This window comes from Struthio camelus, chromosome Z (genome assembly GCF_040807025.1).
Source record: "Struthio camelus isolate bStrCam1 chromosome Z, bStrCam1.hap1, whole genome shotgun sequence".
In the NCBI taxonomy this organism is placed as follows: Eukaryota; Metazoa; Chordata; class Aves; order Struthioniformes; family Struthionidae; genus Struthio; species Struthio camelus.
Window position 1 is genome coordinate 11479516 of NC_090982.1, and position 121896 is coordinate 11601411.

A 121896-nucleotide genomic window follows, 5' to 3' on the forward strand; every position below is an offset into this window, starting at 1 on the left:
AATGTACCTACTCTATTTTTCATCCTGCCTCCCCCTCTAAATCTCTAAATCTCCACTGCAAAGCAAGCAGAAAATTCTTCATAGTAACCAAGAAAAAAAAAAAAAAGACAAGGTTTGGGCTAGGACTTAAAAAGGAGGAGAACATTGGATGTCAGGCACACAGATGACAAATCAGTTTGGTAGTTTTGTTCTTTTTGTTTCCCAACAGTTCCTATTAAAGCCTGTGGTGGGAACTGTGGTATTCTCAGCTCATTCGAACGTCAGGCTGCAGATCGCCGTCTCTACATGAATTTTTAAGTACCTGCCTTTCAGCAGGCAGTTTTGAAAATCTGCACTCTAGCCACGCTCTCCTATGACTTCGTTCCTTCAAAAGCTGCCAGACACTGGCCGGACACTCAAAAAATAAGAGAGACCCCCAAAAAGAGATCAAGGGATTTCTAGGAAATGGGAGTTCAAAACACCCTGTCTCTTTTTATTCTTTTTATTCCTATCCTTTTCTTTATCTCTTTATTCTTCATCTTTTTATTCTTTTTATTTCCCTCTGGGTTTCAGAGCTTCAGAGCTGCGAAGTCACTATTAGAAGATACTTCTCCCCTCTCGCTACCAAGAGCTGTAAGTAAGTAAAGTCCAAGTCCCAGCCGCTGTAAGTAAGGGCTAGCTGCCGCGGGCTCCCTTGGCTCCAGGAGCTGGGGCTGCGCAGAAGCAGCCACAGGCTCCTGGACACCAGCCAGGTGCCGTGGGGCCATGCCACGGGGAGGGACCACTCTCACCCCCTTGATGGGACGTGATCCCACTGAGGCCTCTGCCATCCACAGCAGACGCAGTGACAGAGGGTCACCTCATTTCCTGTGTGAACACCCCCCCTGGAATGATATCTGTGTCCCAAACCCCATTAAATGGCCCAACGGCCATTTAATCAGCTCTGCTAGCTCCTGTTGTTCTTGCCACTTGATGGATTGCCTCCAATTACCAGGGATGTGGCTTAGCCAAACTGGACGCCTTTAACCCTGTCTGAGCCACGTGCTTGCTTGCTTCGCAGTAATTTACTGAAAGAATCCAGCACAGAAGAAGACTTGAAGGGCTACACCCTGGTACCAGAAATTCAGCTGGAAAAATCCCGCTAGGGATGGCGGAGCCAAGGCGGAGCAGGCTGACAGCAGCAGGACACTGAATTGCAGGCTTGCACCTAACACATTGCTTCTACTTCCAGCTCAGGTGGAGAGAGACAGCATAAGCCATCGTGTTTGTTCATATATTACTATTTTAAAAAGCAGCTAATCCCCAAAGTCCACAAACTTGACAGAAAGCTGCCAGAGGCAAAACATTCAACAGCCTGCAAATCCCAAATTAATTCATTCCGGCTGCAGCTGCCAAATTATCTCAGGTGGATTAATGGCAGCAGATAACTGGTTTTTCTATTCATCTTTTGATCCACCAGAACACGTCTCGGCACTTGCTCCGCGCAGGCAGTCTGAGCTGCTCAGACCCCAAAGCAGCCTGTGCTATACACGGATAAGATCGCTGGCCAGCGGCAGGGCTCCAGATTCAGCAGTGCGCTTTGGTATATGCCTGATGTCAAGGATCTGGGGAGACTCACTGAGATGAGGCTGTCCAGAGACCTCACTGCCTCCGGGCTGGGCTTTATCACTCTACCTCAGCAAACACGGTGGCAGCTCAGCTTTGCAAAGCCACACAGCCGTTGCGAGGTAACCTAACCCCAATCTCCCTGGTCTTTCTTTCCAAGGATTTTTCAGGACGTCCTGTGACCTACATGCCTACATCCAAGCCAACGTTACTCAAAACTGTAGTGGGCTATGTGAGCCCCAAGCATAGGTCACTGTGACACAAAAGTAAGAGAGATCTCCAAGCAGTGCTGGTTCCTCACCTCACAGGTATGGGGAATCTATTGTCCTGCACAACCCACTCATGCTCAAAACTTCACACCTTGAAAAATAAAATTTCGCAAGCCAGCACTCTTACACCTGGCAAAACAGGAGTAGAGAGACCCGTCACAGAGAGATCAGGAAAGTCATCAGTAGTTGGAACAAATCATTGAAATGTCATCTATGACACACACTGGCAACAGACGCAACCGAGAAATTATCTCTGCTTACGGGAGACAGGTCAGACGTTCACAAGCCAGGATAGGAGTACTGAGCCCTATCTCCAACGACACCAACCGAAAGCTTCCCACGGGGCTGCCCAGCTCACAGAGCCCTTCCCTCCGGCTGAACTGGTGAGAAGGAGGTGCTCCCCAGGGTGCTATTCCCATTGCTGTCCAGCCCCTTCACAGTGACGCAAGCTGGTTTCCAACATGTGCCTTATAGAAAGCCACACATCAGCAGACATCATTAGTCAGCATTTCTGGGAGGTGGCACGTGTTTTCTTTTGGCTTTGTCCCACCATTTCTCTCTAGTGTATCCATGAGCACCTGCACATCCCTCATGTGCTCATGGATACATGAAAAGCTCGCCTTTTTTTCCCTTAGCTAATAAAATATGTTCTCTCTCTCTCTGAAAGACTTGCATCAGTTCTCTCAACCACATTACAACAGGTCATGCCTTTTCCAGCTCTCACCCACGATGTTTGTCTCTCTGAACATGGACGGCTTGCCTGGATCCCTGCAGGTCGTGCTGGGAGCGGTGCAGGGGGTGGCTCTCCTCAGCTTGCCGCCAAAGCTGTTCCACTAGGCTAACACATAAAAACATTCATAACAAGAGGGAGAAAACAACTTATTAACTGTTTGGAGCACTAATTGCTGGTGAGGGACCTTAACTGCAGTGGACATTCAACTGCCTCATACAAAGGAAACAGAGTCACCTGAAGAGGGTAAGAATAAGTACCCATGATACTGGGATAAGTGCTCCTGATTGCCTGGACGGTGAAGGGACTCAGGCAACTTTCCTCTATCTATCCATCTTCTTCATGTTGAGTGCTCTAATCGGTGAGCTCTGGAAAAGATGCCCTACTGTCACTTTTCAGCCCCATTTTGTGACTGATCTCCAAGTCATCCCTTCTGCTCCAACCATAAAATCATTTTAGCCTATTCAGCCTGATCCGAGGAAGCTGAGCATAAGTATGAGCCCGGTCTCATACGAATACATGGCTCATACACGGTAGAAGAAAGGGCAGCCTAACTAACTCTTCAGTTACTGCGCTCACGTCTCCTCTTGCAGGACTGTTTTCCAAAGCCCAGCACAGCTACGTTTGGCAGGCAGTAGCGTGCCAGCCACATCAGTTACAGGACTCGAGCGCTCAAGTTTCTGTAAGTCTTGTCTCACACAACAAAGAGCAGTTACGAAGAAGCATGCAGAAGAGAATGAGTTTGATCTCTGCCATTTAATTCACTGGACAGGATCCCAGACATCCACTCCATGTGTTTACACACTGACAAGGCAGCTAATAACAAGTTGAGGTAGAGGCACAAGAATCCCATCTAAAAGAGCTTTTCCCTCTCCTGCAGCCAAGCTGGGATCCATTTGGCATTGGTTATGTGAAATGCAAGAGATGGATGCACACATAAAAAACCAAGGACAAAGCTGTGAGATGCACCCTGGAAGACCATGTCATAGTGGTATTCCCACAAGTTAGCTGTGCGGTGCGGGGACTCATCAGCTGTAGTAGGTAGAGCAAGAGAGAGCAGAAGATACATGAGAGGTAGAAGGTTTGACAAAAAGAAGAATAGACAACACAAATGCACAGTCTGTTTTCCACTTGCAATGATCTTGCATGTTCTTATAAGAGCGTATGTTCAAAGAAGGGATTTCCCAGATATAATATATCTCTGGAAGTTGTTGTTGTGTTCTTTCACCTATCTTAGCAAAACTCTCTCTCGTTAAAAGGAAGAAATTCCCAGCCACTTTCAAGTATTTTGGATTGGTCCTTCTTAAAGTAAAGCTCCCTCCTTTACTCACGAGCAATGGGAAGAACTTTCCTTCAGATGTTACCTTTGGGGAGCAAGCTGCTCAGGGAAATAAGAGCCATCAAATGAATATTTTGTAAAGTGTTCATGCATGAAGAAGGATATTGTTCTGTATTCTTAATCATGCTCATTCTTAATGATCAGTAATGATGCTCCTGGTGGAATTTCCATGGATGTTTGTACATTACATTTACAGCATCCTTGTCCCTTCCCCGTTTTTCTACCTCCATTGCGGCAAGACACAATGTTCTGAACACCTTTCTGCTGGTGGGGGGGAACACAAGGGGATCCCATGGAGAGCTGGTTGGCCAGCTCACCAGCTAAAGACCAATAAGCACAGCAAAATACTTTTGATTATCAAGTCTCACAGCCCTAGGCTTATAATCTGGGAGACTGTTCATGAGAAGCCATGCACTGTAAAACAGAACAAATGGTCCTTAAAATGGAGAGGGAGCACGCTCAGTAAAAGTAGGCAACCTGAAATGGCAGCCCTTGTAAATACTGCTGCTCTTCAGACTGGTGTCCCTTTCCAGCACCTCTCATTCTGTCCCGGCTACCTTTCCAAACCTCCTTGTTGTGTTGGTATTTCCACCCAGCCTTAGACTGGAGTGAAGCTAGTCACAAGAAATCCTCTGCACACACCTTGAAAACAGATTGCAAGCTGGTGTTTTCATGCCACCCACCAGTAAGCTGAAGGATCACTACTCCCCTCACCCTGGAGTTGCACACGCCCCAGGCTTCATTTCCTTTTCTCTCTGTGCATTTGGGCTTCCTGGTGTCCTTATGCCCCAGCTGGCTGCCTCCATCTGATCCCAAACACCTCTTCACGCTGCTTCTCATAGAATCCTCTTCTCGTTTCCTTCAGAAACTTGCTAGTTTCTGCAAAGTCTCTCCCTCTAATGATCAGTACTGCTCAGGGATGAGATGCTCCATGCTTCTGCTGAATTGCTGCTAAATGCAGATCCTGGCCTTGCACATGAGAGTAGCTGGATGCCAGAGTCATCCCCTGAGAGGTCTTTCTCCACACGCTTAAGCATTTGCAGGATTCGGATCTTTGATTCTGAGACCTTGAGTCAGAGAATGCATCATTCTCTTTGCACGATCAGCAGCACTTCAGGCAATTACACTCAGAAAATAATACTCGATATGCATATGCCCACATAAAAGCAGCATGACACTGACATTTCAAATGCAGAATTAAACTGATTTGGCCTTCATCTTCTAAGAGAGACTTTTTAAACAATGCAGCATCAGGCAAGCAAAAGACTTCAAGGATGGGAGCTGGAAATTATCTGCTCTCTTGGCTCCCTGAGCAGAGCTGTCTTGATTTCTGTGGGAATGCAGCAAGGCCATCAAACAATAATATTAAAAATATTGCCATTCCAGGCAAACGGTATCTTTAGGGGGCTTTTTTTGGCTGGCACATATAAAAAGAAAGTAAAGAAATCCAACTGATCTAAGGAAAAGGATCCAGTAATCTTGGTTATTCATTCAACAGTAGATGAAACACTACCAGAGAAGACACACTTGCTCTGTATTCAGCTAAAGCATTTTTCAAACCATCACATACAGAAATGCGAACTAATTATAATCTTTGCATCAAACAGGAAAACTGCCCAATCTCTGTGCTTTTGTTTCATCTAATCTACGTTCACTGCACTCTTCATGCAAATGAGCACATTCATTGCAAATGGCGTAAAATTACTTTGCTAATCATCTAGTATTTTATCATCAGAATTTCAGGCTTTAAATAGCTTGTTTATGCTGTACCTGTCTGCTAGCCCCACTCCCTTCTGCTATTATCGCGTTGGCTCTGCCAAATTCACCCTAGGGAGAAGAAGGCCAGGGATATATGACAGTTTTCTGGGGGAGGCAGAAGGAAAGACTGACCCTTCTTTAATGGTGTGTCTGTGCCAACCTGCAAGGTAGCAGTGCGCTGTGCCCCTTACGGCACCAGGCAGCCGTGCATCCATATGCACCTGCTTTTGCTCAAAGTGACTACAGACACTGTGGTACAGGCTGCTGAGTTGGAGGTGTGGGTGAATAAGGAGGACCTTCTAGTATGCTTCTTCAGTACGCACTTAAGGCAAGTTGCTCCAGGACTAGGGCCACCTGCAAAGCCTGGTTGCTACATCCATCTTCTGCCCAAAGCCTGTCTGCATGGATTGGCCGTACAGCTGCTTTTAGACCGACTGCAAGCTTGTCTAGTCTGGTTTGCCTGACCTTTAGTGGGGACATGTCCTGTGATCCTTGTCGATGACACTTGCTGAGGTTTAACTGGAGGAACTGAGGTTGTCCTCAAGACTTCTGCTTTTCTCCAGGCTTGGCTGAAACAGGTCAGCAGTGTGAACACAATCACATATGTTTTGTTTCCTTATGCCCTCTCCAAGCCACCCAAAAACACAAATACCTCAGTAAAAACATTTCTCTGAGCAAGCTGTTACTATAAAAGCACACTGGAAGTCAGTCACCATGGGCTTAGTTGTAGATGAGCCATCACTCCCACTCACAGAGTATTGCCTTGGTTTCACGTCTTTTCCCCAGAGTTTCCATAAAATGGGTCCATTTTGGCTCACTCAGAGATGCTGCCTGTGGGACAAGAGCGGAAGGGGCCTTACAGCAGTGACACCAGCCTTGCCCACCTAGCAGAAACCACCCCAGAACAAGGAAATTCCTCCTTTGTGCCTCAAGTCTCTTTTTTCGTCCCTACACCTCAGCTCCACCTTCGCTGACATGCTCTTCCCGTCCTCTCCCAAAAGAGCGGCAGGGAGCCTCGATGTCCCCAGAGGACATCCCCAGCTTCTCCTCCATGCACCAAGGTTGGGAAAGACGGGCAGTCCTGAAGACCCTATGGGGCATCTCAAAATCTGCTGCGAGGAGCAGCTGCAGCCCAGAGAGTTGCTGCAGTCACTTCAGTCTCTTTTTAAGCATTTCTGAAACTATGCTTGGAGCTAATACCACACTGAAGATGGGTTCTCCACACAGCATTTCTCAAAGCAGCCTCCAATACACACAAGCTGTGCCGCAAACTTCCCTTCAGTCTCTCATGTCCTGTGTTTCTTTTACCAGCCAGCCACCTCTGGGAAACGAAAACCCACAGGTGGGAAACACTGCACGCTGTGGCTGAGGAAGGATTTGGGCTAGCAAATCTGTTTGCCCCTTTCAAAGGCAATTTTTAGAGAGTGAGATGTTGATTTCCATGGCCCTCGGTCCAGCAGCCTTCTTCCATTTGATCGGGCACCCAGCCACCCAAGGATCTACAGACAAACCTTACTCAACGACTGCTCAGCACAAATGGTGATGAATTAACTTGTGCTAAAGCAACAAGCATCAACTGCAGAGACTCTGCCACTCCGTGATACCATCTCTGGGAACATACGCTCATTTTCCCGAGGGGCCCACCTCGCACAAACAGCTTTCGCAGCCTGCCAAATGCCTTAGACCAGGGGGGCTATTTTAACCGTCTGGGAACTCCTGCAGCAACCAGAGACAGTGCTCTGCCAGCAGCTTCCATTTTTCATAACAGGGAAAATTAAGCTCAGGTTTTCCTACCTCATCAGCTGTAAGTGGCTCCCAAGGTAACAGCCGTAGGGCAGTTTGAGTCTTTGAGGCCTCCCATCTGCCTGCTGGTGATCAATACGCCGACCATGCAGTATCAGGCACACACGTGCTGTAAGAGCTGCACGATATTCTGCGTTAGCACTGATTTTGGCAGCAGCACGACACAGATCACTGGACGTAGCATGCTGCTGTGGTAAAATCTGAAAAAGGTATAGATAGGGAAAGTTTTACCACTGTAGTCCATCTTGAGCCTAAGTGTTACGCTTAAGCTTAGCTCTACCAGGCAGTAACCTCAGTCTTAGGATAACAACAGCCTCGTGCAAAAGGGTGGGCTTTGAAACTGTGGGCCAAACTTGAGCTGTGCTTGGAGCTAACACCGCACTGAAGATGGGTTCTCCACACCCTGCCGGTGGGGAGGACAATAGCTTTATCCGGAGCGAGGCAGACAGCTGCTGAAGGAACGAGGGTACTTCTCACAGCTACCCAAGTGGTCTAGTAAATGTTAGGCATTAACAGGTCTTTCGGGACGAGCCCATGCCCCCCATGGCACGATGCAGGACTTAATGTTCACCGGCCTAGCTCTTAGTGCAAAGCCAGAAAACTCCCTCCAGAAAGCGAGTCATCTGTATGTGTGGTACCAAACATACTCAACACAAGGCCTCAGAGATCACAAAGAAAAGCCAAAACTTTCATAGTAACTTCAGGCTTGATAGGCAAGCTGAACATTTTGGGGAATCATCTGTTTTGTAATAACAGAAGCGACAGCAAAATAGGACCCTTCATCATGAAATCTGGGAATCCTCAAGCAGCAGGACACTGTAGGAGGCCTGGTTAGGGGCAGATGGCACAAAACTCCTCTTTCCCTCCAGCAACTCTTACTTCTGGTTTCTGATGTATAAACACATGGCTACATAAAATGAAGCCAAAAGAGAGTTCGGGAACATGAAATGCTAGTTTTCAGCTGCAGTGTTCATCTAATCTTTTTTTATAAAACTATATAACAGAGATATTTTATTTCCTGTTGGCTACATTTTTCATTTTGTAGTGAAACCAAAGACAGAGATTTCTGGCTTCAGGAAACGGCCTGTAAAACAGTCATTAAAAAAATGGCAGAGCCCTCTTTAAACACACAAAAAAATCATGAACTCCTAGAAAAACTGTGGCTGAAAGAGACTGCTGGAGCTCACCCAGTACCACTTCGCACCCACCGCAGGCCCAACTCAAGACAGGTTGCACCAGGCTGAGAAGATCCCAAGGGTGGGGGTCAGACCTCCTCTCCCCCCCCCCCCCCCCCCCAGACACAAACAGTGAGAACGTTCCTTGGAGAAAGGCTCCTCCGATCTCCTGGACGTGCCCTGCACTGCACTCTTGTCTGTTGCCTTTGGTCATGCACCTTGTAGAAGGACCTACCCCCGCTAACTCAGTGCCCTCCCTCATAGGAGCTCAGGGCAGCCAGAAGAGCTCTCCTTTGCCCAGTCTGAACAGAGGCACTTCTTACACTGAGGTTATGCAATTAATGGCTAATTGTGGTTAACATAGAGGAGTAGGTCAGGTGAAGCCCCAGTCCCAACCATTGTCACTGGTGTGAAAGCCACTGGGATGAGTCAACCATTCCCTCCTGGAAGGCCCTGCAGACCAAAGGAGGTTACTGTCTGCAGGGCTACAGGACTCATTATGGGGTGCAGGGGAAAGAGCATGTGGGGAATGTGTAAAACCTATTACAGGATGTTTTTAAGGGGATTGAGGGGACAGGTGAGACTTATTATGGGAGGTCTAGCGGAAAGACCAAAGGCAGGGAAGGAGAAGGATCAAGTTGGACTGGGGAGGAACAAACATGGCAAAACAGTGAAAAGGGGAAAAAAGGGACCAGCTGAATGTAAACAGCTTGCTAGGCAGTATGATGATCCCCTAACGGAGCCCTGCACTTGGTCACTGTTGTGTATCCTCTCTTTTCATTAAATCCTATTTCTAACTACGGTGAATGACAGACAACTTTGAGCTGGGCTAGCCAGTGAGTTGCTGTGTGCCAGCATCTGGAGGGAGCCTGGAAGCTGCCAGGGCTCCTATGTCCTGGTGCCACAACAGGGGAGACCATGAGCGTTTGGGAACATATACTGAAAAGACTGAGTGTCTAAGGCCAGATGCCTGAGGGAGGAATACAGGGACGTTGTCAGAGCGTGCAGGGATGCGACAAGGAAGGCTAAGGCCCAGTTGGAATTACATCTGGCAAGGGATGTCAAGGACAACAAGAAGGCCTTCTTCAAATACATCAATAGCAAAAGGAAGACTAGGGAAAACGTGGGCCCGCTGCTGAATGGGGCAGGTGCCCTGGTGACGAAGGATACAGAGAAGGCAGAGTTATTGAATGCTGCCTTTGCTTCAGTCTTCACTGCTAAGGCCAGCCCTCAGGAATTCCTGACTCTGCAGACAAGAGAGGAAGTCTGCAGAAAGGAAGACTCTCCCTTGGTGGAGGAGGATCAGGTTAGAGATCTTTTGTCCAAACTTGACATCCATAAATCCATGGGCCCCGATGGGATGCACCCGCGAGTGCTGAGGGAGCTGGCGGATGTTATCGCTAGGCCACTCTCCATCCTCTTGGAAAGGTCCTGGAGATCAGGAGAGGTGCCTGAGGACTGGAAGAGGAGCCAGGACACTACAGGCCTGTCAGCCTCACCTCCCTCCCTGGAAAGGTGATGGAACAGCTCCTCCTGAAGGTCCTCACTAAGCATCTGGAGGGCAAGAAGGTGATCAGGAGTAGTCAGCATGGATTCAGCAAAGGGAAATCATGGCTGACCAATCTGACAGCCTTCTCTGACGGAATGACTGGCTTGGTAGATGAGGGGAGAGCAGTGGATGTTGTCTACCTGGACTTCAGCAAGGCTTTTGACACTGTCTCCCATCACATCCTCCTAGGTAAGCTCAGGAAGTGTGGGCTAGACGAGTGGACAGTGAGGTGGATTGAGAACTGGCTGGATGGCCGAGCTCAGAGGGTTGAGGTCAGTGGCACAGAGTCAAGTTGGAGGACTATATCTAGTGGTGTCCCCCAGGGGTCAGTCCTGGGTCCAGTCTTGTTCAATGTATTCATCCATGACCTGGAGGAAGGGACAGAATGCACCCTCAGCAAGTTGGCTGATGATACTAAACTGGGGGGAGAGGCTGACACACCAGAAGACTGTGCTGCCATTCAGCGGGACCTGGACAGGCTGGAGAGCTGGGCCGAGAGGAACCTCCTGAAGTTCAACAAAGGCAAGTGCAGGGTCCTGCACCTAGGGAGAAATAATCCCAGGCACCAGTACAGGCTGGGGACTGACCTGTTGGAAAGTAGCTCTGCAGAGAAGGACCTGGGAGTGCTGGTGGACAACAAGTTAAACATGAGCCAGCAGTGTGCCCTTGTGGCCAAGAAGGCCAATGGGATCCTGGGGTGCATTAGGCAGAGTGTTGGCAGCAGGACGAGGGAGGTGATCCTGCCCCTCTACTCAGCCCTGGGGAGGCCTCCCCTGGAGTCCTGTGTCCAGTTCTGGGCTCCCCAGGACAAGAGAGACATGGCCCTACTGGAGAGAGTCCAGCGGAGGGCTACCAAGACGATTAGAGGGCTGGAGCACCTCTCCTATGAAGAAAGACTGCAAGAGCTGGGCCTGTTCAGCCTGGAGAAGAGAAGATTGAGAGGGGATCTCATCAACGTGTACAAGTATCTGAAGGGGGAGTGTCAAGAGGATGAGGCCAGCCTCTTCTCCGTGGTGCCCAGCAACAGGACAAGAGGCAATGGGCAGAAACTGAACCACAGGAAGTTCCATCTGAACCTGAGAAAAAACTTCTTCACTGTGAGGGTGACAGAGCATTGGAACAGGTTGCCCAGAGAGGTGGTGGAGTCTCCTTCCCTGGAGATATTCAAAACCCATCTGGACACAATCCTGGGCAATATGCTCTAGGTGACCCTGCTTGAGCAGGGGGGTTGGACTAGATGATCTCCAGAGGTCCCTTCCAACCTAAACGATTCTGTGATCTATACTGTTTGCACATATATATTTGCAAACCTAGATATGCATACATACAAACATGCATATACATATATTAATACACACACACACATATGCACACACACAAACATACATATGTATGTGTGCACGCATATATTCCACTAGTGGATTTGAATCCTGATCAGCTGGACAGCAGGAAGAGGATTGGGTTGTCAGCACAGCTCATGTCTTTGTGAGTGCTGTGTGCCCATAAAGCACTGTTTTGTGTTGGTCTGCATGGCTGTGCAAAGCGTGCGTGTGTGTGCATGTGCGTGTGCGTGCCTGACAGGCAAACACACTCAGCCTTGCTACTGGCTGAAGCTGGGGATCAATCAGGCGAATGGATTCAGCTGCCTCTGATGCTCTCTGCCTCTCCTCGGACCTGCCACACGCCAGACTCCTCGCCGTTTTGGTGTCCTCGCTCCCCTCTGTCAAGGTCTGTCCCGTGCCGCTCTTGCAGTAGGCTCCAGGTGTGGCTGGACTGTACAAGGATAGCCCCAGGCCACCAGCCCCTGGCCCACACATGTCCTACTTGCTGCCTGCCGGGACTCCTGAAGTGCTTCCCAGCCCACTAGGCCCAGCCTGCCTCACCTGCCCCCAGCTGGGGCAGGGCTCAGCATCTGCCCATGAAGGAGCTCCAGGAGGTGCCGTCAGCCCATCCCTCCATCCTGCTGAGGCCCCTCCATAGAGTAGCCCTCCGCTCCAGCACATCCACTGCTCCCCCTACTTTGGCATCAGCCCCAGACTTGCTCCAAGTGCCCTCTATCTGTTCATCTAGCTTGTTAAGAAAGATGTTAAACAGCTGTGGTCCCAGCATTGCCCCCTGAGCTACGCTACTGGTCACCAGCCAACTGTGGGACCTTGTACCACTGAAGACAAAACTCGGAGCCCAGCGGTCCAGCCCATTGTCTGCCCACTTTCTGGTGCGCTGATCCATAGCTCACCACTTCAGCTCTAAGTAGATCGTGTCAAAGGCCATGCTAAATTCAAAGCGTCCAACATGCGCTGCTCCTCCCTTGTCCATGGAGTCTTTTTCTCCGAGCAGGCAATCAGGCACAGATGGGTCAGGCACAGGTTGTCCTGATGAATACCTCCTCGCTGTTCCCACTCCATCTGACCCCTCCTGGGCTAGGAAACGATCTCCTGGAAGAGCCACTCCATCATATGCCCAGGGAGTGAGGAGCAGGTCATGCCTCAGATCCTCCTCAGCCTTCTGGAAGATGGGTTCAATGTCAAGCTTTTTCCAGGCCTCAGGAACCTCTGCCAATCACCACAGCCTTTCACAGGTGAGAGAGCAGCATCTCAATTCCATCCCCTGCCCCACCGGGTGGTGGGCCGGCAGCTTCCTTCACCTCCCTTATGTTGGGGGAAGCCTTGCTGCTCGGGGGAATCATGAGTCAAAACTTTACCCGGAGAAGTACGCAACACTCCTGACCAAACACATTTAAGATGGAGTCTGTCCCCGTGCACAGGGCACACCTCCAGATGCTGCAGCCCCTGGCTGATGCCATGAAGGACTTGGATGGCAGGAGACATTATGCTCTGCTTCTCCCACCGCCTGTCTCCGTGTCAGAGGGTTTTGGACAAGCTGAGCATGACATGGGCAGCTGGGAGTGGAAAGGGAGGGAAGTAGCTAAATAGTGTATAGGCGGGCATCTGCGTTTAGCCATTTGCATTCTCTATACCCTCAGATCAACTGCCAAAACTCTGCACTGATTTAAAATAATTTGATTTTTACCTAACTCCCCAACTCAAGTTTGTTTGCCTATGACAAGAACCAACTTCACTGCCACAGCTTTATACTGCAATAACCCAAAAGCTGATGAGATCAGAAGTAGTATTTCATTTGTTTATACTCAAGAGAATAAAAATCGCATTTCTGAAGTTGAAAGCACCATGTTTTCTTGTCCTATCATCCAAACCAATGTGTTAAACTCACTTAGGCATGTAGTCTAAGTTCTTCCTTCCTCCCATTCTGATTTGAAAAGTTTTCACAAGCCATACATACAGTGGCCATTTATTTTCTCCTGGATTTGATGTGAACATCCTTAAAAAATTTCAGAGGAGAAAGGGGACACTACTGTGAAAATTAACTGAAAGCAAAATACTTTTGCCAACTATTACTGACTTTTAGGATCCCCAAACACAGAGGGTCTATAGCTTTCTTCTCCTTCCACTTGAAAGACAAGGAAGAAAAATGTTCAACATTCATGGTGACTCCTTGTGAGACCTTACATTAAGGTCACATAGAACCACTACGATGATTTACTAAAGTAATCTAAATAAATTCAACTTTAATACACACCAGCTAAGTTTAGAGTCCGCTACCTGACAAAACGCCCAATAGATACACACACACAAATCAAAACTAAGGAATAAAAGATCTTGTGAACATCACCAAGAAATCCTGCATTATTTTAAGATACTGTACCCCTGAAGTAACTTCCAACCTTTCCACCTCTGTGTGTGAGCACACCTCTGTGTGTTTCTCTTTGAATCTAATCACTTATATTCTATTAATGCGAGGGAGGACTGCTCAGAAGCAGAGAAGCGAGTCAAGTAAGCAAACAGAGAAGATGGCAACAATCCCCATACTGTTGCCAGGCAACAAGTAACTAGAAAAGTACTGAGAATGATAAAAATGGTACATGTGTGTAACGTTCACAAATACAAAATATTTTAAAGAGTCAGTATTTTGCAGTGAAAAAAACAATTTATTAGAAAAATATTTAATTTTCAAACTTTTAAGAGGTCAGAGTGAACAACATCCAAGATCCAGTAGTCTCTTCTCCAGCTGAACAGCATTACATGGCCAGAATAGTGAAAATTCTGTGGTTACACAATTCAAAAAAATTTTATTAGTAGTGATTAACACAGCCTACTACTAATGCAGGTGCTGTTTATAAAAACCAAAGGGCTGTTTTCTGAGATTAGCTCTGTCTGAAATATGAGATGAAAAGATTATCAGCGATCCTAATAAATGTGTTATTAGCTATATATGGCTCAAGAGCTTTTTATTTTCAGATTCACAGCAAGAGGTAAAATCCCCTATGTGCCCCTCTTCCGCTATACCTTTAGTACATTTGGATTAAATCTTAACTGCTGCAAACATGGACAAAAATAAAAGTTGGAAAACCCATGTGAAGAATACTTATACTCAAAACAGTCATCAACACACATTTTCTTGACAGTAGCATAGAAAATGACACTGTTACGAATTGGTTATGCCACATTTCCAAGAGGGACTAAGGGGAAGGTGATGTAAACATGCATTTGATTCTGGTGGTAATGCAGCCCATTAAGCTGTTTCTTTGCTCAAGGCTCTTAACCTTTTACCCTAGCGCGGAAAACATGATCAAATGATGAGTGCAGCAGCCACCAATCTGATTTAACATTTATACTTATTAATAAAAAGAAACATAATATTTTAGTGTTGAACAGACTCCACAGAAGATTCATTACATAGTTAGCCCATAATGTTTCTTATTCAGTGCCTGAGGTGCAGAAGTGCAGACAGAAATCCATCACAGTAAATGACTGCAATCATCTTACGGAGGAAATACTGCCTTTAAATAAATATGCTGCCTACACTAAACAAACAGAAAAACATCTTACATGGGATGCTTGTACAGTAATTCCATTATTTGATAATATGTTCAATACACACACTATGAACAAAAAATTGAAAGCTTAAGAATGTAAGATCTTATGAACATCACCAACAAATCCTTTCCGTTTTTAGAATTTTGTAGTTGAAGAAGGAAGAAAACTATTCTATTACGTGAAAGATTTTGTTCAGTACCCATGAGGTACTGGTATGTGTTTTTCTTAAGGTCTACATTTTAACATTCCAATTGCATTTATATAATTGCAAATATTTTAATTAAACTGAAAATATGAGCAGTATGGTCTTTTGTCAAGTTTCGATGATCCAACTACCACTAGACTTATTTTTGTCCATCCTTACTGCTTTGACTAGCGTCTTCTTCCCACAAACATGAAAGTTGCTGTATTATATAGATATATCAAACAAAAACTAGCACAATAAGCTGATTAAAACAGGCTGTTTCTTATGTTCTTCTTCTTGTTTCTATGCTACAAAAAAAAAAAAAGAAACAGATTTAGAAAACAAATACAACTTAATCTAATGATTAAGCTTTACATGAGGATACTACAAAAGCCATTCCTTCCATTCTGAACTGCTTTGGAGGGATTGCACTAATGAATTTAATGAACTTTTAGTCTTTTATCTGGCAAGTAAAGAAAAGTCAAACAGTAAAAGTGGATATGAAAAAGCCAGTATTCAAGAATGTCTGAACGTGAGAAGCAAGAGTGTTGATCTCTTTTCCAAGAACAATATTTTTCTTGAAAGCTCAAGAATGCTCATCTCAATCCAAAGAAATCTTTATTCATAAAAAAAATCAGTATTTGACATCTATGTAACACATTATAGATACAACTTTTCATTTGCTATACTGTAAAATTCACTATCATGTAATATTGTGACTCAGTTATTCAATGAATGCTACAATGTCTGCTATGGAACAAAAGTTATTCATGAAAACCAGTTTATTCCAATTCAAAAGTTTGAAGTGAACTTAGTTTGACACAGGACAAACCCCTCACACCCAATGTGATACTGGCTCAAATAAACAAGGTCACTCTTCAGACTTTACATGACAGTTTAAAACGGTTATTTTGCTTTTTCCATTCCAGTCACACAGGGAACATCACGATGCAGAACTGTGTACAGTACATTTATTTTCAGTCTTGCACTTTGTGAGACTGGTTCTGATCCATGGCTGTGAAGAACAAGCAGATAGCGGCTGTGATGAACATATGCATTCCCTCATAAAGTAGTTTTGGCGAGAAGACGCTCCATATGAACAGGTGGTAACGCAGACTTGTTACCAAAATGATGTAGATGGCAACTGGAATAGAACGTACTAGAGCGTAGCAGAAACAGCCGTGACCCATCGCTGCTGAATTCCTAGTGATGAAAACAGAGGAGTTCACTCTCAGGCAAATACAGGAAAGATATTCTAGTTCCTCAATTTTTTAAGCATTATTTCACAACATAAAGAATTTTCACAGACCTCTACCTTACTTTAAAAAAATAACTACTGATCCAAGGATGCTTTCCCTTATCACCTCCATATATCCTGAAGTGCAAGTGGATCACATATTTGCATAGCAATTGTCACTGCAATAAAGGCACTGAGTAGCTCACCTCAAACTTGAAAAGCTCTGTGTTTCAATATGTTTCATTCTAATTGCTAAAGCCTCCATTAAGCCATTTCAAGACAGCTTCATCTGTTGTTGGCCTTACAGTGCCCTTCCACTGCATCTGGATGGTCACAGGCAGAGGAGACTTCACTGTCCCTTCACAAAGCTTCCTAGTCTGTATAAAGGATAACCAAGTGGGGCCTGCTCTCCTCGTGAAGGGCGCAAAACTTGCTAAACACTGCTGACCACAAGCAATGATATTGGTTAAAGCAACATAAAAATTGCACTATTAGAAAACTTTGCAAAGCACGCTTAACGCAATCACCCCCTAGAAAACACCGTAAGAGCAATCCATTTCATTCCTGTCACAGAAGTACAGAGTTAACTTAGGTGGGCCCACTGTATTGCAAGAAATGTCTTCCTCATCTGTAACCCACTTCGTGCAAATCTGTCACATCTGGGTATTCTAGTGGGCAACGGGTGTCAAACGAGAATGGAAATGAAAGCATTTTCTGCACTTTCTTGTTTTCCCTCCTCTGCAGAGGTGCAAATTCCTTAGCAATGATGCCAGGTTGGCACACGTACCCTCTCCCCACACTGTATCTGCAGCAACTACGTCACAGTCAACTCAGATTCCTTGTCTTTTGTCTGAACGGGTAGAACAAAGCTATCTCACTGCTATAATGCGGAGAACATTTTCCTCTCTCCATCAAAATACTTTCCTTCATCAATATCCAAAAGAATCCCAAAGAGCACATCAGCAGAAAGTGGAAACGAGTTACACCAAAATTCTGACATGAGCATCTGTTCTGTTCCTCCCCATTTTTAATTTTGATCTTGGTCCAAATAATACAAAATTTAAGATGACCTGCACCTCTCTGAGATGTAAATTAGTCACCTATGACTAAGCAAGCTACAGAATGCAGTATTTTACATGAACCATTACACTTGTTATTCCTGAAATCCAAGTAATGATGACCAAGTCCTGTATTCCAGTGAAGTCAAGATCAAAATTCCCAAGGTCTTCAGTGGAAGGAAGAACAGGTCATGAAAGCAGAGCTGAAAAATGAACTGAGAATAGCAGGTGTGAATGACTGCAAAACAAATACATGCAGTTCACAGAAAACTACTTCCCTAACTGCTTAGCCAAGAAAACTGTGACTTGTGAGTGAACTCGGTTCCTCCTCTCTTCTGCTGAACTATCATAGCATTCAGTGAGCTTGTGCAAACAACCAGCTTTGTGTTTAATAAGTAATTCTGTTGACAAGGATTAAGCATATTGCAGTTCACTCAGTCTTAGCTATATTCAAGCTGATATGCATAAAAATACAATTTGTAATAAATGATACAACTGAAAAAACAAAGGAAATGGCTGCTGAGCGAGAGGCAAATACTCGATTTTACGGTTTTTCTTACAATACAAATGCACTTGAAGGATCAGCTAGATGAAGGCTATCAGTGACTGGATATCTATCACATTTACTAAGTATAACAGGATTTTCAAGAGGTACTTAAAGGAAAGAAATGAAAGAGCGCATGAAGTTACACATCCAACTCTTCCCAGAACTCTGCTTTTTACATTTAATTTTAAATTCCTATCTCTTTTCCCAATTCCTGCTCACCTAAGAATACATGTGGTACCCTATGGAGTGAAAGCTCTTCTAACTGCAAATTAGTAATTTTAAGATTTTTTTAAAAGGCTGTTTCTTTAATTATGAAGAAAATGGTTGGAAGATTATTTAGAATAGAATCTGTGTGTTTACTTCTTTTGCTCAAAGATTAGGTAGACATAATAAGGTAGACCCACCCTTTATATTAGAACTAGAGCACACTGAAAACTGTAATTTTAGTATTAAGGCCAAAATTCTGTATTTTTGCATTTTGATTACTAGCAAACAATTCCCAAGCCAGTAAGCAAATGGTACAATTCTTTCTGTATTCTGATGCAATAATAATAAACACCTATTTTCTTCTTGTACAATACCTTTACTCCCAAAAGATCTCAGCACTCACTTGGTCTCTCAGCAAAACACAGTCACCTACCTGCTGAGAGAAATCTTGGCAGCTTCATGGTATAATGCAGCAGCACAATTTAGAGAAGGCAACAGAAACACACCGTATCCAAAGCAAACTGTTAGTGGGGTGCAAAAGCAGGATATTCGGTATATTTCAGAGCTGGTATTCACTCCCCTGTTGTTGCAAAAACAGTGCTGGAATGACTGAGCCCAAGCAATCGGAACTACTCTTATCCTGATGCTAAGGCCATGTCTTAGTCCTTCCAGCACAGCACCTTTCGTCTTGCTTCTGCAAGGCACACTGCACGTCTAGCAAAAATGACTTTGTACACTCCTCTCGTTCTGTGCACATACGGTGGCCACAGGGAAGAGGATTAGGAGGCCGCGAGAAACACAGTAGCCTGGGATCAGGCTGCTGCAGCTAACATGACAAAGAGGACCCGCTTGGTTCACAGCTGATTCCTGAGTGACTCTGAAAAACCTACCGGGAGAGCGCAGAGAGCTGGCTGTTGCAGGCCACACGCCCATCCTGCTGCTTCGGAGCCAGCGATGACTAATGTGGCAACCTCTCAATGCTACTTCAGTGAAAACAAAGGAAGGACTGTATAAAGCATCATCCTGTAACTACTCCATACTGAACTGTCCCTGCAGCAATTAAGTCCTTCTTTCTATTTGAAGAAGAGCAGAAATAGAGGGAGGTAAACTGTACACACTATTTCCATGTTGTAACAGAGGCAGTCCTTTATTCAGGCCTCAGCATAATGCAGGAATGAAAAAAAAAAGAGCCAGCCTCTTAACGGTGAGATCATTTAGCAAGCTAACTTCCGTGGACTCTCCTGGGGAATCAAAACGCGTTAAAGGTGGCAGGGCAAATTCAGACGTCAGCTGACATCAATGTTGAAAACTGCTAGATCCAGAAAAATCAGTGGCTCCAGAGACTTCTGAAGCAAGGAAGATACAGATTCACATTCCTGAAAGCTGTCCAGAGCACAGAGTCTAAAGCACAGTCTAGAGCACATAGCCTTCTAGAGCACAAGGCTTTCAAGAAAAATTTCCCTTTCAATCGAATATTTAATATATAGCAAAGGATGGCCACGAAATTGTACTATAAATGGGTTTTCTGCTTCTTTGGATCCTCTAAATCTTAACTGCCCGAGGTTTGTCGACAATTTCGCACCTCTCAATGCTTGCTTCTAACACGCTTTTAAAATGCGTTACACACCACAAAGCAATGTTTGTAAAATGAAAAAAATTATACTCACAAAAAACATGAAAGGAAAATCACTCTTTTCTTGTGAAAGTACGTCTCCCATTTATACGGAATATTTGACAGATGGTAGCATGAGTTCTTATTTTAAAATCAAGCCAAAAAACTCAACAGACAGCCCTAGAGACGCTTCCACAAGGAATTTAAAGAATTCACTACTTGACATTGTTCTAACCTTTGATCACAAAATCAAATAGACATTTTAGAAAAATGCATACATATGAGTGAGGAATACCCCAGGGTTGTCATTTTTCTGGAACTGGAGAGAGGGGAGGACAGGGGCATTGTCTGGAGGGTTTTGCTACAAACTCTGCTGAAACCTTTCTATTAAAGTTAATCACTCTGGCATTTCTGTTCTTTGAGTTCCTCTGTTCTAGTTGAATTTCACCATCTAGATTACCTCTTCTTAGGGATAATGAATTTGCATATTTGCAGACAATTTTTAGTATATTAGTGGTAAATTCCTTCCTAGTCTTTCTGTAGTTTCAGTTTTTTAAGATCTCCCTATTTAGTGCTCTCTGAAAAAATAGTTGGCACTTTGTTAATCCACAATGTATAATATTAATAAAAGGTTGCTGTCAGCAACAAACAAACTTCCAATGTCTGTGACATCTTTGAGTATCTGTTATCTCCAAGAAATTCCTCAAATCTAAGCCAAAATCAGTGAGTTCAGCAAGCAAGAATGAATTTGCTTATGTCTTTCCTACAAGCCTTACCCTCTCCTACTGTAATTCTTACGGAGCTATTTCAGATGGTAGCATGCAATCCCGCACTGTGATGAAAAAAGACTTGGTATTTTTAGCAGATTCAAAGGAGCCAAGAGTCCTTTGGAAATTTACATGATCAATCCTGGTACAGACCATCAGTCAGAGCAGTCTTTTTCAATTATTTCTGCATTAGTCCTGTAGGGCCACAACTTTCGACACCACATCCTCGCAAATAGACAGTTGTCAGAAAGGGTCATCAGTAAGCTAAAAGGGGATATGCAGTCTATTCTGCAACCATGTAAAAGAAGGAACTTGGGGACCACCACTCATTTTCTTCCACATTCCTTTTGTCAGTAAGACAGGTGGAGAAGCTAAAATTATCCAAGAAAAGCCAAATTTCTGAGTTAGAAAGTTAAAGTGGCCTGTACTCTGTCCTGGAGTAAAGCATGTTCTCATAAAGTCTTAGCACTGAAAGGATAATAAGCCCTGAAACTTCAATTCTCTTAATTCCAGCACCAAGAGGTGGAAAAATTAGGGTCACCTCAATGGTTTGCCATTTATGCTCACATAATCAGTTGCTCTGGGAAGTTCCTGTCAGGGAATGAAGTCTCAGGCACCCAGAACAGGAGATCTTTCTCACTGACCTCCACCATCAGCCAGCCTGCTCAGAACAAAGCTGTCCCCTGAATTAGTCTAAGACATGGGGCACATATCAATGAGGTTTCAGATTCCTTTTGCCTTTCTGCATGCAAGCTTGGCCCTGGAAAACAAACTGCTGTTCCGGAGGGCTCCCTGAAGTGATACCTGATAAGATTTATGTTAGACTGCAAGTAGCAACTCAGTTATGCTGTCATCTGGCAAGTCTGAGCAGGAATTCTGAACGGTTACTGTCATCACTTAACTGCTGGAGCAATGTACCAATTGTACCTTTAGTCAAGGCTATAAACTCTTAGCAACCTACCTGGAAAGATGCCCACTAGACCAAATTCTTCCCCTGCACAAGCTGATTTCCCTAACACTGGCCCTCTGCCAATTAACTTTCAAAGGACTAGAAACTCTCTGCTTTTCAGATCCAGTGTACCAGTCATCACCTTCCCTTACAGTAAAGGCAAAGCACTGCACAAGCTCAAATATCTGTGTCTATTTCAGGTCTGCAGGCCAAGAGATAGTTAAATCGCACTCTAGACAAAGTTGGTTCCTTCAGCACCAAGGAGCCTGAACACAGGCTGAAGCTTCTTTAACTTGTCCTTCATATACTGAAGTGATAAGCAAACATCAAAACATCTTAGAATGCAGGCACAGAAGCGTGTATCTGAAGGGGGAGTGTCAAGAGGATGGGGCCAGCCTCTTCTCCGTGGTGCCCAGCGACAGGACAAGAGGCAACGGGCAGAAACTGAACCACAGGACGTTCCACCTAAACCTGAGAAAAAACTTCTTCACTGTGAGGGTGACAGAGCGTTGGAACAGGTTGCCCAGAGAGGTGGTGGAGTCTCCTTCCCTGGAGATATTCAAAACCCGTCTGGACACAATCCTGGGCAATATGCTCTAGGTGACCCTGCTTGAGCAGGGGGGTTGGACTAGATGATCTCCAGAGGTCCCTTCCAACCTAAACGATTCTGTGATTCTGTGATTATTTTACTAAAGCAACAAGGAGCAGCAAATCATTCTAATAATCAGGGCTTAGAAACCCTATCTTGATTACAAGATCCTTACTGGAAAAATGAGATTTCAGACTTGTGCACTAACATTTGACACTCCTTTTCAGCGGGTACCTTCGGCTCACAGAACCGGCTTACTCCATTTAGGCTACAATGGCTATGGATGAGTCCCATCCTTTGTTCAAATACAGCATTTGCACGAAATCTTGAGTGCCTTGCTTGTTATGTTTTTCTTCACACACTACTTTTGGGAAAGGCAGTTCTGATAAGCATGCCGTGACTGTACAAGCCTGTTATTTCTTAGTCTTCAATATGCAAAATTATATATTTAAAGAGTTTTCACTGCCTCAAGCCTTCCCATAAGGCTGCTTTCACATTAACCCTTAACAAGTGTTATTCTGTGCAGCTCCAAGAAAACCAAAGTTAAACCAGTCTACCCTGTTGATAGTGGTCCAGATGTCCAAAGCAACAGGGTATAACCAAATCACTAAAATTCCTAATAAGCAAAAGATAAATCATAATTATTTCGCAGCCCAGCATCAGTCAATTTTCTGCAAGTCTCCTTCCAAAATCCACTTAGTGTTTCTAAAGACTTCCAGCAGAAGAAAGCCTGAAGCATTTTACATCAGCATTATACATGCAGGCAATACCAAGGAAACTTTTAGCTTCATTTTCTGTTAAGATGCAACTACAGGCCTTCTCATCTTCTTTGAAAACAAATAGCTCTTCTTCATCTTAGCTAAAGGTGTAAAACAAATTACATCCAAAGATTGTTCTGAACAGGCAGGCTTTGACAAGACTCAAAATAGATTTACAGGGTTGTTTAATAAAATTCACACTGACCAGTTTAGAATACGCCAGTGCAGCAGGACAAATAAACAGTGTCACAAGGCACTTGTACAGTGGGGAGACACTAACTATTTAAGTAATGTTCACTCCCCTGCACGGAGGGCACAGTCACTTCTCTCTATGTTTTTCCATTACAGTAACTACTTTCACTCTTGTGACTTAGCTAAAGTAACAGCTCTCTCCTCAAATTACTCTTGCCACCCAATACAAGGAACATGTTTGAGAAGAACTAGTGCACGTCAAGAAATGGTGTGAGAAAATGAGACTGAAAAATCCTGGATAAGAGCAGAGGGACACTACTCCACATACAGCCCTATCCACAGCTACAGACTCAAAACGTCAGCTGTGCTGGGCACAGCCTAGAAAAGGACAGAAATCTAATGGTGAAAAAGAAAAACACTTGCAAGTCAGAGATCAAATAATGCTGTTCAAATGCAGGCCACAACTTCTCATCCCTTTGATAGCTTGCATGTTTCCTGCTACCCAGAAGCTACAGATCAAACCAGAAGAACGTTATCACTTCAGCCAGTTCAGCCACAGCAAAACATTGTATGGGAAAGCTGAGCTCAAGCAGTGCTAGGCAGACAGGCACACCAGCACACCTTTAAAGGTTGTCACTGTACTCTGGAATTTGTGTTTTTAGTAAAAAGAAACTCAGCCTGAATCTCTAACCATCATCCACCACAACAACAGAAAAAACCTTCAACCACATGGAACACGGTGGACCACTGAGGGTGTTACCATTTTCTCAGAAGCAACTCACCAGCAGGAGCCGCAATCAGCCAACTTAACCTATTGCTGTGTTTCTCCGTTTCCAGACTCTAAAGCTACCCTGTTTCAAGTACACTCCCAGGCCTACTGCATGCTATTCATTGGACATTTCTGAAAGCCTCCAAAACAGAAATTAAGCAGTGTGCTGAGTATCAAGCCGCATGCAGCTAGCCAGACAGGCAACATCAAGCACAAGGACTTTCTAAGTCCTGAATCAAACTGTTTCCAGTTACCATACGGTTTCCTGTACTGCTTAGAGGATAGCTGACTAACTCCTTAGAGACTTCTGAAAAAGAAGCCAGTACACTGGAGACAAAAGCTTAAGAATTTCCAATATATTTCACTTTATGCCTACCCACACATTAGCAGTACACTCCCTTGTCCTCCAGTGATTACAGCTAAAGTTTGGTTTTATATTGGGTTTGCCAGAGTTAATTCTAATATCTCTACATAAGTGTTGAAAACTCTTAGAACTTGGACTTCAAGTCTGAACAAGAACTACTTAAGGAATATTTGTAAAACGTTCTCTGCTATTCTGCTTTTTGCCTTTTTTAAGAACATTGTTTCATTTATTCTACACACCTGAGAATCGCTACGGAAAAAATCTTCAAACTTGTTCTGTTAGGAAGACAAATAACTTCAGCACCATTAGTGGCCCAGTAACTCCTTGAGATACTATTATGGGAAAATAGTATCCAGAAGAATGAGGAAAAGTCTGTAAGATGCCAAGCATTGTCTACTTGTAAGTTCTTGAGTCCTGCTAGACTGACAGTAACAGCTATGCACAAAGTCCAATGTGTCTTCGTCATAGCTTGTGTGAACAAAAAGGTGAAAATAGAGTTACAGTTGCCCCACTTACTACCATTTAAAATTAACTTTAGTCATTTGAAGAAGTCTCAAAATCCTCTGTCAAATCATGCTTGAAGAGATTAAGCCTTGTAAAGGCCATTTTTTCAAAAAACATCTTCTGAGCTCAAGTTCTAAAGTCTCAAAAAGTACTGTCACGTCTTGGAGAATTTTCGCTGTTCATAACCCATGCACTGGATAAGCAAAATCACATCAGCTGCAAAGACACTGGACCAGAAGGAAACGGTGCCAAGTACATTCACCTGTCATGCACATGTCCCAGCAAAATTTAGTATGAAAAGGAAATAAGAGCTCAAGTCCTTCTGCTGCATTATATACAGCGTAAATACATTATATTTTCCGAAAAAACCTCAGCAGACCAGATGAATATGACCAGAACACTTGACAGTGTTTTCCATGAGGACAATTTCACATTCTACAATACTTAATAATAATCATCTGACACAGAAATAATTTTAGATCGCTACCTGATCATGACGATAGGCTGTGGTCTGAATTCTTGCCATGCACTTAAAAATATCAGCAATTCCCAGCAACATACTTAAGGATTCAGGGACACAGCAAGACAAGGCTATTAGCAGCAGACAGTTCAGTGTGACATCTAGAAATAGGTCTATAAAAAAAAGGTGTGTAAGCAAAAATCTGTAAGTATGGTTCTCTATTTCCAGAAGAGCCCTTCTGAATGGCCCTGTTCCAACGTCAGCAGTAATATACACCACTGAGAACTCCCTTACAAATTGTAGGGAAGGAACAAAGGAGCTGCTATGCTTCAATCTGATGATTTCTGTTTCAGAATTAAATTGAAGGAATATCAACAGTATTGAAGAAAAAGGAGAGAGACTTCCTTGAGTATACTGTGTACACTGCGCGTAGCACTTCAGAACATCACTTCCAATTTTCTTCACACTTTTATCTTTGGTGCGTTGTGCAGTGGATTGCTCTTCACAGACTCATTATTCCTTATGAAGCTACGAGAAATACCTCTGGGACTATGCAAGGACTTGTTCAGCCCAAGCATCATACATTACTCTGGTAAGTTTACAGGAGTTTTGGAGTTATGACTGATTTGCATGAAGTTAAATAATTAAGAGCGACTATACTCATCGTGAGCATAAAGCCTGCAGAGCCTCACTTTCTCATGTAAGAATTACAGCAGGAATACAGCAGGGTCTGTAAACCCATGCGCTGGGGTCTTACAAAGGACAAGACAATGTTCAAGCCCAACTCCAATGCACCACAGGGCACAAAAGGAACAACAAACAGACATGAGTTCACCTAGGCAAGAAATAAATGGAAAATCACTTTGTTTTTTGGAGAAGATGCTCTGGCACTCTAGTCGCAAATCCTTTTCCTCACTGGATTCTAGCTGAAAAGAATGCAGAAAAATTATCAAGGGATTTTCCATGCCGTCGTGGGGGACACTGTAATGCCGGCCTTGGGTTCTGACACAGAAAATGTTAAGTTCACAGCAGACGGACAAGGGATAGCTTCCAGAAGATTGCAGATGTTGCTTTGTGGTTTACGCTCGTTCTGCCGTGAAGAATCTGAAAGGATAGCTCTGAGGAAAACCAGAATACTGAACATCACCTGTCAGACAGAGGCAAAGAGAAATGGGGAGAGAAAGAAATGAGAGGGACAGAGAGAAAAGGGGAGGGAACAAGCGAGAAAAAGGGAGGGAAAAAGAGCAAGAGACAGAAAGTGAGAGAGTGAAAAAGAGTAAGAGAAAGGAAGCAGAAGCAAAAGAAAGGGAGCGTAAGTGAGAGAGAAGGAACAAGCAGGACAAAAAAGGGAGAGAAGGAGAGAAATGCAAGGAAAGGGAGCAAGAGAAAGTGAGAAGGAGAGAGAGGGAAAAGGAGAGAGGCATGGAGAGAAAAGACTGGGAGGGAGAGGCAGAAAGAAAGAAACGGGAAGAGGAAGAGAGATGAGAGAATAGAGAAAAAGGGGAGGGGGGAAGGGGAGAGAGATAAGTGGGGAGAGAAATTGGGGGAGCAAGAGAGATGTGGAAGGGCACTGAGAGAGAGAGTAGGGGGAGGAGGAGAGCGGTCCAAGGGTATCTTGAGAGTGATGAGGGGAGCGAGAGAGCAAAAGGGAAAGAGAGAGCTCAAGTGTCATGGAAGGAAAGAGAGCATGAAGGAAGAAAAGAGTGCGTGGGAAGGAGAGAGCGGGCATGCAAGAAAGAAAGATGGCACAGGTAAAAGACATCAGCGAGAGAAAGCACAAGGGAAGAAAGAATGCAAGAGTGAAAGAGTGAGCATAAGAGAAGAAACAGAGGGGGAGAAAGTACACGGGAAGAAAAGCGAGCCCAAAGAAAAGAAAGAGTGCAAGAGAGGGAAAGAGCACGAGGAGCAGGAAAGAGTGAGACTGAGACTGAAAGGGAGAATGAGAGGCAAAGAGAGGGGCAAAGAGAGCAAGGCAGAGGGAAAATGAGACAGAGGGAAAAAAGAAAGTGAGAGGGAAAGAGAGGAAGGCAGACAGACAGAAAGTGATAGGGAAAGAGAGCAAGAATGAGGGAAAGAGTGAGAAGTAAAGATAGCGAGCAAAAGGAAACGAGGCAGAGGAAAAAACAATGAGAGACAAAGAGCAAGTGAGAGGGAAAAACAGGGAAATCAAGCAAGCAAGATGGACAAAGAGGGAAACAAAGCAAGAGGCAAAGAGAGGGAGAAGGAAACTTGCTTTCTTTGAGCAAGAAAGTGAGCTACAGGGAGCAAGTAAGAGAGAGCGGGAGCTAGTGAGAAGAAAAGCATGAGTGTGAGCAAGAGAAGCAGGAAGAGGGAGTGAGAGGCAAGGAGTGAGTAAGAGGCAAAGAGACTGAGCAAGAAGAAAGAGAGCAAGAAGTAAAGCAAATGAGACGGAAGAGAGCTAGAGGAAGAGGGGAAAAGACAAGCAAAGAGAAACACAGCAAGCAAGAAGGAAAGAGTGGAAGGAGGAAAGACAGCAAGTTAACAGGAAAAGGGAGTGAGCAAGAGGGAAAGAAAGCTAGCAGGACTAAAGAGAGTGAGAGAGAGGGGAAGAAAGTTACATGGCAAAAGGAGAGCAAGACAGACTCAGAGCAAGCAAGAGGGAAAGAGAGGTAGAGGGGGAAAAAAATCACAGAATGATATAAGGGATGAGCCTGGAAGGGACCTCTGGAGATCATGTAGTCCAGCCTCCCTGCTCAAGCAGGGTCCCCTGGAGCATATTGCCCAGGATTGTGTCCAGATGGCTTCTGAATATCTACGAGGAAGGAAACTCCACAACCTCTCTGGGTAACTTGTTCCAGTGCTCTGTCACCTCCACAGTAGAGAAGTTTTTCCTCAGGTTCAGATTCCTGTGTTTCGGTTTGTGCCTGTTGCCTCTCGTCCCATCACTAGGCACCATGGAGAAGAGTCTGGCCCCATCCTCTTGATACCCTCCCTTCAGATACTTTTACGTATTGATCAGATGCCCTCTCAGTCTTCTCTTCTCCAGGCTGAAGAGTCCCAGCTCTCTCAGCCTTTCCTCACGTAAGAGATGCTCCAATCCCTTCATCATTTTCCTAGCCCTTTTCTGGACTCGCTCCAGTGTGTCCACATCTCTCTTGTCTTGGAAAGCCCAGAACTGGACACAGCACTCCAGCTGTAGCCTCACCATGCTGAGCAGGGAGACGGAACACCTTCCTCCTGCTGCTGGTAATGCTCTTCCTGACGCAGGCCACGATGCCGTTGGCCTTCTCTGACACAAGACTGCATTGCTGGCTCATGGTCAACTTGTTGTCCACCAGGACTCTCAGATCCTTCTCCGCTAGAGCTGCTTTCCAGTCGTTTGGCCCAGTCTGTACATGAGGTTATTCCTGCCTAGGCGCAGGACCTTGCACTTCCCTTTACTGAACTTCATGAGGTTCCCCTCTGCCCACCTCTGCAGCCGGTCGAGGTCCTTCTGAATGGGAGCGCAGCCCTCTGGTGTGTCAGCCACTCCTCCCAGAGTGCTGAGGAGGCACTCTGTCCCTCCATCCAGGTCACTGATGAATAAGTTAAACAATACTGGACACAGTATTGACCCCTGGGGGACACCATTAGTTACAGGCCTCCAACTAGACTTTGTACCATTAATCACAACCCTCTGAGCTCTGCTGTTCAGCTAGCTTTCAGTCCACTTCACTGTTTGCTCATCCAGCCCGCACTTCCTGAGCTTATCTAGGAGGATGTTAGGGGAGACAGTGTCAAAAGCCTTGCCGAAGTCCAGGTAGACAACGTCCACTGCTCTCCCCTCATCTACCAGCCAGTCATTCCATTATAGAAGGCTGTCAGATTGGTTAAGCATGATTTCCTCTTCATGAATCCATGCTGACTGCTCCCAATCACCTTCTTGTCCTCCCTGTGCCTGCAAACGGTATCTAGGATTAGCTGCTCCATCACCAGGGACTGAGGTGAGGCTGACCAGCCTGTAAGTTCCCCAGGACCTCCTTCTTGCCCTATTAAACTATGAGGAAAAGAGAACATTTGAGAAGGAAAGAGAGGCACAGGGAAAGAGGGTAAGCAAGAAGGGAAAAGAGGCTGAGCAAAATAGAGCAAGAGCGTAACAGAGTGAGTGAGAGGGAAAGAAAGGCAGAGGGAAAGAGAGAGCTTGCAGCAGACAGAGAGGCAGAAGCAAAGAGAGGCAGCAAGACAGGGAGCGAATGTGATGGTAGGAGAGGCATAGGGAAACAGAGCAAGTGAAAGGGAAAGAGAGCAAGGAAAAGGGAAAGAAAGCTAGAAAGAGGAAACCTGTACAAGAGTGAAAGAGATAGAAACAAGGAGAGGCAGAGGAACAGACAGTTAGAGGGAAAGGGATGGAGAGAGAAGGAGAGAGAACTACAGGAAGAAGGCAAGCAACAGACAGGCAGAGGGAAGGAGAGACAGAAGGAAACAGAGTGAGAGGAAAAGGCGGTAAGGGAGATAGAGAGCCAGGGGAAAGCAGGAGCAGGAAAGAGACCAAGAACAAGAGGGAAAGACAGAAAGTGGGAAACAGAGACAGATGGAAAGAGGAAGATTAAGAGGGAAAGAGAGCGAGAGGAAAAGGAAATAAACCAGAAAGAAAAAAAATGTGAGAAAAAGGGAAAGAGAGTAAGCAAGACAGAAAGCGTGAGAGGGAAACAGAGGCAGATGAAAAGTTATTGAGAGGGAAAGAGTGTGCAACAGGACAGAGACAGCAGGAAACAAAGTGAGAAGGAAGAAAGCAAGACGGAAATAGAGTGAAAAGACAGAAAGCAAGAGGGAAAGGGAAGTACAGGGAAAGAGCTATAAGGAAATACCAACAGAAGGAAGGACAGTAAGTGAGAGGAAAGACAGCAAGCAAAGGTAAAGAGAGGCCAGGGGAAACGTTTGAGAGGGAAAGAACAAGAGAAAAATGACAAAGCAGAGGGAAAGCCTCTGAGAGAGGGAAAGTTGATGCAAGAGTGTGAAAGCACACATGCAAGAGAGGTAAAACTCTAGAATGCAGTAAAGAGGGAAAGAGCAATAAAGAGAAAGGAAAAGAGGGAGAGAGAGAGAGGGAAAGCTTGTGAGAGAGAAGCAAAGTGCATGAGAGAGAAAGTACGGAAAAGCACCCAAAAGAACAAGCATGTGTGAGAGAAAGAGGGAAAGCTCAAGTAATCAGGAAAGAAGAAAAGAGCACGAGAGAAAGGGGAGAGCGCTAGAGGGAAAGAGTGAGAGGGAAAGAGTGAGAGACAAATTACCTGAGAGAGGGAAACTGCAAGAGAGAGAAACGTGCGAGAGAGGGGAAGTGCATGAGAGCAAGAGGGAAAGCATGCAACAGCAAGAGAGAAAGCGTGTGCGAGAAAATATGTGCTAGAGGGGAGAGAAAGCATGCACAAAAGAGAAAGTACACAAGACGGGAAGCATGTGAAAGAGGAAAGAATAAGAGAGAGAAAAACATGCAACAGAAACTTGCAAAAAAGTAAAAAGCACGAGAGAGAGAGAGAGAGAGAGAGAGAGAGAGAGAGAGAGAGAGAGAGAGAGAGAGAGAGAGAGAGCGAGCGCGAGCATGTGCAGGACAGAGGGAAAGCACACAGAAGAAGAAAAGCACAAGGAGGGGGGAAGCACACTTGCCACACTTATAAGAGAGGGAAAACACGTATGAGACAGAAAGGTAAAGCCTGAGAGAAAGTCCAAGGGAGGGAAAGCACATGCAATAGAGAGGGAAGTGCATGCAAGAGCAAAAAAACATGCGTAAGAGAGACAGCATATGCAAGAGGGAAAGAGAAAGCATGATCGTAGGACAGTATGGGCATGAGACAGAGGAAAAGTCTAAAAAAGAGAGAGAGGGAAAGCATGCAAGAGACAGAGAAAGTTATAGTGTGAGAAAGAGACAGTGAGAGGAAAAGACTGAGAAGAGTGAGAGAAAAACAGCACAAGAGCAGGTAACCACATGCAAAGGGAATCAACGTGAGAGGAACACAAGAGGAAAAGCACGTGACAGAGGGAAAGAGCGTAAGAGTGAGGGAAAGAGCATATGCAACAGATAGGGGAAGGGTATGCAAGAGAGCTTGCAAGAAAGAATGCATGAGAGTGCAAGCTCAAGAGAACAAGGAAGAGAGAAAAAGTGAGGGCTAGAGAGTGAGAGGAAATGAGGGAGAGCAACGAAAAACAGCGCACAAGAGAGGAAGAAATGGAAAGAGTACATGAGGCAGGGAGAGCAAATGAAAGAGTGGGAAAGAGCATGTGAGATAGAAAGAGTGCATCAGAGGGGGAAAGCCCTGGCAACAGGGAGGGAAAAGCACAGTCTCAAAAGGGGAACAGCATGCCTGACAGGGAGGAAAAGTGTGTGAGAGGGAAAACACATGAAAGAGAGTATGTGTGAGAGAAAGATCAAGAGAGAGAGCATGCACAAGACAGAAAGCATGAGAGAGAGACAGGAGAAGCATGGAAGAGAACGAATGCGCACAGCAGAGGGAAAGAGCACACAAGAAAAAAAAGAAGGAAAGGATGCATGAGACACAGAAGGGGAAAGTCAAGATATCAAAAAGATCAAGTGAGCAAGATATAGGCAGTGGAAGAGAGCATGAAACAGAGAAAAGGAAACAATGGGAGGGAGAGGAAAAGTGTGCAAGACAGCAAAAATGCATGTGAAAGCACTCAAGAGAGGGAAAACACATGCGAGGGAAAAGGAGGGCTCAAGAGATTCAAGAAAGAGAGAAAGAACTAGAAAGAAGAAAGAGAGGGGGAATGAGCAAGAGAATAAGAGAGAAAGACCAAGAGAACCACAGAGAGAAAGCATGAGAACAGGGGAAGTGCATGAGAGAGACAGAAAGTGGGAGAGAGATAAGAAAAGCCCCCACCGTGGAGAGAAGGAAACTGCAAGTCACAGAGAAGGAAAAGGCACGTTACCAAAAAAGGAGAAGCATGCAGGAGATGCACACAAAGCCTCCAAGAAAGCACAAGGGAAAGAAAGCCCAAGATAGAAAGAGTGAGCGTGCAAGAGGGAGGTTCACAAGAGGGAGGGAAAGAGGAAGAGAGAGGACTAGAAAGAAGAGGGCATGAGAAAGAATGAGCAAGTAAGAGGAAAATTGCATGAGAGAGAGGGAAAGAACGCAAGAGCGACAGAAAGTACACAAGAGAGATAGAAAGAGTGTGCACAAGATGGAAGAAATGAGGGGGAGAGAAGGAAAGAGTGAGGGAGAGGAAAGGAGCACATACAACACAGACAAAAAGCCCACATGTGAGAGCGGGAGAGAGAAATGAGAGAAAGACAAGGAAAGTGTGTGGCAGGGAGGGAAAGAACAAAACAGAGGGGGCAAGCATACAGAAACAGGGAAAAAAAGCCAGTAGGAGAGTGATGGAAAGGAGAAGAGGGAGAGGGAAAGTGAGAAAAACTGAGTGCTAAACAGTGTGAGAGAGAGGAAAAGAGGGTTCTGAAAGAGGGGGAGAGGGCATGCAAGAGAGAAGGAAGGGGCAAAAAAACAGAGAGGGAAAGGGCAAGAAAGAAAGCATATGCAAGAAACAGAAGGGAGGCTCGAGGGACCAGGAAAGACAGAAAGAGCAAGAGATTGGGAGGGAAAGAGCAAGAAAGCAGCAGGGAAACAGTGTGACACACAGGGAAAGCATGAGACAGGAGGAAAGCACATGACAGAGAGGAAGAGCAAGCATGAGACAAAGAGGAAAAGTGTGTGAGAGAGGGAAAACACATGCAAGAGAGGGAAGGTGCACAAAAGAAACAACAAAAAAGCTTGAGAGAAGGAAAGAGTGAGCAAGAGAGGGAAAGCAAATGAGAGGGGGTAAGCTCACACGCAACAGAGAGGGAAAGCACGTGTGCGAGAGAGAAGCATGCAAGACAGAAAGCACATGATAAAGAAAAAGATGGCAAGAGAGAGCATGAGAAATGGAAAGCGCATGCAAAAGAGGGAAAGCATATGCTAGACATGAAAAATGCCTGGGAGAGGGAGTCAGTGCGAGAGAGGGAGAAAGCACACAGGAGGGAAGCAAAGACCATGACAGAGAAAGAGGATGAGAAAGGGAAAGCGAGCATGAGGGAGAAAAGGAAAGCATTTGAGAGAGACAGTGTGCAAGAGAAAAGAGGTGTGAGAGAGAGGGAAAGTGCATGTGCTACAGAGAGAGGGAGGGCTTGAGAGATTCAAGAAAAAAGAAGCAACAGCAAAGAAAGAGAGCAGGAACGAAAGTGTGCAAGAGAGACAGAGAAAGCCCTGCCACAGAGAGAGGGAAATTGTGTGATACAGAGGAGGAAACTACATGAGACAGATAGAAGTGTGCAGAGATACAGACACAAAGGATGTGCAGACAGGAAAGCATGCCTTCGCATGAGAGAGAAAAAGCCTGAGACTGTAGGAAAGAGCATGCAAGAGAGGGACAGTTTGAGGAGAAACGCACAAGTGAAGAAAAGGAAAGCTGCATGGGAGAGAGGGGGAAAGCATGCAAGAGAGACAAAAAGTGCACAAGAGAGATGGAAAGAGTATGCAAGGGAGGGGAGGAGCAAGAGGGAGAGAGGGAAAGAGCAGAGCTGACAGACAAAAAACTCCCATGAGAGAGAGAGAGGAAAAGAGAGAGAAAAAGTGTGTGACAGATGGAAAGGACAAAAGAGAAAGAGAAAAAGATGTGAAGAAACAGAGGGAAAACAAGTCAGTAGGAAAATGATGGAAAGGAGGAGAGGGAAAGCGAGAGACATTGAGTGGGAAACAGCATGAGAGAGACAAAAGGAGGGTTGTGAGAGGGGGAGGGCAAGACAGAAAACACATGCAAGAGAGAGAGAGAGATCAGGGAAGACGGAAAGATCAAGACAGAACCTACAGACCGTGAGGGAAATGAGCAGGAGAGTGAGAGGGAAAGAGCAAGAGCAAGGGAGAAACAGCGTGACACACAGGGAAAGCATGAGAGAGAGAAGGAAAGCATGTGACAGAGAAGAAAAGCAAGCATCAGACAGAGAGGAAGAGTGCACGTGAGAGAGAAAGAAAATGCATGCAAAGAGAGCAAACGTGCACAAATGGAAGAACAACAGAGAGAAATCCCAAGAAGGAGAGAGGGAAAGAGCACACGAGAGATACATGTGCAAGAGAGAGAAAGCACAAGCAAGAGATACAGCATATGAGAGAAAGAGGAGCTGACCGTGAGAGAAAGAGCATGAAAATGGAAAAGTGCATGTGAGAGAGGGAAAGCACATGCAAGACAGGGAAAATGCCTGGGAGAGGGTGAAAGCACACACAAGAGAGGGCTAGTGCATGACAGAGAGAAAGAGCATGACAAAAGGAAAGCAGGCACAAGAAGGAGAAAGCATGCATATGAGAGAAAGGAAGAGCATTTAAGAGAGGGAAAGTATGTGAGAGAAAACATGTGAGAATGACAGTGTGAAAGTACGTGCACAAGAAAGGGAGGGCGGGAGAGATTCAAGAAGGAGTGAAGGAGCAAGAGAGCGAGAGGCAATGAGCGAGAGAATGAGATGCAGAGCACACTAGAGTGAGACTGGAAGAAGCCCCACCACACCAGAGATGGAAAATGCAAGACAGAGATAAGGAAAACAAACATGAGAAAGATAGGAGAGGCATGCACAAGGTGCAGAGACAGAGCGTGAGAGAGAGAAACCATGCAAGAGAAGGCACAAGATAGAGAAAGCCTAGACAGAAGGAAGGATATGCGAGAGGGGGACAGGAAAGAAACGGAGGGGGAGAGGGAGAAGTGTATAACAGAGTACAAGGAAAGAAGAGGAAAACTGTATGCGAGAGAGGGAAAGCATGCAAGAGACAAAAGGGGCATGAGAGAGACGCAAGAGTACACAAGAGAGGGAAGCGCGAGAGGGAGAGAGGGAAGAGCACAGACAACAGAAAAAAGGTGCACATGCAAGAGAGAGAACTGGGAGAGAAAGCGAAAGCGTGTGACACTGAGAGGGCAAGAACAAAGGGAGAAAGAGAGAAACAGAGGGAAAACAAGTCAGCAGGAGAGTGATGGAAAGGAGAAGAGGGAGAGAGAAAGTTTGAGACAGCAAGTGGGAAGGAGTATTAAAGAGGCAGAAAGGGCACTGCGAGAGAGGCAGACCCGGCAAGAGAGAAAGTGCATGCAGGACAAAGATGGGAAGCCCAAAAGATCAGGAGAGACGGAAAGACCAAGAGAGACAGTATGATATGGAAGGAGCATGCAAGAGGGGGAAGGTTCAAGGGAGAGGGAGAGGAAAGTCATGTGAGAGAGAGTGAATACACGTGAGAGGGGGAAAAAAGTGCATGAGAGATGGAAAGACTGTGCAAGAAATGGGACGAGTGAGAGGGAGAGCAGAAAACAGCAGAGACGAGTTAAAAAGCCCACATGCAAGACTGAGAGTGGAAAATGCAAGAAAGAGGAAAGAGTGTGACACAGAGAAAGGAAAAGAACAAAAGAGAGGGAAAGAAACACGGAGAAACAGTGAGAAAACAAATCAGCAGGAGAATGATGGAAAGCATCAGACAGAAAGGGAAAGCACAAGAAGGAGTGCAACTGGGAAAGAGTGTTAGAGAGAGGGAAAGAGAGAAAAGAAAGGGCACACCAGACAGAGGGCAGGGGAAGAGAGAAAGTGCATACAAGAAAAAGAGGGGAAGCCAAAGGAGATCAGGGAAGACAGAAAGACCAAGAGGGAAGAGGTGAGAGACTGTGAGGGAATGAACCACAGAGCGAGAGGGAAAGAGCAAGAGAGAAACAGCCTGGCACACACAGAAAGCATGAGACAGAAGGAAAGCCTGTGATAGAAAGGAAGAGCAAGCATGAGAAAAACACATGTGAGGGGGAGACTGCACAAAAGGAAGCAAGAGAGAAAGCCCAAGAAAGAGAGAAGGAAAGAGCACACAGGAGAGGAAAGCAAACGACAGAGGGAAAGTCCACATGCAACAGAGAGGGAAAGAGTGCATGAGAGAGAGAGGCAGCCGAGACAGAAAGTATGAGCAAGTACGAGGGAAAGCACATCAAAGACAGAGAGGAGAAGAGGGCAAAATCAAGAGCGTGAGAAAGTGAGCATGAGAGAGGGAAAGCACATGCGCAAGACAGGGAAAAGGCCTTCGTGACAGAAAGCATGTGGGAGGGAGGGAAGGACCACAAGAAAGAGAAAGCAAGCATAAGAAAGGGAAAGCACATGTGCGAGAGAAAGAAGCAGCTGAAAAAGTGCACAAGAGAAAATAGGTATGAGAGAGAGAGACAGAAGACAGAGAGGGAGGAAAAATGTGTGCATGACAGTAGGAGCGCTCAAGACATTCAAGAAAGAGAAAAGGAGCAAGAAACACAGCAAGAAGGAATGAACCAGGGAATGAGCTGGAAAGCACGCCTAACAGACTGAAAAAGGCACAGCCACACACGGAGAAGGAGAAAACACATGACATAAAAAAAAAAGGAAAACACACATGAGAGAGAGAGGAGAAGCATGCACGAGAGGCAGCAACTAAGCGTGTGAGACAGGGAAAGCGTACAAGAGAAGAAAAAGCCCAAGATAAAAGGAAGGAGCACGCAAGAGGGGAACAGTTTAAGGGAGAGGCAGCAGCAGAAGCACACAAAGGAAAGCAGGAGCGAGGAGGAGGAAAACCACAGGAGAGGGAGAGGGAAAGCATATGAGAGAGAGGAAAAGTGCTCAAGACAGATGCAAAGAGTACACAAGATGGGAAGAGAGAGGGTGAGAGAAAGAGCACAGGTGACAGACAAAAAGCCCACACAGGAAAGAGAAGGAAACACGAGGGAGAGAAAAGTGTGTGACAGGGAGAGAGAAAGAACAAAATATAGGGAGAAAAACAGAGACACACAAGAAAAACACGCCAGCAGGAGAGTTATCAAAGGCATCAGAGGAAGAGGGAAAGCGCAAGACAGCAAGTGGGAAGGAGTATAAGAGAGGGAAAGGACAACAGAGAAAGGAAAACAGAGATCAGGAAAGAGAGAAACACCAGGAGAGAAGCAACAAGACACCATGAGGGAATGTGAACAAGAGAGGGAAACTCACTGCAACAACGATGGAAAGAGTGCCTGTGAGAGAGAAGCATGCAAGAGAGAGAAAGCACAAGCAAGCAAGAGGAAAAACAAATGAGAAAGAGAGAAGAGGGTGAGAGGAAGAGCATGAGAAAAGCAAAGTGCATGCAAGGAAGGGAAAACACATACTAGACTGAGAAAACGCCTGTGAGAGGGAAAGAGTGCAAGAGAGAGGGAAAGCACGTGGGAGGGAGGGAAAGAGCACAACAGAGAAAAAAGCACGAGAAAGCGAAAATATTTGAGGGAGAGAAAGTGTACAAGAGAAAGCATGTAAGAAAGAGAGAGAGAAGAAAAGTGTGCACTGGAGAGAGGGAGGGCTCAAGAGATTAAAGAAAGAGGGAAGGAGCAACAGAGAAGCAAGAGGGAACGAGCGAGAGAATGCGAGGGAAAGTGTCTGAGAGAGACAGAAAAAATCCCCAGACAGGGAAATTGCCCAACACAGAGAAGGAAAAAACACAGAAGACATGTAAGAGAAGGATGCATGAGATGAAGAGATGACATACGTGAGAGAGGGAAAACGTACAAGAGAAAGCAAGGGAGAGAGAAAGCCCAAGACAGAAGGAAGGAGCATGTAAAAGGGGGGCAGCTGAAGCAGAGGTGAGTGCAACAGAGAAAGCACAAGTGAAGAAGAGGAAGACTGTGTGGGAGAGAGAGGGAAAGCATGCGAGAGAGATGGAAGAAGTATGCAAGGGAGAGGAGGAGTGAGAGGAAGAGAGGGAAAGGGAAGAGATGACACACAAAAAGCCTATATGCGAGAAAGAAGGAAACATAAAAGAGAAAGCGTTTGATGCAGTGAGAGGGAAAGAACAAAGGAGAGAGAAAAGGACAGAGAGAAACAAGGAAAAGACGACAGCAGGAAAGGATAAGAGGGAAAGCACGAGACAGCAAGTAGGAAGTAGTGTTACAGGGAAAGGACACAAGAGAGAAAGAGCATGCAAAAAAGAGACAGGAAGCCCAAGAGATCAAGAAAGATGGAAAGAGCAAGACAGAAAGCCTGAGATAGGAGGAAGGAGCATGCAAGAGCCAGACAGTTCAAGAGAGGGAGAGAGCATGAGGGAAACAGCATGACAGCAAACAACAGAAACTACAAGAGAGAGAAAGCCCAAGAAACAGGGAAAGAGTGAGCAGAAGGGGGACAATGAATAAAGAATGAGAAAGGTAGCATGCAACAGAGTGGGAAGGAGTAACAGACAGAGAGGAACGTGCAAGAGAGAAAGCTACAAGCAGCAAAGAGGAAAAGTGCACAACAGAGGTAAAATGTGCGAGAGTGAGAGGAAAAGGGTCTGAGAGCAAGAGGGAAGAGCCTATGAGAAAGAGAAATTGCACAAGAGAGAGCACGCAAGAGAGCGAGCATGCAAAAGAGGCAAAGCCTGCAAAGCAACACAGAGGCAAAGCACGTGAGAGAGAGCATGCATGCGAAAGATAAAGAGAGAGAGAGAAGGAGAGAGACAGAGACACAGAGAGAGAAAGCATGAGCAAATCAGAGGGAAAGCACATGGGAGAGAAAAAGTACATGTTAGACAGGGAAAATGCCTGAGAGAGGGAAAGAGCACAAGAAACAGGGGAAGTAGCATGAGACAGACAGAAAGAGCATGAGAAAGGGAAAGTGTGTGGAAAGTGTGCAAGAGGAAACACGTGCAAGAGAGAGAGGGCAAGCGCATGCATGAGACAAGGAAAGCTTGAGAGGCTCAAGGAGGAGGGGAAGTGAAAGACAGCAAGTGGGAAACAGTGCAAAAGGAAGGGGAAACATAACGGGAAAGGCATGCACACGATGCACAGAGAAGCTGTGCGAGAGAGGGAAAGGGCACGAGACCAATCACGAGAGAGAAGGCCTGAGAGAGGGAGAAGGAGGAGCACACAGGAGGGGGACAGTTCATGTGAGAGAGGGAAAGCTCACAGACGCACAAGAGGGGAAGAACAAGAAAAAGAGAGAAAAGTGAACAGAAGGGAGAAAGCACAAACAGGATGGAAAGCATAGAGGGAGAGACAGAATGCGCATGGGAGAGGGAAAGAGCGAACAAGAGAGGGAAAGAGCTCACACGACGGAAAGCCTGCATGAAAGACTGTGGGAAACATGCAACAGAGAAAGGGAAAGCATGTGAAATAAAGAGGGTAGGAATGGGAGAGGAAAGAGTGAAAAGAGGGAAAGCACATCAGCAAAAGTGATGGAAAGCATCAGAGGGAGAGAGAAAGCGCAAGACAGTAGAAAAGAGCATGAGAGAGAAAAAAACTCTAGAGAGCGGGAAAGGTCATATGAGAGAGAGGGAAAGAGCACTAAACAGTGAAAAGTGCAAGTGCAAGGGAGAAAGCAGATGCAAGAAAGAGGAGGAAAGCCTGAGAGAGCAAGAAAGAGAGAAAGACTAAGAGAGAGGAAGTGAGAGGGCATGAGACGATGAACAGGGGGGAAACAGCAAGCGAGAAACAGCATGAGACAGAGGAAAAGCACAAAAAAGAGACAGAAACCATGCAACAGAGAGGAGAAGCCAGCACAACAGGGAGGGAAAGGAAGCGCAAAACAGAGAATAAACCACAAGAGGGAAAGCCCGAGACAAAGCGAGAAAGAGTGCACAAGAGTGAGAAAGCGTACAAGAGAGGGAAAGCTCACACACCGAGCAAGGGAAAGAGCGGGAGAGAACTGTGCAAGGGAGGAAGTGCAAGCAAGAGGAAAAGCATGTGTGTGAGAAAGAGAAAAGGCATGTGAAAGTGGGAAAGCAAAGAAAAGAAACCACGTGAGAGAATGCCTAAGAGAAAGAGAAGCAAGAGCCTGCAAGAAAGGGAAAGCGCACAAGAAAGGGGAAGCCCACACACAACAGAAAGGGAAAGGGAAACTGAGTGAGAAGCGTGCAAGAGAGTGAAAACAGATGCAAGTAACAGGAAAAGCTCCTGCAAGACGGAAGTGTGGCAGAGACAGAGAAAGTGTGAGAGAGTGACAAAAAGAAAGCATGAGAGAGAGGGAAAGCACAAGCAAGAGGGCAAGCATGCAAGAGGGCAAGTGCAGAAAGGTGCATGAGAAAATGAGAGAGGTAAAGCGCAAGACAGTGAGGGGGGAAATTACACCAGAGGGAAAGCATGTGAGACAGCACAAGACAGGGAAAGCATGCAGAGGAAAAAAGCAAGAAAGAGAGGAAGTAGTGAACAAGAGGGAACAGGTAAGCATGAGGGAGAAAGAGCACACCAGATGGAAAGCACAAGTGAAAAAGTGAGAGAATAGGAAAGGACATATGAGACAGAAAACACATGCAAGGGATGGAAAGTGCATGCAAAAGAAGGGGAGAGCATGCAAGAAACACAGGGTATGTGTTTAAGAAGGACAAGACAAATGGGAGAAGGAAAACACACGAGGGGAGGGAAGTATAAGCAAGAGCACATGAACAGAAAGATGGCAAAGCAAGTGTGAGAGAGGGAAAGCTCATGCAGGACAAAAAGATCAGGAAAGGAAATGTGAACAGAAAAGCGCAAGACAGCACACATGAAAGATTAAATGAGAGAAGGAAAGAGTGCACAAGAGAGGGAAAACAAGGGAGAGGGGATGCATGGAGAGAAGCAACATTTGAGACTGTGAAAGCATACAACAGAGGTAAAGCATGCAAGAGCAAAAACTTGAAAGAAGGAAAACTAGCATCAGACAGGGAAAGCTCGAGAGAGCAAGCAGGGAAAGAGGGAGAGAGCAACAGAAAGAGAGAGGGAAAGTGCATGTGAGGAACATGAATAGGGCAATCATGCAAGAAGAAAAGCACAAAAGGGCAAGTGCGAGCAAGACAGGAAGTGGAAGTGCACAACAGAGGGTTAGTGAGAGGGAGAGGGTGAAGTGTGCAAGAGGGAAAGCATGCACGATAGGGAAGCATGTGCCAGGGAGAAGGGAAACGCACAAAAGAGGAAAACTGCTTCCAAGAAAGAGATGAAAAGCACCCAAGATGGAAAGTGCAAGAGAGGGAGGCATTGTATAAAAGACAGGGAAAATGCACATGAAGAACAGAAAGAAAGGGAAGACGTGAGCACAGGAAAGGGAAAGCATGAAAGAAATATCAATGAGAGAGGCAAAAGTCACATGCAAGACAAAGCACAGGCAAGAAACAGAGGAAGAGAGTCAGATAGTGCAAGAGACAGGGTAGGCACATAGGGAGCACACTTGAGAGCGCGAAAGCACACCTGCAAAAGGGAAAGCTTGAGAAAGAAAGAGTATAAGTGAAAAGCATAAGTGAAAAAGTGAAAGCATGTGAGAGAGGGAGGGAAAGCACACCACAGAGATGGAAAGCACATGACACTGACAGAAAGCACCTGACAGAGAAAAAACTTGAATATGATAGAAAGATGTAGGATGAAAGATGTAGGCGAGGAAAGGGCAAGAGAGAGATCTTGCGAAAGAGCGATGGAAGGCAAGCATGAGAGAAAAAGAGGGAAGCTGCATGAGAGAGAAAGAGAATGAGAGAATGAGAGAGAGAGAATAAGAGGGAACCAGTGAGCATGCAAGAGGAAGAGAAAGAGGAAAAGTACAATCAAGGAGAGCACGTGCATGAGAGAGAAAGAAAGCACAAGTGAGAAAGCTATGGAGGGAAGCATGCAAGATAGGGAATGAGGGAAAGCATACGAGGGCAGGAAAGTGCAAGCAGAACGCAGAGAAAAAGTGAGAGACAAATTGCATGAGAGAGAGGGAAAGCGCAAGCAAAAGAGAGGGACGATGATGTGCAAGTCAGGGAAAGCATGAACGAGAGGCACAGAGGGAAAAGCATGCAAGAGAGACAGAAAGCATGAGAAAGAGGAAAAGTGTGTGCAAGAGAAAGCGGATGCAAGGGAGTGGGGCAGCACAAACAACAGCAAGAGAGGAAAAAGGTGACTGAGGGAGAGAAAGCAAGAGAGAGGGAAAGGGCACCCAAGAGATAGAAAGGCTACTATAAGAAGATAAAGCATGCAACAGATAATGCAGAAAAGCACTGAGAGCGCGAAAGAAAGTGGGACAGCACAAGAAAGAGAAGGAGGGACAGCGCACAAGAGAAAGCACACAGAAGACAAAAACCATGACAGGGAAAGAGAAAGCACAGGGTGGAGGGCAGGGAGACAGACTGAGAAAGGGAAAGCATCTGTGACAAGGAAAGTGCTAGAGATAGGATGTGTGAGAGGAAGAGAGGAGACTTTTTTTTTACAGCACAAGTAGCGGCTGTTTAACCACAGCACTTATTGCTATCTGCATAAGCCTAACTTCTGAGGTAAAGCAGTAATAAATGGCTGTTTGAAATTCTAATCTTAACTAAATTCCAACATTATCGATACAGCTGGGTTTTATCAAAGGTCATCACTGTAGCCTCAAGGGCTCCAAAGACACTCTTTTAACAAACTAACCCTCACCTAAAGCCGAAGACACGTATATGCTTTGGGATCCATCAGAAGAGGTCACTGTACCACCATCCTGTCACCACCCCTATCAGTCCTGTATGAACATTTCTGAATTCTTCAATCCTGAAACAATCATGCAGATTAGTGGAGACTACTCTTTTGAAGCTGTTACTGACCCATCTTCTTTTGCTGAAAGTAAAATTAAGGAGCGTTTACTATATTTAAATTAAGGAGAGATTATTACCACTGGCAGATGAGTGGCAACCTCTGGCAATAAGGATACAGCTGAATCTTGAGAAGGGCGTTGCTTATGGTGCAACTTCATTTTATAGCAGCACCAAGGTTGAGTGTACCTCCTCCAAGGGTTGTGTGGACTAACTAAAGAAATCTCCTTAGAGGTTTATATAGACAATCCTAATCCCTTTCATTAGAATTTACAAAAGTTCATTTTATTGCACTCAATACCTATGATTTTTGAAAATAACATCCTATATAACACAATGACCATTTGCTACCCTGCAGTTCTGAAGCGAGTTAGCTTTCATCTGTGAAGTTCAAATAGCTACTAGGGTTCAGCAACAATAAGGGCTACTGGAAGGTTTTGTTTTTTTTTTTAAAAAGGGAACAAAATCATGCTGGTCTTTTTTTTTTTTTTTGCCATATTTTCAAAAGTCTTTCAGAGCCTTTCCATATTCTTCTGGAGTCCTACTAACAGATTTTTTCTAGATCAATAGCATTGTTTGAATAAATATTGGTTTACTTATCATTAGATCCTCAAATTTCTGCTTGAAGAAATGACGGCCCTTGGGCTAGTCCAGCCTAATGTCATAGCTGTTTGTTCTGCTATTAGATCCAATAAGCTTATGTGTATATTATATTTAATAAACTACTTTGTGTAAGCAACATTTGGCAAATCTAGCCACACAGGATGCCAGAAAAATACTATCTCAGGATGGACAGGTTCCAGACAAGATCAGAGGCCAAATACTGCAGCTTTTGTACAGCAATATAATGCTGCATGCCTGCATTTTAAGTAGAGTAGGCAGCAGCTCATAGCTCTGCAGATAGACACACTGAAAACTGCAAGGCTGTGTTGTACTGGTCAACTGAGCCGCATGCTATTGAGCATACGTCTATAGGTTAGAGGGACACCAGAAAAGCAAGAGGAAGAAGGCAGCAAAATTGTAAAAACCTAGGAATAGAGCACTGGCAGAAACCAAAGATGTAATCTCAGAACCCTTTACTTTCAATTTAAGATTGTCCACAAAGCAAAAGAAAAACACTTATTAACTAAAAGGTGCGTCTTCCTTACTTAAAAGTGGTCCCTCTCTAAGCCAGCAGTTCTGTCAGTGAGAACAATCTTGTAGTATGGCACTACACAGCATCAATAAGACTATTTTAAAGCTGTGTGGACAGCTCTGCAATGTATTTGGGTAGTGGCTAGCACATTGGAGCCTGAGTTCTTGAATAGGGTTGTCAGTCATCACTAGAAAACAAACCTTACGCTGGATATGCCAACTCTCTGAAAAATTAAGTCTCAAGTGTTTTAAGTTCCAGATCTCTTTAGATAATTACCTCTTTCTTTGTAAAGCATAAATAATTCAACCCACCCTAAATTTGCATATTTATAAATTCCATGCTCTCAACTTCCCCCAACATTTACACAGAAAGTGTTTCAACTCCTAAAACACAGCTGCATTTATGTTGTGGACAGCTTTGAAGCAACTTGTCATTTGTTTATGGCAACTGTAGGCAACCCTGCTTGGCAGGATGAATTTTCACTTAGAAACAGTCAAAACCTGCCTCAGGTTACCTTTTTCCCTATGTTTTATTTTAGCCAGAGTACTGGTTTTCTAGTAAAAACAATGGACAGAAGGTATTATCACTCCAGAGAAAGCAGTAGCACTGTATTCTTAGTTGTAAACACTTCTGTAGTTTTTATCAGCCTATGAGTGGGAAAGGAGTGGAAACAGAAGAATTAAACACTACTTAGGTAAAATAATGATGGGTTCAGAAAAAATGTTTAGATTGTACCTTCATCTTTAAGGTCTTCACCTTTAAGAACTACAGTTTTCTACCTGCAACTTAATACACACACACACAAAAATATATACATATATATAAAAACATACATACACACACACACACACACACACACACACACACACACATATATATATATATGCTCCCTCACAGCATACCCAACCTATGCCAGAAAGAAAAAGGATTATTATATTAACATGAATTGTGAATGGGCAATTCCATGAATGAAACTCATTAGGTTGAAGATGGCAAAAGCTGACTTTTCACTGCTGAACTTCTTTATTCTGTCTAAACCACCATTATAAAAGAATTCACAGCAAAAACTTAAATCTGCTGTGCCAGCATTCTACAATAACAAAATCATGGCATGACACAGCGTTATACATTAAATGTTTTAAAACTAACACTTTCCTGTTGGGTATAACTTCTGTTTTCAATACCTGAAAGCGACTCTGCTAAAAGAAATACAAAAGAATTATTAAAACCTTTGATGACTGAGGCAGAAAGAACAACAGGCATTCAGTCTTCTTCTAATGATAAGAGCTATCCAGCAGATCACTCTGAAACCTGACGCAATAAACCAATTAAAATAGATTCTAAATAATACAGAATGTTGTACTTCTAAAATACTGAAAACTGAATCCATCCCGAGTGTACAGTACAGTGATAAAGTACAGTTCAGACTGTCAAACAACATGGCCCTTACTAGATTATAAGGATCCCAAAAATCCAAAGTTCTACCTCACATCAGAGCAATTCAGTGGTCACTGTAAAAATTACATTTTGCATGAAGCAGGCACTCTCTGGAATTTAGGCAAGTCACATATTGAATATTTGGTTAAGCCTAGGCACCAGTGTAATCAATACGGCCTGTTTCAAACATATTTTCAAATGTTATTGCACAGTTTCCATGGAGACTAAAGGCAGAAGAGCTCTTCTTGCTATTCCTATAAATGAAAATCCCATAGCATTTATGGCTGCCGTGTTTCTCAGGGGAGCCTGAAGGACTAGCAAAGGCAGTAATATCTATGTTTACATCTTTCATGTCTCATTAAGTGTTTTAGAAATATGCTTATTTTTCTATATAAGAACAATGTTTTACAATTCCATGTGTTTGATCAGATTGAAATAATTTTTTTAACCAGTTCCAACTACATTCCCACAACAAATGTATTAGTTCTAAACATCCTCACTTTCTGTTTCATTATACCAGATTGCCCTGAAGATACAGGGACTATATACATAACGCGCAAAGCACAGTGCTCCTTCACAAGGAAACTTTCTGCCATAACATCCTCATAGGCAAACGGATGGGGTACTGACTAGCTAAGCGGACACTGAGGTAGACTGAAATTTGACTCAGCTGCCAGGTTCAAAGGCTTGTGATCAGCAGCAGCAAGTCCAGCTGGAGGCCTGGCACTAGTGGGGCACCCCAAGGGCCACACCGGGGCCACAGCTGCACCATGGCGCAGAGCACGCCCTCAGCAAGTCTGCACACAACGCAAAACTGGGAGGAGTGGCTGCTGGGCACACCAGAGGGCTGTGCTGCCATTCAGAGAGGGACCTCGACAGGCTGGGGAGATGGACAGAGAGCAACCTCATGAAGCTCAACCAAGGCGGCAAGTGCAGGGTCCTGCACCTGCCGAGGAAGAACCCCATGCAGCAGTACAGGCTGGCGGCTGACCTGCTGGGAAGCAGCTCTGCAGAGAAGGACCCGGGGGTCCTGGTGGACAACAAGTTAAGCGTGAGCCAGCAACGTGCCCTTGTGGCCAAGAAGGCCTTAGGGCATCCCGGGCTGCATTAGGAAGAGTGTTGCCAGCAAGTCCATCCTTCCCTTCTATTAATCACTGCTGAGGCCACACCTATGTCCTCTGTCCTGTTCCAGACTGCCCAACACAGGAGAGACAAAGATATATTAGAGAGAGTCCAGCATGACACCCTAAGGACGATTAAAGGACTGGAGCATCTCTCAAATCAGGGAGAGGCTGAGAGAGCTGGGACTGTTTAGCCTAGAGAGGAGAAGGCTCTGGGGGTATCCTACCAATATGTATAAATATCTGACGGAGGGGAAGTAAAGAAGACAAGAGCCAGGCTCTTCTCAGTGGTGTCAAGTGAAAGGACAAGAGGCAACTGACATACAAGAAATTCCACCTACACATAAGAAAAAACCTTTTTACTGTGATGGTGATCAAACAGTGGAACAGGATGCCCAGAGAGGTTGTGGACTTTCCATCCTTGGAGACATTCAGAACCCAAATGGAGCAACCTGCTACGCTTGACTCTCCTTTGGGCGGGGAGGTTGGACTCTACGATCTCCAGAGGTGCCTGCCAGCCTCTACTAGTCTGATTCTATGAAAGTAAAGTGCAGACAGAGGGAAGGGTATGCCTGTGTACTCGCCCATAGGAAGTACTTGCTCCAGTGGAGCTGTTTCTAAGAATCACAGCAAGAAGCTCTGGTAAATAAAGCCAACTCATGCAGTTACAAACTACACAGGGCTCTAAATGCCTGGAACCAACAAAGATAGCTAACACTGAAGTCACATTGCCCTGTTCAGCTCACCTTCCTCAGACCCAAGCAGCTCTAAAACAGGCTGCAGATGCCAGAATTTGGGCTAAGAATGGCATGTTTGTGCTGATCTGGTTACATCCTTTCAGCTGTTAACTGTGCCACGATTGCCCAGGGATCTTGATGGTGTCCTAAGGCAATTTCACAGCCCTGCTCTGCATGCATAACAAATACACGGATTGTCTTAGAGCTTCCTATCAACGGAAAGGAGGGAAAGAATCTTTGTCTTTCTTATATTCAGGCCCACATTAAAAAAAAAGAAAAGGAAAGATTTGAACTTCACTGACTAAGGTATACTGCTTATAAAAGAGTTAATAAGACGCCTGTACAGACATTTTAAAGCACTGAGCTGTTTTTTAAAACCTCAAGATCCCACACATTTAAGAAATCACTTGAAGCAGCTGACCTATGCCTTCTGCAGTTTCAGCTCTAGGTCCAAGGAATAAAAGCAAAGAAAGGACACAACTATTCAGCCAGCAACGACAAAACACAAGAGTAAGAGGAAAGGTGCACAGACCAAAGCTCCGAGCACTAAAAAATTCCAATTTAAACAACTCTCAGAGGTTAGAAAGATTCTAGTCCAGAGTTATTCAGAAGAGTTTACAGAGAAAAAACCTTACCAGCTGACCCAAAAAAACCTTAAAACGTCTATGGACACAAGCTGCTCAATGGGATCTACTTACATAAGTGATGTGGGTATTTCAGGTCACAGTCACCCACTTGAGAACAGCTTAAATCAGCACCGTACCTGGAAAAACTACTAGCTGAGCTTTTAGTCTGCAACAATTCAACCAAGAAAACATCAGATTAACAAGCACTACCGTAGCGATACACTATTCAAAAAAAAAAAAAATACTGAACAAGTACAGATCCTTAAAGTTGTTGTTACAAAAAGCTTTTGGTTACTTTATTAGAACAGCCTTTAAGAAATATGCTATATGGTGTCATTTTCTCTTAATTGTATATTAGAGCTGATCACAGTCTGCAGTCTGGGGTTAAGGAAAATTAAAATTTCAGGTCTTTAAAACATTGCATAGCTTTTATTCCTTCCTTCCCCCTTCCCCATACAATGGTACTGACGCTGTCTGCACCACTGTGCTTAGAATCCTCTAAGTACAAGCGAAAAGCGCCAGTTCCAAAGCACCTACAATGTCATAATGAGAGAGTGAGAATGTTAAAAAAAAAAACATAGAAACATGGATGTGACCCACAGAACGGCCAAGCGCTCTTTAAACAAACTATGGTAGAGCTGTAGAGAGGAATAAAGGAACTCACTGTGAAAAACAGCAGATTAATGGAAAGAATAACCAGGGCACTGGGTCACCTTTACTGGAAGACAAGAGGCAGGGGCTTTTCTCTGTATATAGTAACTCTTGTAGAGAGAATTCAAAGAAAGGAGAAAGCTTCAAGAGTTTGGAGACTGACTAGGGGACGGACTAGTGGAGCAAAGCAATAACTAAAGCTAAACTGAGGGGCTTTAGAAATGGAGAGATGAAACTGAATTTTGTGTCAAGACACGAGGTAGCAAATTCAAGAAAGGCAAATTCAGACATCAGTAGTTTGTGTACTCCACGCGTACTCCACTTCAAGCAAAAAAATACCAGAACGAACAGAGGAAAGCCTGGATTTCAGAGTATTCTACATTATTGGTATAGAGACCAATATTTAGACAGTATCAATCCAGATGAGATCAAAGACGAAGTCAAGATAAATGGTTTAAGACTAGGAGGTAATGTTCCATAGTGAGTCCCAGCCTACACTGAGTGCTTTGCTGGCACAATACAATGGCAGAGCACTGGGCTGCATAATTCCACAGAAATCAAGCGGAGAGAGCTAGGTGTCTCTAAAGAGCAATTTGGCAGACATAGCAAATCAGTGGATAAGGAGCTGTCTCTACAGCCTGTTAATAAGAAGCACTAGACACAATGACTTTGCAGGAATTTATCCTCTTAGAACAGGTCCTTCCTGGTATGAAAACCTCCACTACCCTATGCAGCTAGGTTTATTTGGGATCCCACCTCTTTGAGCCTTTGATGAACACATATGTGTCAACATAAATTCATCACATAGGTATAGCCCAAGACAAACAAGGAAGAGGAGAAGAGAGAAGCCAGATAAGAAAAAGCACAGGAGGGATGGGACTGGATGAGGCTCTGTAGATAAAATGGGGTCAGATATGTTTACAGAGTATGCCAAAGCACAAGGCAAAGAGTTATAATAAACTAAAGATTGCCTAAAATCCCACCTGCTAAGCCTGCTGCAGTGTTTTGCTTCTCATTAAAAAATGGTTACGGTTATCTTAAATTTCACGGATAATAGAGAAAAGATTTGTAGCTGACTAATGAAGGCTCTAGGATGGTAAAAATTCAGTCATTGACAAATGTTATTTCACTGAAAATATATCAAGGTTTTGCATTTGTGGATTGATATGTTAGAATACTGGATTTTTTGCTCCTTTTTCTGTTAACCCACTGCTTCTCTCAGCAAGAGTGCCAGGGATGATGAATTAAACTTGCAAGATGAGAAAATCCTGTTGAATTGTACAAACCCACTCTAGGTTATGTAAACATTTTCCTACAACGTCTTCCTAAAATTCCAAATGCAGTAATTCCTTAAAACATCCTTGGCACAAGCTACCCTAAAGGTACAAATATTTTAGCTACAAATGACTGCAATAACCAATAACATGCCTCGTAAGATGAATCTGTTCCTTTTAATAGAATGTTGTGTGCCACTACACCAAGTAATGACAACTGTTAACAAAGGACAGCATAGCCGTTAAGTTTGAATTCTATTCCATTACTAAAAATACATCCTCTTCAGGTCTCCTATTTAATAGGTGCCAAGAAGAATGTTTTCAGGCATCATCCTAATGTTTTTCCTTGTTACAACAAAACATAATAATATTTTAAATAATTTAGTACAGCAGACTGAGAAGGCATTAAGAAACAAAAGTAGTAGAGCGTACACACTTTTCCAGTGCAAAACTTTTGCAGATAAAATGAAATATAAACAGTGAGGTAATATAAACTCAGACCAAAAGAGAATTTGCATTTCCTCAATGGAAAACTAACTTTCAAGGAAAGAATATATGTGAAGAAAACTACTTGTCTGAAAAGGTATACATTACATGGATGGGTGGGTGCTTGTATCTGCAATGCATAGGGCAGCATTAATTTAGTTCAAAACATGATTACCTGCTAACTTCAGAACTTAAGTAGCACAGCAGATGAATGGCCCAAAGCAAAGGTCCTGCATAGGTTGCAAATGCTGTCAGGAAGATTGCCGGTATTTCCACATAGCTGTCTAGTCCCACAAAACCTGCTGAAACATCCACAGTAGCAATGCCATTTGAATTTCCCTGAAAAGAATAATAATAAAAGAAGAAACATTCAGATATCTCCAAGGCAACAGTTAAGATACATTACAATAAGACTAATTATTATGCTAGTAAAAGGCTTAATCTTTGAGCCACTTTATAGTACAGCTATACTCTTTGCATTTGGATTTCAGTAGAGCAGCTCACCAAACCAGAGCTTCTATTTCAGATTTAGGGACAAATTACATCACAACAAGACTTGAAAACAAGCAGCAACATGTGCTGATTTCTGTTGTAACGATAAAAAAGTGCATTCTTCACTACGTATAATTCAAAACAAGACAGTTGGCCTGAGGCCGAAAGCTGCACCAGGGAAATAAATAATTCTTGCCCTTAGAGACAGCAGGGCTGCAATTTAGAACGCTGGCGGAACATGTTCCCCCTCTTCCCTTCCCCCAGGACACAAGTTATTGCATGTTACTCAATCAATACTTGCAAATTTAGCGACAGGTTTCTGCTTCCCAGGTCTCTACACCACAACAAACTGCACTGAAATCACACAGACCGACAAAAGCGTTGAGGTTGGAAGGCACCTCTGGAGATTATGTAGTCCAAGCCTCGTACTCAAGCAGGGTCACCTACAGCAGGTTGCCCAGGACCCTGTCCAGATGGTTTTTGAATACCTCCAAAGGAGGAGACTTCGCAGCCTCTCTGGGCAACTCGTTCCAGGGCTCTGTCACCTTCACAGTAAAAAAGTTTCTTCTTAGACTCAGATGGACCTTCCTGTGTTTCATTTTGTGCCCATTGCCTCTTGCCCTGTCACTGAGCACCACTGAAAAAGACTCTGGCCCCATCTTATTTACAACCAAAAAAAGCCTGGCTCCATCTTCTTTTTCTTCCTCCCTTCAGATACTTACACAGATTGATAAGAACCCCCTGAGTGTTCTTTCCTCCAGGCAAAGTAGTTCCAGCTGTCTCATCCTCTGTCTCAAATGCTCCAGTCCCTTCATTATCTTTGTGGCCCCTCACTGAACTTGCCCCAGTATGTCCATGTCTCTCTTGTCCTGGGGAGCCCAGATCTGGATCCAGCAGTGCAGATGTGCCTCACCAGTGGTGAGCAGAGGTGAAGGATCACCTCCCTCCCACCTCCTGGCAACCCTCTGCCTAAGGCAGCCCAGGTTACCACTGGGCTGACCTTCTCTGCTGCTGGGCTCATTGCTGGCTCGTAAGTACCTAAGTAACGATTCGTCAGGGACAGCAAAAACTGCTCGTGAAGCAACTCTAAAACTGCACAAAAAAAATCTGGTTCATGTTGATAGAATCACTTAGACCTCACTATCACTAGTCACAGAACCCATGAATCCTAGTATGCAAGATACTGCCAGAATGTAATGTGAGCCTGTAACTGTAAGAGGGCAGTAGGGGATGCATTTTACCAATACATCACACAGCAGAAAGCTTTTGAGTTGCTACTGTCGCAGTTGTCCTTATTTTGGCCTTTACCATACACCACTGCAGTAATTCACTGTTACACATTTAGCGTAACACTTGGTGACGACAGGCGCAAAGAAGAACTAAAGAAAAGCAGGTAAACAAAAAGCACATCTGTGTCCTGAAATCTAGGATGAGAGCAGAAAAGAAAGCTGCAAGGTAAGGCTCTTCAGCAGGTCTAAGCGGAAGAGACTCAGAACATGACAGGAGCGGAAAGGTCAGGTGCAGCACTTTGAGAGCAGGGTAGGGTGTTGCTCCTCAATAAATGAAAGCATGATAAGTTGAGAGGAAAGCTACTTTCTTTTCCTCCCATTCCTGTACACAGCAGCAAATGTATGTCCTACCACTCCTACTCATTTACTCTCCCCTCCTTCTCCCTTATATGGCATGCGCAGAGCTGGCAGGATTCCCTGGCGTCTTGCCTTTCCCATCTCATGCACAGTTGAAAGGAGTACCCTGACTCTCTTCACACTATTTTGTTCACATGTATGCGTACATGGTTACTCCCCAGTGCCGCAGGGTACCTCTTCATCCCAGTCAATTTGAGAGGGAGTAAGAGTCCCTGTCACTGGTCCTATTGCACAACAGGACACAAGGGGTACTCTCCCCATGAAGGTAGTGAGTGCAGAGCAAGGAACCAGAAGGAAGAAACAGTGCTTTCAATCTCCATCTCCGCACTCCTTGTGTTTTTTTTTTTTCATGCAGGACTCACTCCAGCTATCTTTAATTTTAAACGAATACTGTAAGAAAAGGAGGGCAATGCAGGAAACAGGGCCAGAAAACACACTGGGTGTCAAGTGTCCAGCCACCCTACTCTCTCCAGGAATCTACCAAGCCACACAGATGGCTCCTCAGCGACTATCTGAAGAGCTTGCTGTAGTGGTAACACAAAGTTTTTTCTTCATGTTAGATAACTTTCTCCAAGACTAATTTGAGCTGGATTTTCATAGCTTACAACTTCTAGTCCTCCACGCAATACATACATAATTTTGACAATTCAGAGCATCTGCTTTTATTTTAAAGTATCACTCAAATACTTCAAATAGTGTAATAGCTTATTCTGGTAATGGCAGAAAGTGACAGGAGACAATTCAACATCACATAAAGCATTCAATGGTAATCCATCATGATCTAGACCAAGGAAGCACAAACCCAAAAACACTGGCTAGCAAAACAACCAAGCATGTTTGCTACAATAACAAAGAACAATAACAAAGATCAATTGTCCATAGACAATAAGGAAAACAACCCCAAACCTCCCTGATTTCCTTCAGATCACATCCCTCACTATATATGAGATGTTAACTGCAGTATCTTGATTACATTTAAGGATTTGGGAAGTACAGAGATGCAACACAAGACTGACAGGCTTTTGGTTTGTTTAAATACTGCTAACAAAGTAAACTGTTCCTGCTCTTCCATAAGCTTATGCCTTTCTAATACCTGAAATTCTATTAAAAATATAGAATGGGGAATTAATTTTAGCTACTTGAACCAAATAATTCAAGGTGAAAAAACAAGGCGAGACCTGGTATGACCTCATAGCGGGCTCTGCTCTGAGCGGTCTCCTCACACCTAAATTATTCTATGTTCCTTTAAAATCATAGCAAAACAGTGCTATAAACCAATTTAAAATGTTATGCAGCCCATCTCTCTGCCTAAGGGCAGAGAATTATTTATATCAACCAGATAGAAATTATTCTAAAAATATACAAGTCTATGTTGTTCTCCTCCAGTGATAAAAAATATCAAAAAGTATAAGCAACTCTTAAAGATCTTAAGACTATATTTTCTTTCTCCTTTACTGCAGATATACCGCTCTAAGGATGCAAAAACAAAGACTAGTGAAGAAATATATGGGATTTTTGCTCATTTATGAGCTTTCATGAAACCAAGGCAATTAAAATATCCTAATACTTACCAACAACCTAAGTTTTCAGGAGCTGGTATAGTTAAGGGAAGCAATCAAGACATTTAGCTCTATTGTCACTGCATATTCAAGAGTAAGCAACAACGATAACAATATAGAACATTTCCAGGGAATGACTGACAAGCTATGAGATATGGGCAGCTCAGGGCTTAGGAGAAAACAATCGATCATTCGAGGTTTATGAAAAATTCATCAAGAAGTTCTTGAACTAGCAATAATATCCTGACAAATAAATAAGGCTATGATTAAAAGTATTGATTTCATACCTGTTTGTCAATGCTGGAGTATCTTTAACTTTACTTCTCTTCATCTCTTTACACAAGCAGTAAATAAAGCAAAGATCCTAGCAAACTAGCAAAATAAGACTAAAAAAACCAAGCTGGTTTTCCTGAACTTCACATGAAAACAGGATCATGGCATCACAGGATAATCCAAGTTGGAAGGGACCTCAGAAGGCCTCTAGTCCAACCTCCTGCTCAAAGCCAGGTCAGCTATAAGAGGTGAGACCAGGTTGCTCAGGACTTGTATCCAGTCATGTTTTGAAAGTCTCCAAGGATGGAGACTGTACATCGTCTCTGGGCAGTCTGTTCCATTGCCTTTCTGGCCATAAATATCTTGGTAACCATAACAATTCTCCAAGTTTACAATAGGCTTGCTAGGGAACAAGGCAGTCCTCTTTGACAGTTTCTCTAAAGCAGAACTAGGAGACCTCACTTTGGTTTGTCCCCACTGTATAACAGGCACATCTGCCTTGCAGCTTGGCTCTCTTGAACTTGTACTGCCAAATTACCTTGCTGACTACTATAAACGTCTCAAACTATACAAGCGCATGCACAGCTGAGGACAGATGCCCACAACCACCCCGCCAGCATGGAGATTTCTCCTTTAGCCTCTTACTATTCAAGCAGCATATCCCTATGTCTGGGCCTTGTTTTGCCAATTTACAGCAAAACAGCTGCACAGCTCTACAGCTTTAGCTTCTTCCATTCCCTGTTCCTTTCATGTCCTAAGTAGTCACTTCTGCATACAGCGAATATGCTCTATGCGTTTCCTGTGCATGAAATGTTACAGTGACAAGAGGACTCCACTTCCCGTCTTCCCACTGTGCAGAAGGGCAAGAGGCAAATAAAATGCAAGACAGGTAAGCATTTAGTAACATCAGATAAATAGCACTGTTGAAGAACACCCGCCCACTTTACTTTAACATAAAAGTGCATGAATAGACCAAGTTGGAAGTAGTCATCACTGAAAAACAAAGGCTCTAAAGACCAAAATGCATGACAAGTAAAGTTCCCCATCCAAAACTTCATTCTGTCCCTTCATGAGTAAGGACTCCAAGCAAGAAAAGGACTTCAGAGATAGCTGGCATCTTATCAGTACAATCAGGAAACCAGAATGAGGGTCAAGCACAAACACCCTTCCAAACACAAGGTAAGAAAAAGTGCTGCGAGTAAACAGATTACATTAATCGGTTAGCAAGTCTGAGAAAACAACTGGTAGCTAAGCAGCAGAGGCAAACTAGAGAAGGCAGGGGCAGCCTCTCTGGAAAAAAAAAATATAATTATATTGGCTGTGGAACACTTTGAGCTTAGGTGGAGGTGAGCTAGAGAAAACTGTACTCTGCTATAAAGCAGGTACTTCACTTATTAGCCTAGAGTAGAAGCATGATATACTAGTTATAGCTGGTAGGTGATTGTTCATAGAAAACATTCCTTCTGACGAGTTTAATGATGCTGGGCTGCCTGAATTTAAAACAAAGGGCTGGAAAAATGAGTTAAGGTGTAGTCCTCCTGCGTAAGTTGCAATTGTTTCAATAAATTTGTTTTTCAGGTTCAAATTATCACGGCGCAGTGAGGGCTGGCTGCTCTATGAGGACAGCGAGCCAGGAGCAGAGCGTGGTAGCAAGGCTGGCGTGGGCAGCGGCTGCCCCAGCAAGGAGCTGGGTGAGAAGCGGTGCGGTGCGGCTGGGCCAGGCCCAGGGTGGGAGACGGTGGTTGGGTCAGATGCAGCCTGTGAGCACCCAGCCGGCTACGGCTACGAGGCAGCTCTGAGCTCCAGCCAGGCAGCCCAGGGTCAGGATTGCAGGGATCTGGAACCAGGGGCAGAGGCAGCTGCCACAGGGCAGCGACGTCTCATCCGCGGGGCCAGCGGTGCAGCTGCAGCCTGACAGCAGCTCCCGAGGGCACGGAGGGGTAGCCCTCGTCTCCAGCCCGCTTCATGGCAGCTCTTACCAGCCCAGGAGCTGGCCTTGCGCTCAGCCAGCTAAATGCCTTCACTCGGCCAGCTCTGCTCCTAGAAGGGGGATGCACACCAGGCCCTGACACAGGTAAAAATGCAGAATGCAAGAACAAACGTAAACACCATGCATTTGTTTTCAACCTTCACTTCACTTGATTTTTACCACTTTTACTCAAGATGAAAATATTAGCTTCCACACTCAGAAACTATGCATTTTCCCCGAATTTCTTCAATTATCAATCTGTACCAATCCATTATTTTTCTGTAACAGTCGACCTAATGAAAGATAATAACTGTTCCTATGAACCATGTTTACTCCATATATTTAGGATTATCGCAACCATAACTACATGAAGTCTTTAAGGACTTTACAAAATTTTTCAGAAGAGCTCTGCCTCATTCGTTAAATATGCTATCCTGAATAAAGCTATTTTTACTCACTATCAAATTTAAAAGGCCATCACTTACATTCCACGCTCAGTGAGACAGAGTTCCCTGCTTTTGTCATTAAGCATTGTCTTTCCGACCAAGATTTAATAAAGATCCAGCAACACAGTCAAGAACTCTCATTTACTTCATAATCACAGCAGGACATGAGCAAAAATAGTTCTCCAAATCTATGCTCTATTTTCAGATGGAGGGCTTTAAATTTAGTTTATATTTTATTTCTTCTGCCTCATTTAGCTAGCACAGTGTAAATTTAGTATCCAATTTGACAGTCCAAACTGACAGCAAATTTTAGTTTCCTTATTTCAGCCACAAACTTACTAATATTTTTGTATGCCAGGTTAGACCTTTTATGCCTGTCTGGAAATTAAAAACCTGGCACCACTCCGAATCCAGACAGTCCAATAGCACTAGTTCTCATAACCAAAAAACTTGAGGAAAAAAATGTCACAGAAGACATTTAAACACATGCCAGCAGTGCACTCAAGCATCCAAGAGTGGAATATGGACATTTAGGAATAGCACTCACTTCAGAGGAGGTAAACCAATGACTAGCTGGTACCAAGGCAGGCTGATCAGAGGTTGCTGCTGAAGTTGAGAACTTGATGGCCTTCTCCAACAGAAAGAACCCAGCTGTGCTTCCTTAATGTTTATTTAGTTTTCAAGAATAAATGACACATTATTTTTCATCTCAAATACAATCCTTTTCTAGGTCAGTCAAAATCTGAGAGCTCACTGTTGATGGTCATGGCCAAAATTGGTAGTTGCTAAATCTGGGACACCGGCAATTCAGTCAACAAGATCAGCATATCTTCGTTGGAAGGTGTAGGAGGAAGGAGGGGATCTGCAAGCTGAACCACCAAGCACAGCCTTTCCTTTTCCCCAAAGAGCAAAGGAGGAAGATTACGTGTTTTTTTCAAAAAATTAAAATCTGCTATTAAACAGTAAACCACGTCATGAGAAGGATGGGCACTTCTGGAGTCTCAGCCACATCATTCAGGTAAGAAAGAGCCCGGAAGTGTATGTAACCACTCAAAATCATCTGTCTTCTCTCAAGGTCTCTCTTCTATGGTACTCTTGAGATGCATCTAAAAACCTAAAGCTCAAGCACCCACACTTCTGACAGGTGGGATGAGTATACAGGGACATGCCATGTGCTTATAACACACATGGGAGGTGGAGAAGTGCATACAGCTTTATGTATTAGCGGAGGTGAGGGAAGCGGTTAGACCTTTTGGGGATTAGGCATAGGAGTGCACATAGAAACTGGTGAGTGTTTGTTTTATTGCTGGAATGCACGCTGAAAGGGATAGTTCAGGGATCGCCAATTAAGTGCCATTAATAAATGATTGTCAGTTAACTACATGTGATTAGTAAATCAATAAAACACTTCAATCCTGATTTTAAACTACACAGACTGAACAGTTTTCCTTGTGATTAGTTTGCCCTCCGAACTCTGACTTCAAGGGAAGGGGAAGAATAAGTTTAAATACACCTAAGAAAAAAATGAATGAAAAAAGGGCTTTGCAGGTAGTCAGGTCTTTAATTTTGCAAACACTGAGCAAATCTACACATAAACAGCATGAAATAAAACATAACTGTGGAAAAAAGTACCTCCATCCCTGGATCTACAGTCCCAGAAGGAAAACCTATCTTCAGAATAAACTGGGATGCATTTACTAATTAGAGAGAGACTTATAATTAGGTTTTCGGGGACATCTGTAGACTCTGAATTTTATAACTTATCAGCATGCCCGTTCTATTCATCTCAAGTCATATTTTCCACATCAGATAATTGCTTTCATTTGTGAAGGTGCAAAAACCAAAACCAAAAACAACAACAAAACCCACACTCTCTCAGCCTTTTATGGTTCAAGCTATTCCTTTCCACACCTCCAGAAGAGCTTCTTCATCACAGAATAAATGAATGAAGCTAGCACCTCAGCAGTGGTATTTTGGTCAAACTTTTCATCTCCATCCTAGAAACGGGATCTAATATAAATGTAATACAGCATTTTAAAAAGGCTGAAAATTTGTCCTCTAAGGAGTGAGAGGTGGAAGAGAAATACATGCATCTTGACTTTTAAAGGTCTTTATTCCCTTAACAGGTTTGCTTTCTCTATTTCTGAAGCATTTCTAGTATTAAAAAGGCCATAATCAAAGCTGTTCCTTCCTACTCTATTGCAATTTATTTATCATCTCTTTCTCTCTTGGCCATGCTTAATAGGTAGTTTTACACCTCGGTTTTATGAGCAGACAGCCAAAAAAAAACCTGCAAGAGGCTGTTTGCAAGATCTTCTGAAATACATACATTGTAAAAGGCCCTGTGTTAAAGAGAATAAAATTCTGACAAACTAAGCAACTGCTTAATTCAGAAGAATCTCTTCAGAGCTGGATTTTGCAGACCTCCGATGTGACACAAAAAGGTGGCTCCTTACTCAGTTCTGTTCTGTTTCACATCTCAGACTTAATCAAAAAACAGTGTAGGAAAAGAAGGGGGGGCAGCGGAGGCTTTGGTCTGCTTCTCCAAGAATCATTGATAAGCAACTACCATCCTTCATAACTCAAATGTTACAGGAAGAGGGGAAGCACAAAGAACAGTCAAGCAATCTGGCTCTCAACCAAGCAATGGAGAATTTCTCCTTTCTAAACTCTGATGCTATGATTCAGCAGCACATCTATGTACACACAGGCTCCCTTGTCATAGCTAATTTTTAAAATACCCTCAAGTTTGCTGAAATCTGTATCATTCTCAAAGGTACTACTCCCAGAGGAAATGAGTAGAAAAAATGCCAAAACTGACAGCCGGGGTGGAGGGAATAAAACTCTGCAAACGCACAATATCCAACAGTATCATGTGCACCTACACAAAAAGGGAAATCACTTCTTCAACTCTCCTAAAAAAACCAGAAGCTGCTCAACTGAAAGGTGGTTTAAAGTGCAAAGAATTAGCTATTAAAGATAAGTACAAACATTTAAATATATTTCCATCTATTGCAATAACATTGGTATAAAAACACTAAAATAAAAACAATATGCTATTGGATTTAATTGATAGGACTTGTTGGTATAGAATAAATACTTTGGCCCAGCATAGCCAAATGGAAAGATAAACCATGCTCTTAACAGCCTTTAGCAGTCTATCTCTGAAGTGGCTGAATGTTTTCCCCAAGTTCTGGGAACTTACTCCCCCAAGATTTTCCCTTATCTTTTATAGCACTCAGATTGAAGAAGATACAAAATTCAACCAGTTCCAACTACATTCCCACAACAAATGTATTAGCTTCTAAACATCCTCACTTTCTGTTTCATTATACCAGATTGCCCTGAAGATACAGGGACTATATACATAACGCGCAAAGCACAGTGCTCCTTCACAAGGAAACTTTCTGCCATAACATCCTCATAGGCAAACGGATGGGGTACTGACTAGCTAAGCGGACACTGAGGTAGACTGAAATTTGACTCAGCTGCCAGGTTCAAAGGCTTGTGATCAGCAGCAGCAAGTCCAGCTGGAGGCCTGGCACTAGTGGGGCACCCCAAGGGCCACACCGGGGCCACAGCTGCACCATGGCGCAGAGCACGCCCTCAGCAAGTCTGCACACAACGCAAAACTGGGAGGAGTGGCTGCTGGGCACACCAGAGGGCTGTGCTGCCATTCAGAGAGGGACCTCGACAGGCTGGGGAGATGGACAGAGAGCAACCTCATGAAGCTCAACCAAGGCGGCAAGTGCAGGGTCCTGCACCTGCCGAGGAAGAACCCCATGCAGCAGTACAGGCTGGCGGCTGACCTGCTGGGAAGCAGCTCTGCAGAGAAGGACCCGGGGGTCCTGGTGGACAACAAGTTAAGCGTGAGCCAGCAACGTGCCCTTGTGGCCAAGAAGGCCTTAGGGCATCCCGGGCTGCATTAGGAAAGCACTGCCAGCAGGTGGAGGGAAGTGATGTAATGTGCTCCAGGTGACCCTGCTTGAGCAGGGCGGTTGGGCTAGATGATCTTCAGAGGTCCCTTCCAACCTCAACCATTCTGTGACTCTGTGATTCTGTGAAGTCATCCTTCTCCTCTACTCAGCACAAGTGAGACAACACCTGGGGTGCTGTGTCCAGTGCCGGGCTCCCCAGTACAACAGAGATATGGACATATCGGAGCAAGTCCAGCCAGGAGCCACAAGGATGATTTAGAGGTTGGAGCATCTGTCATAGGAACATCTATTTCAGAGAGCTGAGACTATTTGGCCTCAAAAAGAGAAGGCTCTGGTTTGATCTTACCGATGAGTAAAAATATTTGACTTGGGGGAGAAGTAAAGAAGATGGGGCCAAGTTCTTCTCAATGGTGTCGTGAAAGGAGAAGAGGCAGCTGGCACAAAATGAAATACAAGAAATTCTGGCTGAACATAAGCAAAAAAATATTTCTTTTACTGTGATGGTCACTGAACGTTGGAACAGGTTGCCCAGAGAGGCTGTGGACTCTCCATCCCCGGAGATACTCAAAACCCAACTGGACACAGCCCTGAGCAGCCTGCTCTGCCTGACCCTTCTTTGGGCAGGGGCATTGGACTAGATGATCTCCAGAGGTGCCTGCCAGACTCAATTAGTCTGTTATTCAGTGGTTCTAAGAAATTTTTAGCCAAAGGCACCAAAAAATCATCCACTGAAAAGTGATGCTTTATGAAAACATTTAAACCATGCTTTATTAGCCTCTTTTCCATAATAAGGATTTTCTTTTGTCAGCCTAGCCACATCTACACTTCTCCTTTATCTCAGTACTTCAGTACTGAGAAGCCCCTTCCTCCACATCCCAGCCTCCAACTCAACCCCATTAAAGGCTACTCACAGGAGGCCACAATGAGAATTGACTGCCTGAATAGTAATAGTCAAGACAGATGAAAAAGCTACTTATCCAAAACATACCATGGACACTTACCATGGAGTACATTTCTTTCAAACATTTGAAAAGTTATCTTCCTACTCCACGTCTGAGCCTTGCAATTGCCCACTGACACAAACACCACCAGAAACTAGTTTTCTTTATTGTTTGATGCATATTAATTTTCATGTTCCTGTCTGAAACACTGAATACACATATTACCACCATTCCTCATTTTCTGTGTGTTTCAACTTACTAGAAGTCAAAAATTAGGTGCAATAGTGTATGAGTATTTCCAACAACTTTTATTCTTTTTACACCACAGCCAATTGCCTCATCAATCACAACAAAATAAGTCACGTAGATATTCCTCCTCCCTCCCCCCAGGCAAGGAGAGCATTCAGCTTACCTGAAAATAGAAGAAAGCTTGGCCAAACCAATAGTGCATGATAGTAATCTGGGCTGCATCAAACTTCAGCGGTCTCCAGATATATTTTGTCATCATTGTTTGAATCAGCAAACAAAATACCAAGACTGGCAAATTGTGAGGTCTAAACAGAAGGGCTGCTAGCAGAACCAATCCGCTATACACTTCCCATAATCCTATACTCTTCACACAGGAGTCTGTAGAAATAACCTGTGACTTCAGTAAATCTTTAGTGCCAGTGAAGACTATGCCAAGAACAAAGACATAAACAAAACGAGCTTCAGTAATCCCCCTAAAAAGGAAATTAAAAAAGAAAGAAAGAAAGAAAGAAAGAAAGAAAGGAAAGAAAGAAAGAAAGAAAGAAAGAAAGAAAGAAAGAAAGAAAGAAAGAAAGAAAGAAAGAGAGAAAGAAAAAACAGGAAGATGAATTATCTATTAGGATCTATTTCACAGGTCAAAAAAAGTATTTTTCAGGGGAGATGCAATATGAGGACAACTCTGCCAAACAGGCCAAATTCTAAGGCTAGTACGGGACAATTTTATCAGAGAGCTTTCTCAGATACAGAAACTTCAAAAATGGTTCACATCTAAATTACAACATCCCAAAATCAACTTTAGCAAAGAAAACAGTGCTAAAAAGTATTAAATTTCAACATCATTAAATATCAATTAATGTGAGCAAAAAAAACCCTTGTTATTACTATTTGTGGTCTAGTTCCATAAATATATTCATACGTATATGACATTTATATAGCGTCATGGATTGCCCCCAAAATAGTCTCTAAAGTGATATGGAAAGTTTGTTTCAGAAAATAAATTGATGTAAAAAATCACTATTCCTTTGAGCTGTTCAGTGATTTTTTAGAACTCATTCAGACAAACATATCTTTCTTTTTAGCCGAACAAAAAGAAGGTGGTGTTTGAAGATCTTTATTTCAGTCTGAAAATCCTACATACCACAGACATTTTCTCACCCTGTACAGCTGCAAAGGTCATACCTATGCAACCAGCATTCTGTCACTTTTATCCTCTGTAATTTTAACCCTATATATTTTTTGAATCCCTAAGCAAAATGAGTATTTTAAGTAATAACTGTATTCAGCACCTACTGCCATGTTAATTATACCTACAGATGGATAAGCCTCTCCATTTCCAATGAAAGTTAGCTTCTTGAGAAGCCACAGTATTTCATTTGAAGAACTGACAAACACAAGTACCAGGAATCTCAAGAACAGAGACCTGCCCTTCTAGAAGAGCAAGTGCCAAGACAAACATTGAAAGTGGATATTCATTAGAGTTCCTTGATATTCTTGTATTTACTGGGCAAAAAAAGTCACAAATCACTTCAGTGTGAGCTAAGTTACAATAATCCAATGAACTCAACAAATGAGCATATTAAAAAAAAAAAAATCAATTGTTATAGATGTATTTTTACCTTGGAAAAGAGAGTTTCCCACACACATTATCCACAGTTTAAAAAACATTTTAAAATCCTCAGTGATTATTAGCCACCTTGTACATGAGCGGTGAATGAACACGCTCCCCTAGAAAGATACCACAATTCAGTCAGAAGTAAAAATTCTTGAGTCATTTGCACTTAATATATGGAGGATTAGACCCCAAGACTGAAAATAGTATAGGTGTGGTTATTCCTGAGAAAGCTGTCCACACACAACATCACTATCCGAGATTTCTCAGAATATTTTTTTCTTTATAAATTTATATAATTTTTCAGTCTCTGGAAGGTCACATTGCTTCTTAAGCAATTGCTTACAAATGACCTCGAATTCAGTCTTCCTTTTTCATACCCCAGAGAGCAAACAGCAAAGCAAAACGGAATATAGTGAGTAATGGTATTTACAGGTTCAGTTTCCTATCTTGTCCCTACAGAATCAAGAAAAAAGTCAAAAACACCACATGATAATGATATGGCTTTCTTAAATATGAGTACAGTGCTCTGTTCTGTGGTTTAGTTTTCAAAGCAAGCTGTGGGTGTAGTTGTTTAGATAAGCCAGTGTGGAAATAAAGTCAGTACAACCATTACTCATATGCTGGCATACTTAATTTCAAAAGCGTATTTTCTACTTTATGTCCATGTCATGTAAGAGATAGAACACATCCTACCATTGATTTCCTCTTGTCTACAAAGCAGTTACATAGTTCCCATTAAACAATATTTCATGCTCATATGACAGTGTGATTTTCTGGTCAAAAGCTACTCAACTGGCAGTTTTTTCACCTTTTCAAAAGCATTTTTTCAGTGGGTTCTTTGGAAAAGGACTTAAAAAGTAAATTTCACCCTTTGCAGTGATCTTCTCTCCCACGTTTAAATAGTAAATGCACTGCCACCCCCAGTAAACCTATTTAACGGTAGCATTATTATTTGTTGAAATGTAGCTTGGGAGAGGAAAGGAAGTTACCAATGGTTTTGCGGAGCACCTGCCATAGCGTAGCTTAACATCTGGCATGATGTGCTGGTGTCACGCCCTGGAAAAATATCTGTGGTAACAATTTGAGACAAATGAACTCAGATTCATTTTTCCTTCACTTTCACAATAATCAGGTTCAAGCTCATACCTACGGAAAAGGGTTTACTGTTTTGTTCCCTGAGGGAACAAGTCTCTGTAAACCCTAAAGGGGGTTTAAAGCATGTGTGTGTTTTCTTGACGACAATAAGTTTTGTCCATGAAAAGACCACTCTTTAGAAGGGAAGAATAAAAAACAGCAAACAGAGAAAAGGAACGTCTTCCATGAAGCCCTTATCTGAGATGCAGAAAACACCATGCAGGATTCTGCTTGCCTCTGCTAGGGCAGGCAACAAGTATTTCTATTTAACTATGCCTTTATTTTATTTTATAATTGCTAAGTAAGCTGGATATGCAACTTTAATGTAACACAACATCCCAGGACTGCCTAGCAGGTAGAACAGTTTCAACAAGAATAATTCTTTTCTATTTATCATACATTCACTGAAAAATAAAAGAAAGCCAATTAGGTCGATTTTTCTCCTGCATGGCTAGAGCAGAAATTAAGTGTCCTATTTCAGTATCTCTGGTAAATTTCCTGCAATTATTAACAAAGTATTCAAATATATTCATAAAACTTACAAGCAAAACTTTCGGAAACCACTTTGGATATCTGTCGCTACTACATGGCTGATACGAAAGCTAAGCTTAGCCGTTTGATGAAAATTCAAACCAGAAGACTAATTTCTTAGAAAAATGTACCACCATTATTTTGTGTTGCTATGGTATATACTCATTTCTTCATTGCAGAAACTATTGTTTTAAACAGGAACTCTGTGTAAAGTGGGAGGCCAAATTACTTCCTTGCAATTTTTAATTTAGAGGTTATCTCAGCACAAGCCATAGAACAGGAAACATACTTTAATAACCTCTTCTCCCTCATCTGCCTCTCACCACCTGTCACATTTGGAGAAAACACTTGTCTTCAGTAAAGGGAAAAGAGAAAGGTAATTTCAGAGCATGGATTCTCCATCTTACATAAGAAAGCAACGTGCATGAAAAACACTGTGGCTATCTACTGCTTTTTCTCATGCAGGAGCTATCTTACACAGGACTACTCCAACCTTGCACCTGGATCTGGCTCCATCCCAGTTATGAATACACTCATTATATTCTCAGTACAGATAGCTCTAGACACGTTTCAAACGCGACCGTGTTTTTGTTCATGGTTGTATTTTAAATATGCTTCTTTTGTTTACCATGTCAGCCATCTAAACAAGATGAGCTAGGATCCCTAAGTTGACAGATTGGGTAACATCTGAAATTAACTAACATATGTCTACTATGTTTACTGACATGCCAACAGGAGGGATAAAACCCTGCTTTTGCCAACCTTGCCCATGTTCACAGAACAGTCTACACAGAGGAACTAAAGGGTATAACTCACTGGTAAGGCATATGGAGAATTAATACAAATCCTCAGGATGGATTTTTTTTCAGTTTGCTTGAAACAGAACAATATACTCCAATTAGGACCTTGCATTCAAATCTGTTAAATAACACTGGTGTTGCACAGTGACTACCACAAAACTTGACCAAAAAACTGGACCAATTTTTCAGCTGAGACTGTGTGACACATTCTCATGGAATATCTGCATGGTACAAAGAATCATGATCATACACTTCTTCCCTCTGATAGCAGTCCTGCTTCATACAGCACAAAAATTGTTTAGTGGATACGTCACAATTGCAAAGAACATTCTGGTTAAACGGGCAACCGCTTCATTGGATGCATAAGTTAAAAGGCAAGGCCAATGAGCCCCAACCCTTAAAAGTTTCTTGCCTAAACAGCTGGAGGGACACCTTTATTGGTCAAAGATACAACTTTGTCACAAAGTTCCTCTGAAAAGCTAAGCCAAAACATAAACAAAGCTTTTCAGAAATGGATACTGTTTCTCTTCTACTGTTAGAAGCACAGAGTTTGGTTTGCTGCAGTGGCAGTTATTAGGATTTACAATAGCAGCACTGTGCTGTCAAAACACAGGCAAGCAGTAGTAGCTACTCTAGTTAAGTGCGTTCACTGATGCTGGTTATTCAACGTGAGTGAAATGCTACCAGCTAAAGCTGTGAACACAATTTTAACAGTTTGAGAAACAGATGCTATGATCATCAAGTCCACATTAAAACCCTGCGAAATTATCTCGTCCTTCAGTATATAGTTTCAGAGCATGCACCAAACACAGCACAGGAAGTATTAGTCAGTGAAGTGAATTACCGAATGTTAAGTTACGTGATTAAAAGCTTATCTCCATAAACATAAAGAGCAGAGGAACGGTGCCAAGCAGAGGAATCCCAGCAACCTAATCAGAGCCATGCTCTGACCTAGCTTCTCCCTGGGCCATCATCGGAGAGCAGTCAGAGCCGTGCTCCAGGTGTGACACCCACAGGATGAGTTACCAGGAGAAGCTCTCCTCAGATCACCTTACAGACTGAGTGAGGGGAGTACTGCCTACAGGGGCGTGTGACTCCTTATGGGATGCCAGCGAAGAGCATGTTGGGATTGTGCAAGACTTACTATGGCAGGTTTAAGAAAAGGACGACAGGCAAGGAAAGGGAAGAAGCAAGATGGTCTGGGGAAGAACAAGTGTGGGAAAACAGAGGGACAGGTGGGTAAAAGGGGCCAACTGCATGTACATAGGTTGCTGGTCAGTACACTTGTGTGGCCATGCTCTGCACCTGATCACTGCAGTCTGCCCCATATTCTTATTAACTCCATTTCTAATTATTTTCCACAGTGAGTGGGCTATCTATTCTGTGCATACATGTGTGAATGGAAGGCTAAGTGCCAGACATCGGACAAGGGGCCCGCAGGTCTGCGGTGCCAGCAGCTGGAGAAACTAGAGTGCATACATATTGCGTGGGTATATACATCAGTGTGTGTAATTCCCAGCAAGTATCAAGCCAGGAAGTGAGATATCAGGGAGACCTAAAGTTTGGGATTGCATGCCCAGGTGCCAGCAACTGGGGATACTGGGGATCCAGGAGCAGCTACTGAACAGATCATCTGAGACCACCTACTAGACAGATTCCTATTGTATATATGCATATATAGGTATACATTTTGCACTAATAGGCTTTCGTCCTCATCAGCCAGCAAGGAGAATAGCATGAGTCTGCTGGTGCAGTCTGTGTGAGTGCCCTGTTCTCCATCTGTGTGAATCTGTTTGGCCAGCCATGTATATACATATTTTATGTGTTGTGTCTGAGTGCTTATGCTCCTGTTCGGATTTACATGCTCAGCCTTGCTACCGGCTGGACCTGAGGACATGGAGTTGCAGCAGCCTCATCTCTACCGGGCTACCAGATTCAGCAACTCCTAATTATTCAACAAGCACTGATCAAGGCAGGGGTCTTAGAGAAAGTTTTACACTATATGTTTTGTTCTACAAAAGTTCATAGCAGCTTAGTATTCAGTCAAAGGAATCAAAGAAAACATGCACTCCAGTACATGTATACCCTATAGTGTATTGGAATCTTGCAGAATACACGCGCCAATTTCCACAAGCACAAAAATATCCCAATTCAAAAAAACAAAACAAAACAAACAGCTGGTTGCTACTAGTTAAACAGCCATTTCATTTCAAGCTGCGACTTAAGTACAAGACTCAACCATCACTGTACTTGGCAATAAAGCTTTGTTTTATGATCTTGAGAATAACTTTTAAATGATTATACAATCAGACATATACAAAGGACTGACATAACAATTTAAGCAAATCACCGTATTCACTTTTTAATTTAAGCTGAAATAATATGAAAATCTTGCATCTTCCTTGTTGTAATAACAATCAACATGCCAGCTATAGTATGAATAGTATGAGTAAGTTCTCAGTGAAGGCTTTGTTCATTCTATAAATTCAAGTATTCCACTTATTTCTTTAATCACATTTCATTTGCAGCTCAGCTGCTGCATTTAACATTCTGTACCACTCAGAAGTGTTTTTCTTCTTATTGCAAGAACAATATTCTTCCCCAAGGATTTTAGTCACACACAAAACAAAACTAGAGGTCACATTCAGAAATCAGACACGATTCCACAAACACTTTCAAACAGTGAGCCAAATCCTCCAGATAAAGTAAAGATCACTGGAGACTTTCACACCTAGCAGACCTAACACACAACGTTAACTTAAAACTAAGTCAAGAACTAGAATTCTCTTCAATATTTGAAGAGATAGAATGTACATAAACATATCTGGATAGACATACACACATACAAAAAAATACCTCATCACCAAATTTGACTTCTATTAGTCCTAAGATCTTCTCCGGCAGAGTTTTTTTCCCTCTCTGCATGTTCTGAGAGTCTCTGGCACCTTCATTAAAGAGCTCCTATAGGAACCATTTTTACCCATATCAAATTCAAAATGAGTGCTGAAAAAAGTTTATTCTATCTAGAAGACAACTGCTTTACAAACTGTCTTCCGTGATCCCTTTCTCCTCATCACTTTTCCTGGAAGCTTTCCACAACTATTTCACACTTAGAAAAAACTGAGGCTGCAAAGCCAGCTACTATCTAATGGTGAAAAGTATCAGAGCCTCTAAGAAAATCAAAGCTACTTAGCTACATTCCAAAAGTAGCCACCAGTAAAATGGCTAATAGTTTTCTTACAGTTACACCGAACAATTTTGTAAGAAATTTATGATCCATATAAAAATCCTTAGTCTGCATTATGCAGCTGAGCCTAGACCTCCAGTAGGATTTTATTACATTTATTTATTACATTTGGAAAAGACATACATTATAGAACAAGAAACTGCAAAAGAAAGACACAGAAAAGTTGCTCCCCACACCAATTACTGCCTAAACATTTTTCAAAACTAGGAAATAGCTAATGGCACGCTCTCTGTTAAATGCAGAAAGTCACTCTAAAACAAGAGGAGGTGGTATACTTGGCTCTTCTTTGTAGCGGAAAAAAAAAAAAAAAGGAAGGACTATTAAATTTTCCCAGATTAATCAGCACACTTGTCTGGTTTCTAATCCGACACAGAAGCAAGACACATCACAGGGCTCCAAACTGTGCACATATCGCAAAAACTGATTCTTGGCCATCTTTAAAATAGAAAGCTCTTTTGTTCACAAGAATCTGATTCCAGCCTAGACAAAGCTCCTCACCCCTCAAGACATCCAAAGTGTTAACACCTTTCTAGAAATAGATTTACATATCTATTGATTAACTTACTTTGAAATATCCTTGCTGTCATGTTGCCATGGAAATACGATGTTTCCAATGGCTGCGCGGTAACTGTAGACTCCCAGAAGCCCAAGTGCCATAGCAATTTTTGAAACCAGGGAGCATTTTCTTTGAACCAGAATGAAGATCATAACCAAGGAGACTGCAGCCAAAAAGGAGAGTTCAGATTTATGTTCAGAGCTGGAGGGGGAAAAGAAAAAACAAACAGAAAGTCTTCAAACTACTGCAATTACCACAAAACACATTCAACAGAGCCTTAACTACAACACTGTATTTCCAAATTAGACATTGCATTGACATCTGTTACCAGCTTTCTAAGAGGTATGGTAAAATATTTTAGTATTTTTAGAAAAGAAGTTTTATTAGTGAGGTTTTCTATTCAAGCATGCATGTTCAGAAGTGTAATTATCATGTCCCACCATGCTACCTGTTCTGTCTGGCATAATTATATAAAAATTGAACTGCATATTGCCTGTTGGAAAAGGTTCTAATGCTTTTAAACTAACTTTTTTTTAATGTTTACATTTAGAAACTTAGTGCATTTTGCTTATGCTACAGCATTTCATTTTCTAGCATAAGGCAGAAAAGATTTTATTACTTCTGCGAAATAAGAAGTAATTAAAAAAAATTACTGCGCAATTCCCTCTTTTTAAATAACTCATAAGTATTTGTTTTGTTTAATTCTACACATACAAAACACAACCTAGCCAAAATGATCAGAAATATACTTACATAGTTTGAAACATACACACACAAACACGTTAGCACAGTATGGCTCTCTTTAACAACTACATCACCTTGTACTGGATCAATGTATACAGGAGAGAAAGACACAGAACTTGCATCATGGCCAGGAAGAGAACAGATATGGGTTGTTGGTTTTCTTCCAATCCCAAATAAGTAAAGAGCATTCCAGAATCAAGGGCGTTTCACTGAGCATACTGCCAACTGGCATCTACTTAAATCTACAGTCATATCAATTAGCACTGCAAAATACAAGACGGTCAGGTAAAGAGCCGCACTTAGCCACTACCACAATTGGCTACGCAAGTCCCGAAAGTGCACTGAAATCCAAGAGCTGATAAGCCCTGCCTACCTACTGCAACTATTCCCAAATCATTCAGACCATGAATTTTATTAGATATACCTTCTGCAGAGAACATCATTTAGAACTTGAGGGCCAAGGGCTCCATCTTCTTCTCCGTTCCACACTTCAGAATGCCATAATGAACTATCATTAACTTCAGCAAACTGACAGGGAGCCTCACCTGTATCTCAATTAACTAGCTTTATCTTTCATTTAATTCAAATTATAGCACTTAACAAAGACTATCCCAGGTATACACTTTATATGCGGTTTGACCAATAGCTACTATGTCAACTACTGTGCTTGGAGAGCCACAGAGGAAAATATACAGGGCAAGAAAACTGCCCTGTGAGTCCTCCCTGCAGGAATCAGTCAGCTCTTCATACAACTTAACAGTGCTCCCAGGAGATGCACTGCTCTCTAAAGGGAAGTAAAGAAAAATGAAAGGAAAATAAGAACTAGAACGCTATAGTAGATAAAACTGTGTAGTCTTGATGTTTATCCTCACTATAGTTCTTTCTCTACAGGAAAGAGAGTAGAAGCAGTGAGTGGACTGCCGCACGAACCTGTGGAGATGGTGCATGCACCATCTCCTATGATATAGGCATAAGGAATTAATTCAGTAGCCATTATATCTTTCAGATAAATCTTTGTGGAAAATTTTAAAAGCTTTCATGATGTATTCTCATTGGCAATTCATTGTATGAGGATGAGATAGAGCAAAGCAGGGATTAAAAAAAAGCAGATCATCATCATCTTCATACATTTATCTAAAAAAGGCAATGCACTTCTGTTAAGAGACATCCATAGGAAAATCTAACCTATACCACAACAATTAAAAAAAAATACTACTTAAAAGAAATAATTGTTGGTGTTATACCAAGTAGGACACTGAAGCAACCTCTGAAATTTCCTTCACTGAATATCTGAAATCATATTCTACCTTTAAAAAAAATAAAATTATCAGAGACAATCCATGGGCGGCAAGAGTATGTCTGAAGTCATGCACACATGAGTCACCAGAGGCATTTTACTCACTGCTAACATAGGGGTTTATATCTAACTTCTGTCCAAGCTTTTTGGTAACAGTCTCCGTGACTTCAATTTTGCATTTCTTTTTTTTGAATCATATAAAGCTTTTTCAAAAAACTACTCACAGGTTTCATAGGGTTTGCTAAAGAAACAGTAACGCATTTATAGCAAGTAAAGTCAGGTCAGAACAAATCACTCGCAGTTTCAAAACTTTCCAGCCAAGGCTCTCACAATTAGGCAGCTAAGTCCATAGCAAATTAGCATGCAGTTTCGAAGGGGACTGTAGATGCTCAACACAAGAGTCCAGCCATTTACAAAGTTCTAAATGACTTTGACGCCATACTTAGAAATCCAAGCATGAATGCGGTGCTCTGACCCCGGTTGAAATTTAGTGGGTTTTGCCAAAACCACACAATGAAAAGTGAAATACCAATAATTTTCTGGGAGAGAACCTAGAAAAGTCAGCTTCATTTATATGCTGTTACTCTAACAGCTGTTTGTCTACGCTTCTGTATTTTTGGTGCCACAAAGATGATGGAAGACATGTCTTTCCACTGCTTTCATCTCATCCCATCACGGCCAATACAAGCAGTGAAAGGAACTATAAGTGTATCTACGATTCATGTGTTAGGTGGTAATGCCTTTTTACATGTTCACTTTGCTTTTACTAATGTGCAACAGAATACATAAGATTCCCATGGCACACTACGTTTTGGGGGGTGGTTGCTTATTTTGTTTTTTTAGGTAGGGTATTGAAAGAAAATGTCATCATCTTCTCACGCAGCTGATTCTGGTCACTTCTCTTCAAGTTGACGCAGTCACTGATATTTCCTCTTCTGCAGTGAACCATGAAGAGACTTTGACAGCCTTCCAGTGTCATCTGTGCTCAGGATTAAATACCTAAATGAAGGTAACTGAATCCCAGCAACGTCAGAAAGAAAACCCTACTCTCGGGCAAATTTAGGGATTGCATTTTCCCTTCTATTTCATCTAATGTCTGCTTTTCTGTTCCACTTTCTCCATACTTAAGTCTTCATTTTCTTTCCATGATGGAATTGCTGCAGCAGGTTTCACAGAGTCCCTCTGCAAACAATGAAGACCATTTCCCTAATTTCAGCACCGTTCAACTTATCCCTGGCAGCTAAATTCAACATGCTGTGGGTAGATTGATTTTCCACGTTTTGCTTCTGCCACTTTTCTGTACACTAACCAGCACAACAATCTCTTTGTCTCAAACAAACACTTTAAAACAGAACATCTTAGACCCTGTCCAGGTAAGCAAAATATTAGTCTGAACATGACCACAGATGTCTAAAAGGTCAATACAGGAAAAAACCACGGATGATTGCTCATCAGTTTATCCTAGAGATAAAACAGAAGGCTGACTATGAAAAGCCTGAGCAGCTATAACTCAAACCAACAGGGTACACATGATCTCAGTAAGGTTCTAATTTCTTTTTGCTATAAAATGTGCTACTAAAGCATAGCTATGCAAATATCATGCATACTAAAAATAGAAAAACAATCAACCTTAAAGAAGAGCAGTGCATTTTGAAAAGGCAAATAAGTGATTTATAAAACTGAGCTTATCACCACCTTTTAATTTATGCTATAAGGAAAACATAATACTTCAGTCACGATCAGAAACTAGGCAAACAGCCATCTATACCGCTCTGCTCTCTGTAACGGTGTATTGGACATAAACGGCAGGGTTTCAGTAGCAGGGGCCACAGGTGTGACTTACGTAGAGAAGGCCATGAACTGCTCTGTGCCTATCTCAGCTAGTTGCAGGCAGCTCTGAAACTGATGAAAACAACCTGTTGTGTGCCAAAACTTTTAAAATTAGCCAGAGAAGAACATGCTGCCGCTGCTCAAACATGAGGGGCCACTCTCACAGGAGGAGAGATTTGAGGACACACAAACATGAGACACAAAAGGAAAGACATAAGGAGACAGAGGAGGAGGCACATGAGAAGAGACACATGAAAGGCGACACCAGAAGAGAAAAAAAAAGGAGATATGAGAAAAGGCGCAGGAGGACACACAGAAGGGGACATAAGAGGAGAAATGTGAAGAGGTACATTTTTGGAGAAAGTGGAAGAGATCGGAAGGGAATTGTTGGGGACATAGCTGGAGGGGCACTCATGGAAGGAGGCACACCATGTGAGAAGAGGTATGCCTCTGGGGAGACTGCAAGCTTTGGGTGACCCACACCCGAACAGGGCACCCCCAAAATGACTGTGGCCCATGGGCAACCCACATCAAAGCAGGTACATTCCCAAAGTATTGTGGCCCATGGAGAACCCATGCTGGAAGAGGTATATCCCCAAAGGGGCTGCAGCCTGCTTGAGGGCCCACTTCAAAGCTGGGACACCGACAAAGAGACTGTGAAGGACCCAGCTGGAGCACAGACACCCTCAAAGGGCCTGTGACCCATTGAGGAGACATGCCAGAGCAGCTAAACACCTGACGGGACTGCAACTCATGAAGGGCCCACACTGGAGCAGAGGAGCAGCAGGAAGCATGGAGCAGTGGGAGAAAAGAAGAAGCAGAGTGGCAGAAAGAAAGCACTTCTCACTAACCCCCAACCTCCTGCGCTGCCCACTGCCTCCCTGAAGGGATTGGAAGGGACTGAGTGTAATGTTTGGTGACAGAAAAGTAAGTGAAGAAGCAGAAGGGGGAAGAAAAGGTGTTGGACTGAACTTGGGCCTGAAGAAAGGTGAGGAAAGGTGTCTCCTTAAGTGTTTGCTTAATTGTCTATATCTTCTTTGTTTCTCAATATGCAAATCAGTAATTAAAAGTTTATGTTAATTAGCAATAAATTAAATAAAATTAAATTCCCTGAATCGAGACAATTTGTTTTGCCTGAAACAAATAGGAAGCAACAAAGATGTTAAAACTTCCAAAACAAAGGAAATGCCGGCATGTTTAACAAACACAAATTTAGAGATAGGCTATAAATCATGGGATACGCAAAAACATATTTGCTTGGTTGGCTAAGCTTTCCAAAGCTTGTCCGGTGGACCACGTCAGGCCCAGCACAGCCAGGATTTCCCTACCTACATCCTACCGCTCAAATCCAAAAACAATGCATTTCAAATGCTGCTATTTGGGCAATCTTGAAAGCCTACAAAGCAACGGAAATACAGGTCACTGGGGTGACATACATTGTGTTTCTGAAAAATTCTTTAAAAGCAGTACTCCTGTGATTTAAGTCAGCATGCAGTTCCACAGCAGCTGAGCCAATGTACGCCAGGGCTGCCGGGGTTCTGCTCTTTCTTCAGCTCCCTTACCAGCTCATTGCAAAAGCAGCAACACCAATGGAAGGCAGAAGTGGGGTAACCCCAAATCCAGATCAGCTTAACCTGCTGCTGCACTCTGGACTGTTCTGAACTTTCAAAAAGTGCAAAAACGTAAAAGTTTGAGACTCAGTACTTTTTCCTCAACCAGAGTTGAACAGCCCATGGTTTTTGTTAGCAACACTGACACCAGCAGCAAGAAGTGTTGATGTCTGCAGCACTTGAGAAGATGCAGATATTTCCAAGTCTTGCTTCTACATGAGTTTCAACAGCAGCAGTGCCAACTTGCACGCTCTTCCGTTTCTGCATTCCCATACTAAGCCAACCCATGCACTGTACCCTCACATTTGACTGTGAAGCTACATGACAAACCAGAGGGTAAACTCATCCAGCTGAAAGACAACAGTTTCTCATCTCATCATGTGTTACTTTCCCAGCTACATCACTTCAATGATTTAGTTCACCACACTGCCAAAGCAACAGTTGTACTGCTAAAATTCAGGGCCAGTGAGAAGAGGAGCATGAAAGGAGATACCTTGCTTTGCACAGTGAGGAGCTCTTTTAAATATCATTATCTCCAGATAGACAGACAGTCAAAGCCTAAGACTGTAGCTGTAGGAAGTTTTATCCTCTGCTTGCTTCCCAAACAAACATACCCAAGCAAACATACCCAATATGACGGCATACTTAGAGGGGGGAAGCATAAGGGAGCAGTTCACCTGTAAGACTCTGAAGTTTCGTGTTTGATAGTATCACTCTCAGTACTTCAGCCTCACTGAGGGAAGGAGGTAAACAGCTTTAATAGCAGGGTTGTTATACATTTATAAAGGGAAAATACTACTTGACCAATCTGATAGCTTTCACTGATCGGATGACTAGCTCGGTGGATGGGGGGAGAGCAGTGAATGTTGTTTATTTTGACTATAACAAGGCTTTCAATATGTCTCCTCATAGACAAACGGATGGGGTACTGACTAGGCAAGCGGACACTGAGGTAGACTGAAATTTGACTCAGCTGCCAGGTTCAAAGGCTTGTGATCAGCAGCAGCAAGTCCAGCTGGAGGCCTGGCACTAGTGGGGTACCCCAAGGGCCACACTGGGGCCATTACTGTTAACAGCTGCATGATGGCGCAGAGCACACCCAAGGGCATCCCGGGCTGCATTAGGAAAGCACTGCCAGCAGGTGGAGGGAAGTGATGTAATGTGCTCCAGGTGACCCTGCTTGAGCAGGGCGGTTGGACTAGATGATCTTCAGAGGTCCCTTCCAACCTCAACCATTCTGTGACTCTGTGATTCTGTGAAGTCATCCTTCTCCTCTACTCAGCACAAGTGAGACAACACCTGGGGTGCTGTGTCCAGTGCCGGGCTCCCCAGTACAACAGAGATATGGACATATCGGAGCAAGTCCAGCCAGGAGCCACAAGGATGATTTAGAGGTTGGAGCATGTGAGACAGGCTGGAGAGAGCTGAGAACTATTTAGTCTGGAGAAGAGAAGGTTCAGGGGAGATCTTACCAATGAATATAAATATCTGATCGGTGGGGAGGGGAGCAAAGGAATAAAAAGATGGAGCCAGACTATTCTCAGCAGTATCCAGTGAGAGGAGAAGAGGCAGCTGGCACAAAATGAAAGACAAGAAACTCCATTTAAACATAAGCAAAAACAACTTTTCTACTGTGAGCATGGTTGAACACTGGAACAGTTTGCCCAGAGAGGCTGTGGACTCTCCATCTGTGGAGATATTCTGAACCTGACCGGACCTGGTCCCGGGCAGCCTGCTGGAGCTGCCTCTGCTTTCAGTAGGGGCGTTGGACCAGATGATCTCTAGAAGACCCAGCCAACCTCAATAATTCTGTGATTCCCGATCCTGTTGTTTTCAAAGACAGGTAGGAATTTTCCAAAACATGCCAACGGACCGGAATCCCCCACCCACAAACACAAATATAAGTCTCTTCCCTTCCTCCTCCTTCCCGGGGGGAGGGGGGAAGCTAGAACAAGTATACAAAGAATTAGATTTACCTGCGTGCGTTTAGATTTACCTGAGCAGGTTGCTTGGAAACTCCTGCTAGGCAAGACTGTTAGAGCTAGGGGATGCAGGATTTCCATACTTTTGTGAAAAGCCAGGAAGTCCTAGAATTGCCTGCAGTAACCACAGACTGGATTCCACTTGTGCTATCCCCCTGAATCCCCACAGCCCAGGTCTGGAACATGATTTGCTGGTCTATAGGCATGCCCAGCATCAGGAGGTCGCAGGTGGGAGCACACTTAGCAGAGAGAGGATCTTTGGAAGTTAACTCCTGGCATGCGTAACACAATTTTTCAAAGGTTGATAAGATTTCCAGGTGTCAGCAAACATTCACAGAGAGATAACAGGAGCAAAAGTCCATCTCTGAGACATACGCAACTTTTTAGCTGACAGAATATCAAGTCCTTGTTCCATGGCACTGTGGCACTAGAACACTTCAACGAAAAGCGTTGCCAAAACATACCCAAGGAGGGCAAAACAATATTCTCAAAACTGCTGTTTTTTTAAAAGTGTCTCAAATTCCCAGTCTGAAGACAACATCTGGCACAGAAAGTCATTGGGTACATATTTGGAAGATGCTCGGTATTAATTTAAAAGAAGCTTCCTAGCTGCACCAAATCTCTCCTAATTCTCTATCTACAATACGACTGTTCGTGCACTGACTTAGCTTATAGTGAAGGAGTTCTGTATCACATGGATTTAACAAAGGGAATATGACATTACTTCCTCAATCTCTCCCCTCAAGAGGACGGAAGCATGGCAAAAGCTTTCGTATACAACAACTACTCTAATGCCATAAATTTCCTCCTAACTCACATCTTCCAGCCCTCATGCCAGTCACAGAAATTAGTATTTTATCTGTGAGGTTAGCAATAAGTAACTAGTCTCATACTAGTTCACTTCCTCATGTCACTACTACTGAATAACAGACGACATTTCATCCACATGTGGTAAGATACAGGGAAGAAATCTCTTCATCTTACACTGCAAAGCTTCCTCATCTGCAACACCTGGACTAGCCACAAGTTGTTGTTTCTCTGTCTACCACCTGAAATAGAGGAAGATAGTCCAAATACCAAACACTTTTTAATCATTGAATAATGGCTGCAGTCTTCATGATACTAAAAGATAGTAGGAAAAGGAGAAGCCTTTCTCCAGAGTACTTCAAGCTATAAGAAACTCAATGTCATTTCCCAGAAAAGCAACAGTTGATCATACCACATTTGAAAAATCCCTTCAGTTTTCCACCCACATATTAAATGCCTGCGACAGACAAGGAAGAATTCTAAGTACAGCATCTTCTCCTGACATCTCATAACCTTTGGAATTAGGAGTAGAACCCTCTGCTTTAAAATTAAGGGTTTAATTCTTTTAAATGATTCTTAATTTCCCAAATCAGCCACTGTTAATTTCCACATGGAAAAATATTTACTTTTTGCCTCTGATAAACCTATCATGATTAATTGGCATGAATTGGATAAGTCATGGTGCAGGGCTGAGACGATAATCTATTGACAGTATTCAAGGAATTACTCCTGTATGAAGGAGCACTGAAAAATTCCTTGTGTTGCTTCACTATTTACTCCCTTGGCATTTTTAAAGCACTTTCTGTACTGTGTAGAGACTGTGTAGAAACATATACTTTACAAAGCAAAATACTAAATGTTTAAATAAGAAAGCAAGCAGGAATATAATAAACCAGATACCCACTTTGTCAACCAATGTCCAAAGTCTGGCCGATGAGCCCACTGGACCCCGGTCTGATTCAGGGAGCGAAGTAATCGACAGCAAATAAGGATGATCCATGGACTTGCTAAGCTTATCCATTTATCAGATCCTTTTATGAATTCAGCTGAAGAAGAGACCTTTCCCAGTTTTGAATCATCTGCTGCTGGTATATCAATATTCTTGCACTCGGAGGCTGCCCTGACATTGTCAAAACTTTGTTTTAGAGTGATGCTATGCTGAGAGTCACCTTCCTTCAGAAGAAAATGATTTCTGCAAAGTTCCTGACACAGTGCCAAACAGAGGGTATTGATAAGAAAATACCAGGTTTGATGTTCTTCTTCTATAAAACTGCTTGCACCCAAACTCAAGACATGACCAATTGTTCCTGCCAGAATCAGCACATCTACTTCTGACCAGCTGGAATCGGACACAACTGGATTCTGCAAACAAAAAAATACATCAGTGGTGAAACCGTGTAAAATATCATTTGTTTAACCATTCAAAATGTGCTTACAGCAACTTGCTCTAAGAAAACAAAACAAACAGTGAGACAAGTTATTTCTGCCTTGACAGTAGTTCCCACAATTCTAAAAAGGGTTCATTTTAACGTAAACTATTTAGCTAGCATCACAATGCAATTATATCGCTTAAAATACATTGTGTTTAAGATAAGAAAATTCCCTATGAACCATCATCACAACTCTAGAGATTCAGTCTCCCTACCACCTTGTGACAAAAGGTTTGAAACAAGCTCTTTCCTTGCTGCACATCAATAAAAGTAAAAATAGAAGTCTTTCAGAAATCAAAACTCGAGATACAATTCCAATAGCTTAAATATGTTCTATCCTCAATTCAGTACAGTGAGAGCGCCTTCATTACTCAAACTAACAGAAGTTACTGCAGACAGTCTGATGGCACCCCTTGTCATCGCTTAGACTTAGTGTGTATGTCATCATAAAATCTGCTATAAATCTTATCCATCTATTATTTACTTCACATGCTATGTCTATCTAAAACCACAATACTCTTTGTCTAATGTCTCCATTAGTTCCATTTCTTCCTTACAGCAAGGGCTTGGAACAGTTCCATCATCAGTGACTTCAATGCTATAGCTAAAAAAGAGAGGATAAGGGCATGCAGAATGTGAAAGCATCTTGTTCATTAAGGTTATCAGGTTAGGGCCTTTTCGGTTCAAACATAGTAATATTTGTATTTATAGTAATACTAGATTTAGAATTACTTAAAAGAGTAAGTAAAAGGCAAAGTGATAAAGGAAACACACAGAGACACACACCTGATAAGCAAGCGCCAAGGGAGACAATAAGGAAGACCAAAACTCTTCAGCCACTAACTGATGGGCCATTAAGCAACTACAGGCACAGCTCTGAAGAGGGTGAAGCTGGACTTTGTAACTGATAAGAAGGCGGAAACAATCAAAATAAGTGTTACGGATATTTGAGGGGAGACTAGGTGAAACTTACTAAAGAATGCTTAGGAGAAAGGTCAAAGGTGTGGAAAAGGGGGATGGTGAGGAACCTGGAGGGGAAAATAGACAAGGGAAGCGTAAAAGTGACCAGTCATGTGAAACCATATGCTGATCTGCACACTTGTCTGATTCAGCCTTGTGCCCAAACACAGCAGCCTGTAGTATCTTCTTATTACATCCTCCCTTAACTACCTTTCTAGGTAACATCACCCATGTGTGAGAGCTGCAAGGTTTAAGTGCCACTAACTGGGAATGGGACCATGAGCCACAGGGCAAAAGTGCCAGCAACCAGAGACACCAGACTCAGTAAAATCAAGTGCCAGCAACTGGAGCAGGACCAGAGGTCACAAGGGCCTAAGTCTCTGGGGTGCCCGTAACAGGAAGATCTAGATGCCAGCAGCTGGAGTGGGGATGATGCGTCTTATGAGCCATGCGTTTGGGGTGCCAGGGACTGGAGGGACAGGGATGCAAGAGCAGCCTGGGTGCCGGCTACTGCAGAAGGGCCAAGGGTCACAGAGCTCGCAGGTCTATGTCTCAGCAACTGGAGGGACAGAGTATGTGCGAGAGGTCTGAGAGCCAGCGACTGGAAAGGCTTCAGCATGTGCATATTCTCCCCTACAATTTACCCCGATATGTATGAGGGCATTCGTGCAACTCACTAACAAATTTCAAGCTAGACTAGCCAGCAAGTAGGAGGAACAGCTGTATCAGGAAAGACTCAAAGTCTGAACCAGAGATGGGCAAGGGAGGTCAGGGTCCAGGCACAGATATTAGGTAGGCTGAGAGCCCATTTAATGTTCAAAGGATCCACAAGTCGGGGCAGAGGGCATGGCAAGACAAGTGTATAAGTACATGGCCCCAGAGTCCACCAGATATGGCAGCGGTCTTCTAGCATCCCTTAACAAAGACAGGTATATGTTTCTGAAGCATTTGAGGAAAGAGAGTATCAAAAATCACCCTTTACCATTTTCTGCTCTCATTAATATCTCTTCTACTACAGGCTATCAAAGAAAAGAATATCTCTTAAACAAATGCTAACCCTTTAAACACCAGATAAACAACAACATAAAAGCCAACTCTGAAGTACCTCATGTAATTTTTACCTAGGAACAAAGATCCCCTAAACCACTTTGTGTTAATGACTTCAGCTATATCCTCCTGTATTTCGCCTTATGAAAAAGCTGTAGGAAACAGTCTTGAATATTCATACAAATAAACCTCATAGAGAACATATACACATCCAAAGATGCACACACCATACCATGATTCCCAAACTGTTTAAATCATTTATGTTGAAAGAATACAGAAACTCTCTAATCTTAGAGCAGGTAACAGGAAAATGAGCACATATACATACACATCTAAGCACCCAGACGCAATGCTGAAGTCTCACTTGTGCTTACGACTTACTTACAGCAGCATACATACTTCTGCTCAACAAGCAAGACTATGTAATACGTGGAGGACAACAAATCCATTGCATATAAGAAGCTAGTTAACACGACCTGAAATTTGGCTTTCAGGGAAACAACTTTTGTATAGTGAAGAATGCATAAGATGACAGTAAATGAATGGAAGAGGTGCAGTTAAAGCTGAAGTTATCACCTGTTCACATCACCTGAACTCCTTGTGCTGTTCAAGAAATGCATTATATGAAAGTCATTGCATTTAAAAAATAAAAAAAAAAATGAGGCTAGAGGCTATAATAATGAAAATAACTAAAATTTCAGTATAAGAACAGTCATCACCTGAAAAAATGCCCAAGCCTGTAATCTAAATTTATTAGAATTTGAAATTTCTTTGGTGTGCTAAAGATTACTCCTGTTTGCTTAGCAGTCTAATCTACAAATCAGTTACTATAAACCGCATTCTGAAACAGTAGTTGCTGTAGTCTGTGCATAAATCAAAGCCTATGAAATTCACAAAGATTGAGACATGAAGGATAAGTCACTAATAAACTACAGAAAGTTCAGACTCCAGTAACTCCATCATGCTGACCTTGGCTAACTAAATGATAAACCAGCATGTAAGCAGCATCTCCCGCACAAAAAACAGAACTTGAGCTCCTCAAGGGAGAATGAACTGTCTCCAATACAACTCTTTTGTCTTCTCTAGAAGATGTAACACAAAATCTATGTAAGGGTTGTTTTCTCCTATCTGCTGGTTGTCAGCACCAATACAAAAACATGTTCATTCGGCAGAACAGTAGGTTCATAAACTGAAGAAAGTGCTGTATTGGCAACAGGGAATATAAAACAACATCAGCGTTAAACATCCCAGTGTCAGAAGTCCAAATTTCAACCCTACTTGTCTAACATTTACAATTTCAGTGAAAAGAGGGAAAAAAACTGTAAACCTATATTCACATCAAGAGGTTTATTCCAATAGCATTTATTCATAAGCCACATTTCACATCAGAGTTAACCACTTGAGCAAACTGAAAAACTGCCCTACAAATTATAATCCCATGAGCCTTCAGGATCTAAGAAATACTAAGAACAGATTCATCAGGTTTTCCTAAATTTACTAACAGTCCCTCACACATGAACCGTGCCCCATTAGGAAAGCTAACAGTTTTTTACACAGCCTAACTGTAGATTACTTAGATTGCATTTAGTTTTTAGGTCTGGTTTACAGGCACAGAGGTATAGGTCTTATTCTTGATATTCACAGTGCTGTCTTTCTAGTTGCTGAACACCTCCAGCCCTCAGGAACTTTGCAGGCATCCCAGACATTAAATGACTTGTATGACTGGCACCAATACCACATACAAATTCAGCACAGAATCTTGGACTGAGTTTTCTAAATGCCAGCGTTTCAATTTAAGCCTACAATTTGCCAAGCCATGGTAGCTTTAATATTTGACGCATCAGCTTTAGTAATTGAGTAACACAAAAACTGATCTCTTTGCTCTGTCTCTGAAGATCTCTTGCCAGCTTGGAAGCAGAAGTGCCAGTACATGAACAACAGAACATATGCATTCTTGCCAATGAAACAAACATGTTATTTGCTTTCAAATAGTTTCCTGTACTGTATCCTCCAGGTCTAATTCCAGTTATGTGTCTTCTATAGGGTTGACAGTAAAGCTATTTTTCACAATAACTGACCGTCCATATTTAACATGTGAGGAATTTTACATGACCACTTTTCAGATGAAAAACATACTTTATTTTTATTGCCTACAATCACCCAAAATTTAAATCATTATCATTATTTTCAACATTATTTTGATACTTGAGCTTCCCGCATCATCTTGATTTCCAATAACCGTAACTTTCATATGACAGAATACTACAGAACAGATTTGCTCCTGATAAACTTTCACAGTAGTTTGAGGTCATTTTGGGAAGTCACCCAGTCAAGGTATCACTTTTTTTTTAAATCAAAAAATGAAAAAATATTGTTAGGTGCAATTGAGTAAATATGTTTGTTCCATAAAATGTGATAAACAATACCATATAGAGAAGAAAAAATAAAAAAATATTTCAAAATATAAGGCCAAGCAGAAACGGGGGCATTTTATTTAAGTAACAAAAAAAAAAATCCTACATTGTGCACAGCAAAACTTCTGACGAGCTATATTTGACAAGCTTTCATTTTTCAGTTGTCACTTTCAGACAACTACTAGTTCTGATTTTTTCTACCAGAAATAAGAAAAAAGGTTGCAACTAGGTAATAGTAAATAGCTGTACTTAGAAAACTAGCAAGCAATCTGCGCGATGCTATGCACAAAAAGTTAACATTTTTGAAGATTTGCCGGAATTCATAAAGGATTGCAGAACTATTTAAAGCTTGAAGTGTCATCAAAGGAAGGGACGGGTGCTGTTAGAAACATAGTAATCAGAACCTATAAATTACAGTCAGGAAGCAGATGCTAACACTGCCTGCAGCATCATGGTCTTCAAAAAATTCATGAACGTGGTAATCAGCTTCTATATTCAGTTACAGTGAAAAAGCAGCCATACAAATGAGAAGCACTTCAGAGAAAACTCTCTAAAGATGTGAACGGAAACAATTTAAAAAAATAAAAAAACCCGCTCTGAAGCTATCAGCAGGAGAGTTTATCTGAGTAACATTTTAAAATACCTGCATTTTATTATACAGCATAAGCTTAGAAGAGCTTTTTAGCTGTTCTAACAGACAAGATCCTGGTGCAGGATCTACTTCTGACATCAGAAGAGCGGGACTTCAGAGCTCCTTTAGATGTGGAGTACCTATGCAGATTCACGCTGTAGAGATGCACAGGCCATGGACACTTGCATCCATGGATATTTTAGTATAACACTCATAAATCACATAAAAGATCCTTCAAGATCAAAATGGAATATATAGAGACATTCAGTTGCTCCCCAAAAGCCTAGGGATACTATTGGAAAAGGGGAAGGAAGATAGGACATTAGAGTGTGTGAGTTACACTACTGTACTCCAAATATCTGTAAATAATCTCTCTCATTCACATTGTAGGCAACTCCAAAATATTCCCCGCTTCCTTTCACATTCTCCAAGCTCTTCCTTTGCATAAACAGTTATCTGCAAGCAATCACCATTTCCATATACTTCTGCAACAGCCTTGGGGCTGGTAAAAATATAAATCAAGCCCAGGTCACTGCTTTCACACATGTAAGGAATGGAGGCATTTAGGAACTAAACCTGAAACATACTTCAAGCTTGCTCTGGAACCTGAACAGGGACAGCAAAGCTTATTTCAGTGATGAGATATACATGCAACAATCCAGTCATCCGTGGAATGTGATGAAGCTTGGAGGATGAAAATGGATTCCTGCAGGTTTGGATATAAATTCTCAGCCAGAATTATTATTGCCTACACTTCATGACATTCTTCAGCTTCCCACGTTTTCAGAAACTCATCAGGTAGGAATATGAACACAGATGATAGCCCCTTGGAATAGAGCATCTGGTACTTTTTATTTATATCCGCCTGAGCCTCAGAAATATATATATATATATGTGTCTACACACACACACACACACACACACACACACACACACACACACATATATATGTATATCTCTTCTTGAAGACTTTGCTGGAAACCTCCTCATTCACGAATTATCAACATGAAAGCAGCTGAGATCATCTGCTAGTATGTCCTGAGCTGCCGGCTAAGTAAAACTCCAGAAGACATGTATGATTCAGCATACACCAATTCCAGAAATTCCCCCAACTTTCCAGTCCAAACAGAAAACGCTTGATAACTGTTCCACTACAGCAAAATGCAGACATTTTCAAACGTGACATGAAAATAAGCATCTTCATGTTCAAGAAACACTAACGGATCCCTTTTCTAGGTGACAGAGTTGTTGCCAATTTCATTTATGAATAAAGGGTTTTTTTCCCTTCTTAAGCTCCAGGGAAGTCTCAATAACTGGTACCAAAGCGGAAAGGCAAACAAATTGCTGCTGAAACTTTTTTCTTTAAGCAACAGAGGACAGGGTTTACAGCCCTAACATCTATGAGCGAGAAAGCTGCTGTGCTATAGTCATAAGCATAACGAGGGGTGCTGGAGGCAAAGATATGAAACCAGATACAATATCCTGGGAATAATTTCTAATCAATCAGTTTGTTTATTTTCATTCAATTTGTTCTCAAATGTAGATGTATGGAGAACGCAAGGGTGAGAGAGGAAGACAGCTGAAACAGGAGCAGTAGGTAAAGACTTTCTCACACATACTCTTGTGGCCATTCCCTGGGCACAGCAGACCAGGTGGAATCATCAGAGATGGCCAACAATCTAGTTATGGAAGTCGTATGTCTGCCGTGATGCTCCTCAGAAAGATTAATTGCAAATGTGGAAGAGCGCAGATAATACTGTTGGCTCTTTTTCTGTATTCCCTGAAGGAATTATTTGCCTCTACCAGGGAGCTAGCAATGAATTCCCTTCATAAGGAAAGGCTTTTTACTGAACTCAGGTTCTGAAACTAGAAGACATTTTACAATTGCTGCTGTGATCACTGACAGAGCAGCTGTATTAGCAATATATAAGCCACCTGCAGGAAGTTATTCACACCAGCAGCTGTCTCTCACCAACAAGGATGAAAATGAGCCAAGAACAGATGGGAATGAAACCCTCAGAGTCAGGCCACATTAAAAAGGCGGAGCTTATACCTGTCAAACAATATTTGGAAACTTCCTATTCTAAATTTATTAACAGGCGACAGCATCTTCATAGATTCTAGCCTGTGTTCTAGTACGAAATGATTCCACCTGGGCCATATAACGCAACAAAGAAGCTAAAACATATGCTATGGCATGGCAGAACAACCCAATATGATTTCCACTCACGTGATACCATGACCACCAGACCTGCAACAGCTGGCACAACAAATGTAAGACTTTGTGGACCATTCTGAAATGAAATTTGGGAGAATTAGACAACTAAATGCAAAAAATGCATACTCTCATACAACCTGCAAGCATCAAACGTGAATGTGCACTACATTTGGACATGGGCAACACATAACAAACCAAAAATCCCTGCAGAGAAAAGCTATTTGGGCATCCGGAACACAAGATGAATGTTTTTTTCTTGTTTTAGAGCACTACAGAGAGAGCTAGCTCAGAAGAGCCCAAAGCCCCCAAAAGAGAAGCCAAAAAAAAAAAAAAACCATAAAGGAAGGTAAGCCACTGCAGGGTAAGCACAGATAGAAAAGCCAATTAACGCTGGGGGAGGGAGAAAAGGCAGAAGTTTAAATCTTTGCTCCAAATTCCCTGAAGTACAACCACAGTCTGTGAATCCCCAAGAAGTCTGGGTCAAATATGCCTCAAAGGAAGATACCAAAAGGTCACCGCAATGGGGTGAAAGATGTACACAGTGTTCACTTACTCTTCCTTTGATCAGCTCAGGCTCATATCAGTTCTAGTGCTAGTGTAGAGGGCATGAGGCTGAAGAGCCACCACTGATGTAACATCTGAACTAAGAGTTCATTTGCTGTTCACGATGGGTTTCTAGGGAGCAGCTCTAGGGAGAAGCCGTGATCCCTAGACAGTACCCAAAGGGGACAGATACAGGAGAGAAAAACACAGTACACAGCAATATAAACCATTTGGCTAAGACAAGGCCTTCTTCAATAAGCAACACCATGTGCCATTTCTATCCATTTCAAGTATTACATTTGGAATGGCCAGCTGATGTGTGCTCAGAGCGACCAGAGAAACACAAGTCTCCAAGAAAATATAAAACTTTGCCAATTACAAGAAAAACAACCATTTAAAACCAGTAGCTAAAAGAATGTTATCCCATATGAAGGATGAATTAAACACTGGGGGGGGAGGGGGGGGAGGGAAGGGAGGGGAGGAAGATTTCATCAGACTGCCGGGAGGCAGAAACCTCAAAAAGGAGCAGTCAAAACTACAGAAGAAATAAAATGGTGTTGCAGCCCAGGGGTCAACTTAGCAGAAAAAAGGCATATTAAGAAAATTAATGTATTTCAAAAGCAAAGAAACAAAATGCACAGGAGAAGATAGACCAAAATACAGCAAAATGACAGAAAAAAGAAACAGGAGCCACACTACTAAAAAGTTTCCCAGAGGAAACACTATGCAACTAAACAAACAAAAACCTTAAAACCCAACTGTAGGCAGGGGCTAGTTTAAAGGAGACAACATTCCACGGCGTTTCCAGCCTCCATGCCCTATGCTGAATATGAAGAAAGGTTTATGCACAATTATTAAAAAATATAGTGGATCTCCCTGTGTTCTGCAAGTATACACACACACAGAGCGCAAACCTGTATGAGCCTATCCTTTTAATACACAGAAGAAGACACTTGGCATCATCAGCTTTCCTGTGCAGCCCACTTCAAGCTCTGATCTTAGCAGTCAAATACTAAGCAATCCAGATAAAAGCATCAACCTAAAATCCAAACTTAATAGAATTATTTACATTAAAAGCATATATATTTTTACTCGATCAACTGAAAACACTATTAAGGTAAAAAACACACAACCTAGACCTGTGTTCACCACTTTCCTCACAAATTTTCAAGAAGTTTCTGGGAAAATACAAACCTTACAACATGCGCTGTAATAAAACTTTTGCTGAGTTTTTTTTTTTTTTTAATAAAACTAAATTAGTAGAATATCTCTGGTTTGCAGTCCTATTCAAAGACTGCAAGATGGCTGCAAACCAATGATATTACGATACTAATGTCAGCTCACTTCACCAAGACTATTTTTGCTGTCTCATAAAAGCCCCATCTTTGGCAACAGGACCTCACCTAATTGGAATCCAGACATGTTCTAATGACTCTTTAAAACAAAAGAAGTTTTGAAGCTTTGAGGAAGAAGTTGCATGATGCTCTGCAGTCTTTCATATACCACCATTCACCATTCAGCCAATTGTCTCTCCAGCAGATACTAAACCACCATTTTCTAATTCCATGACAGAAGTTCAGCTGTAAAGCTCCCACACAAAGAGCAAGAAAATTCTTGACGGTTTAACTCAGTTCGCTGACCTACCTGGATTTATATAGAAGGTAAACAATATTATTGACTAAGTTTTCCACAATTCACATGTTCAGATATTTTCAAGAAATCATTCCTCAGAGATGTTCTGTCAATCTTAAAATTCTAAATAGTAAAAGTTTTTGTAGTTCTGAAGCTAGAAGAATCTCTGCTACAAATGCCCTGCTCTACACTGAACTAGACAGTCAGAGGATGAGGGAAGAGACAGAGGTTTTATCTCAACCTAGATTAGCTCAGTAAAGAAACACATCTTAGAAAATACAGTGCATTCCCTAAATCTCCATAGGCATAAACAGTCTACTAACTCATGATGTCTTTAAATCAAAGTCTTTATCCATTTTGACAATCACTGCGCACCCGCAGTTTGTCCTTACACTTTTTCACCTAAGTCAAGAGGCTGGCTGAATCTTCCACATTGTTCTCTTTCACTCCTGGAACAGCAGAAGAGCCTTTTGCCATGTGATATTTTCTTCAGTCTCAAGGTGACCTCCCTATAACAGGATTCTGTGCCAAAAACACAATATCAGTCAAGTAAGAGCAATAGCATCTTCAGAGTAGCTTTACGGAGAAAGGGTAATTTTATCCTTTGGGAAGACATGTCGTCTGATAGTAATGTTTTGAGTTTGTACCACTTATTCATGGAAAGGGCCAGCTTTCTTGCCTCAATCATTTCAGCTAAGAACAAGGGGGATTCAACAAAATATGGCTATAAGTTAAGGAACCACAACATCCAAATCTAAGGGAAGCACCGCTATACATATCAGCAAGCAATGATGCTAGATGAGTAGCCACTATCAAAACATGATGCGCTAGAAGAGAAGCTAGATAAATGATGATGTTGCTCGTAACTAAGATAATCACAAAGGAAGCCTAAAGCACTAGTACTCTTTTCTGCAGGTGGAACCGAGTACTTCATTCACTTGGTAAGGTCCCTAAGTTTTTGCAGGTGGTATACACTGTATGTGGCAATGCAATTTCAAGCTGCCAAAGAGCCAAAATACATCTGCAAGGAGGAGCAATGAAATCACCTTTGAGAACTGTAGTTAAAAAGACTATGTAATAGTCTGAGGATTATTTTTAAATCCTTTATGACTCCATAAGAATATCAAATAGTGGCACGGGGCATTACTACTTCAAAAACAGTTCTCAAAACTTCTGGAGTTGAGCTTTGCCACATCTGGAGCAAGGAGATACAAATGCAACAGGTTTACAGATAGCATATTAATTTAGTTTCAGAGCTTCCCAGGACTAGATTAAAGTAGTTAGAATAAAACGAAGATAGTAAATACTCTGGAAGGGGAAGGAGAAAAGACAAACAAAAGCCAGTCTTTGTAAAGATGGCAAAGAAAAAGAACTGGGTCCAGTATTGTTTAACTTATTCATCCGTGACCTGGATGAAGGGACAGAGTGCACTCTCAGCAAGTTTGCTGATGATACTAAACTGGGGGGAGTGGCTGACACACCAGAGGGCTGTGCTGCCATTCAGAGAGGGACCTCGACAGGCTGGGGAGATGGACAGAGAGCAACCTCATGAAGTTCAACCAAGGCGGCAAGTGCAGGGTCCTGCACCTGCCGAGGAAGAACCCCATGCAGCGGTACAGGCTGGCGGCTGACCTGCTGGGAAGCAGCTCTGCAGAGAAGGACCCGGGGGTCCTGGTGGACAACAAGTTAAGCGTGAGCCAGCAACGTGCCCTTGTGGCCAAGAAGGTCGACAGCATCATGAGCCGCTGCACTAGGAAGCGTGGTGCCAGCAGGTCAGGGGAGGTGACCCTCGCCCTCTACTCAGCCGTGGGGAAGCCTCACCCGGAGTACTGCGTCCAGTCCTGGGCTCCCCAGGACAAGAGAGACACGGAGCTCCTGGAGCGAGTCCAGAAAAGGGCTACTAAGATGGTGAAGGGACTGGAGCGTCTCTCCTATGAGGAAAGGCTGAGGGAGCTGGAACTCTTCAGCCTGGAGAAGAGAAGGCTCAGGGGGTCTTAACAACGTGTATACGTATCTGAAGGGAGAGCGTCAAGAGGATGGGGCCGCGCTCTTCGCACTCGTGTCCAGCGATAGGACGAGAGGCAGCGGGCACAAAATGAAACACAGGGAGGTCCATCTGAACCTGAGGAAAAACTTCTTGACTGTGAGGGTGACAGAGCACTGGAACAGGTTGCCCAAAGAGGTTGTGGAGTTCCCTTCCTTGGAGATGCTCAAAACCCGTCTGGACACAATCCTGGGCAATGTGCTCCAGGGCACCCTGCTTGAGCAGGGGGGTTGCACTGGATGATCTCCAGAGGTCCCTTCCAACCTCAACCATTCTCTGATTCTGTGAAAAAGCTATAATATGCTATTTCTGACACAGAAAGAAACAGAGCTGTGCTTAACTACTCCTTATTTAAAAAGAAACACAAAACACCTTGCAATTGGAGCTTTTAAGAAGTCTCCTTTAGGTTCCTACAGGCAAATCTGGAAATATAATAGAAACAGCAGGAGAAGGAAAAACCAGCAGCAATTCAAGGATCTCATTCACTGACAGGAAGGAATGCTCACCTAAGAGATCTACTGGTATCTGGTTCCAGCTACGCCCCTTTCAGTTACAGACTTGTTGAGCTTTTCAGAAACATGTAATTAAATTAATTAAACTGCATTATTGAAATAACACATAAATGTAACATACAGAACATACTGAAGGATTTTTAGGTGGCAGGTACTGCGGCAAGCAGATGCCGAAAAGTAGATGAGACAGCTAAAAAAGCTGCTACACTTCGGTATTTATGAGCCTATCTGAATAAAAGTCAAACAAAGATGATTACCTTCATTCATGATCTTTTTACAAAAAAAAGTCAGCTAAAAAGTAAAACTTCATAATTCAAAAATTTGTGCACTTGCCCTCATCAAGCTCCCCTCTTTCAAGCTTACAAGTGTCAGGACAGCACTGCTTAAGAATTTTCAGTATTTCTGTTTTCAATAGCTAAAATTTGAAAGAATTTTAACACTCATGGGACCCATCAGACTAATTCTCTCAATTGACCTCTCAGATAGGTATAACACAGTCAGAAGCACAGTATGCATTATCTGTAGGCTAACTATCCTTTATCTTTAATGAGACTGAAGGTAAATGCCAACTAATGGTCCACTGCTAACTACAGTAGCGGTTGTCATAGAGAATTTACTCATGTCACACTGGGCAATCAAAAGCCATGTAACAGAGATTTCTCGTCACAAGCAGACTCAGTTACTTTGAGACTTTTGGTATTAGAGCTGAAAGCCATAGTCTATTCCCATTCTCCTCAAATCCTTCTAAGTGCAAATCCTGTAAGTTTTATGTAGGCCACGTTTAGGTTCCTAATGTTAAAATTAGAAAAATTAGTAGCAAATAAAATGAAAAATGAGCTTTTCTCCCATGGCTGTGTTTAATATTGGAAGTAAGTAAATGTTGTTTCTACAGAATACACTGGATTGTTAAATTTTAAGACCACATTCTTTTTTTTTTTTTTTAATAAGAATATTTTCTATCTCAATTACAGTAAAATAGAGAAAGCTAATACAAAACTTAATTTCAACAGTTCAGAAATGATAGAGGTAAACTGAGGCTACTGAAAGACCAACATACCCCTAAGAACTTGGAGTTGTAACAAACTGTACACCTGGATACCTCATTTAGCAGATCTGTCTACTTACATTGCTTATTTTTACTTTCTCCTCCCATCTGCCTTAAAAAAATCCACAAATATAATTAGGTTTGGTAGCAAAACTTTAAGATTAGCTTGAAACAAAAGTTTTCAGTACCAAAAGCAAACCATGTAATTTACTCTGACAAAGACTGTTTTGTTAGCATTTATACCTAAGACAAAACTTCTTTCCCTAATATTATTAAGCAGACAGGATACGTGCCTTGTTACTCTATTTTAGTCTGCGTAAACTATTAACAGACACACCCACATCTTCTGTTGCCAGTGAAGATAAACATATGAATGAAAGACCATCTTCTATTTCCAATTCCCTTTTTAACCGATTTTAATACTGAAGTGAACTATACTGAAGAAAATTGGAGGAAAAAAGAAATAAAAAGCTGTCTTCAGCAGTGAATGACATTAATTTTAGTCCAAGGTTTCGTTCGGCATTTCCAAGAAGGAATGATACAAAATTCAGAAATTGCAGAAACAAAACGAGAAACTGCAACAGTATAACTTCAATAATAACACAAGAAGTCTTACTTAAAAAGATTTACATTACACAGTTAAGCTCAGGAATGATAAAATGCAGTTGCATAGAATGCAAATATTATGCTCCACTCAGCAGTAGTGAGTTTTTTCAATTAAATTAAGTAGAGCTGTTATTAAATGGTTCTGCGAGTCTGTAATTTTGCTTTTTAGCTTGAAGAAATATGTCATCATATCATTAATACAATGTGCTCGCCACATGTTGTTTCACACTAAGAAAAATGTACTATAGCCTCAAATCATATTCAGGCTAACCCAGACTGACTAAGGACAATAGTGCCTACTGGGTGCACAACTGAACAGAGTAACAGCGCTACAGCTGCTGAAATCCAGAGACCTTTGAAAGACAGGACTAAGGAGCATCAGAAAGAAGCCGACTGCATGGTGTGAATGACAGTTCTTGGCATATTAAGTTTCACAGTGAAAGAAGAATAAGACATTAAGAATTTTATTTCCTTAGAATTACCTGAATTATGCTCAATAAAATAATACAGCTCATGAGGTACTTTAAGAAGGAAATTACTCATACAGCTTAAAATATTTCTGAGCATTCCAAAGACACCGAGAAACTCAGTTTCTTAACTGCTTTTCTCTGGTAAGAAGAGAGAGCCTATTTTCGCTTGCTCTGTTATACTTCAAAACAGAAATGAGAATTTCAACAGAAGAGTACTGGTAAAGTCTTTTCTTATTCAGAGCATTAATTGGTATTTGGGAATACCATTTCAGAGCATTACCAGTGCACGCTGTTCTAAAATATCACATATCTTGTACTAGCTGCAATTGTGAAACATCACTGCATAAGAACGTAAAATTAGCGTACAGCATGACTGTTTCTGATAGAGTAGAATCAATTGCAAAATAAATTACACAAAATAGAAAATTTCGTAAAGTAATATGAAAATGAGCGCTTCTATGATCTTCGTTATCGCAAGCAGCGTTATGCCATAGTAACATATCACATTTCAACTTCACTTGTTAAAATGATTCAAATTACATTACAAAGTCTTTCAATACACAGAGCCAAAACTTCTATAAAACTCTCCTGGAAAGTATGCTATAAAGAGCAAACCATTTTAAATCATACTTAACGCATGCTCTCACCTTCACTGGAAGTTTGGAACTCTCAAGGATCTTTCCAATGGCAGATAAAATTCCACACATGAGGGCAGAAATCAGCATCATCACCCCAACCGCTGTGAACCAAGACATACTGCAGAAATAGCATAAACTTTCTGCCGATGTGCATACAATGACGTGAACTGCACAGAGCATCAGACACATCAAATAAAACAGCAGAGAGAACAGTGGAGGGGAGAGAGGCACTTCAAATTCTGCCCGGCTACTCAGAGCTTTTGGAGTGCTGAGCACCAGCAGAAACAAAACCTAGAAAAAAAAAAGAGAGAGACAATACTTAAAGACTTGGGATCAGCTAAGGCACAGAATAAGAATTCACACACGCAAAAAGAAAAGTAATGCTCTCATTCATGTCACTCTGCTAGTACACATACATTACCAAAAAAAAAAAAAAAGTGAAGAACTGCACCTGAGAATTTGATCCCAGTGACGTATTACCATATAAAGGGAGAAGCAAAATTATATGTTCATTTACTAGTTTAAGGGCTCAGATACACAAGTTACCAGGGTTTAATAAGTTTCCATGGGCCTCCTGACCCACTGTAATCAGTCACATGCACAATCTTCATCCCTTGCAAAGGTAAGAACGTTAACTCTCAGTATCACAACAGCTCCTAAGCAAACAAATTTAACCCATTACTAGCAACAGGCCAAAAGTTACGCACATGCTCTACCAATGCTTTTCTCTCACAAGTTACATGTATACACTAAATTAAATGGCTTCCCAGGCTGAGAAAAGCTCCCATACGTGTGCTGAGAAAAGCACACACACACGTCATTTTTGGACCTTATGAATTCTTCAGGTATTATTTCTTATCCTCCTCCTCCTCTTAAATTGCTTTATTGATTTTACTTTTTCAGAGCTAATACTTTGCTCTAACCCACACACAGATCAGGCAGAATTCCAAGTTTCCTCTCAGATAACCGTAGTGGTAGAGATGAATACTAAGACGAGTTATTTCTATTACCCAGGCACCCACGCACAAATCTTTACAAACAAAGAAGTAATTCAGCCGCATTCTAAGATTTTTTTGCAAGGTGTACAAATGGAGCTAGGACTAAACTGAGCTCAATCTGTTTGGCAGGGCAAGATTAGAACAAATCAAGATAAAAATAACTTCATCACACTACCACCAACCTGTAATCTTGCACTTCAACCTGTTAAGACCTCTATCTGAAATTTACCATGTAGTACAGTAAAATACAGTAAAACAGACCCTCCTAAAAATGCCAGTGCATTCCAGTAGTAATCCTTCTTCTTCATAATATACTTTGCACAATTCACATGGTTATGAAAATATGAGGTTTCATGGCATTAAACTAGCTTGAGTTTTACTTTTTAATACAGCATTTACAAATAAAATCAGAACTCATGATAAGAAAACGCTCGAAATGTAATTATCTCTAAAATCTAAATTCAGCCCCTTTGGGAAAGTGCTCTATGGATAAATACTTTCATCACCATTCCTCAGAGGTATTATTCTCATTTAACATACTGGACGAACTGTATTTAGGGAATTGTGTTTCAAGCTACCTGTGAGATCTCCCTCTATTCTTCAACGAGGCTGAAAAATATGTAGCATCAAGACAAAAAGATGATTGTGGAAAGTAAGGAGTGTGAGTACCAGACTGGAGGAAAAAAAGAGCATTTCCAGCACTTGTGTACAGAGTCATCAAGAGATGATGAGCAAGCTCTTGTCATCCAAACTTTTCATGGATAATCACTAGCTTAGGTTTCTTTTTATGAAGACAGTCAATTAAAATACCTGAGATCAGTTTTGCAGAAACAGTGAGCACCGACAACTGCACTTCAGAAAAAGAAATCCCATCAAGAGCTTGAACGCTTAGATTTCCAAAACAAAAGAACAAGAAAGGAACAGAAGCACTTCTCCTTGACACTTGACATTGTCCACCTTCATTCGCAGTCTGTAAAACGGGAACAGAACCTACCATCTCACTGCAAAACTAATTTCTGTGAAGACTTATTCTCATGAAGTAGAACTGCTGATACCGCATATTATCAATTCCTTCACAAGAAATGAAGTGGAAACCAAGTGCCTTACAGGAAATAGTTGTTTCACGGCTTTAGGCCTAACCGTACAAATAAGAATTCTCCATGTCTGAAAACTGGCCACACAGGGTCTTGCTTGTTCTGATCAACTATGCTGACTGCAAACTCGGGTAATTAGGATAATTAGGAATAGGTGGGAATTTATTTGCCTGCCTTTCCTTTCTAAATGTAGTTAAGTTTTTAAAAAGTATAAGGCTAATGATATGGGAGTAATTTAAATTGTAGCATATCTGCACATTTACTATAAATAGTTCCACCAAAACATAAGTAGCTTATATCAAAAGCTCCCTTGAATTACTTTACAAGCTAAGCTATACATTAAAAAGAATATTATCCTCTTTCAAGCAGAAAGTCGGCGAACTCTAAAAGAGTTCATACTCAGTAACACTGCAGAGTGGTAAAAGTATACACAAATTATTCAAAAATGAGAAAATGTCATGTTTGTGCTCTTATCCTTTTCACAGAAAGATGTATTTTCATACCTCCAGAACGATCACAGTTCCCACCATCATCGAATACATGTCATATTGTGCCACTTGCTTGCTTAGTGAAGAACTCAGAGTCTTCAGCGCCTCCAAATATTGCTTCAGAACCTTTTTACCAAGATTTAAGAGTATTTCTGAATTATTCCCGTCTAAGTACAGTTTGATCCAATTACCATGGGACTTTTCTGCTACCTTAAAATGCTCATATCCAGGATCTAATGAGGGGGAAAAACAAACAAACGAAAAGCAAGTAAGAGGACCCATGAACAAAGGAGGATAATCAAAGATTTGATTATACGTCTACATTTGCTTGCATAATATAAAAAAGCTTGCCATGGGGGTTGAAACCTTTTCATACCTAGAAAGTTACAATATCTTCATGTAGTAAGACCATAATGAGCCAGTCACGCAGGAAAAAAAGCAATTAATCCCTAACTAGATAAAAAGTGAAAGCCCCTAGAAGATGATAACCATATTAAAGTATGTCTACTTTTACAGAAGATTTCCAAGATGAACTTACTCAAATACTTTAAATCCTGACAAAATTTCTGTTTTCCACTGGAGACACTTACCCAGGCCATCTTGTGCAGGCCACGTGGGAAATCATCAAATAGCTGATCTCTGGAGAAAACATCAAAGAATACAAACTCACCATATTAGGAACCCTAATTACTTTTGCTGCAAAGCTAATGAGAATTAACTGGTAACAGGAAGTGAAATACACAAGATGCCAGATATAGAGGCACTAATGCAAAAGTTAACAGCTGAAACGCACAGTTTGGCTTCAGGCGTTTGGACTATGCAGCCAGTGACAGCCACTGCAGTGAAATTCAGTGAGCGTACTATTGTTTGAAGGCTAACTTGGTTAAAAAAAAAAAGAGAGAGAAAAAAAATGATGCTGCCATCAACCTATAGGAGCAAGACTAGTGACAGAACGTGACTTTATGGTGGCCTAACCACATCTAAGAGAATTCTAACCTGAAATAATAAAGAAAAACACTCAGAAAAAAAAACAAGCTCCAGGTCAATCACATATATGTTGCCATATCTAGGAAATATTCTCATGTGAAAATGTAGATTCAATTAAGTTTCCTGATTAAATAAATGTGGAAAGGGAACTGTTCCTGAGCGTGACACCAAGAGATAACCACTGGGTTCCACTTAAGTCCTTAAATCCACATCAGCCTCCCTATGGCCAGCTTCATAATGCAACAGTGCCATAATAATACCCACCATAAAACCCATAATACCCACTCCTTCATTCATATCAGAATCTGACAGGATTGTTTGGGCCTTTTGTAAGTTAAAGGGTTTGCTTTACAGTGAGTAAATATTCACCGTCTTATCTCATGTAAACATGCTTCATCCTAGACACACAGCACAGACTTTTAACAAAAATCATGGCCCAGAAAATAACGACCTCTGGTAAATCATTTAATTTATGCCTCAACTCTTTATAAGGAAAATTGATAATCATATTTCCTCTTGAGCCAAGAGTTTTCTAAGCTGTTTGCAATACATACTGCACTGTTCACTGGAGAAACAACCCGGGTATTTTTAATTTTATTGCAAGTTCTTCAGGCAAATGAAGTATTCCTGTTCACAATGCTTGTACAGTTATGAAACAAAGGTGTCTCCGCATTGTAAATTTCTTATCCCTCCAGGACTCCTAGTGATCTACTACAGGCTGAATTGAGCACGAGAATTTTAGAAAGGAATGTTTAACTAAGAATGTCAATTTTCCTCTTCCAAATTTTATAACGTGTCCCAAAACATGCTGATCCTACTGTAAAGAACGCTCACAGATCTCTGCTGGCAGGTACAACTCAACTAGCAGCAAATATATGTGTATCAAGATAGCTGCCAGCGTTCGCTTCACTACCATAACTGTTTGGGGACAATTAATTGCCCAGAAAGTTCCTTTTCCAGCATATCTGGAATTGAGTTAAATATTCATACTTTTGAGGAAATCCGGAAAGGACAATCTAAATCGAACTGCTTTCATCAAACTGCAAGATCATGCAATACTCCATTTTATTACACAAAACATCAAAATTTGATTTCAAGTTATATCTTGAAATCTAAATAAATTCCTTCCTCACCTTTTGCTCCGGTTTTCACCCCTCACCCAGCCTCCCTTTTCATTCCTAGAAGAACTTTTATTTCATTCTTACCTGCCTTATTCCATACTACCGCCCACTAAACCCATCCTGTCCATGGTGTGAAAGATGACTCTTGTAATCAAATACACATTTGCTTCTTTGAGGAACAAGATGGAAACAGCTTAAAGATCTCACAGACTGGAATGAGGGAAAAGGGTTACCAAATTTCCTCTGAGAATTCCAACGTTATCTGTTCCATGGCACATTTGTAAGCAGTCAGCGTAAAACAAGGAGGGTTATAGACTCTGGGTGGCTGAAGAAGCCCTTTAGTAACTGGGGCATGTTTGCCTGGCGTGCCTACATGGCATACTCACAAGAGAAGCTAGACTCAAGGCCAAATCTAAAGTCAGCTTGCCCAGCTACAGGAGGTTTCCCTGAGCACAGAGAATAGTGTATTTGTATAGCATTACATTAGCATTTTCTGCTTCAGCCTCCCTCCCGTGCTATAAAAGGCAAATGGCTATGCTTCCAGCATCTGGTTGATAACATCTTCACTTAGTTCCAGTCACAACCAGCAGTCATTTAAAAACTGGAAAAATATGAGGAAAGAATGGACAATGTGAAAGTGCCTTCTTCAGTTTCAGTATATAAATCTGTCAGAAATAAGCAAATGATTTTATTTAACACATGCATCTAATGAAGATTAGTTCCAAACTGAAAAGTGGACATTCATTTGAACAATAACATTCAACTTGGTTCTCAAGTGTGGCTTTTCATTCCACTGTAAAATTGCCTCTTAAAGAAACAATCCTAACTCATCAGTCAGATGAATGTTTGTAAGTTCAGAACAGAAGGAATCATAACTAGCTGCCTACAGCTGCCTCCCTCACATCGAGATAAGAGGTCATTCACAATCCCCAACTGCGTGTCTAGGTACTTCTCCCTTCAGCTTCTTCATTTTTGACAGCTGTTTTCATTCTCCATTTCCAGAATCTTTTTTAGCTGCATGTGTTCTTCTCTAACAAAAGAAAACCTAATGCCTCATATCAATATTTATTAGTCTCTTTTCCTTGAAATAATTAAGCCATAGACCAGCTTCAGGTTTCTTATTTAATCTTTAGTTTACCTGATAACAGATTTAACCCTGAAGGTTCCTTTGCCCCTCAACAAGTCAAAACCAAGCCTCGTGAAACGCTGTAAGAACGTGTCTCACAACATCCTTCAGCTTGAAAAAGCATCCCCCTAACTCTTACATGAGCTAAGATTTAAAAAAAAAACAAAGTTCCTGAGCTGCCTCCACTCTGCTCTTCATTAATATGCATACTTAACATACAGCTGAAGACCAAGATATGTGTGCGCACAGTTCCAATTTGTTCTTAATACTGGATTGGCTGAACTCAGGCAACTCCCAAGTTGCTTCATCAAATAGCATGTAAAGCCATTCTGCCTTCCCATATGATGTGATTATCTCAGCTGACATCTGACTTCCAACTTTTTGCATTAAAAAAAATAAGAACATTGCATCAAAAATTAAAGTATTGATTATGCTAAAACTTACAATGGGTGAATCTTTTCTCTCCATGACTCAGTCATCATATTGAAGGTATTAACAATTGGTGCAATCTGTGCAATCTATTTACAACACTCTTTTCTGAAATTTCACATTTTCCCCTTCAGAAGAGCACATTCCTTTTGCTCTGAAGAGTTTAAAAAGAAAAAAAAGTAGGAGCTTAAGTTACCCTGTAAGTATCTATTCTTTCAAACTTAAGTTCCAGTCATATGCATTTCTCTTAGCATTCAGTTGAGACGATCTGATCCACTGGAACTGTTAATAGGCAAAAACCAGTATTAGAAAGCTTCAGCTTGCAGTCAGCAGACATGAATGAGGTGTCTTTTTGAGTTATTTGCCATTTATTTCCCTTCAAAAAAAAAAAGGAAAAGAAAAAAAACAGGAAGCACACCTTATCTATGGAATTCACGTTCTTGGTAAGGCCCAAGAACTATCAGCAGAGATTTGATGAGTATCCAGATGACGAGGAAATAAGAACCAAAGGTCCCTAATTCAACATACATGATTACAGGCCATTGCTGACATATCACTTACTTGACATGCAAAAAGTTTTCTCAAACAAGTATAGGAAATTTTGTCTGAGCACCTGCCTCTCAGACTTAAAATTTTCCAAGAAATACATCCTATAGATAACAAGAAAGTAAAGTAATACTGGAGCCTTAACAGTATCGTTCACTGGTAGAAATACCATTGACCTACATTTAGGTTTTCAAATACTCATAAAATTGAAAAACTAGTAAAAAAAGCTCTTATTTAGATACTATGTCTCAAAAGGAGACTCTGGAGAAAAATGTTTCCAGTTAACAATGTTGGCATATGAAAGATTTTTTCTCAAATGATTTAAATGGAACGTTCTGTATTTCAGTTTGTGCTCAGTGCCTCTTGTCCTGTCGCTAGCTACCACTGAGAAGAGAATGGCTCCATACTTTTATACTTGCCCGCCTCAGGCATTTATACATATTGATAAGATCCCCTCTGAGCCTCCTCTTGCCCAAGCTAAACCGTCCCAGCTCACTTAAGTTTCTCCTTGATTGAAAGATGCTTCAGCCCCTTATTCATCTTCGTGACCCTTCACTGGACTTGCTCGAGTATGTTCATATCTTTCTTGTACTGGGGAGCCCAGCACTGGACACAGCACTTCATGTGCGCCCTCATCAGCGCTGAGGAGAAGCATAGGATCGCCTGCTGGAAACAATCTTCCTAACGCAGCTCAAGATGCTGTTGTCCGCCTTTCCCATAAGGCTACATTTCTGACTGATGATCAACTTGGTGTCCCTCAGGATCCCCAGGTCCTTTTCTGAAAAAACTTTTCAGACAGTCAGTCCCCAGCCTGTCTTGGTGTATAACGGGGTTATTCTTCCCCAGGGGCAGGACTTCCCATTTCCCTTTGTTGAACTTCATGAGGTTACTGTTTGCCTATTTCTTCAACAGCTTGTCAACATCCTCCTGAACAGCAGCACGTACCTATCAGTCACTCCTCCCAGTTTTGCACTGTGCACAGACTTGCTAAAGGTGCACTCTCTCTTATCATCCAGGGCATTAATGAAGATGTTACAGTACTGCCGATAAACAGTACCGGCCCCAGTGTTGACCCCTGCAGTATACCACTAGCGACTGGCCTCCAGCTGAACTTTGTGTGGCCCTTTAAGCCCAGCAGTTCAGGCAGTTTTCTGTTTACCTTACTTTCCATTTTTCTAGTTTGTCTATGAGGATGTTGTGGGATACAGTGATATTAGCAAGGCTTTTGACAAGACAAACAATATCCATTCCTCTTCTGTCATCCACCAAGCCAGTCATCTGATCATAGAAGGCCATCAGGGTGGTCAGGCATGTTTCCCCTTAACAAATCTGTGCTGACCACACTCAATCACCTTCTTGTCCTTCATATCCTTGGAAATGGTTTGCGGGCGGATTTGCTGCATCACCTTCCCAGGGACTGAGGTAAGGCTGACCAGCCTGTAGTTCCTCAGAACCTCCTTCTTGCGCTTCTTGAAGATAGCGGTGACATTTGCTTCCTTCCTGTCCTCAGGAACCTACCCTGATCACCACAACCTTTCACCATAGCCTTTCAAATATTACAAAGTGCGGCCTTGCAATGACATTGCCCAGCTCTCTCAGAAACTTGTGGCTGTATCCCACCAGATCCCACAGACTTGTGCATATCCAGTTTGTTTAAATGGTCCCTAACCTGATCCTCCTCCACTAAGGGTAAGTCTTGATTGCTCCAGACTTTCCCACAGCTCTCAGGAGAGTGGGATTCCTGAAAGCTGGTCTTACTAGCACAGATTGAGGTAAAGAAGGCATTCATTACCTTGGCCTTTTCTGTGTCCTTTGTCATCAAGTCCCCTGCCTCATTCAGCAGCAGGCCCACGTTTTCCCTCGTCTTCCTTTTCGTGCTAATATACCCATGCAAGCCCTTCTTGTTTACCTTCACATCCTTTGCCATTGTCAATTCCAGATGGTCTCGAACTTTCCTAACCCCATCCCTGCATGCTTAGGCAGCACCTATATTCATCAAGAATCACCTGTCCCTGCTTCCACTTCTTGTATGCTTCCTTTTTTTAACAGTTCAGTTAGAAGCACCTTGTTCATCCACGTAGGACTCCTGAAACTTCTGCTTGATTTCCTGGATGTGGGGATGAACTGCTCTTGAGCTTGGCAGCAGTGATCCTTGAAAAAGAATCAGTCAGAACTCCTGGACCCCTCTTCTCTCCAGGTTTATACCCCATGGGATTCTCCCGAGCTGAACAGAACAAAGTTGGCTCTTCTGAAGTCTAGCATTGTGATCCTGCTTTTTGCTTCCATCATTTCACAGTCACTGCAGCCAAGGCTACCCCAACCTTCACGTTCTTCCCTGAATTAGTTCTTCCCTGTTTGCAAGAATTAGGTCTGCCCTGCTGTGCTGCCCTCCCAGCAGATATCAGGGTGATTCAAGTCCCCCATGAGGACCAGGGACTCCGAACGAGAAGCTTCTTACAGTTATCTGAAGAAGGCTTCATCTACCACTTCTTCCTGATCAGGCAGTCTGTAGCAGACACGCACAACAACGTCACCCATGTTGGTCTGCTGTTAATCTTCACCCCTAAATTCTCAGCTGGCTCACCATCCATTCCTAGACACAGCTCCATGCATTCCCACTGCTCTCTCGCATAAAGAGCGACTCTCTCTCCTCACCTCTACTGTAAGGCCTTCCTCAAAATGAACCGAAGTGAATGAATCTAATGACTTCCTTGCAGGATATTTCCTTTTCCTCCAGGAATCATGAAAGATATGCATACATGTGCACCTGCCTCTAAATGTGACAGGTGGGAGGGTATTTATCCTCACTTGGAAGCCCCTCAAAGCAAAGGGCCATTCATCCATGCTTCTAAACTACACGCGGCACTAGTCATTGACATAGTGACTTTTGCTTTAGTATTTCTAGGGCTTGAAACATCCGCAGCAATGAGACTTAACACTAAACAAACAGCAAGACACCTCTTTTCCATGCTAATCTTAATGATCTTGACTAAAGTACACTGTGGTACATATTAAGCTACCACTTTACACACCTAGGACCATCAAAGAACAACAGGGATTACTACAGCAACAAGGACAACAGAGGCAGCGAACAGATGCAGCAGTTTGCGCAGCAGTTCGCGCAGAAGGGCGCCAGAAGACAAAGAAGGCACCTCTCCATCTTGCACAGTGGTGTGTCCTTCCCCGGGGCATGGTCGTGACACGCCGCAGAGCACGTTCCCCAGTTGCCGCTGGAGGTGCTGCATCGGCTGTGTCTGAGGCTTCAACCCAGACAGACCCTCTGGCAGCAGATGCAGCTCTGCAGGTGTCAGGCTGCAGGGAGTGCCTGGGGCCTCTCCGTGGGGCCTGGGCTGACAGTCAGCTCTCCTGCATGAGGTGTGCTGTGGTTGACCAGTTGCATCACCAGATAAGGGAGTTACGGGAGGAAGTTCGTAGGCTGCGTAGCATCCGAGAGGATGAGCAGGAGATTGACAGGGTGTTCTCGGAGACTGTGCAGCTCCAGGAGTCCCCAGCCCCCACTGCAGCGGAGTTGTCAGAGGGCTCAGCACCGTGTGTAAAGGTGCATCATAACGCTGTTGAAGAGGGCTGGAAGCTGGTGACCTCTCGTAGGAGGAGAAAGGCTCTTGCTCCTCCTCAGGAGTTGCCTGTGAAGAACAAGTTTAGCGCCCTCCAAGCTGAGGAGGAGCTGGGCATGGCTCCAAGGGAGGCAACTGGCCTGGCAGACCCTGTGCCGTGCAGGAACCCCCGGAAGAAGCAGCGAGTGATTGTTGTGGGTGACTGCCTGCTGCAGGGGACAGAGGCACCTCTCTGCCGACCTGACCTCTTGTCCAGAGAGGTTTGCTGCCTGCCAGGGGCTCGAATAAGAGATGTCCTGGAAAGACTGCCAAGGCTTGTCCATGCATCGGACTACTACCCTCTGCTGATCTTCCATGTGGGTGCTAACGACACAAAAGGCAAACTGGAAACCATCCAACAGGACTTCAGAGCTCTGGGAATGGTGGTCAAGGGTCTGGGAGCCCAGGTCGTTTTCTCCTCAATCTTGCCTGTGAGGGGAAAGGACGGGAGGAAGAGTAGACGAGTTTTCCAAGTTAACAACTGGCTGCGCCGCTGGGGTTGGCAACAGGGCTTTGGTTTCTATGACCATGCGACCCTGTTTGAAGATCAACAGCTGATGGGGAGTGATGGGATCCACCTTACCAAGAGGGGCACGCGCGTCTTTGCCAACAGATTGGCCAGCCTGGTAAGGAGGGCTTTAAACTAGGCAAGATGGGGGAAGGGGCGTGGTATAGTGGCAGGAGAGTCAGTAAAACACCGCTCAAGTCAGGATGCCTCCAGCGGGTGCATACAGCCAGGGGAGACAGCATGGAACGTGGCTATGGAGGCTCCTCTTGCACCTCTCCTGGGAAGCTTGCATGCTTGACTGGCTCTCTGAAATGCCTGCATTCCCCATGCTGCCCGCATTGGTATAAACAGGAAGAGGAAGAGATCTGTGTGCGGTCGCAGGGCAATGATCTCATTGCAGTTCCAGAGATGTGGTGGGATAGTTCACACGACTGGAAATGCTGTCATGGATGGCTATGTGCTTTTTAGGAAAGACAGGCCAGAAAGGCGAGGTGGTGGAGTTGCTCTTCATGTGAGGGAGCAACTAGAATGTATGGAGCTCTGCCTCGGGGTGGATGAAGAGCAAGTGGAGAGCTTATGGGTAAGGATTAAAGGGCAGGCTAACATGGGTGACACGGTTGTGGGGGTTTACTGCAGGCCACCTGACCAGGAGGAAGTCGTCCATGAGGCCTTCTACAGACAGCTGGAAGTAGCCTCACGATCACAGGCCCTGGTTCTCATGGGAGACTTCAACCACCCTGACATCTGCTGGGAAGACAGCACAGCTAGGCACAAACAGTCGAGGAGGTTCCTGCAGAGCACTGATGATAACTTCTTGACTCAGGTGGTGGAGACGCCAATGAGGAGAGGTGCATTGCTAGACCTTGTATTAACAAACAAAGAAGGTCTAGTTGGAGATGGGAAGGTTGGGGGCAGCCTTGGCTGCAGTGACCAGGAGATACAGGAGTGGAGTGGATACAGGTGGAGTGCAGGATCCTGCGAGGAGGGAGCAGGGCAATGAGTAGGATTGCAATGCTGGACTTCAGGAGAGCTAACTTTGGCCTCTTCAGGGACCTACTTAGGGGAATCTCATGGGACAGGGCCCGAGAAGGAAGAGGGGTCCAAGAAAGCTGGTTAATATTCAAGCATCACCTCCTCCAGGCTCAAGATCGGTGCATCCCCCTGAGTAAGAAGTCCAGTAAAGCAGGCAGGAGACCTGCATGGATGAGCAAGGAACTCCTGGCAAAACTCCAGCAGAAGAAGGAAGTACACAGAATGAGGAAAAGGGGACAGGCCACTTGGGAGGAATACAGGGACGTTGTCAGAGTGTGCAGGGATGTGACAAGGAAGGCTAAGGCCCAGTTGGAATTCAATCTGGCAAGAGATGTCAAGGACAACAAGAAGGCCTTCTTCAAATACATCAATAGCAAAAGGAAGCCTAGGGAAAACGTGGGCCCGCTGCTGAATGGGGCCGGTGCCCTGGTAACAAAGGATACAGAGAAGGCAGAGTTATTGAATGCTGCCTTTGCCTCAGTCTTCACTGCTAAGGCCAGCCCTCAGGAATTCCTGACTCTGCAGACAAGAGAGGAAGTCTGCAGAAAGGAAGACTCTCCCTTGGTGGAGGAGGATCAGGTTAGAGATCTTTTGTCCAAACTTGACATCCATAAATCCATGGGCCCCGATGGGATGCACCCACGAGTGCTGAGGGAGCTGGCGGATGTTATCGCTAGGCCACTCTCCATCCTCTTGGAAAGGTCCTGGAGATCAGGAGAGGTGCCTGAGGACTGGAAGAAAGCCAATGTCACCCCAGTCTTCCAAAAGGGCAAGAAGGAGGAGCCAGGACACTACAGGCCTGTCAGCCTCACCTCCATCCAGGGAAAGGTGATGGAACAGCTCCTCCTGAAGGTCATCACTAAGCATCTGGAGGACAAGAAGGGGATCAGGAGTAGTCAGCATGGATTCACCAAAGGGAAATCATGCTTGACCAATCTGATAGCCTTCTCTGACGGAATGACTGGCTGGGTAGATGAGGGCAGAGCAGTGGATGTTGTCTACCTGGACTTCAGCAAGGCCTTTGACACTGTCTCCCATCACATCCTCCTAGGTAAGCTCAGGAAGTGTGGGCTAGACAAGTGGACAGTGAGGTGGTTTGAGAACTGGCTGGATGGCAGAGCTCAGAGGGTTGAGGTCAGTGGCACAGAGTCTAGTTGGAGGACTATATCTAGTGGTGTCCCCCAGGGGTCAGTCCTGGGTCCAGTCTTGTTCAACGTATTCATCCATGACCTGGAGGAAGGGACAGAGTGCACTCTCAGCAAGTTGGCTGATGATACTAAACTGGGGGAAGAGGCTGACACACCAGAAGACTGTGCTGCCCTTCAGAGGGACCTGGACAGGCTGGAGAGCTGGGCCGAGAGGAACCTCATGAAGTTCAACAAAGGCAAGTGCAGGGTCCTGCACCTAGGGAGAAATAATCCCAGGCACCAGTACAGGCTGGGGGTTGACCTGCTGGGAAGTAGCTCTGCAGAGAAGGACCTGGGAGTGCTGGTGGACAACAAGTTAAACATGAGCCAGCAGTGTGCCCTTGTGGCCAAGAAGGCCAATGGGATCCTGGGGTGCATTAGGCAGAGTGTTGCCAGCAGGTCGAAGGAAGTGATCCTGCCCCTCTACTCAGCCCTGGGGAGGCCTCCCCTGGAGTCCTGTGTCCAGTGCTGGGCTCCCCAGGACAAGAGAGACATGGCACTCCTGGAGAGAGTCCAGCAGAGGGCTACCAAGACGATTAGAGGGCTGGAGCACCTCTCCTATGAAGAAAGACTGCAAGAGCTGGGCCTGTTCAGCCTGGAGAAGAGAAGATTGAGAGGGGATCTCATCAACGTGTACAAGTATCTGAAGGGGGAGTGTCAAGAGGATGAGGCCAGCCTCTTCTCCGTGGTGCCCAGCGACAGGACAAGAGGCAATGGGCCAAAACTGAACCACAGGACGTTCCACCTAAACCTGAGAAAAAAATTCTTTAATGTAAGGGTGACGGAGCACTGGAACAGGTTGCCCAGAGAGGTAGTGGAGTCTCCTTCGCTGGAGATATTCAAAACCCGTCTGGATGTGATCCTGGGCAATGTGCTCTAGGGGTCCCTGCTTGAGCAGGGAGGTTGGACTAGATGATCTCCAGAGGTCCCTTCCAATCTAAACGATTCTGTGATTCTGCGATTCTGTGATATAGCTATATCTTGAACTCTTAACAGTAAGAGGTATTACCCATTTATGTCAAGTGGGGAAATGTGTGGCAAAAAAACAGAAGAAATGGAGTATGGGCCCTACTGTTAACATTTCCCCACTGTAAGCAGCACTTATTGGTTAGACTTCCAGACAGTGTTTAATTATGATTAGCAGCCATGATGTTGGAAGGTAATTAATTCTTGACCTACATTGATCATCTTGCTACAACTAACCTTGTTACCCACTTTAATTATTCATCGCTGTAACACAACTTTGCATTCCCTTCCAGTCACTTGACTTGTAAACTTGATGAATCACTGAAGTGACAAGGACTTCAAGCTTCATAACCATTTAAAGACAATATTATCTTCTGCTGTCTATGATAAAATATTAACCTTCACCATCCGTCTAGTTCCTCTTTTTTTGACATATATAATTATATCACATTAATTTGGGTATTTATGTTATGTATCACACATCTTAAACAAATGCTAGATTTTCATAGGGTGGACCAACTTCCCTCATGTCTTTTATTCTCTTCTCTGAATGCATACAAACACACAGGTGCGCACCTATGTGTATTTTTTTAACATGAAACTTTCCAGTTCTCTAGGTTCTCTAAGGAAACTCACATATACAGATGAAATAAAAAAGACAAGCTTATCCTAAATAACTTCCCAGCATTATCTGAAACTTTTTTAGACTAGAAAATTCATTCCATTGTGCTAGGATCCAAATAACTCTCAGAATCAGTGTTCTATACGAGACACCTCGTAAATAACAGGTATAAAAAGACTGAGCTTAATTATACTGGCAGCTCATTTATAGTCTTACTGTTTCATCATTACTTCTGTTCTTTAGAAGAAGAAATGGCAGCAGTACTGGCCATTAGAAAACTTTTTTCAGATGCAGTGTGCCAGAGTAGATAACAGTAAAGAATAAAGTCAGTGTCATTTCTCTGAGCACCATTTTCAATTGAGTAGCTAATTTGCATTGTCATGCTATACTCTAGAATGTAAAAGCCCAAACTGTATTATAAACAATCTCATAGGTAGGTAAATATCCTCTGGTATATTTAGTTTAGGTTTTTTTAGCCAATTTACCTTTTTCATACGCAGGTGTATTCTCTTGCAGCAGTCTGCTAAGCTGGAACCCATTTAAGTGCAAGAAGCGCAGCTGTTCTCTCATTGTCTTGCCTCCCACAACTGGCAATATAAGGTTCCCAACACTGTTTCTTGAAATTGGTAGACCAAGACCTACTGCCAATGTGGTGGCTAAATCAGTCTGTTGCACAACTTTGGGTTGGGTTACAGGACCTAGAATCCAAAAATAAATAAATAAATAAATAAATAAAAGGGGAATATTTCAATCACAGGACCATTCTAGTTGCATAGATAGTGCTGGCCACCTTGCCATTTTCAAAATTTGTTCGGATGTCTTAGATCAGATATTCCAACTGACCTAGAGAGAGCTCTATGACTTTTTTCATCTGCTGTCCTTAGCTGCTGCAAAACCAGAATTTATTCTTTTTTTCATCAAATACTACCCCCTTCACCCTACTGTAAACACAACATGAATGTTACACAAGTAACAATAGGAAAAGAGATGGTTCAGGAGACCACCACAGTAGCAAGTGGCAGCCTGCATCCTGAAAGGCTTTGACAATTTCTGTATTACAAAGAATAGAAAGGACAACTACAGATTGATTTAAGCACTACCACAGGCTGATTTTACACATGTAACGAAGCATAAGAATTTAAGATAATGCTGGCAGCATGCTAGAAGCTTCCTGATCTCATGGCAACAGCTAAAGACATAATTAGTATTAGGTTGCTCGGCAAACAGAACTAGATATCAGGTAAAAGATCCAAATTCAACTTCTGGAGTTCCATTTGGTTAAACCAGTAATTTTAAACAGGTTCTCTGCAGGATGTCACTACCCTACTGCAGTAAGCAGGATAGTCCTTAGTCCCACAGACACCTACGCACATGATTTCACTCGCCTAAGTAATAGTTCATTTGTTTAAGATTGCCATGCCAAGAAAAGTTGTCATTGTTTCTTTGCCTGCCTTACTCATTACATAACAGTGTTTTCCAACTATGCTTTTACTTAGGTCCCTTTGTAAACCAAAGCATTTAGTGTTTTGACTTAAGTACATGAAAAAACTCTGCACACGGTATCTGTTACTCTCATGGCTCCCTTTAAGAGCATTAGAAGTTCTCCCATTTCACATCTAGCTGTGATTATTCCTATACTTTAGAAAGCCATCTATAATCCCTAAATCCTTTTTGCATAAGTACCTCTATGTCAGCAGCTTTCAGTTTACACCTTCAAAGGCAAGTTTTAACCGGTTCAAAAAAGCCAAACTACCGAATACTTCTAAATTAGCCAATCCTCAGTGAAGCATCGCTGTAGAAGGCTATACAAGTAATATTTTGATAGCATACTAACTGCAAAAGTCCATAGGATTACTATTTGGAGGTCCACCAAACTGATCATAATGTAGTCTGTTTACAGCAGGATTATAAGGAACAATCACTACAATTCTGATTACTGAAGCAATGAGAAGCAAGCTACCAAATGTTTACATGGACATCATTACAATTCACTAACTTCATCCCAGAGACAGCTGACTAGATATATTTCATTGTTGATTGTAAAAATGCACATTTAGTTTAAACCTAACACAGAGACTAACCACAATGAACAGAGATCGCATTTACAGAATGTACGCTTAAGCGGCCTGACAGTTAGCAAGTACTAGTGACATTTATAAAGTAAAAACTTACCTGGGAGCTTGGATCAGCTCTTGACTTTGTCTTTTTTTAATCTGAAAAGAGTTCAATGGTTCTTAGAGCAATGCTTTCTGTTTCAGCTGGATACCAGCTTTACAAATGGAAGATAAATGTACTTTGGCTGCACTGCAGAACCTCCAGCAGGAAAAACAAACCAAGGTTCTGCAGGCAGGCTTTAAAAGCAAAGAAGTCAGACGGCAATAGCAAAAGGTGGACTGAAAGGCAGACAGAAGTGTTATTTTGAAGAAAATATTCACTCCTGTTATAACTACACTTCTCTGATTCACTCAGAGGGCTTAGTTATAATCAAGAAGGTATATATGTTAGACTAAATACTGCTGTAAACCACTAGAGCATTCTCTCCTTTCTTGTTGCCTTAAGCTATATTCTACAAGTAGAAAGTGAGTGTCATAAACAGATAAACTCATTTTAATGATGTAAAATGAGCTGCCTGGCCAATACAGCAAATACATTCTTCCTCAACATTCTGTCTTTAGATACTTAGCAATCAATACTAATGTCTCCACTGCTGCAATCTCCTACTATTTCACAAAGCCAATTCCTCCTCTTTGCTGTTCCTCACAGCAGAAGAAATTAGCATTTATTCCTCTATCCTGGTTCTCAAAGAGGGAAGCATGGAGGTCAAGGAAATATTTGGCTACTCAAGACAAAACTTACAACCCACTTCAAACAAGATTTTCACTCTAATCTTATCCAGGTCTCATTGTCTTTCAGCTTCAGCATGACACAGATGCAAACCCTGACTAAGTAACATAAAAGTCCCACAGAGGAAGCCCTGACAGCCCCCTACAGAATGAACTGTGAGTTCATTCCTTCCTCCTAGCTGTGCTAGGAGGAGGTACCCCAAACTATTTTTCAGCAACAACTCTAGAGCTAATATGAATTAGAGATCGGGATACAGTCTAAGTAAGATATTTTTTGATCCTTACCACTTCTCTTTTCAAAAGCAGAGCTGATGAACAGCAGTGGTGTGTGCACTTCTCCTTCTGAAGAACCGCCATGACTACCTGTTTCAGACATCCCATGATCCCCACAAACAACTAGCAAGTTTGGCAGAGAAGCCTCTCCCTCCTGCAAGTCACAGAAATAAATTTACAACACTGTGGCAAACAAAATGCATACACATAGTTTTCCATTTTTATTATTTTCATATAGGAATATGTCTAGAAAAACATTTTTTTCAATTGGCTCACAACACCTAAGGCAGACGAGCAGAGATGTCCTCAGTGAAGTGTTATGAAACAATATAGTAATATTGTTTACTTTTTAAAAAGTAAAGACACTCATACCTATCACTATACAGCAAACAGCAACAACAATCACTTAAACAGTCAGAAGAAAACAATCAAAGGAATACATAAAGGTCCTCATGCTGTGACCATGCGATCATGCTGTGATGCAAAGACAATCAGGATGTACAGGAGCAACAGCATTGACCAAGAAGTGTCTTCCTCACAGTTTCTTCAACCTCTTTGAGTTTTTAGCTATGAATTAAACAATAATCCCTTTTATAAATCTTATTACAGGGGAGCAGATTTAAGCAGTCAAAGGAAATAGGCTAAACTAACAGAACAAATAAAAAATGAATTACATGCGTCCATATTAGATTGTAAGTTTTAAATTCAAACATAGGCTAGAGAAATTTTGGATGTTTATATTCAAATTTCTTCTCCAGTCTCCCAGGTGTCTTTGGGGTAGAAATTTGACGTGACTGATGTTAAATGATGTTTATTTTTCTGAAGAAAGAGAAACAGAGGCATAAGTGTGGCCTGTCCTTGCAGTCTCTTGTTATTAGCACTACCTGCTGTATCTAAAAGAAAAGTGCTTTTATCATTTCCATATTCTAAAATGGAGATAAAACTTTGCACCTAACTTGTAGAAAGTTTAACATATTAACAAACTATCGCAAAAGCACTGCAGTAACATTGATTAAATTGTAACTTTCACAAGCAGATTTTTCCTTTCTTTTGGTATGAAATCACTGGCCTGTCGAAAAATAATACAGAAATTTTATGAGCACCTATTCTGAATTCCAGTCCCTCAAAGAATAAGCTTCAGGCTGCTTGGAGTTAGGACTTGGTATTTCTACACCCAAATCATTTCATGAGATGACATCCTAAGTCTCCAACTCTAAAAAAGATTCAGCTTTGACAATCTGTGTGCTCCATTTAGCATAAGAAAAAAGCTTTTTACAACAGTCATTTCACAGAATCAGAGAATGGTTGAGGTTGGAAGGGACCTCTGGAGATCATCCAGTGCAACCCCCCTGCTCAAGCAGGGTGCCCTGGAGCACATTGCCCAGGATTGTGTCCAGACGGGTTTTGAGCATCTCCAAGGAAGGGAACTCCACAACCTCTTTGGGCAACCTGTTCCAGTGCTCTGTCACCCTCACAGTCAAGAAGTTTTTCCTCAGGTTCAGATGGACCTCCCTGTGTTTCATTTTGTGCCCGCTGCCTCTCGTCCTATCGCTGGACACGAGTGCGAAGAGCGCGGCCCCATCCTCTTGACGCTCTCCCTTCAGATACGTATACACGTTGTTAAGACCCCCTGAGCCTTCTCTTCTCCAGGCTGAAGAGTTCCAGCTCCCTCAGCCTTTCCTCATAGGAGAGACGCTCCAGTCCCTTCACCATCTTAGTAGCCCTTTTCTGGACTCGCTCCAGGAGCTCCGTGTCTCTCTTGTCCTGGGGAGCCCAGGACTGGACGCAGTACTCCGGGTGAGGCTTCCCCACGGCTGAGTAGAGGGCGAGGGTCACCTCCCCTGACCTGCTGGCACCACGCTTCCTAGTGCAGCGGCTCATGATGCTGTCGACCTTCTTGGCCACAAGGGCACGTTGCTGGCTCACGCTTAACTTGTTGTCCACCAGGACCCCCGGGTCCTTCTCTGCAGAGCTGCTTCCCAGCAGGTCAGCCGCCAGCCTGTACCGCTGCATGGGGTTCTTCCTCGGCAGGTGCAGGACCCTGCACTTGCCGCCTTGGTTGAACTTCATGAGGTTGCTCTCTGTCCATCTCCCCAGCCTGTCGAGGTCCCTCTCTGAATGGCAGCACAGCCCTCTGGTGTGCCAGCCACTCCCCCCAGTTTACTATCATCAGCAAACTTGCTGAGAGTGCACTCTGTCCCTTCATCCAGGTCATTGATGAATACAATTCATCAATGAATTTCAATTTGAATCTTTTCAATATCTGAGAACAAGATACATCTTCACAACTACCTAAAGGAAAACCATGAGCTATACATGCCTCCTGTTCCTCCAGTTGAATTTCACTACTAGAAAATACACCAACCACCATTTTAACTCATGAAAAATAAGAGAACTACATCAGTTCCCCCAATCTTCCCACAAAACATGGCAGGTTATTTTCCACAACTGCTCAACAGAGAGTGTGAACAGACTTTACTAAGGTCAGGCAGTAAATCCTTAAAAAGGCTACACTACCTGGTTAACTGGAGAAGGGACAGGGAAAGCAAAGAATACTCACTTTGGACTAGGAGTAAACTATAACCCACAAAAAAGGGTTTCAAGGAATATTAATGCAAAGCTAATCTACAAGTGCCAGATTTTGATCCAAGAACATGATATATTACCTTTGAAAGAAGAGCAATATGAATCTTCTTGAGGATGTTATCCATTTCATGAAGCTTTGGTCCCACTAATGGGCTGTTTGGCCCAGTCACATGACCAATGTGGTCCAATCCTAGGTAATGTAATATTAGGATATCCCAGTCTTCTCTCCTTAACACTCTGTCCAAGTGCCTGGTAACATTATCATCAACCTCAGAAATGAAAGGAAAACAATTAAAAGCTAAAAAAAAAAAAAAATCCCCTCTAAAAAGTCAGGAAAAATTTAGATTGTACCACCCATAAAAGTTCCAGGGAAGTTGGTGAGAACTCCTGTCACTCACAAATTCAAAAGAAAAAAAAAAAATCAGCCTGATTAGTTCAATGCCAAGCAGAGTCAAAAATTCTGTCTTACAAAACACATTCTTTTCATGCCATTTCACTCCCTCCTGGCTATGAAGTGTCAGACTGCATATAAGCAGAGAAAAATAGGATTGTGGTGCTTCCAGATACTTTAAAAGACATTTTCAGTCACTTTCATACTCTGCGCTCCTGACTCTTCACTTCACATGACGTAAGTCGAGAGAAGTTTGGAGTTTGAAAACAAAGGGAAAAAAACCAACTCCCTCTTTTTCAACTCAATTTTTTGCTAATGTGTAAACACAAATGGATTGTATTTCTTGTGGGAAAGATCACTGACCGCATACCAAGAAATAATAAAGAAGGTTCATAGAGCGCTATCTAGGGCCTAGCTGGCATGTTCTCTACTTAGGTTGACAATCCATTTTTAGTTGAACACACATTTCTCCCTGGATATTAAAACGACTTAAAACATTTCAAATGCAACACTAACTTGTTGACTCTCGATATAACTACTTGAACAACTATGAAAGCTTTCCACTTAAAAAATTTTCAGAAAGTATAAACACTGCATAAAGAGCTTGAGAGCTATAAAACCTCTGACCAAAGATCACGTCTGCATTTTTCCACTCCATGCTGAAGCTTCTGCAATTCTTCATCAGAGTACCCAGTTAAAAGTGACTTCCATTCGCCACGTTAGGTCTATTTTAATTCCTTAAACATGATAATAACATACTTATACAAGTAACAGCAGGTTAATGGCCTGAGGTTTTACAAGTCAAAGGTCCAAAATATAAAGAAAGATTGCTGAACCAATTTACCCTTTTAGCATTCCTAGAACAAGAGTTTTTCACAGTTTATTTCATCTACCTTCCATGCTCCCTCTTTGCTAACATACTGAAACAATATTCATTTCACAACTACAAAAATTATACAATAGCTATAGAAAGCATTCCTCTTAAGAGAGTAAAATTATATATTACCAGGCCTTCTAAAGATGGCCAGTACGAACGCAAATGTGGTAGACAGGAAACACGGATATGAATCTTTTAACAAAGGGCATGGTCTAATCTCCCACCAGGAGAAGTTTTGTGAGTAAATCATGTGATTGTTTAGAAACCTTACAGAGCTTCTTACTACGTGCGTTACCCATACACCTCCCATAGCTGATAACACTAGCAGAGTGAAATCCTTAGCTCCACATTGCCAGTACTGAAAGTACACACATAAAAAAAACAATTTCTATTTAATCGTCAGGTTCATATTTCAAAAAAAATGATAGTTTTTAAGTTTTATTCATTTATTCTTTCTTAAGAATCTTCAGTATGTGTTTCTACACTCATTATTCAGCTTGAGATCATAAAAAGCCTCTCACCTCTGTAAAATCTGACACAAAAAAGGATGTTGTTCCATCATACTCCACAAAATGCCTCGGAAATAATTTAACCCAAGTATCATCACCATAAAATATTATTCTTTTCCCAGCTGCTTTTGCCTGCCATATCAGATTGTCATCCAACAGAGCTGGAGAATTGAGGTTTACAATAATGTCAATGAAACCAGGTATGCTACCAGTCATCAAAGCCTAGACAAAACAACAAAAGAGAAGAGCTATATTATTATATAAACTTAAAGAGGTTTCCGGTGCTCAGAAGAAAATAATAGCATAAGAAGAAATAATGAAGCAGAGGGGGAAAAGGTTACACTTTCAATAAAGGAATATAATGAAGTGAAAGAACGTATAAACTGTCATGCCGTATCACAACAGCTGTCAGCTCAGGATCTCTGGCATCAGTCAGTACTAGTTGTTTTACAAAAAGGTTAAAAATAATATTTTCCTAATTAGTAGCCACTAAAACTATTTCCTAGTCGAAATTCAGTTGAATTTACTTAATTTAATGGTTCAGGAAATCACCAAGAGACTGTTTAAACAGCCTAAGTAAACTGTTTTAACACAATATTAACAGTTTAGGACTTTCAAAACAGTAAGCAAGACTCCAAAGAAAAATGCAATGAAGTTTATAACTCTGTCAAGAGTTATAAAATTCCCCCCCCACACACACCTCACCCTCTCACTGGCCTTCTGGCTGATCTTCCAGAGCACTCCCTCAGCTTCTTTAATGAACAAATCACCAAATAGTGATATCTCACTGTATGAATTACTCAGATACAGCATGGAGAAGCTCAGATGATCTGGCATTCTGATATTAGAGGCACAGTTCATCTTTTAGTTACCTGGAACTTGGCACAATTCTCTTTTTAAACTCCATGCGAGCATCCCTATGACAATTTAAACGTATGCCAAATTGTGCTCCTATAACCTTTGCTAGGAGATCCAACACCAAAAAAAATGCTCTTGGAGAGAAGATATTGGCAAATTTGATGACTGAGAGGCTATCGCCTTCCACGATTACCATTCCCACTGAATGAAGAGATGTCAACCATTTAAGCCAGCACTACAACCTTAACTGCCCTTACACTGATTCTCACAGATCGTCCTAGCATGGAGCCACCAAATAAAGGAATAAAACAAGAAAAACAAAGGCTTTTTAAGTGGAAGCTACCACCACTTCCTGTTCCCCAGCCCCTCGGCCTTCCTTTGATGTCTGAACTCTCCTACAAGCAGCACATCTGCGTCACGGCAAATCAGTACTGTACGGCATGCGCTATCACAATAGAGTAAGTTTCAGCCACAAATTGGCAGTAAAACAGCAAACCTGCTCTTTATGCCACTCGGAGCACATGCAAGATCCAAGTCTTCCCAATTTTCTCAAAGTTCAAGGTATATGAAACAACCCTAAACTGAAGGAAAAGGCTTACCTTAATTCGAGGCATAGTCACAGTGGGTGGCTTTGCTTCAGCAATGAAACTGTAGGATGTCCCTTTTTCAATAACTTGTGTAGTATAGGGCATGAACTCTTTACCTTTGGATCCAAACACAAAGTCATCTCTCAGAGCATCTATCAGCACAATGACAACTTTTTTGAAAAGCGGTGGTGGAATTTTGGTCCAGTTAGAAATCGTTCCTAAGGAACAACAGCAACAACAAGAGTATATAAAGTCATCAACAAATTTTAACATTTGCTAGATGCAAGTAAAAGGACAACTCTACCACAGAAATGAGTGCTTCTAAGTGCTTTATTAGCTTTAGATTCAAAAGGGGAAAAGTTGCAAAAAACAGTGAACACTGGAAGTAATCAGAAGAAGCTGAGTTTTCAGGCCATTCAGCACAAGAATGACACAAAAAAATAATTCCTACAGAGCATGTAGGAAGAAAACCAGAAACAATACATCAAAAGGAAATGCACTATATGAAACTATGAAAGGAAAAGCCCCTTCTTTAATAAGAACGTTAAAGAACATAAGAAGGGATAATAAATTAACCACAGAGGAACTGTAAGTTAAAAGACTGTACTACATATATCCAACAGACGACAATTTTCAGAAAAAAAGATGCAGCATTGGCTTGTGCTATTATCTGATTTTGCATGTCAGAACATATTTGGAGCAATGCTTCTTAATCAGAGAATAGGAGATTCACAAAGTACACAAAATTTCACTACAACTTGAAGGAGAAAAAGATTTGTACACGCTTGTACCCTTCCAGGTCTATGCCAGGATAATCCAGTGATCACAGCTGCAGGGCCAACATCCAGTTCTGCGAACCCTTTAACAAACTGCATTGGCAGGAGCAGCAAAATTTAGTTGTGCATCACATTAATGGTAGTGGGCAGCAGCATGCCTTTAAGCCCACCTCCTTTTCTCACGTGGGCCTAGGACTGTCAACAGCTACTGCTCAGTTGCATAGAGCTTGGTCTACGCAGTGGCGTTTTGCTTTTACAGTAGCAATTTTTGGTCCCGTACCTCTGCCAGGAAAAGGACCTAAGGAAAAAAAATGAAAGTGGAATGGATTCTACCCATAGATCTCTACCGGAAGAACACCACGATCAGCTTCTCAGTACCTGCATTATATAAAGTTAGCTTTTTTATATGTTTTCAGAATAAAAAGCATTTTCCAAAAAGGGGCTGACAGTTTGGAAAGGTCAAAAACAATGTTAGGTCAAACAACAGAACCTCAAAAACCAGTTCAGAAACTGTATTTTCATGTACAGGGAGACGCATCAATAAATTAACACTCATAAAATGTCTAGCCTCAGTGATTTTTTCAGATTTGTTCAACACGCTTTTGAATGGCCAACCTAAGGAAATTTGGGAGGGAGGTGGAGGGAGGCAAAACCTCCCCAGAAAAGTGGATCTGCCAGCAACTTTAACTAAATAAGCAAAGCTGTTTTTACAAGATTTGAATTATCAGCTTACCAGGCATGCTCTAGCTCAGGAGGGGATGGGCTGTATTGTTGTCTTTTTTATATTTTATTCCTATCCACTCACCTAGAGAAATAAAATTTTCTGGACACCAAAAAGGCTCAGTTCACAAACACATATACCCTAGTCTCATGATGGTACCACTGAAACTACACTGAAATCAATTCCCTATAGTGTTGCTCATCAGTAAGTCAAAATGCTAAGGAGATGCGCACAGCATTTACCAGTTGGTTGCAAGCCATCTAAAGACTTTCACTGTATCCATGCTGTTAAGATAGCTAAAGCAACGTTATGTACAACTATGCTCAATATGCTTATTTATGCCTGGTATGGTTATTTATAAAACAGTTACTTGAAACGAAGCTGAACTCCTGCAAGCAACAAACAGAACTGTTGGTTCTCCCAAAAACTTACTGCGATGATGTGTTGCAAGGACTCACTATTAAGCAAGCAACTCTACAACTTTTACTACTTGCCCCAAAGGCAAGCGAGCTTGACCATAATGGCACTCAGGGCTCACAGAATGAATCTCTCAGGACAGGAAGATCTGTTGAAACAAAATTATGTTTTAAACTCTCAAAAGTATGCCTAAATCCATCTGAGCCCTGGGTTTGCAATCAATCCCCTGCCTTCAGAGGGCATTTTCCAGGTCAAGAGAGATCACTCTCTAAGCAAATTCTAACCCAGGAGGACAAATTCTTCTTTAGGGTCTCTCTATTTTCGTCTAAGTATATCTAGGATTACTATTGATGTACCTAAATTTAAACAAAATGTTTGTAGAGAGCTGCAGTACACATTTATACTCTTTCATTCCAACCAGTCTTTTCAAAGCCCAATTGTCTGATTTTTTTTTTTTTTTTTTTTTTTTTGCAAATAGCCTACCTACAGTAGTATCTTGCTAATAATCATGTTAAGGGGGAATGCAACGTTTCACTCGCACTTACATTAAAGACCTCTAGAGCAACCTACTAAACATCTCTGACAGTTATAGTACTCTCCAGCTTAAAAACAAAGTGCTTTGGCAGCTTCAGCTGACATCTGTTTCCAGATTAGACTTCTTCCAGTGTTCCTGCTTAACTGCTGTTGGGGCATTATGGTTGAGTTATTCAACCTTCCTTTCCTACCAATGGTTTTTGACCTTTTAAGTAAGCCTGTCCCAAATTCCATGATTTTCTGTACTTTAGAAGAATTAATATAACATGCAACAAAGACTGAGCATGACAGTTACAGTCCTGTTCAACCCGGTTAGCCATGAGTGGGTCTCCTAAGCAAGTGTTTTGTATGCACAAAACACTGCTCTATTCTGCAGTTCACTGAGCACAAAGTTTCACCCCAAAGGCTTCAAACACTGGTGAAGAGCAGTCCAATACACACACCTTCCTGTGCTCGATGTGATTTTAATTGAATTTTTGATTGAAATTTTTGGCTTCACAATTTCAGCTGAGGCAGGCCGGCAGGTCCTGCAGACAGCACGACTTCAGAGAAACAGGAACGCAAAGTTAATACCGTGCATTACCCAACCTGACCAGCCTTCGAAGGAAGCTGCTTCTACCACACTTTCCTCGCAACCGAAGCGCTGCAGCCCTAGCTCAAGCTAGGGCCACTAAAGCCACTCGCACCTCGCAGCAAGCGCCATAGCTAGAGCCGTTCTCAGCAAGACGGCCTGACCAGCAAGTTAATACCCACTGAAACGGCAGCCGTCATTCCCAGCAATACCTCAGGCAAAAAGCTTTGGAGAAGGACGGCAGAGGGGAGCGCGGCGGGGCCGACGGGCCCGAGCCGGCCGCTCCCTCACGACGGCAAACGGCCGCGCCGGGCTGCGGGGAGGAGGTGGCGGGGGAAGGCAGGTTGCCCGGGGTTACGGTGCGGTTACCGCGGTGACCGAGGGGAGGGGGCGTGGCCCGCAGCGACGGGCGGGAGTTGCCGTGGTGACTGGGGGGAGGGGGGGAGGAAAGGAAGGGGAGGGACGGGTTGCTAGGGTTACCTGAGCCGGGCGGAGCCGGTTCGGCCGGAGGGTCCCGGCCGGCCTCGCTGCGGGGCAGGGACCTGACGGGCAGCGGGAAGAAGCCGCGGAGGAACAGGGCGACCCCCAGAGCCTCCACTAGGAGGCAGAAGGAGGCGAAGACCCCCGAGCGCAGCCTCATCCCGCCTCTCCCCACCCCGCGTCCCGGCGGCGGCGGCAACTCCGCCAAGGCCCCGCACAGCACCAGCTGTCCGGGGCGGTACCTACCGCCGCCCCGCCTCCTTCCCCGCCTGGACCAATCGGCGACCGAAGGGTAGCTCAATGAAGCCCTACTATTGGCTAGCGGCCAACCAACCCTCCGGAAGTGTGGCAGCTCTAACGGCAGGGTCCTCAACCGGAAGGAGAGCTCCGCGCTCGAGCCAATAGGAAGCCGGGACGGGAAGGGACTATAGTTCCCGGCAGCCCCCGCTGCACAGAAGGCGCGGGCTACGGAGCGGCGTAGGGGTCGTTCCGCGCCTTCCCGCCGCCATGTTCGGCGCAGGAGCCAGGTCCCTGACAGGCCCGGCCCGGCCCCGCCCCGCTGGGGATGGGGGCCCGGTGCCCGGCGGTGTTTGGCAAACGGAATCCTTTCCCCTTTTTACTTTTTTTTTTTTTAAGGGTTGAATAGTAACTTTTTTAATCCATATCCG

The 121896-nt window shown here is 42.8% G+C and overlaps 1 protein-coding gene across 6 annotated transcripts; it reads right to left on the minus strand.

Annotated features, from left to right (window-relative positions):
* Nucleotides 1-14201: 14201 nt before the first annotated feature.
* On the minus strand, nt 14202-121553 carry PIGG (phosphatidylinositol glycan anchor biosynthesis class G (EMM blood group)). Of its 6 annotated transcripts, XM_068926956.1 has the most exons (14): nt 121229-121353; nt 119659-119791; nt 117742-117947; nt 116297-116506; nt 114588-114776; nt 111934-112075; nt 109291-109503; nt 96683-96900; nt 94097-94378; nt 78802-79259; nt 69637-69828; nt 61911-62220; nt 50410-50573; nt 14202-16489 (listed from the first exon to the last, which is right to left on the minus strand). In XM_068926956.1, exons 3-14 carry the CDS (start codon nt 117832-117834, stop codon nt 16264-16266), a joined length of 2697 nt encoding a protein of 898 aa, XP_068783057.1. In that variant the 5' UTR covers nt 117835-117947; nt 119659-119791; nt 121229-121353; the 3' UTR covers nt 14202-16263. The 6 variants fall into 6 exon arrangements, 5 of the variants coding, with proteins under 5 accessions (XP_068783057.1, XP_068783055.1, XP_068783059.1 ...); XM_068926954.1 differs by lacking the exon at nt 119659-119791 and having other exon boundaries at nt 121229-121553; XM_068926958.1 differs by lacking the exons at nt 119659-119791; nt 121229-121353 and adding an exon at nt 121475-121497.
* Nucleotides 121554-121896: the final 343 nt, after the last annotated feature.

What these genes read in the sequence shown, in the direction of transcription:
- PIGG (XM_068926954.1), bottom strand. Translation starts at nt 121,388, where the DNA reads ATGAGGCTGCGCTCGGGGGTCTTCGCCTCCTTCTGCCTCCTAGTGGAG. An exon ending in TTGTGTCAGATTTTACAGAG is followed by an intron (nt 114,777 to 116,296) that starts GTGAGAGGCTTT and finishes TTCATTTCTGAG; the next exon opens with GTTGATGATAATGTTACCAG. An exon ending in TTTGGACATTGGTTGACAAA is followed by an intron (nt 69,829 to 78,801) that starts GTGGGTATCTGG and finishes TTCCCCCTCCAG; the next exon opens with CTCTGAACATAAATCTGAAC.